The sequence below is a fragment of the Pongo pygmaeus genome, chromosome 8 (assembly GCF_028885625.2).
Source record: "Pongo pygmaeus isolate AG05252 chromosome 8, NHGRI_mPonPyg2-v2.0_pri, whole genome shotgun sequence".
Taxonomy (NCBI): domain Eukaryota; kingdom Metazoa; phylum Chordata; class Mammalia; order Primates; family Hominidae; genus Pongo; species Pongo pygmaeus.
The window spans coordinates 11898376-12041630 of NC_072381.2; the positions used below are offsets into that span (position 1 = coordinate 11898376).

Sequence of the window (143255 nt, forward strand, 5' to 3'; positions counted from 1 at the left end):
AGTAGAGACGGGCTAATTTTTGTATTTTTAGTAGAGACGGGGTTTCACCATGTTGGCCAGGCTGGGCTCGCACTCCTGACCACAGGTGATCCGCCTGCCTCGGCCTCCCAAAGTGCTGGGATTACAGGCGTGAGCCACCGCACCCACCGTGGCCCATAATTCCTAAGCAATCAAAACTCTAAAAAGCACCCCCTAGGATCTGCTTCTGTTGTTTCTCTCATTAAGCTTTGCTCTTGTTTCATGACTTCTGTGCTTATAGAGAAGGAACAGGAATAACTAATCATTATCGAATAACCTCTGAATGTATAGGGTACCACAACGGAAGGAAATTGGTCATATAAGTCAATATACTCCCCACCCTTGTAATCAATCGCATGTTCAAAGGAAAAAGTCAGTGGTCCCAGACATTCTGTTAAGTTAGAATGACCTGGAACAATTATTTCTCAACACTTAATGCAGCAGTTATAAAATTCTCCAGCAGAGGGCAATGGGTATTTATCTCTAGACAAAAAAGTTAGCTGTGTAACCTGTTGCTGGTTCCTTTGACTGGAAAATGATACTGACTTTTCAGCCCTGAAACTAAAAGTAACTCGTTTAGCAACTTACATAGCAAAGTTAGCTAGATGTCAGTTCAGCTGAAGCAGTGGAGAAAAAGAAGTTCATATATAACTGTTTGCATTTTATTTTTTGAAATAGACCCGGCTGACCTCATAGCCTGCTATGAAATCGCTGATGGTTCAGTCCTGGGCTCCAGGGCAGGGTTTCTCAACCTTGGCCCCGTGGACCTTTTAGGTCAGATGGTTTTTTGTTGTGGGGGCTGTCCCAGGCCTGGTAGGATGCTGAGCAGCGCCCCTGGCCTCTCCCCTCACCAGCCGCGACAGCCACAACTGTCTCCAGACATTGACAAAAGTCCCGTAGAGAGAAAGGCTCCCCCGCAGGTGAGACCACTGTCCTAGATGATTATCTGGGCAGGCGAGTTTACTGTTAAACATTGCATAGACCGTGCAGGTGATGCCGGAGTCCCGCTTTATTCCCGCCTTGGGCCGTTTTTGGGAGTTCTCAAGCCCTGAGCTAAGAGCTGCTTACAAAACTCAGACGCAATAAATCACATGGGTTCTAGACCCAAGGCCACCTCAGGGCAGAATCAGCACCTGGAAGCTTCCCTCACAAGACCCCACTCCCAGGAAACTCGAGGGAGCAATGGGTGTATGACTCAGGATGTCCTGGAACAGGAGAGAGGCCTCTTAGTAAGATTCTCCCTCGGACATTTCTGTTCTCAACGCCCCCAGTTCCGCCCAGCCTCGGGCAGGGCGGGGCGGAGGAATTCGAGCACCTTCCTTCAGATCCAGCCCACCCTGCCCCGCCCACAAGGCACCTTCATGTTCCTCCGGCACATCCCATCTTAAGAAGCTTAGCAAAGTCTCCCCCCATTCAAAGAAGTTTCTGGCTAACAAGGAGGCTTTCTCTCGAGTTTGTTTTGCTGCATTTTTGTCATTTTTATAGCTAAGGATACTAAGTGATTGTACCCACATCTCACAGACAACGCATGATGCCGGATCCTGCTATGATTTCAAGCAGGACTTAGGCCCCAGAAGCAGGGAGCTGACTTCTGCCTGGGCCGACCTCCCCGCAGGCCCCGAGGCTCAGTGCCCAGGGCTCCTGATACTTTCATGGGCTCCTGAAGACGCTTTCATGTTACTTTCTTTTCCAGTCAGAAGAAGGCAGTCGTCAAAAGATCATTTTTAATTTTTTTAATGGAGGAAGGAGCCCTTGAAGGCAAAGGTTCTCAGGGCCCACTAAAGTCACCCGTCAGCCCTCATCATTGTGCTGCACGGCCCTTTGGGTGAGGCTTCATACAGGCCCGGTCTTGGTTGATTAAATATAGAGCTAACCTCAACACCAGGGGAAAACGGGCAAAGTACAGGTCTTCTCTATTACGGGGTCCATTGCATCATTTCCATATATTCATTCATCAAACATTCAAATGGCCAGGTATAAATGAAAGAAAAAAAGATAAAAAATTTAAATATATTGCAATACTTTGGGTTTAAATAATACATTAATTCCAAATCATGAAAAACGGAGAATTGTTTTTAATTCTATGTTAAATCCTTAAGCCACCACAGCTACTTTTCCAACACTGGATTTGGAGGGGAGGGAAGAAATCAAGCTCCTTTCTTTCCTCATTTTACTGCAGCCTCTCTGTGACAACTACAGGTGAGGTGACGTCTTAGTCAGCTTGGGCTATCAAAACAAAATACCATAGACTGGGTGACTAGAACAACAGACATTTATTTTCTCACAGTTCTAGAGGCTGGAAGTCCAAGATCAAGGTGCCAGCATGGTTGGCTTCTGGTGAGGACTCTCACGTAGGCTTGCAGATGGCCACCTTCTCCTTGTGTCCTCACGTGGTAGAGAGTTCATTGATGCTCCTCCTCTTCTTACAGGGATACCAGTTTCATGGGATCAACGTTCCACTCTTTTGACCTCATTTAACCGTAACCATCTCCTGAAAGGCCCCCTTTCCAACACAGCCACATGAGGGGTCACGGCTTCAACTTATGAATTTGGGGCAGGACACAATTCAGTCCATAGAAGGTGAGTTGGCCAAACAATGGCGTATTTTTAGCCTTTAATTGCAAGGCTGGTCTAAAAAAACAATCAAGGAGGAAGGGTGGAGTCCTTTGAGTCTTCTTTCCTAAACCTCACCTCCTCACTTATCTTTTGCTCCAGTGACTGCAGAATATAATGACGTGATAGCCTGATGGCCATTGCTCCTCTACTCGCTGGAACTGGTGAGTAACTGTGGTTATTTGTTTGAGGTGAGGTGGATATTTGGAGTTTGGTTCAGTTTCTTGGTTTGGGTTTGATGCATTTGGTTTTTTTCTTCTTCTTTCTTACCCTGAGAATAGGAAGAGGAATTATTCCTGCCTGGAAAAGATGGCAAGGTTTTTTTGTTTTGTTTTTTGAGACAGAGTCTTGCTCTGTTGCCCAGGCTGAAGTGCAGTGGCGTGATCTTGGCTCACTGCATCCTCTCCCTCCAGGGTTCAAGCGATTCTCCTGCCTCAGCATCCTAAGTAGCTGGGATTGCAGGTGAACACCACCAAGCCTCCATAACTTTTTGTATTTTCAGTAGAGACGGTGTTTCACCATGTTGGCCAGGCTGGTCTTGAACTCCTGACCTCAGGTGATCTGCCCACCTTGGCCTCCCAAAGTGCTGAGATTACAGGCGTGAGCACCACGCCCAGCCTCGATGGCAAATTAATTGCCTAGGAAAGAAATGTCATCTGCGCTGACTCTTCCATTCAGCAGCTTAACATCCCTCAGTCACATGTGTCACCGCTAAGCTGTATCTCTCCACAGTTGACTCTGACTTTGAATAGTCCATTGAGTGAAGATATGAATAACAAGGTTTCTTAAAAATGTATTTGGTAGGGCATAAAATTATAGTGCTAATTACATTATGTTTGGTGGGATCTTGAATTTCTATTCCCTGAGCACATCTTCCCTCTTGCCTGAAAACCCTCTGCCTTCTGATGTTCGCGTTCATGATTTCTTGACATTCAGAGCTCAGATATTTAATCTGGGACAGCCCTTGCCTAGTGGCCCAGTGTAAAATCATTTGGTCACCCCATCACATTTTTCTTTTTTTCTTTTTCTTTTCTTTTTTTTTTTTTTTGAGACGGAATCTCACTCTGTTGCCTAGGCTGGAGTGCAATGGCTCAATCTCTGATCGCGGCTCACTGCAACCTCTGTCTCCCGGGTTCAAGTGAAAGTGATTCTCCTGCCTCAGCTTCCTGAGTAGCTGGGACTACAGGCGTGTGCCTCCACGCCCAGCTAATTTTTGTATTTTTAGTAGAGATGGGGTTTCGCCATGCTGGCCAGGCTGGTCTTGAACTCCTGACCTCAGGTGATCTGCCTACCTTGGCCTCCCAAAGTGCTGGGATTACAGGCGTAAGCCACCGCGCCCAGCCCACTCCCATCACATTTTTCACTCGTTAGGTCTGGGACATCCAGAATCACAGAACCATGGGACCAGAGTAGGATGGTGGTAGTTTGAATTTCTCAGGTGGAATAGGTGTAGGAGATGGTGGGATCCTGGGTGTGACTGGGAAGTGGTGTGGACATGAAGGTCATTGGGGATAAGGAGTTCAGGGTTATGAACTGGACTGTCTTTACAGATGGGCTCCTAGGACTATGGCAGGAGCAGAAGTGGAAAGAATGAATGGGGTCCCCATGAAAGAGGACGGCTGATAGGCCAGGTGCCGTGGCTCACATCTGTAATCCCAGCAATTTTGGAGGCCGAGGTGGGTGGATCACGAAGTCAGGAGTTCGAGACCAGCCTGACCAACATGGTGAAACCCCATCTCCACTAAAAACACAAAAATTAGCTGGGTGTGGTGGTACATGCCTGTAATTCCAGTTACTCAGGAGGCTGAGGCAGGAGAATCGCTTGATCCTGGGAGGAGGAGGTTGCAGTGAGCCGAGATCACGCCACTGCACTCCAGCCTGGGCGACAGAGCAAGACTCTGTCTCAAAAAGAAAAAAAAAGAACAACTGAGCAGGTGGAAGAATCTTGGGGGGAAGCAGGAAGCATCCTGTAGGGAGAAGGCGGAGGAGGAAGACAGAGACCTCCTGCATCTCATCATATGCCGAAGCTACATGTTACAAAGAAAGATGTTCAATTTTTTTTTTTTTTTTAATAAAAGGAATGACAAAGCAATACTCCAGGATGGCGTCACTGCTCTCCAGCCTGGGTGAGAGTGAGACTCCATCTCAAAAAAATAAAAAATAAAAATAAATAAAAGGAATGCTTTGGAAGTGATCATGAAGAACATGGGAGAACCCCAGTTTCCTTTTCCTGGATCCCAAGGTGGGGAAGAAAACACCTTCTCCTTGCTGAAGGGCTGCACAGGGAGCCCATCCTCAGGGAAGATGGGAAGAAGGGAGTTTCTTTCCTACCAGGAAGGTGGATCGAGCCCAGAATTAGCATGGGAACTGCCAGAAGGTAAACTGAGGCCCATGAAAATATTAAACAGATTATTTGAGCAAACAGTGATTCATGAATCGGGCAGCCCTAGATGGCAAGTGGTTTGAAGTCTGAGGAAGGAGCATGCGGGGCAGGCTCCCAGAGATAAACGCAGAAGCAGAGTACATTGATAATCACAGCAGAGCAGAGCCTTATACAAGCGTCCCAGCGCCCGGTCCCTATTTACAGGGCAGCAGGCAGCTTCTGATGGGCCTAAAATATAGCCCTGAACGCTGAGTTGGGTTAGGGTTTGCTGACATAGGAACCCAGGGCCCTGCTGCAGCCTCAGTCTCAGCCCCCCGATTAGTTATTCCAACAGAATATAAGAAGGACTGCGGAGAAAGAGGCTGGGTGCATGGACAGCACTGGGAGGCAGCAAGGCTGGGGCAGTGTGGTGTGTGCCCTGCCCAGATGCACCTGGCTCTGAGAGACAGAGACAGAGGGACACAGAGGGACACAGAGACAGGTCCCACCTGCCGCTCCAGCCGAGCTCGCACCCTGTCACAGAGCTGCACCTCCTCAGAGGAGGGAATGCCGTGAGCCCAGGGCCTTTGCCCAGAGGGTCAGCTCTGCAACACCAGCCGCTCCCCTCCATGTAGCCCAGCAACATGATTCCCCCCAGACCCGGGGGCTGACAGTGAGAGGAACCTGAGAAGGCGCAAGCAGAGCTCCCAGGCTGGAGAGGGTGAGCAATGGGGACAGGGGGTGTAAGCCTGGAGAGACCAAGGCTTATTACCAGCACGTAAGCCACTTGCTGCAAACTCAGAATGTGTCCCATGCAGCCTGGTGCACCCGTGGCCAAGTCCTGGCAGCCCTGCGTAGGGTGGGCTGCGGGAGGATGCGAAGGAGTCGTGGGAGGAGAGGCTCTGGAATAGTTGAGGGACAAGCGAAGAAATCCGACTGTTCTCTCAACCTCACCTATGCTGGCATCAAGGAAATATGTGAACCTGTGACTCCTCAAGCAATTTTTATTTTTATTCGTTCGTTTGTTTTGGAGATAGTCTGGCTCTGTTGCCCAGGCTGGAGTACAGTGGCATGATCACAGCTCCCTGCAGTCTCAACCTCCAAGACCCAAATCATCCCCCCACCTCAGTCTCCTGAGTAGCTAGGACTACAGACACATGCCACCACACCTAGCTAATTTTTTTTTTTTTTGACTTTTTGTAGAGACAGGATTTTACTATATTGGCCACGGTGATCTCAAACTTTTGAATGCAAGCAACCGTCCCCCCTCGGCCTCCCAAAGCGTTGGGATTACAGGCATGAGCCATCATGCCCAGCCCTCCTCAAGCAATTTGATATGGGCAGAGAAAACAGAGGGCTTATTAATTTCAGAAATAAATGATTTAATTGGATTATAATATGTTGAGAGCTAACACCACATAACACTACACAACACTAACAATAATTACTTTTGTTGTGATGAGAGAACGATTATGTATTCACCTCATAAAACTTTGTGGAGGGAGGGCATTGCAGAAAATAAAAAGAAGCATTAAGTCCCTGGAATACTCCTGTCTTCATTTTGGCAGCTCAAATACAAGCCTCAGTGCCTGTCAAAATTTCTCTCTGGAACCATTCGTGTTAGAACCACCTGGAAAGTCTGAGGCCTGCTCTGCTGCAGTAGAATCTCTGGGTTTGGAGAAATACAGGAATTTGCATTTTTAACAAGCCCCTCCTTGATGCTTAGTATATCAGCACTAAGGAGAAAAAAAAAAATATATATATATATATACACACACAGACACGCATATATATATATGCTTTCATTTTGCTCTCTGCAATCCTTCATGAAGTGAGCAAGGAAAAAAATAACTTTCCTGTACAGCACAAATTCACATTTAATAATCCTCCAGTTCTGAGTTTGTTTTGTCTAGTGCTAAAGTTGCTTTTAATAAGGGAGTAGCAATCCTAGCCCATTGAGCTTGTTTTTTAAATGATGCTTTGATTTCTCATGCAGCCTGGGTTAATGTTACCCTTGGCATCCTCCCAGATAATTTTAGTGTCAATAAGAAAATCTGGGCGTCTGCCGCTTTCCTTATTTTACCCTTGGATGATGTGAGCAGGATGTCTTAGGACGTCCCCAGCTTCAGACATCTGAACTCAGAGCTGCGTAGAGATCCATGAGTTTGCACCCTGGCTAGACTTCAAGAGCAACAGGAGAAAATCAAAAGGAAAAGTCCATGCGAAGAGGACCTTCACCAAGGACACTTTGAGGTCTCAAGGAGGCTATGAAAGTCAATTTCAATAACATCTGGATCTTGCTAGATGTTAAAACCAGCTTGCGGTATTCATGGCTGTTCACTAGAGACAGGAACACTACCTTCCTGCTTAAGCTCCCAGAGGCGAAGAGACATGAAATGAAGATCCTGGAAGCAACAGAAATGTCTTGAAGATGAGGTCCATTCCTAGGAGTTGTACAGAACACCCCAAATAAAATGCACCAATAAAGCCTCATTCCTAACAACAGCAGATTAAATTCTACTCAGTTCCAGTGAACTCTTTTTGGGTCAGAAGGTGCCAACCAATCACATATGCTGTGCCCGCCTTCCCTCTCAAAAGCGGGCACTTCCCTTTCAAAAAGAAAGTTGGTAGCAATAGCCTGGGAACCCAGCCCCACCTCTGCCAGTGCCGCCCCTGCCTGCTCTGCTGAGCAGCGGATCCCCAGCTTCACCAACGAACCTCCCCTTTCCTGTTTCACACTGGACTTCCACAAGTGCTTTCATCTGATGAAAAGCATCCTGCTGCTTTAAATTTTCTTAAATATTTGAAAGCCAACCAGGTCCAGTGGCTCACTCCGGTAATCCCAGCACTTCAGGAGGCTGAGGTGGGAGGATCACTTGAGCCCAGGACTTCAAGACCAGCCTGGGCAACATAGTGTCTCTACAAAAAAATCAAAAAATGAGGCAAGAGGATGATGGCTTGAGCCCAGGAGGAAGAGGCTGCAGTGAGCTATGATTGTGCTACTGCACTCCAGCCTGGGCAATCGGGATGAGACCCTGTCTCAAAAGAAGGAAAAATTTGAAAGCCTTTGTGTGTGGCACTTTCCAGAGTAAAGAGGAGTATCTTAGGCCAAGAAGAATGATCTGCCCAGGGGTCACATAGCTCATCCATGTCAGTGGTGGGACCCATTAGCTTCCCAGGGTTCTTGTAACAAATTACCACACATGCAGTGGCTTCCGACAACTCAGATGCGGTGTCTTACAGCTTTGGAGGTCAGAAGCCCAAAATGGGGCCAGGCTCAGTGGCTCATGCCTGCAGTCCCAGCACTTTGGGAGGCCAAGCTGGGCAGATCACTTGAGGTCGGGAGTTCGAGACCAGCGTGACCAACATAGACTCCAGCTTTACAAAAAATTAGGCAGGTATGGTGGTGCACGCCTATGGTTCCAGCTACTTGGGAGGCTGAGATGGGAAGATCACTTGAGCCCAGGAGGTCAAGGATGCAGCGAGCTGTGGTTGTACCACTGCACTCTAGCCTGGGCAACAGAACAAGACCTCATCTCAAAAAAAAGAAATCCAAAATGGGTCTCCAAATGGGCTAAAATCAAGGTGTTGGTGGGGCTGCATTCCTTCTGGAAGCTCGAGGGGGAACCTGTTTCCTCACCTCTTCCAGCTTCCTGCCACTGCCCAGGTGGTTTTGACCTGTGGTCCCAGCCAGCGCTCTGATCACTCACAGCCTCTTGTTCTCTGGCTCTTCGCCTCCCTCTTGCAAAGGCGCTGGTGATTCCATTGAACTCACCTGGCGAATCCAGGCAGTCCCCCAGCTAACGAGCCTTCACTTAATCACGTGTGCAGAGATCCTTTGGCCACGTGAGTCAACCTACCCACGGGTTTTGAGAATTAGGACACCAGCATCTTCAGGGGACCATTACTCTGCTTAGCACGTAGAACTAGAATCCAGGTCTGTTCACCCCCAACCCAGGTATCCCTGCGGCTCTCAGATCCTCACAATCCCATTTGTCATCTTGGGCTCCTCGGAGTTCAAGGTCACCTCTGCGGCTCAGAGACAGCAGCAGAGAATTGCCCCTTGAAGTGGTGGTTTGGTATTGTGTGTACCGCATATACCCCTAGAGACTCCATAGCACCCACTACCCTCGCCATATTACCTAACTCCTCAGAAGGAAGGGGGTTTGCCCCTTGGGGTCAGGGTGCATCTTGGTGATCCACTGAGAAGGGTTAGGGGGAAGACTCTTTATCCAGGAATAAAGCAAGTGCTGCTCACCTGCTGGTGACTTCTTGGGAACCTGGGGAAGGGGGAATGAACAACCCCAGTGTCCACGAGTCCCTGAGCGCAGGCTGTAAATGAAAAAGTATCTGAGACAGGTCTCAATCCATTTGCATGTTTGTTTTACTGAGGTTAAAGACGCGGGCTCAGGAAGGAGGTCTGTGCCTTTCTCCAAAGATGATTTTGAGGGTTTCAATATTTAAAGGGGGCTGGGCGAGGTGGCTCCCATGTGTAATCCCAGCACTTTGGGAGATCAAGGCAGGCAGATCACTTGAGGTCAGGAGTTCGAGACCAACCTGGCCAACATGGTGAAACCCCGCCTCTACTAAAAATTCAAAAATTAGCTGTGCGTGGTGGTGGGTGCCTGTAATCCCAGCTACTTGGGAGGCTGAGGCAGGAGAATAGCTTGAACCCAGAAGGCAGTGAGCCGAGATCACGCCACTGCACTCCAGCCTGGGTGACAGACCAAGACTCTCTCAAAATACATATATTTAAAGGAAAAGGGTGTGTATTGGGGAAAGAGTAAGAACTTTTAAAAAGTGTGGGTAGACAAGAGGCAAATGGTTGCATTTTCTTGGGTCTTTGGTCAGCCATTCACTTATGAGGAGTGATAGAGGAACAGTCTCAGGCATTCATCTAGCTCAGTGAATCTGCATTTTTACATAAGATATGATCAAATAAACAGGGCAGAGGAAACAATCAGATATGCATTTGTCTCAGGTGAGCAGGGGGATGACTTTGAGTTCAGTCGTTTGTCCCACACCTGTGTAGATAAGCTATCCATTTACATTAGCAGGGTGAAACGCAACAACTCTTTCAGGGTGAAGACCTAAGGGCCACAGGGAATTTCTAGTGGGCAAATTGTGAGAGAGGTATGTAGCTTTTTCTTTTCTTTTCCTTTGTAGCTACCTTCTTTAGGAATAAAATGAGAGGCAGGTTTGCCTGACTGCAGTTCCCAGCTTGACTTTGCCCTTTGGCTTAGTGATTATGGCTCCAAGATTTATTTTCCTTTCACAACCCCAAGGCTTGGTACAAATTCCCACCATTTGTGTTGATCAGAAACCAGCAAACACGGGAACCAGGATGAGAAGAGGAAGGCAGGCTGGGCCGATGGTGTCCGTGGGTCTGTCTGATACCAGGATCAAGGAGGCTGCAGGGACAGGCCGGGGCTCCCAGGAGCAGTGAAGGGCTGGCACACGGCACCACCCAGCTGAGTCACCTCCATCCGCATTTCAGAGCCCACTAGGCCAACAAGGATGAACTCAAGAGGAAACGCAAGGGGCTTCTAACTAAAGATACACGCACCAGGAATTCCTGCACGCCTTGGTGAGTGTGCCTGAGAATCATTCTTCCTCCCGCTGCCGGAATGATAACATTCCAGAGGTATCACTGACCACTGTCCTACAACCAGCAGGGGCCAAGAAGGCTGTGAGCCTCCGAGAGGAGCCAGGTGGGGGAAACGGTGCCAGAGCGCATGAACTGTGACCCCTGAGCCAAGCCTCCCCTGTCCCTCCCCAGCGCTGGGCAAACTAACAAGGATAATGGCAGCAGCACTTTGGCAGGCTGAGGCTGGTGGAGTTCGAGACTCCTGGCCTGGCCAATATGGTGAAACCCTGTCTTTACTAAAAATACAAAAAAATTAGTTGGGCATAGTGGTGGGTGCCTGTAGTCCCAGCTACTCGGGAGGCTGAGGCGGGAGAATCTGCTTGAACCCTGGAGGCGGAGGTTGTAGTGAGCGGAGATCGCGCCACTGCACTCCAGCCTGGGCGACAAGAGCAAGACTCCAACTCAAAAATTAAAAAAAAGAATAATGGCAGAGCCTGAAGTCAGAGCTTCCTGAGAGCACTGAGGACGTCTCTGGCAAAGCCAGTCGAGAAAAGGCTTCATGATAACTAGAGGTTAATGAAGACTCATTAGTCATCTAGGAGGGGGATAATAATTAACCAAGAGAGGTCCTCTTCAGTCTTAGCCCTGGAGGGGCACTAGCAGGTTCTGAGGGCCGGCTTCAGGGGCTTGTGACCCACGCAGTCACAGGGCCTCAAGCTTGGTTTAATGGTCTGCTGTTGCCATCTTGAAGTAATCAGTTATTTTGTTTGTTTTTAAAGACAGGGTCTTGCTTGATACCCAGGCTGGAGTGCAGTGGCGTGATCACAGCTCACTACAGCCTCGACCTCCCAGGCTCAAACTATTCTCCTGTCCCAGCCTGCTGGGACTACAGGCGTGTACGACCACGCCCGGCTAGTTATTTAGTTTTTGGGGAGATGGGGGGTCTCACCATGTTGCCCAGGGTGGGCTCGAACTCCTGGCCTCAGGTGATCCTTCCGCCTCGGCCTCCCAAAGTGCTGGGACTACGGGCGTGTGCCACACTGCACCTGGCCAGTAATTAATTTTGAACAAGAGGCTCAGCATTTTCATTTTGCACTGGGCCCCACAAATTATGTAGCCAGTTCTACAGGTCTGTCATCGTTGTGTTTGTGTAGGACTGAGGGTTAGCAAGGCAGTAAAATGCTCAGTCTCTCAGCTTCCAAGGCAGATCACTCATCTAGTCACAAAATAAGATTAACCTTGGCAGAGAGCTCCCTCCCACACACGCACCCCACACACGCACCCACACACGCATACCCACACGCGCAGCCACACACACACACACCTGCACCCACACCCACACACACACGCACCCACAGATGCACCCACACGCGCACCCACATGTGCACCCACAGACACCCCCACACACCCACACACGCACCCACACGTGTCCTCACACGCGCACCCACACGTGCACACCCGCACACACACGCACACACACACGCACACTCAGGCATACACATACACGCACACATATGTGCACACATAGGCACCCATGTAGGCACCCACATACGCACACACGTGCACACATACGTGCACAGACACGCACCCACATACGTGCACACACACACACCCACATACGCGCCCACATACGCACACACATACGCACCCACATATGCACACACACACGAACCCACATAAGCACACACACACGCACCCACATAAGCACACACACACGCACACGTATGTACTCAACAGATCACACCAAACTGAAGTTCAGTGATGAATGTAGGTGGGATCAGGCCATGACTGAGAGTTGCTCGAGGGAATTTCATCACATTTCAGGAAAATAATTTGGTACTCAGGTGATGGGCTCCTATCCATTTGTACCATGGCTCAGTGAACTCGAGAAAAGAGCTGAGGCCAGGCAAGGTGGCCCACACCTGTAGTCTCAACCCTTTGGGAGGCTGCGGGGGGAGGATCACTTGAGCCCAGGAGTTTGAGACCAGCCTGGGCAACATAGCAAGAGCCCATCTCTGCAAAAAAGTTAGCCGGGTGTGGTGGCATGCCTCTGGTTCCACCTACTGGGGAGGCTGAGGCAGGAGGATTGCTTGAGCCCAGGAGTTGGAGGTTTCAGTAAGCAATCCAGCCTGGGCAGCAGAATGAGACACTATATCAAAAAAAAAAGAGCTGAACTTCAAAACTAGTTTGAATATTTGGAATTAAGTTCTTTAACAGCCCCAACCACCACCATTACGACTGTACCAGCACACAGGGATGGGGGAGAGCCCACCTCGGTCCCCCGGAGGCTCCTTCATCCCAGGAGTTTGTGTTAAATGTATGGCTGGCCCACCACTGACCCCACCAGGAGCACATCCTCAGACTCCCAGAGCTGTGGTTCCTCCCACTTGTTTCCTACTGAGTCCTCTATTTTACTGTCAACACTGTGCTCCAAATCAATGTGCCCACTTCAGCAGCAAAGTTGGTATTTTTTTCTGGTCGGCCCCTTGCTAATAAAACCACTGCCAGAACTGGGGAAGAGGGAGGGGCTAGGAACAGAGCAGAGCAAAGGCTGCAGACTCCTGCTGCCACTGTCTGAAGCTCAAGCTCGTTTTCATGAGTAAACACTTCTCAATTTGTTTTCTGCTTCTGGCCAATCTCCAAAACTCTGAAATGGTTGTTTTTGATTTTTTTTTTTTTTTTTTTTCCAATTTGATCCTAGTCTTTTTGGGGAAGAGGGAAGGACTTGCTGACATTTTCATGCCTCCATAGCTGGATATTTGGCTGCTAAAGGAGTTTTTTTTTTTTTAATTTTAGGGTGGAGAGGTCTGACACTGTCACCCAGGCTAGAGTGCAGTGGCATGATCATAGCTCACTGCAGCCTCAACCTCCGGGGCTCAAGTGATCCTCCCACCTCAGCCTCCAGAGTAGCTGGGACTACAGACATACACTACCATGCCCAGCTAATTTTTAAAAAAAATTTTGTAGACACGGGGTCTCACTATGTTGCCCAAGCTGGTCTGGAACTCCAGGGCTTAAGCGATCCTTCTGCCTTGGCCTCCCAAAGCACTGGGGTCACAGGTGTGAGCCACTGCACCTGGTGGGCTTTCTACATTTTTTAATGTGATGAGGCATGAACTTCCCAGTTTTCCACTGTTTCCACCACCCTTCTGGCCCTACCGTTGTCTTGTGTCTTTAATGTACATTACCTGCCCGGCCCTGGAAGGCTTTTGAGCTTATGAACCGTGGCCCACAGGAGTGGCACCAGGACATTGTCTTAAAACTGTACTGGAATTTGTAATTAGTGATAATCCTTCTATGAATATCCACCATTCTCCAAGGCCTTTGTGCTAGATCCCCACAGAGAGAAAAGCATAGAAGATCCTTGTCTGAAAAGCATAGAAGATCCTTGTCTTCAAGGCCTCTGAAATCCTGGGGGAAATGAGGGGCGGGAACACATAACCATAACTGAGTGCAATGCCTGCAGCGTGTGATCAGCACAAATGTGTTCTCTGTGGGTGGGGAAGGATGAGATTCCTCCAGTGAATACATACAGACCCTGCGAATGGTTTGGAAGGTTCTTTTCCAACTACTAAACATGAATTAGGTACTTAAACAGTTGGAATGAAATCGCTTCCGTTAGAGAAAATAAATAGGTGCATCCTACAAAAGAGAATTGGAGGTACGGAATGTTCTGGAGGGCTAGACGGCATCTTGTTGGTTGAAGGTAGAGAGTGAAAGGAATACTGGATCGAGAACCCAAAGACGTGGGGTTTGGTCCTAGCACTGCCACTATGATGCTATGTGACTTTGGGCAGATCATCTACCATCCTGAGAATCAGTTTTTGCATCTGTACAATAAGGAAGAGGCGAGGCCAAGTGTAGTGGCTCATGCCTGTAATCCCAGCACTTTGGGAGGTCCAGGTGGGAGGACAAATTTGACCCCTATGATTTCATTTCCACCCCAGCCAATCAGCAGCAAGGCTTAGCCACTCCCACCCCTTCCCCCAAACTGCCTGTGCTCTCAAGAGCAAACACAGAAAAAGAGACCACAGGGAGCTTTGGGTTGTAGGATTCGGCTCTGCTAGCAGGCTTCTCATTCTTTTTACAACAGTTGGAGGGAGAAAAGTGAACGTTTGGATTAAAAACTAGACCTAGGGCTGAGCGTGGTAGCTCATGCCTGTAATCCCAGCACTTTGGGAGGCCGAAACAGCAGGATCACTTGACCCTAGGGGTTCGAGACTGGACTGAGCCACATATCAAGAACCTGCCTCTATAAAAAATACAAAATTTAAAAATTAGTCGGGTGGTGCTGGTGCACGCCTATAGTCCCAGCTACTTGGGAGGGTGATATGGGGGGATCACTTGAGCTCAGGAGTTCAAGGCTGCAGTAAGCCAAGATTGCACCACTGCACTCCAGCCTGGGCAACAAAGCAAGACACTGTCTCAAACAAAACAAAACAAAACAAAAAAACTAGACCTACAAAATGTGTTATAGAAAACAAAAATGAGCTGGGCACAGTGGCTCACACCTGTAATCCCAGCATTTTGGGAGGCCGAGGCGGATGGATCACTTGAGATCAGGAGTTTGAGACCAGCCTAGCCAATATGGTGAAACCCATCGCTACTAAAAATACAAAAAATTAGCTGGGCGTGGTGGTGGGAGCCTGTAATCCCAGCTGCTTGGGAGGCTGAGGCAGGAGAATCGCTTGAATCTGGGAGATGGAGGTTGCAGTGAGCTGAGATCACGCCACTGCACTCCAGCCTGGGTGGCAGAGCGAGACTCTCTCTCAAAAACTAAAAGAAAAAAAAAGAAAACAAAATGGTTCCACACTAAGAAAGGCAGACTAGAAAACAAGAAAATGTCACTCTTGACAGAATCCCAGGCCCGAAGAAGGAATGGCAGATTAAAGGCATTCATATTTATCATAGCCAAAGAAGGAAAAGCTGCAGGAAATGATTAACAAGGCTGCAAGACCAATTATAACCAAAGACAGGAAGCTGAAGCAGGAGGCTTATCTCATTAGCTAATTTGAATGCAAAACTACAGGGGATGTTTCCTGTGCGCCTCCAGGGAGCCCTTAATCCCTGCATAGGAAGGGCCCTTAGAGATCGCGGAGGAGTTATTGAAGCTCTCTTGGGCCCCTTCCTTATGCTCTCTTTCTTGGAAAGTGGAGAAGGAATTCACCCAGGATGAGTGGGTGTTTTTACTTGAACTCCTAAAACATTTGTGTTTGGTATTCATTTTGAAATTAAAGCATTTTACCAAAAAGCAGCCCCAGGGGGCTAAGGTAGCAGGGCCCAGTGGCCAGCTGGGCCTTTCAGCTTCGACCTCCTGGGCTCAAGTGATCCTCCCACCTCAGCCTCCCTGTAGCTGGGACTACAGACATGCGCCACCATGCCCGGCTAATTTTTGTATTTCTTGTAGAGACGAAGTTTCTCTGTGTTGCCCAGGCTGGTCGCCAACTCCTGGGCTCAAGCGATTGTCCCGCCCCCACCTTGGCCTCCCAGAGTGCTGGGATTACAGGCATGAGCCACCTCGCCTGGCTGGCCTCGTGCTTAATGTGCTTATGCCGCCTGGAGCAAGAGGATGGAAAGACCTAGGTTACCAGGGTTACCAAGCACCCAGGCTGGCAGCTCTCACATTCCACAGTCAACAGGCGCAAGACTATCATCATCTCTCCCAATGCTACTGCTGTGTTTATGAGCTCCCAAGTCACTCAGCAGGGACAGTGGCATCAGATGCAGAGGGTGGAATCTATAGCACTAAAAGGACTTTGGAGAAGAAAGACAAAATCCAATGCAACCACCCTGTGTGCCCAGGTCTGTGCTTTTGGCTGTGGACAGGCTGGCCGAAGCCAGCAGCAGCGTGGCAGCTCGGTTTGAGTTGCGCCACACCAGGAGTGTGTCTCAGAGTTTCTATCACATCCATTTTCTTTCCCCCAGTGGCACGGTTTCCTGATCAAACACACAATGAGTCCACTTGAGGCAGCTGCCTTTGAAGTATTAGAGGCACTACGTTTTGGGCATTGTAGGAAAGACCCCTGGTAATAAAAGTTTTCATCCGCTTTCCTTATTATTTTTCTTATTTTCCACCAGTCACTGACAGGATAATCAATGGTAAAGCTGACCAAAGCTACTCTAAACACTGAGGGGTGTTCCCTGAATTCTACATTGTACATCTGACTGCCTACAGGAACTTAGTCTTGCTTTTTTTTTTTTTTTTTTTTTTTTTTTGAGATGGATACTTGCACTGTCGCTCAGGCTGGAGTGCAGCGGCGCGATTTCAGCTCACTGCAGCCTCTACCTCCTGGGTTCAAGCGATTCTCCCGCCTCAGCCTCCCAAGTAGCTGGGATTACAGGTGCCTGCTACCATGCCTGGCTAATTTTTTGTATTTTTAGTAGAGACAGGGTTTCGCTATGTTGGCCAGACTGGTATCAAACTCCTGACTTCGTGATCTGCCTGCCTCAGCCTCCCAAAGTGCTGGGATTACAGATGTGAGCCACTGCGCCCGGCCTTTTCTATTTAGAGACAGGGTCTCACTCGACCCAAGTTAAACTCGAACTCCTGGGCTCAAGTGATCCTCCCACCTCAGCCTCCTGAGTAGCTGGGACTATAGTCATGCACACCATGCCCAGCTCTTAGTCTTGCCTATTTTTGTTTGTTTGTTTTTAAAGACAGAGTCTCGCTCTGTTGCCCAGGCTGGAGTGCAGTGGCGTGATCTGGGCTCACTGCAGGCTCCGCCTCCCGGTTTCACGCCATTCTGCTGCCTCAGCCTCCTGAGTAGCTGGGACTACAGGCGCCCACCACCACGCCCGGCTAATTTTTTTTGTATTTTTAGTAGAGACGGGGTTCACCATGTTAGCCAGGATGGTCTCGATCTCCTGACCTCATGATCCGCCCACCTCGGCCTCCCAAAGTGCTGGGATTACAGGCGTGAGCCACCGCACTCGGCCAGTCTTGCCTATTTTTGAACTTTCTATAACTGGAATTATGTTCATTTTTCTCTAACTTCTATATACAATCAGTTCTTATGTTTTTGAGAATTATGTTATGTTTCACCCATATTGAAGCATGCAGCTGTGGTTCATTTCCACTTCTGTAGTATTCTATTTATGAATATAAGTCAGTTTATTTATCTGTTCCCGTTTCTAGCTTTTCCCCCTTATTATTGCAAATAATAGTGCCGTAAACATTGTTTGAATGTGTCCTAGTCCACAAGGCAAGACTTCTGTGGGAATGGAATTGCTAGGGCTCAGTTTTATAGCTAATGCCCAAACGTCCAAAGTGACAGTACAAATGTATCCTCCTCTTGTGGGTGGAATTAGTCTCCCCAAAAGTCATATGTTGAAGCCCTCACCCCCAGGACCTCGGGATGTGACCATATTTGGAGATGACACGTCTTTTTTTTTTGAGAAGAGTTTCACTCTTTTCGACAGGCTGGCATGCAATGGCACGATCTTGGCTCACTATAACTTCTGCCTCCCAGGTTCAAGCCATTCTCCTGCCTCAGCTTCCCAAGTAGCTGGGTTTACAGGCATGTGCCACCATGCCCGGCTAATTTTGTATTTTTAGTAGAGACGGGGTTTCACCATGTTGGTCAGGCTGGTCTCGAGCTCCATACTTCAGGTGATCCACCCTCCTCGGCCTCACAAAGTACTGGGATTACAGGCATGAACCACGACTCCTGGCTGGAGATAAGTCTTTAAAGAGGTAATTGATGCAGAGATATGGAACCAACAGAAGTGCCCATCAGCCGATGAGTGGATAAATAAAATGTGGTATATAAACACCATGGAATACTACCCAGCCATGAAAAAGAATGAAAGTATGTCTTTTGCAGCAACTTGGATGAAGCTGGAGCCCATATTCCTAAGTGAAGTAACTCAGGAATGAAAAGCGAATACTGCACGTTCTCACTTAGAAGTGGGAGCTAAGCCATGGGTACACAAAGGCCTATGGAGTGGGACAGTGGACACTGTAGACTCAGAGGGAGGGTGCGAGGTGGGTGAACAAACTATATATTGGGTACAATGTATGCCCCTTAGGTGATGGGTGCACTAAGATCTCAGACTTCACCACTTCACAATTCATCTGTGTAACCAGAAACCACTTGTATTCCAAAAGCTATTGAAATAAAAAATATATATATGAAAGAAATAAATAGAATAACATTTACAAATAAATAAACACTAAAATATTGGGTTGGTGCAAAAGTAATTTCCATTTAAAATGTCAAAACTGCAATTACTTTTGCACCAACCTAATAAAGAAGTCATTAAGTTAAAGTGAGGTTTTAGGGTGGCCCTAAGCCACTAGGATGTGTGTCCTCCTAAAAAGACAGACACAGAGGGAAGGCCACGGGAAGTCACAGGGCGAAGGCAGCCAACTACAGAAGGAGAGAGGCCTCAGGAGAAGCCAACGCTGCCAACACCTTCATCTCAGATTTCTTAGCTTCCAGAACTGCGAGATGACGCGTATCTATTGTTTAAGCCATGCGGTCCGAGGTGCTTTGTTGTGGCAGCTAAGCCAAACTGAGCCATCTCCCTCCAGCAATCCACGCTCATTCTAGCGGCTCCGCACCTTCTCCAAGTGATTCTTCCATTTTTTGCCAGCTGGGTAGAGGTGAAAGATATCTCATGGTGGTTTCAAGCTGTGTTTCTCTGATTATTGATGACGCTGATCATAGATGGTATTTTCATTTGTTTATGAGTCATTCGTGTTCCTTCTTAGAAACGCCTGCGCATGTTGTTTGAGACTTTTGCATTACTTTTTAGGAGTTCATATATCCTAGATACTAACCCACTAACGGGTATGTGTATTGAGAATATCTTCTCCAAGTTCATGCCTAGTCTTTTTGCCCTCTTTACGCACTTTTTTTTTATTATACTTTAAGTTTTAGGGTACATGTGCACAACATGCAGGTTTGTCACATATGTATACATGCTTTTTATGCACTTTTTGATGAACAGAAGCTCTGTCGCCTCGGCTGGAGTGCAATGGCACAATCTTGGCTCACTGCAACCTCTGCCTCCCAGGTTCCAGCGATTCTCCTGCCTCACCTTCCTGAGTAACTGGGATTATAGGCACCCGCCACCATGCCTGGCTAATTTTTGTATTTTGAGTAGAGACGGGGTTTCGCCATATTGGCCAGGCTGGTCTCAAACTCCTAACCTCAAGTGATCCACCCGCCTTGGCCTCCCAAAGTGCTGGGATTACAGGTGTGAGCCACCACACCGCCCAGCTAATTCCACAGCCTTAATTGACTACAGTTCTGTCATAAGTCTTGTTCTCCAGAGTGTGGCCCCTGCCTGAGTATTTCCTTTGGGGAAGAAGAGGTCTAGACTAGTGGTCCCCAACCTTTTTGGCACCAGGGACCAGTTTCACGAAAGACAATTTTTCTATGGAGGAGGGTGGGTGATGGTTTTGGGGTGGTTCCAGTGCATTACATTTATTGTGCACTTTATTTCTATTATTATTGCATTGTAATATGTGAGGAAATAATTCTACAACTCGCCATAGTGTAGAGTCAGTGGAAGCCCTGAGCTTGTTTTCCTGCAACTAGATGATCCCATCTGGGGTTGATGGGAAACAGTGACAGATCATCAGGCATTAGATTCTCATAAGGAGCATGCAACCTAGATCCCTGGCACGCACAGTTCACAATAGGGCTCTTGTTCCTATGAGAATCTAATGCCACTGCTCATCTGACAGGAGGCGGAGCTCAGGCGGTAATGAGAGTGATGAAGCACCGCTGTCAGTACAGATGAAGCTTCACTCAGTCACCTGCCACTCACCTCCTGCTGTGAGGCCCCGTTCCTAACAGGCCACGGAGCAGTGCCAGGGGTTGGGGACCCTTTGTCTAGATTATTCTTGGCATTTTTCCCTTCTATTTTAAATTTGAGATTCGTCTTGTCCGATTTCAGAAAAAATTCTTATTTAAACTTCAAAAGAAATTACATTAAATCTGTAAGTCAGTTAAGAACAGACATCTTTATGACATTAAGTTATTTCTTTTTATAAACATGGTGACTATTTGAGCTTTCTTTAATGTCTTACAAAGAATTTTATAATTTTCTCCATAAAGGTCTTTTATAGATGTATCCTTAGTACCCCATTTTTTGTCATTGTTACTGTTTTTTATTTTTTTACATAAAACTGAATTTCTGTTTGTTGCTGGTGTAGAGAAACACAGTTGACATTGTGTATTGATTCTGTCACCAGAAAACTTGCTAACTATCTTATATATTCTAGTAATTCTTGTATGAGGGTTCTCTAGAGGGACAGAACCAATAGGATAGAAATATATTCAACGGGGAATATATTAAGGATGCTGACTGACACGATCACAAGGTGAAGTCCCACAGTAGGCCGTCTGCAAGCTGAGGAGCAAGGAAGCCAGTCCCAGTCCCAAAACCTCAAAAGTAGGGAAGCCGACAGCGCAGCCTTCAGTCTGTGGCTGAAGACCCGAGAGCCCCCGGCAGATCACTGGTGTGAGCTCGAGTCCAAAAGCTGAAGAACTTCGAGTCCGATGTTGGAGGGCGCAACGGGCTCTGCTGCGCAGGGTGGGGCACCTTGCAAGGCCAGCGGGAGTGAGTTCTCCTGGATTTCCTGAGCAACTCCAGGCCCGGGGAGGAGCCGCCAACCTGTGCAGCCAACTCCCAATTAACGCGTCTCAGAATTAAAGGGAAAGAATGACACCCCCACAGCCATCAAAACCGAAGTCCTTGCTTCCTCCTCTGGCTGGATCCCGGGGGTTGGAGAAAGCCCGCCTTGGCAGCCGTGGCGGGATCTGTGATGCAGGCAGAGCCCTCCAGGCCCCGTGCAGGTTTCATCATCTGCGGTGCGCACCTTCCCGAAAGGGTGGCGCGTGGTCCGGGTCTGTGCGGAGCCCTCCTGGCTCTCCCAACACGTTGTAGGTATTCGTGCAGCCGCGTCACGCCGAGGCCCCACTCCGCGCGGCCAACACAGGGTCTTCCAGTCCCTCCTTCCCTGGCGATGTGACTTACAGCCTCATCCTGGGAACCTTCCCCAGCTACGTGACTTATACCCTGATTCTGGGAACCACAGAGTTCAGCCCTCGGTGCTGAAATGCGAGACGTCCCTCCTGCCCCCCGCAACACCCCACCCCGTTCCTCACCCACCACCCTCGACACTGGGCTTTTCTCAGAGTCCAGAAAGCTCAGGGTACCCTCTGCACGCGATCACCTGCCCTCAGTGGCCGCAGCAAGCTGGAGTGTCCCTTCCCCCTTCCCCCTTTTCCTGCCCGACGCCTGCAGAACCAGGACGGAGCGGCCCTCCTGGACGCCGCCTTCACATCAGGGCCCTCCCAAAAAACAGTTTCCAGAGCTTCCCAGAAGCACTCTCCGCTAACCCATGCTCTCTCCCATTCTCCATGCAAGAAAAGAGTGAGACCTCCTTTTCTGGAAATTTCTAAAAATAGGTGAGAAATGCATCTATTACAGCTGGAGAACTGGGGACTGCCCAGAGAAACGTCTCCTCCAGCAAGTGCTGTCCGCTGCCCCAGTTAGTCCCCCGCTGAGTGGTCTGAGTGGCGCTGGTCATCTCAACAGGGTGGACGGGCCACCAGCCATGCCCCTAGGTCACGACGGCCCTGGGCACTTTGACATTTTCCCCACCCAGCTAAAATTAAGATTGAGCTGCCCTGGGAATAGGGCCCATGTGCTGTGCATGTAGGGACCCATGGGTTGTGTTGTCTTCTCTGAGACCATAGATGGAACACTCCAGATGCTCTCTAGGCCATCTGGAATGTTCCTTGAGTTTCCCTGGGCCTGTTGGGGAGCAATATAGTTGGGCGTGGTGGTGCGTGCCTGTCATCCCAACTACTTGGGAGACTGAGGCAGGAAGATAATTTGAGCCCAGGAGTTTGGGGCTGAAATGAGCTATGATCACACCACTGCACTCCAGCCTGGGTGAAAGTGAGACCCTGTCTCATATACATGCATATATACCTACATGCGTACATACATAGATGACCAATACCAGCTGAGTGCAGGGGCCAGCTACTCAAGAGGCTGAAGAGGTTCACTTGAGCCCAAGAGGTCAAGGCTGCAGTGAGCTATGATTGCACCACTGCACTCCAGCCTGGGTGACAGAACGAGTCCCTGTCTTTAAAACATTTTTTTTAAGAAAGAGAGAAAGAAGGAGACATGGGAAATGGTTGGGGATACTTGAAAACCTTCCTGAAAAAAGTGAAGTCGAAGCTGAGCTTCAAGGACCAGCCAGATTTTTACCAGGGCGGGGGACAGCCCAAGCAAAGACGCGGGACCGGGAAGTACAGAAAGTGCTCAGGAAACAGCAGAACTGCAAATATTAAAGCAAGAGAAACAGCAAGGGACTAGAGGGCAGTGGTCATTTGGGGGCCAGGTAGAAGAATACAGCACTGGAGGGGCTGAATTTGGGAAGCCATTGAGCGTTTTTGAGTAGGACTTGGCTGTGAGGGGTTTCTCAGGCAGCCCAACACCTGGAAACGGGCTCAATTCCTACTTTCCCACTTAATAGCAACAAAGGAATGGAGTCATTATTACGGCTGCAAGGTGTCCCTGAAATTCACATGTGCCAAGCCTCCTGGTCCTTTTCCACTAACGTAGGAAAAAAGAGAACTCAACAGCCTCATGAACAGTAATTGACTTCAGAGCCTTAATGTGAGCAGCATCAGAAGTTTCCACGCTGAGCCTCCCGCGAATAAAGCATGACAAACTGCCCTCTTTCCTTCTCAAATGTGCTAACCAACAAATCAAACCTTGGGGTGAAGGACAGGTCACAGCTCTGCCCCTCTCTGAAATTCAGAAGCTGCTCCAGCAGGATTGAAGGAACCTGGGCTTCCCACTTCGACCTCTCAGCTTCTGTTCTCTCCCAGTGTGGCTTTTATTGTGAGAACTGGGTCATCACAAAACCATCTGGAAATGCCTGCCAAGAAGGCTCCTTCCCCAGAGTACCTGCAGCAAGCCCAGGTGAAATGGAAGGCCTTCGAGATAGCACACAATGCTGTCTGCGGATAGTGATCAGACCCCAGAGAGGGTGGTCAGGCTAGTGCTGAAATGTCACACTACGCTGGCGCACACCCATCCTCCTGTTTCAGTTACGAGATACTTTTTCACTTATTTAAAGATATCTGGCCAACGCCACCCTACCACATCTCTTCAATGGGCAAGAAAAGGAAGCCTATATGTTTACAAAATATATTTAAATATTTTTCCCCTGATCCAATGTTGATGGCTTTTTTCAAATAATTAACTGAAAACTATTTTGCTAAAAAAAATCATAGTGTGTTATTCCAGCACTGCCTTGTTTTGTTTTGTTTTTTTGAGAAGGAATCTCACTCTGTCGCCCAGGCTGGAGTGCAATGGCATGATCTCAGCTCACTGCACCTTCCACCTCCTGGGTTCAAGCGATTCTCCTGCCTTAGCCTCCCAAGTAGCTGAGATTACAGGCGCCCACCACCATGCCCAGCTAATTTTTGTATTTTTAGTAGAGATGTAGTTTCACTATGTTGGCCAGGCTGGTCTCGAACTCCTGACCTCAAGTGATCCGCCTGCCTCAGCCTCCCAAAGTGCTGGGATTACAGGCGTGAGCCACCATGCCCAGTCGTAACCTGAATTTTATTAATGTGCCAAAGGAACTCACTATGGAAAGGTACCTTTTAGCAAATGCATTTATGAAATGAAGAGTTATTTTGCCCTCTTAGAAACACTTCAAACATTTGTGTTTTCTTAGAACAACTTTTAATGCAATGTAAGCTAGAATGACTTCTTCACTCTGTAATTCCACTTATTAAATTAGATGACTTCTTGCTCATATATCATATTGCATGCTAGCGTCAGATTTTAATTGCTTAGCCTGTTCAATTGCTGAATCTAACCAGGCCTGTTCCTCTTTGGAGTTCGTAAACACTTCTTCCCAGGAGGGGAAGGACAACAGAAAGTCAATGAAAATTAGAGTTAATTTTGTTATTTTTAGTAGATTTGGGAAATTGACTGATGAAAGATGGAGCTCAAACCTATTATGGAATTATGTCTGTGTATCAATTATCCCTGCTCTCCTGACATAGTTGCTTGAAAATGGGCATATGGAAAAACCCCATTGAGAATAATTATTCCCCCAGCATAACACACTGTTTACAAGGATGGCCCATCTGCTCTGCCTGGGGGTGTCAGAGAGAGGAGCAGCCTGTACCCTGTGGCCAGGTCTGCCTCTCACCTGCACGGCCTTGACTTTCCTCTTTGTCACTTCTGACAGTTCTGGCTAAAGGCTTCCAAAGAAGACTGAAGAATGACGTGACGATGTGCAAAATGACGACGTCTGTGTAGTATGAATCCTGTGGCATGATCTCTTTTTGTCTTCTGAGTTTTGCTTGGATGTAGGGCTTTTGTCTGTCTCCAGCAGAGACGATGCTTTAATCTATGTCCGCTGTGCCCATGGCCTTCTTCTATTTGGGGTTTTGTTGATACATGGAAGCACCGAGTCTTTTCATACACATAAAGCAGCACTTTGTAGTTGGCATTTAATAATTCTTCATGGACACTTGAGAAAGATTTTGATGCTTTCCATCAAAATCTTAATGGATTTTCAACCTTTTGCTAGGAAACACAGCTTCTATTTTGTTATCATTCTCCCCGTAGCCCTTCCTCTTCATATCTATCAGTTCTCTCTACTTAGATGAATATTTAATAAGGTGAGATTTCCACATTTCTAATGAGATTTCCACATTGCTCCTGTTTATTACAATTCCTTAAACTCTCATAAAGGTTGTGCTTTTCCCCAATACTAATTTAATAACCTTGAAAATGGTCAACAATATGAGCCCTTAACGGGCTTTATAGAGAGCAAACTCATGGAAAAGGTACTGCTACACCAGGCAACCAGAAACTCATGAACAGCAGCCCTGGTGAAAAGCAGACAGCAGCAGACCTAGAACGATCACTCTGCCACTTACTACATGAGTGAGATAGAGCAAAACATTGAATCCTTTTAAGCCTCAGTTTCCTCATCTATGCAATGGGAATAACAACACCTTCCAAGGCTGTCGTGAGAATGAAACGTGTGTGAATCAGTTTTGTAGGCTATGAAATGGTATAAAGATACAAGGTGATACTATTTATACACCTGAAATGTAAGAAAGAGGCTGTCTAGGCTTTTTAAAGAGCTTAAGGAAGAGGATGGCGGGGGGGGCCTGAGACAGAAGATGATGAGCCCAAAGGGAAGGTGAGGACCCAGCACTTAGTAATAGTAAACACATTTACCTCATTAGTCCTCTCACATATATGGAGACTAAGCACCTAATGCCACAGGGCAATGGCATGCACATGAATTTTTTTTTTTTTTTTTTTTTTTGAGACTGAGTCTCACTCTATCACCCAGGCTGGAGTACAGTGGCATGATCTTTGCTCACTGCAACCTCCACCTCCCAGGTTCAAATGATTCTCGTGCCTCAGCCTCCTGAGTAGCTGGGATTACAGGCGCCCACCACCACGCCTGACTAATTTTTGTATTTTTAGTAGAGATGGGTTTCACCATGTTAGCCAGGCTGGTCTCGAACTCCTGACCTCAAGTGATCCACCTGCCTTGGCCTCCCTAAGTGCTGGAATTACAGGCGTGAGCCACGGCGCCCGGCCATGTACATGAATATATAATTCAAGTATCTCCATGATCTCCGACTTCTTTTTTTTTTTTGAGACGGAGTCTCGCTCTGTCGCCCAGGCTGGAGTGCAGCGGTGTGATCTTGGCTCACTGCAAGCTCTGCCTCCCTGGTTCACGCCATTCTCTTGCCTCAGCCTCCTGAGCAACTGGGACCACAGGTGCCCGCCACCACGGCCGGCTAATTTTTTGTATTTTTAGTAGAGGTGGGGTTTCACCATGCTAGCCAGGGTGGTCTCAATCTCCTGACCTCGTGATCTGCCCACCTCGGCCTCCCAAAGTGCTGGGATTACAGGCATTAGCCACCACACCCGGCCAATCTCCAACTTCTTGAGGTCACTATTTTATTTAACATCAAAGTAAAATGCCTTAAGTAGTTATAATAGGAGCATCTAGAACACTCGCTACTATTTCTTTAACATCTTCAAGAGCAAGGGAGTTTGCTTTCGTTGTTGTTGTTGTTGAGACAGGGTCTCGGTCTGTCACCCAGGCTGGAGTGCAATGGCACAAACACAGCTCACTGCAGCCTCGACCTCCTAGGCTCAAGCGATCCTTCCACCTCAGCCTCCCAAGTAGCTGGGACTACAGGTGTGTGCCACCACTCCCAGCTAATTTTTGTAATTTTTGTTAGAGACGAGGTTTCACCACATTACCCAGGCTGGTCTCAAACTCCTGAGCTCATGCAATCCACCTACCTTGGCCTCTCAATGTGCTGGGATTACAGGAATGAGCCACCGCACCCGGCTGGCTTTGTTTTCTTACTCATAATCACTGGCTTCTCTGCATTCCTCCAAACCATCACGCCCAGCTCTATTTCAGCCTCTACTTGCTTTCCTGGAAATGATAGGATGTGACCCCAAGAGCTGCTAACACCAGGCTGGTGTCACTGAAGTTCAGGGAGTGCTGAATGACCACACAATTTGCAGACACTTCAAAGTGAACGCCCAACATCATCAGCCTGTTAACGTCCAGGCCATGTCCCACATAGAGAACGCTCTACTTCCACGTCTCTCCATACATAGGTCCTGGTCTCCTATCACATTGCCACGTAGCCCTCCCTCCCCTTCCCCCTACAGACCATCCTCAGGGCCCCAGTCCCCCTCTGAGACTCCCGTGGATCATTCCTGTTTCTGTATCAGGCAGTGATTTAACTCCTTTTTTGTTTATACTCTCCCATCTCGAGCACTCCGAAAAGAGAACCTGGCCTTTCACAATCAAATAGAGGTGATGGATGGATGAATGCATTTAATAAGTGAGATGCCCAGCAGATGGTTTAAAACAAGGTTCCCGAGTGGAACCAGAGTCAGTGCTCAGCTTGTTAGACAAAACAAATAGTGCCCAGTGGTGGTGATTTTTCAGGTCATCATCATCGAAGTAATATTTGAGGCCAGGGTGATGAATGCTTTTGCCCAAGGAGAGCTGTCTGAACCCTGGGCTGAAGATTCAACTTTGGGAAAAATACTTACATTTAATGGATGATCCAAACAGCCAGATGCCTGAGAAGTGGATAAGACATACGAGAATACAGCTTTAGAATCGTGGTGGGAATAGAACTGAGACACCAAGTGTTTAGAAAATAAATGGGGGATGAGATAGTGAAGGCAATAAATAGATTTGGCTTGCTACAATCTCACGTGAACCATTTGGAAAGTTAGTAAGCGTTTTAAGAAAAGCCAAGAAAGAAAAAAACTCTCTTTTTCTTATTGCTTTATATTCCCGTAACTGGTTTATTCAGGACTCTCAACTTAATGGGGTATAAACATGAAATGGTTTTATTGCCATCAGTATCTGTCCCCAGTGCTTCTTCGTTGAATTTCCATTTTCCACAGAGTGGCAGTACATCAGTGATCAGATGGGCCAGATTTAATAATTTTTCTAACATCTAACATTTTTTACTTAATAATCAAATTAAATTGGACTAGCCTAATAACCAGTCTAATTTTTATAGCTAAGACGCAGCCCTATTTTTTTTTTTTTTTTTTTTTTTGAGATGGAGTCTGGCTGTGTCACCCAGGCTGAAATGCGATGGTGCGATCTCTGCTCACTGCAACCTCCACCGCCTGGGTTCAAGCGATTCTCCTGCCTCAGCCTCCCCAGTAGCTAGGATTACAGGCGCCTGCCACCACGCCTAATTTTGTATTTTTAGCAGAAACGGGGTTTCACCATGTTGGTCAGGCTGGTCTCGTATTCCTGACCTCAAGTGATCCACCTACCTCAGCCTCCCAAAGTGCTGGGATTACAGGCATCAGTCACTGTGCCCAGCCCCTACTTTTTTTTAAAAAAAGGAAAATAACAAATGTTGGCAAAGAAGTGGAGAAGCTGGGACCTTCATACATTGCTGGCGGGAATATCAGATAGTGCAACCACTGCGGAAGACAGTATGGTGGTTTCCCAAAAAGTTCAACATAGAATTATTATAGAATTAGCATAGAATTCAGCAATTCTTCTTCTGGGTGAATACCCCAAACCACTGAAAGCAGGGACTCAAACAGTCCCTGCTGTTTGAGCATAGCAGTCCCTGCTGTTTGTGTTCATAGCAGCACTATTCACAATACCAAAAGGCGGACACAACTGCAATGTCCATTGGCAGATGAATGGATAAACAAAATGTGATCTATACAGACAGTGGAATAGTATTCAGCTTTAAAACATGAGATCCTGCTACATGTTACAGTATGAATGAACCTTGAAACCATTAGGCTAAGTGAAAGAAGCCAGTCACAGGCCAGGTGCAGTGGTTCACGCCTGTAATCCCAGCACTTTGGGAAGCCAAGGTGGGTGGATCACCTGAGGTCAGGAGTTCAGGGCCAGCCTGGCCAGCATGGCAAAACCCCATCTCTACTAAAAATACAAAAATTAGCCGGGTGTGGTGGCAGGCACCTGTAATCCCAGCTACTCACGAGGCTGAGGCAGGAGAATCGCTTGAACCCGGGAGGTGGAGGTTGTAGTGAGCCGAGATTGTGCCACTGCACTCTAGCCTGGGTAACAGAGCAAGACTCCATCTCAAAAAAAAAAAAAGAAGAAGAAGAAGAGAAGAAAAAGCAGCCAGTCACGAAAGGATAAATTGCCTAAAATAGGCAAATTCATAGACAAAGTAGAATAGTGGATGTCAGGGGCTGGCAGAGGGGAGGAGAATGGGGAGTTACTGTTGAACCGGTGCAGAGCTTCAGCTGGGGAAGTTGAAAAAGTCCTAGAGATGGGTGGTGACGATGGTCGCACAACATTGTGAATGCACTCAATGCCACTGAATTGTACCCAGAAACACAGTTAAAATAGTACATTCTATGTTATGTATATTTTACCACAATAAAACAAATTTTAAAAATTCAGTCCTAGGCATTTGAGAGCTTCCATTTCAAACTCAACTGCCTGCCCATCAGCCCCTCACCTTCTCGCTCTGCCCCTCGCACCAGAACTTTCTGTGCTCTTCCATGTAGAGCATTGGGAAGTGAAGGGTCTCCTTCCATTGCCTTGGAGGACTTGGAGAACTGGGGTGGGTAGAGTTGTCTCATCCTCTTCCCAGACTCACTGAGCTTCCAGTGCTTCAAACCTCAAAGGAGCAGATCACTCCTATGAACTCCACAGCCTGGAGACGGGCACAAGTGTTACAGGTCTGCCCCTAACCTCAGTGGGACAGAGACAGAACCAGATGTGGCACCATCCTCCTGGATCCCAGAGCACTCGCACTGACGCCTCTTACCAGGCCCAGCTCTGTGTGGCCTGGGAACATCTGTGTCATCTGTATCTTAGCAAGAGTCCAGCTGGAGAGAGATGCTGAGAGCCCCATCTTGCTGAACTCTTTATGAGTGATTGTCTGAGGACACACCTCCTTACTTAGCTTCAGGGATCAAAGGGACCCCTTCTCTTTTGTGATAGGAAGAATTCTAAGACAGTCCGCACGATCCCCACTCCCCACCCGGGTATAATCATATAATCCTTCCCCTTGAGTATGGACGGAGCCTGTGAATATCCATAATGGAGCTCGCTTCCGTGATAATATTACATCACCTCGCCAAGGGATAGCGCGGATGTGAAGTCCTAATCAGCTGTGTGACCATCAGAAGGGAGATTGCCCTGGGTAGATGGACAAGGAGGAATACCTCCTTCCCAGCTCCTGTCACCAGGAACACTGACTGTACCTCCACACGGCTTAGGACCCAAAAACCTCCTTAGTTTGGAAATGAGGGTGGGGTTGGGGTGTCATTGGTGGTAGAGTCAGTTCAGGCCTGCGGACCTCAGGAAGCCCTGGGATGTGGTGGGCTCCTGGTGACATCTTGAATTTGGACTGTAAGAGCTAATGAGAACCTTTGGCCCTGAGGTTTGGTCCTATGTTGCAATTTTAGGACAACAGGAACAATCCCACTTAACATTTTATGACGAGCAGTGGATGGCAGCATTTGGTGTGTTTCTCCTTTCTTTTCCTGTTGTGGTTCTCTGTAGGAAGAGTTTGTTTTTTTTTTAAATCCTACTTGCCAATTTAGAAATTGAAATAAAATATGTTAAGTGTTTCCAGGAATTGTCAGTTAAGGGTCCTCCATCGTCCCGTCCGCCAATATCGCAACACGGAAATACAACAGAGACTGAGTACCTGAGAGCCTGCTCACATCTAGGGCGCCCTGCCCAGAACCCGGCATTGGATCTGTAAGGCTCAGGGACACACCTGGGTCTGCTGCCACACTAAGTGGGCAGCTCTCCTGCTGCTCACCCCTCTATCCCGACCCTGCAAGTGGGATAAAGAGCTCAACTCGGAATTCAGAATTCAGGAAATGAACACCCTTCAGTTCAGGGGCAGATAGGAAAGGAAGTTTTGTCATGAGTCACCACTGAATTCATTGTATGGAAAAATTAGAAATCTGGTATTATGAAATACTCGAACTGAAAAGGCTTGACAACAATAAACTTCGCAGAAGGGTAACACCAGCTCCCAGCATGCTCCAGGTCCTCTCCATACGGTGCCCATCTTCCCTTTCCGATGGGCCGCCTCCTATGTCTGTAACACAAACAGAACTGGGTTTCAGTGGGGACCCCTGCTGGTACCTGGCACTCACCTGAGGCCAATGTCACTCATATTCAAATCTCCTGAAAACAAAGTTCACCCGCAAAGCACTCAGGGAGAATGTAGGTTTTACTGGAGGTTTGGTGGGAAGCTGGAGGTTAAAGGATGCTTTACCTAGGAAACTTCCTGAAGCTCTTCTTTAAAAGAAAGCCTTGGCCAGGCGCGGTGGCTCACACCTGTAATCCCAGCAGTCTGGGAGGCCGAGGTGGGTGGATCACCTGAGGTCAGGAGTTCAAGACCAGCCTGGCCAACACGGTGAAACTTCGTCTCTACTAAAAATACAAAAATTAGCCAGGCATGGTGGTGCGTGCCTGTAATCCCAGCTACTTGGGAGGCTGAGGCAGGAGAATTGCTCCAACCCAGGAGGCAGAGGTTGCAGTGAGCCAAGATCGCGCCACTGCACTTCAGCCTGGGGGAACAGAGTGAGACTCCATCTCAATCAATCAATCAATAAAAGCCTCACTTTCTCTCTGCAGCTGCCTTACCTTGATCTCCGCAGATACTGCAGGGTTCCCAAGCCAGTTTCAACATCCTGCCAGAGTGGCCTACTCCATCTGCAAACCAAAAACTAGCCAGAGGTCAGCAGAAGCAAAACACATTGTCCTCAGCAAAATTTTAACTGCAGTCACTTCTCAGGCTTATCTTTAGGGAAGTCATCCTACCTGTTGCTTCATTTGCAGAATCACTTATATTCTATCTGTGGATTAATTAATTGTTAGCCATGAACAGCTTCCCATCTGATTCTTGCCTGTAGCCCCCAACCCCTCCTGGACTATAAGTTCCATGCAGGCAAGGGAGTTTATCTCTGCTGTTCATGGTAGCATCTCTCGGACCTTATGCACAAACAGCACAGAACAGACTGCAATTTTTTTTTTTTTTTTTTTTTTTTTTAGAAAGAGTCTTACTCTTGTTACCCAGGCTGGGGTGCAGTGGCACGATCTTGGCTCACTGCAACCTCTAGTTCCTGGGTTCAAGTGATTCTCCTGCCTCAGCCTCCCAAGTAGCTGGGATTACAGGCATGCATCACCACACCCAGCTAATTTTTTTTTTTTTTTTAAGTAGAGACAGGGTTTCACCATGTTGGCCAGGCTGGTCTTGAACTCCTGGCCTCAAGTGATCCACCCACCTTGGCTTCCCAAAGTGCTGAGATTACAGTCATGAGCCACCATGATTGTCCTCACAAATCATTTTTGAATGAAGAATAAATGGGTGCCATACACCCTCTGACCCTGTTTGGATCTCAGTCACTTGCAGTTCCTAAAGTTTGCACAAACAACAATCATTTTTTACCAGAGACCATTTGGAGACCTGCTTCTCTTTCAGAACCCTTATCATTAACCTTAGACATCACTACTGTTTTCTTCTACAGTCAAACAAAACAAGAAATGTGTTTCTCTTTCAAAATATCGGCCTGGAATATGGACAAGGCGGCACATCACTCCTGCTGGGTGTGTGAAACTAGTTTTTTATCTTTTTATAGCTTTTCTCTAAACTTGTCACCAAAAAGTCTCCAGGTCATAATTTCCTCATCTGTAGAAATAGAATAACTTTTAACTTTCTTTCTTTTTTTTTTTTTTTTTTTTTTTTGAGACGGAGTCTCGCTCTGTTGCGCAGGCTGGAGTGCAGTAGACAGTGGTACGATCTCGGCTCACTGCCACCTCCACCTCCTAGATTCAAGTGACTCTCCTGCCTCAGCCTCCGGAGTAGCTGGGATTACAGGCACCCACCACTATGCCTGGCTGATTTTTGTATTTTTAATAGGAACGGGGTTTCTCCATGTTGGCCAGGCTGGTCTTGAACTCTTGACCTCAGGTTATCCTCCTGCCTCAGCCTCCTAAAGTGCTAGGATTATAGGCGTGAGCCACCTTAACTGATCTTCTTTTTATTTATTTATTTATTTATTTTTGTGATCAGGAAACTTCACTAACAAGTTATCCCTGAGATGCATCAATCTCCTCTTCCTTCCATACACCTATCAAATATTTATTGAAAGTTTGTGGCCGGGCATGGTGCCACTCGCCTGTAATCCCAGCTATTCAGGAGGCTGAGGTGGGAGGACCACCTAAGCCCAGGAGACAGAGGTTGCAGTGAACCGTGATCCCACCACTGCACTCCAGCTTGGGGCACAGAGTGAGACTTTGCCAAAAAAAAAAAAAGTTTGATATAAGCCAGATTCTATGTTGTGCACACTGGCATTTATTGTCTCATCTAAAAAAATGAAATATATTAGTGTTTGTTCATTATAAAAAGAATATGAGGCCAGAGTGGTGGCTCACGCCTGTAATCCCAGCACTTTGGGAGGCCAAGGTGGGTGGATCACCTGAGGTCGGGAGTTCAAGACCAGCTTGACCAACATGGTGAAACCCCGTCTCTACTAAAAATACAAAATTAGCTGGGTGTGGTGGTGCATGCCTGTAATCCCAGCTACTTGGGAGGCTGAGGCAGGAGAATTGCTGGAACCTGGGGGGCAGAGTTTGCAGTGAGCCAAGATCACACCATTGCATGCCAGCCTGGGCAACAAGAGCAAAACTCTGTGTCAAAAAAAAAAAAAGAAAGAATATGAAGTCACAAAAGGAAGTTTGAAACATATACAATGCTATCAATAAAAATTACACATAATTACATCCAGAAAGAGTAACTGTTATCCTTTTAATATATTTCTGTCTGGGTTTTCTGTATATACATGCATTTTCCATAGCTGAAGTCATAATTTACATACAATTTTGAAATGTTCTTTTTTCTCTCTTAACAATATATTTAGGTATTTTCCTGTAGTTCATAAAAAATTCCTTTTTTTTTTTTGAGACAGAGTTTCACTCTGTCGCCCAGGCTGGAGTGCAGTGGTGCAATCTCAGCTCACTGCAACCTCCTCCTCCCAGGTTCTAGAGATTTTCCTGTCTCAGCCTCGTGAGTAACTGGGACTACAGGTGTCTGCCACCACACCTGGCTAAATTTTGTATTTTTTCTAGAGATGGGGTTTCACCACGTTGGCCAGGCTGGTCTCGAATTCCTGACCTCAAGTGATCTGCCCGCCTCAGCCTCCCAAAGTGCTGGGATTACAAGTGTGAGCCACCGCACCTGGCCAAAAAGTCCTCATTTTTAACAGCTGCATAATATTTATTTAAACTTCTCCCTGATTTAGGGTGTTTTGGTTGTTTCTAATTTCCTGACAGTATGGAAAAGGGAGACAGTGTATATATATATCTTTATGCATAAATCTTTGGGATTATTTTTTATTTTTTTCACAGAAGCCCTAGATATGGAATTATAGGGTCAAAACACATAAACATTTTAAGCTCTTGAACTATTTTACAAAATTGCTTTTCAGTTAAGTTACATCAACTTATGTTCTCACTAATTGTATTTAAAATTGCCCATTGGAGCCAGGCGCAGTGGCTCACGCCTGTAATCCCAGCATTTTGGGAGGCCGAGGCGGGTGGATCACGAGGTCAGGAGATCGAGACCATCCTGGCTAACATGGTGAAACCCCGTCTCTACTAAAAATACAAAAAGTTAGCTGGGCGTGGTGGCACGTGCCTGTAATCACAGCTACTCCAGAGGCTGAGGCAGGAGAATCACTTGAACTTGAGAGGCAGAGGTTGCAGTGAGCCAAGATCGTGCCACTGCACTCCAGCCTGGGCGACAGAGCGAGACTCCATCTAAAAATAAATAAATAAAAATAAATAAAATTGCCCATTGGCTAGGCATGGTGGCTCATACCTATAATCCTAGCACTTTGGGAGGCCGAGGCGGGTGGATCGCTTGAGGTTAGGAGTTCGAGACCAGCCTAGCCAACATGGTGAAACCCGATCTCTACTAAAAATACAAAAAAGTAGCCTGGCGTGGTGGTGCACGCCTGTAGTCCCAGTTACTCGGGAGGCTAAGACAGGAGAATCGCTTGAACCTGGGAGGCTGCGGTTGTAGTGAGCTGAGATGGCACTACTGGGCTCCAGCCCGGGTGACAGAGCAAGACTCCGTCTCTAAATAAATAAATAAATAAAATTGCCCATTTCTTTGCACTCCTGCCAGCATTGAACATTAGAACCTGAAATATATTTTCTAATTTATAAGGTGAAAATATTGTATATTATTTAACATTTTTATTTTTGAAATTACTAGGTAACCTAAGCCCTTTAAAATATAATAACACACACTTACACAGATATACGCATGGCTAATTACTAACCACTTTAATTTTCTCTTTAAGGAAATTTTCCCACAGACTTATTAGGGTTTTCTTATTAATCTGTGTGTACTCCCAAAGGTGCAATTAAATCTTGGATTTGTTATGCAGAGTTTTGTCATTTCAGATTTTTCTTTTTTTTTGTCTTTTAGGATTCTGTTTGCAATATTTTTAGTTACCAGAATTTTTTAAATTTTATGCAATCTAGTCTAATGGTCATTTCCTTCCTGAGTATTCCATTTCTTTTCTTTCCTCACCTTAAGATCACATAAATATTTGCCTATATGTTCCCCTAATTTTAAAATTTTGTTTTATTTTTTTGAGACAGGATCTCTCTCTGCCTCCAAGCTGGAGTGCAGTGGCACGATCACAGCTTACTGCAGCCTCAACCTCCCCAGGCTTAGGTGATCCTTCCATCTCAGCCTTGTGAGCTGCTGGGATTACAGGCATGCACTACCACACCTGGCTAATTTTTGTATTTTTTGTAGAGATGGGGGTCTCACTATGTTGCTCAAGCTGGTCTTGAAATTCTGGGCTCAAGCAATCCTCCTGCCTCAGCCTCCCAAAGTGCTGGGATTACAGGTGTCAGACACCACGCTCGACCTTAAAATTATTTAATGTAGCTAGAACATCTTTCAGCATATAATGACAGGTAAGGGCTTAACTTGATTATCTTTTCAAATTACTACGTTTCTTACCTCCATTTATTGAGACTCCATCTCTTTTTCATTTATTTTTGATGACTTTTATCACATGTGAAAGTGTACACTACCTTTTCCTGGGTTATATTGTTCTATTATGATACATTTCATCAGTGTAGCCTTAGACTATGTTTCAATAATAAATAGGTCAATTTCCCATATTTTTCTTCATTTTCTTAATTTTGTTAACTTTTCTCACCTATTATTTGTTCAATTTGTTCAGATACACTTTAAAATACTTTTATTTTAGCCTTATAGGGTAGGTGTTAATAGCCTCATTATATGCATGAGGAACTGAGGCTCAAAAAGGATAACCAACTTAAGGTAATAACAAATCATGTCTTTTACATCTCCCCTGTCAGATCCAAACTGCTGTCGATTTTTTAGTAAAGTTATGAAATTTTCTTACCTTTCTCCTTCCTTGTCTGCCTCCCTCTAGTGGTCATGATATATATTACAATGTAGTACAGTTTCTGAAGTCTATTTATTTATTTATTTTTTTGAGACGGAGTCCCGCTCTGTCGCCCAGGCTGGAGTGCAGTGGCGCGATCTCGGCTCACTGCAAGCTCCGCCTCCCGGGTTCACACCATTCTCCTGCCTCAGCCTCCTGAGTAGCTGGGACTACAGGCACCCGCCACCACACCGGGCTAATTTTTTGTATTTTTAGTAGAGATGGGGTTTCACCGTGTTAGCCAGGATGATCTCGATCTCCTGACCTCGTGATCTGCCCGCCTCGGCCTCCCAAAGTGCTGGGATTACAGGCATGAGCCACTGCGCCCGGCCCTGAAGTCAAGTTTATACAGTAATTAATGTACTCCTTTATAACATAAAAAGACATAGCTTTTCTTTTTAGCTTACTTTAAAACTCTTAACCTATATAAAGTTCAATATTTCTTTAATATTTGGGGGTCATGTATTATCAGGATTTTCTTAGCAAAGACCAGCCTCAGAAAACATTTATGAAAAAGTCAAGTGACATTACAGTGAAATTTTAAAAATTTCATAGGTTTTAAAACTGTAACAATACAAAGACCCTCCAGATATTTCTTTGTTCATTTCTTTTCCTATGGACATTAAGTACTTTCATAAATAACTATCTTTATTTAGTTATTTTTGAGACAGACCCTGTCACCTAGTTTGGAGTACAGTGGCACAATCTCGGCTCACTGCAACCTCCACCTCCTGGGTTCAAGCAACTCTCCTAGCTCAGCCTCCTGAGTAGCTGGTATTACAGGCATGTGCCACCACGCCCAGCTAATTTTTGTATTTTTGGTAGAGATGGGATTTCGCCATGTTGGCCAGGCTAGTCTCAAACTCCTGACCTCGGGTGATCCGCTTACCTTGGCCTCCCAAAGTGATGGGATTACAGGCATGAGCCACCGTGCCCAGCCAAATAACCATCTTTAAATTTCCCTATAAACCATTTCTTTTCCTCTGACCTGGCTTCACTGTCCTTTCTCACTTTTTAGTCCCTTTGTGTGTTCAGTTGTCATAAAGATGCGTAGGCCAGGGGGACATCGGGGCGGTGGGCCAGCCTGAGCTAACTTTCTGGCCAGGTCTGTGCCAGGCCACAGGAGGGCCACCTGATCATAATTCCCATAAAGATTTAGGACATGCTAGCAGGGGCTGGCCTCACATCCCTAACTGCCTGTTGGTTGAAGCCTTCTCAGTCTCATTTTCTTCCTTGTTCATTTTCTGCTTCTATTTTTCTGCCTTTTTCTTTTCCCCTTCTTCCTTGCTAACCCCATCATCCTTCGATCTCATCCCTCTCGTTTCTTTTTCAACTGTAAGAAAAGGCACCATAAAAGTTTAACCAAGCAAAAAGAATAATAATAAAAAGAAAAATAATTCTAGGAAGCATTTATCAACATTTATCAAAATTATTTATCATTTATCAAAATCAAGGGAAAAATTTTTTTTTCTTTTGATCTGACTTCCTTAAAGAGCCGGGCATGGTGGCTCATGCCTTTAATCCCAGCACTTTGAGAGGCCCAGGGGAGAGGATCACTTGAGCCCAGAAGTTTGAGACTACCGTGGGAGTTAGACCCTGTCTCTACAAAAAGAAAAATAAAAAATTAGCCAGGCGTAATGGTTTGTGCCTGGAGTCCCAGCTTGGGAGGCTGAGGCAGGAGAATCACTTGAGCCCAGGAGTTGGAGGCTGCAGTAAGCTACAATCTCACGACTGCACTCTAGCCTGGGCAACAGAACAAGGCCCTGTCTCAAAAAATAAAATAAACTGAATTCCTTAAAGACAGCAGCTGCTATATTACCTGTCACCTATAGGTAGGTGTTTAATATTACCATTTATTACGTCACTTCATGATAAATGCATTCATATTTAACACAAAATGAGACCAAAATGTAAGAGGGAAAATAAAAGAACATAACCAGAAAGCTTAGGTTTATTATTCACTGAGGATTAAGGATTGTCAGAGTTGATTGTCTCCTGGATTTTGTTCAGAAAAAGAGGATAATAATACTGACCCAATTAAGTAGCATGTTGGGTAGATTAAAGTGCTTTGTAAACATTAATTAAAGATGCAGGGAGTTAGGTGAGGCCAATGTGTTATTAGAGGAAAAGTTTTCTTCCATTTAATCAGGTATCTCTTTCTGGGGAGGGCAAAGAAATGACCTCAGGACTAAGGCATTGGGGCTCAACCCTGAGTGGGGCCAGTGACTCAGTCATTCTGTGCAACCACTTCCTTCTTAGTTTTCTGTAAAATGGGAAGCAACACAAACATTTTGGGAATCTAGGTTGTTACAACGTTTGCCATTTGAGTATATAACAAACCCTACAATTAATACAACCCCGTAACTCTTGCTTTCTCCCTGCCTACTGAGTTAAACCCAGTAACATTAACTTCCACCAACTTACAACAGCCTTCCGCAACCAGCTATTAACCTTGGGAGATATTTCCACGGTGATAGCCTGAAGAAGAAAATGCAATGAGCCATGGGGTCAAAAATTCTCCCATGAGTTTCTTCAGCTGTCTGAACCTCAGCTTTCCTGCTCTGTAAAATGGGGTTAAGAAACCAGAAAACCATTTTAAGGATTAGATGAAATAATGTATGTGGTGTATGCACATTAAATGCTGTGTCTGAGGGTACAGGTATGCAATAAGTTGCATCAGCATTATTAAGTATAAAATAGCCTCTCAAAGCTGACCATAATAAAAAAGAAAAAATTAAAGGCCAGGTGCAGTGGCTCAGGCCTGTAATCCCAGCACTTTGGGAGGCTGAAGTGAGAGGATCGCGTGAGCCCAGGAGTTCGAGACCAGCCTGGGCGATATAATGAGACGCCCCCCCCCCCCACCCATCTCTACAAAAAAATTTAAAATTAGCTGGGTGTGGTGGCGTGCACCTGTGGTACCAGCTACTCGGGAGGCTGAGATGGGAGGATCACTTGAGCTTGGGAGGTGGAGGTTGCAGTGAGCCAAGATGGCACAACGTGCACTCCAGCCTGGGCGACACAGCAAGACCCTGTCTCAATAAAAATTAGATTAAATTAATGTCCCATCTCTTGCAAGCTTCAGACACACATCCCTATTGCTTTTCTCCGCGTAGGTCGCTCGGCGATGGGGTTGGGGATTTTCACGGTGATGTCCCCCAACTCGAACTTCACACCTTGACCGAGGGCCCCCGGGAGGCGGCCGCGAGGTCTCCCAGCGCGGCGGGGCCTGGCCCTTTAAGCGCCGCGGGCGCGCTCAGTGCGTGCCTGAGGATTGCGAGTCCCGGCGGCGCGAGCGCGCGGCGGCGGTGGAGCGCGCGCGGGTGGGCGCGCACGGGGAGAGCGCGCGGCGGGGCGGCCCGGGACGGTCTGCGCCGGACGGGCGGCGGCGTGAGGGCTCCGGGTCGCTGGCGCCGCGGACACTTGAGTCCCGGGATAGGGGTCTCCTGCGAGGTGAGTGCGGCCCTAGGACTCCGGGCAGGGCTGGAGCGACGGGAGGGCGTCCTGGCGGCGGTGGCGGCGCTGGGGTTTGGCTGGGACGCCGGCGGGTCGGGCAGAGAGGGGGCGCCGGACCCTGCCTTGCGCGCTCCTCGCTCTGACTAGGGGAGCCCGGCGCCGCCGCAGAGGCCACCGGGTGCCCGACCCCCGATCCCGGGGCGTCGCTGTCTCCTCGGGGACCTCGGAGTCGGGGCGCGGCGGGGAGCGCGCTGGGTTCCGAGTTTGGGGCTATCCTGGGGGCGCAGGGGTGGAGGCGGGTTTCCCAGCCTTGGGCGGAGAGCGTCCCCGCTGTCCCCACCGTCCGTCCCCCAACCCGGGACCCCTGTCCTTTGCGCCGTGGGACGCCATGCGGCCTCGGGGAGAGGGTGCGGGTCCGACACGGCGGGCGGAGCCACCTGTTCCACCCGGGCCCCCAGGTCCTGGAATCACGCGGGGATGTGCAGGGTCTGCCCAGCCCAGCGCGGCGGGAGGGACTAAAATAAAGGAGAAAATGTGGCCCGTGTGATGAAATTGAACAAAAGGCAGTAAATTAAACTCCAGTATTTCTCCAAGGCTTTGAAAGTTTCCCAGTATTGTTTTACGGAGTCTAAATTTAAGCATCTAGTTGTTTGGTGTATTTTTTTTTCCCTTAACCGCAGGAACTAACCTCAGAAAACTTTTAACTCTTTACCAGAACCTAGTGCGTGCAAAGCAGAAAAGTTAAAGTGAGTGAAGGAAAATGAGTGTGTGTGTGTTTTTCCACCCTAAACAGAGTAAAACGTTCAGATCTGTAGGAAGAAGGTTCTTTCTGGCTACAATTTTAATGGAGAACATTTTTTAAAAATCGGTATTTCTGAAAGGTATCGAAAGACCAAACCAGGCATACGTAGAAACTTGAGGGAAATACTCATAGGAGAAAACTTTATTAAAAATACCTTTTACATTATTTTTTAAAAACACTACATAAAAGTGCCCCAGCATGGACTAAAAAGTTTGCCCTCCAAGTTCCGTGTCTGAATGTTACTGATTGTTTTTCTAGGTGGAGGAGGTATTTTCGTTAATGAAGCCAAAGTGGAAATACAAACAAATGCCCTATTGACTTGGGATTGGGTGGGAAGGATGGAAGTTGTCTAAAATCTTTCTTGCCAAAGTTGACAGCGTATGTATGGAATCTTGTGTGTTTTCTTGTCCAGACTAGTAATAGCCATGTTAAAGCGACTGGATTATATTCCTTGGTAACAGCACTTCAAATGAGCTTTCTTTGAAAATTTTAGATGCTGATGATTTAAAAGTAACACATTTTCTCCATTACTAGAAATCAGAAATCCAAAATTAGAGTGATAGTGGGGCAAAGGCTGGAAAGAGGAGCGATGCTTTTAGGAAGGTCTGAGCGTGTTTGAATCTGTGGTTGCTGGGGGTGGGGGAGTTGCCCATTAATTCATTCAGGAATATTTGTAGACTGACCACCTACAGCGCACAGAGCAGTGACTGGTCATCCAGCATAGTCATTTCTAGATAACAGCCACATGGCCCAAACTGATTAAAACCAGATCAAGCAAGCCTTCGTCGGCAGCTGAAGAGATACCTGGCCTTGGTTCCAAAGTTCTTAGACACCCAAGGCGCCCAGAGTTGGCACTGTGTGTTGATTTGGAAGATCATCTCAGATAACTCCAGGAGTGGAGCCTGGAAACCTGAAGCGGGAGAGAGGAAGGGCCTAGGTAGAGCAGAGCTGAGAACAGGGGAGCCTCTAGAACTAGAAGTTCAAGTGCATCTTATCTGCAGTGTTGTGGGACAGCTGCCAGTGGCACAGAGGCCATTCGGAAGGTGCCAGGCGAATCCTAGGAGCATCCCAGAACCTGAGCTCTTTCCTTTGATGGTGAAGGCCATCGTTGCGTTTCACTTTGCTTTGCACTTGGTAGCTTGCTTCCTAGGTGCCTGTGTGCTCTAAGAAGAGGGCCTTGCAACTCCGCCCCTGATTGACTGCAGCCATCCCCGCTCCACTCTGAGGGGTCTCCTGGCCACCATAGGAAAGCCTGTGTTCATGGAGGCACTGCCCTCTGCACGGGTTATGTCCAGCCAGTGGCATCAACAGCCTGTCTGCGGAACCCACAGTGAAGCTGCTGCTCTCCTTAATGCCCTTGTCCCCTTTCTAGACTGGCAGCATTCATCTCGAAACCTAAGAGTATTTTAGGAAAGTTGGTGCTGGGTTTCTAATCTGTGCATTCAGGATTGGCAGGGAAGGACTGTATGGGGTGAGCATTCTGCCTTGTCGGACAGGGATGGGAGAGCTGTTCGTGAACGTGTCTCTTCGGAGTAGGTATTGCCAGAGACTGTAGCACTGTGAAGACTTGATGCTGTTTATCTTTTTTATTATAGTCAAATACATAGAACATAAAATTTACCACTTTAAAGTGCACAAATCAGTGGCATTAAGTACATTCCATTCCCAATGTTATGCAATCATCACCACTATCAAGTTCCAGAACTTTTTCATCACTCCAAAAGGAAACCCATTAAGTAGACGATTCCCATTCCCCTCTCCCAACCTCTGGCAGCCACTGATCTCCTTCTGTCTCGGTAGACTTGCCCCTTCTGGATGTTTATACAGATGGAATCTTAAAATCTGTGGCCTCTTGTGTCTGGCTTCTTTGACTTATCACAATGTTTTTCAAGGTCCGTCCGTGTCCCGGCGTGTATCATTGCTTCCCTCCTTTTTATGGCCGAATAATGTTCTATTGTGTGGACAGATCGCACTCTATTTACCCATTCATCAGATGAATGACTTTGGGTTGTTTCCACCTTTTGGCTATTGTGAATGGTACTGCTGTGAACCGTTGCGTATAAGTTTTTGTTTGAACACCTGTTGTCAATTCTTTTGGGTCTGTACCTGAAAGTAGAATTCCCAGGTCATATGGTAATTCTGTGATTAACTTGCTGAGGAGCTGCCAGCTGTTTTCTATAGCAGCTGTACCATTTTGTGTTCCCACTAGCAACGTGTGAGGGTTCTAGTTTCTCGACATCCTTGTCAACCACTTGTTATTTTCCCCCGCCTTTTTATTTATTTATTTATTTATTTATTTATTTGAGACGGAGTCTCGCTCTGTCACCCAGGCTGGAGTGCAGTGGTGTGATCTTGGCTCACTGCAAGCTCCGCCTCCCGTGTTCACACCACTCTCCTGCCTCAGCCTCCTGAGTAGCTGGGACCACAGGTGCCCACCACCACGCGCGGCTAATTTTTTGTATTTTTAGTAGAGTCGGGGTTTCACTGTGTTAGCCAGGATGGTCTTGATCTCCTGACCTTGTGATCTGCCCGCCTCGGCCTCCCAAAGTGCTGGGATTATAGGTATGAGCCACTGCCTTGGCCTTTTTTTTTTTTTTTTTTTCTCTCTGACATAGGGTTTCACTCTGTTGCCCAGGCTGGAGTGCAGTGGCACGATCTCAGCTCACTGCAGCCTCAACCTTCCAGGCTCAAGTGATCCTCCCACCTCAGCCTCCAGGGTAGCTAGGACCACAGGCACATGCCACCACGTCCAGCTGTGTTTTTGTGGTTTTTGTAGAGACTGGGTTTTGCCATGTTACCCAGGCTGGTCTCAAACTCCTGGGTTCAAGCCATCTTCCCACATCTGCCTTCCAAAATGCTGGGATTACAGGCATGAGCCACCATGCTTGGCCTTCCTTTACAAAAAAAAAAGAAAGAAATTCTGGTCCTCCTAGTGGGTATGAAGTAGTATCTCACGGTGGTTTTGATGCAGTTCTCGAATGACTTCGATGCTGGACATCTCTTCAGATGCTTGTTGGCCACATCTTCTTTAGAGAAATGTCTGCTGAGAACTTAATTCTCTTTTTGTGTTAGCTTTCATATCGTGAAATTTTGCATGTGGGTAAGTACAGTTATTTGTATAGGGCTTGGTTTGTATATTTTGGTTCCTTCCTAAAGCTTCATTCTGTTGTGGGTTTTTTCCTGCTTTCTCTTTTAGGCTGCTGCTTCTTCTCCTCAGAAGCCAGTTGTCTGACTTGTGCTTTGTCATTTTTAATCTTCTGCCTGTTGTAGTTCTTGGAGGTATTGATCAGTTCATCTGGCAGTACGGTATTTATGGATTGACCACGTACAATGTGCCAAGCTGTTGGGCAGGTCATTGGGCATACAAACATGGAAGTCCTCATTTTTTTTTTTTTTTTTTTGAGACATGGTCTCACTGTGTCACCTAGACTGGAGTGCAGTGGCACAATCATAGCTCACTGCAGCCTCGACCTCCCAGGCTCAGATGATCCTCCCCCCTCAGCCTCCAGAGTAGCTGGGACTACAGGTGCGTGCCACCATGCCTGGCTAATTTTTGTATTTTTGATAGCGATGGGTCTCACTGTGTTGCACAGGATGGTCTTGAACCCCTGGGTTCAAGCAATCCCCCCACCTTAGCCCCTGAAAGTGCTGGGATTACAGGCAAGAGCCACCTTCTCTTTTTGATATATGTCTCTTTGTGATGTACACAGATTACATTCTATTTTTTTTAAATTAGGTTAATGGGCACATCGGGAAAAAGAACGGTACTGCCCTGGAATTTAAGGGATCTGCGTCAGGTTTTAGCTGTGTGGCCTCAGGGTTCACCCTTCACCCTTCTGGAGCTTGGTTTCCTGGTCTATAAAATTTGGGGTAAGACTGAATGACTTCTCAGACCTTGAAACTGGAGTTTCACTATAGCTTTCCCTTACAAACCTGATTCTGGGGATATTTCAAACCATTTAGTTTGTACATATTACTTAAAGGAACTCTCTGTGTGAAAAAAAAATGTCTATACTGTTTTGTACTAGACTATAAACAGGTGAGTTGGGTCCATTGCTGCCTCCAAAAATAGTGCAATTGGTATTTTCTATAAATATTCAGAGCATTTTGGCCGGGCACGGGGGCTCACACCTATAATCCCAGCGCTATGGGAGGCCAAGGCAGGCAGATCACCTGAGGTCAGGAGTTTGAGACCACCGTGGCCAACATGGTGAAACCCCATCTCTACTAAAAATACAAAAAATTAGCTTGGCATGGTGGTGCATGCCTGTAATCCCAGCTACTCGGGAGGCTGAGGCAGGAGAATCGCTTGAACTCGGGAGGCGAAGGTTGTAGTGAGCTGAGATCACGCCACTACACTCCAACCTAGAGGACAGAGCGAGACTCTGTCTCCGAAAGAAAGGAAGGAAGGAAGGAAGGAAAGAAGGAAAGGAAGGAAGGAAAAGAAAGAAAGGAAGGAAGGACGAAAGAAAGAAAGATGCCGAGAGTTTAAAGAGTTGTAGTGAAGATTTGAGTTCCTAACATGCTGGGAATATGGAGGTGACTAAGGCAGTGTGGGCCCTGCTCCCATGAAGCTTTGCTTGGGTAAAGGAGACATTCAGTGTCCAATGTGAATTGATAACAGAGACCCACAGGTGTTTTGGGAGCAGAGGACAGACAGTCTTTCTGTCAGGGGTGTCAGAACACCAGCTGGAGAATCATTTGAGCTGGGCCAACAAGGGCAGCGTCAGGGAAAGTTTAGGCCAACATGGCAGAATTGAGGAGTCAGTTATTACGCTGCAATGGGTTAGCCTTCCAGTCGGGGGCATGGACCAGTGAAGGTTTCTGAGTAGGTTGCAGTGGCAGATCTTGTTTCCCAGCTCTCCTGTGAAGTAGACATTTACATGTGGAGGGATTAACTTGAAGTTGAACAGGATGTTAGGGACTGAGGAAGGCAGCATAGAAAAAGGAAGATATAACATGGTATGAACAAGGGGAAGACACCTGGGGATGTCAGTTGTCGAATTGAATTTTAGGTACAAAAAAAAGTTTTTTTAAAAGTATTACATACCCGGGCATGCTAGATCAGGCCTGTAATCCCAACACTTTGGGAGGCCCAGGTGGGAGGATTGCTTGAACCCAGGAGTTTGAGACCAGTCTGGAAAACATAGGGAGACCCCATCTACAAAAAATTAAAAAATTAGCCAGGTGTGGTAGTGTGTACCTGTAGACTCAGCTACTCAGGATGCTGAGGCAGGAGATGCTTGAGCCCAGGAGGTTGAGGCTACAGTGAACTGTGATTGTGCCACTGCATTCTAGCCTGTAAGACAGAGTGAGACTGTCTCAAAAAAAAAAAAAAAAAAAAAAAAAGTATTGTGCTAGAGTAGAAAGCTGGAACCAGTTCTATCAGACTTGCCGAACTGACTTAGAGGCACTGTACCGTAGTTTCTACATATGCCACAAATTTTCCTCCATCTACACCGGGTAACCAATGAATTTGTTGCATGAGCTCCTGCTAATGCCAGCAGTATCACTTTAAGAATGAGATGGCACTAAAATGTACATGAGGTGAGTCTGCTCTGTTAATTTTCTTTTTTTCTTTACTTCTGATTTTTTTGTTTTTTTTTTAGACCGAGTCTCGCTCTGTCACCCAGGCTGGAGTGCAGTGGCGTGATCTTGGCTCACTGCAGCCTCCACCTCCTGGGCTCAAGCAATTCTTCCATCTCAGCCTCCGGAGTATCTGGGACTACAGGCATGTGCCCCCATGCCTGGCTAATTTTTGCATTTTAGTAGAGACGGGGTTTTGCCATGTTGGCCATGCTGGTCTCGAACTCCTGAGCTCAAGTGATTCACCTACCTCAGCCTCCCAAAGTGCTGGGATTACAGGTGTAAGCCACTGTGCCAGCCACAATAGGCAGTTTTTCAGCCCTCCTCTCCCCTCTCCATGGACCTTCCCGCCTTTTGGAGTCTCTCCCATGTCTCTTATTGCACTCTGTGCATTTATGTGGACCCATTGTTTAGTTCCCACTTGTGAGAACATGCAGTGTTTGACTTTCAGAGTTAGAGTTTGACTTTCACTTAGGATAATGCCTTCAGTTCCATCCTTGTTGCTGCAAAAGACATGCTTGCATTCATTTTTATGGCTGAGTAGTCGTCCGTGGTGTTTATATACCACATTTTCTTTATCCTGTTGTCTCTCGATGGACGCCTAGACTGATTCCGTGATGGTTACTGTGAACAACGCCGCGGTAAAGGTGCAAGCGCAGGTGTCTTTTTATGTAATGATTTCTCTCCCTGTAGGTAGATAACCAGTAGTGAGATTGCTGGGTCCTGTGGTAGTTCTAGGTTTAGTCCCTGAGAAATCTCCATTCTGTTTTCCGTAGCCGACTCCACCCTTGAGCTACTTAAAGGTGTCCTGATTTCTCTGAGAGAGGTTGATAGGCATTCCTTGGACTTCTGAAAATAGTAACATGGAAACTGTTAGTTGGAGTCTTCCAGTTTTTTCAACAAACATTTGGTGGTCCCCGTTGCTTAAAAATGTGCTAAAAACCCCTGCTTTCTTTCTGCCCTATTAAAACTGGGTAATGCCTTTGTGCCCACAGGCTTGGATTGACTTGAGGAATTTGCTAGCAAGTTCCCCAGAGGTATAGGAAGAGCAGGAGGAGAAGCAGCCTCTAGCTCCTCCCCAGGGAGGAGGTGGTTACTGGCCTTACCTTACTGACATCATCCATCATCCGGCTCGCAAAGAGACTGGTGGAAGATGAGGTTAAAAGTTTCATGCTTTGGATTCCCAGCAGGAGGTCTTGTGTGAGCTTGTTCCACCCTGGTGTGGATTTAAATCTGTTCAACTTGAGATAAGATATGTAAATCAGACCACGGCTGCCAGTCTAATCAGGTGTTATAAATACAGTGCTAAATGAATATGATCTAAGCCAGCTTTCTTTTCACTGGGAGCATGGATTAAAAATTCAGCCAAGAATTTTGAACTTCTTGGGGTGGGGGTGTTGGGGGAACACTGTAGAACCCTATAAAACAATAAGGTGTAATAATTCCTTCCTAGCAAGAAGTACTACATTTATCTCATTAGGGAAGCACATATTGGGTGCTCACTAATATTTGCTAAGCAAATAAAGACAAAGCATACAAACTTGTTTCACAAAAGCAGAATGACTGGAATTTTCTTCTATCCATAAATAATTTGCTCAGGAATCCAGAAATGTAATAGACATACCAACTGTCCGTTTTTCAAAAAAGAGCTGAGTAAAAAATGCACAGTGTCTCTCTTCACAAACATTTCTTTTTTCAATTTTCATTATTTTCCAAAACCTCGGAGATTGATACCGGTTTGCAAACATTGCATCAGTTAGAACTGCTCCCCCAGCTAGGCTAGACTCTGCTCTGACTTCCCTCGCCTTCCTTCTGGGTCATTCGTTTTTGTTACTAGGACCCAATCAGATGTCTGGTCAAGATTGTTTTCGGGTGAGATTTTACTTTAGGAAAATCTGGTTTGGTATCTTTTTCAGTGATGGCGAACCGACAGTAGGAAACTTCTTCCCTCAGGGCCTGTTAACCCAGCCTTTCTAGGTAAGGCGACCTGGTGAACTTGTTTGCTTTAAGTGTGGGCGAATCAATTACTTCCATGTGATGTGTGGCTGGGAGTAAATCACTGCTCCTTTTAACACAGCTGAAACTATTCACAACAGAGACAGTTTGAAATCAACCTTGTTTTCGTACATTGTTCAGAAAGTGCTTTTTATTTAAAAAAAATTAAATTTAAAATTAAAAAAATAAGTGAAAGCGTGATCATTCTTCCAGGAAGTAGAATTACTAGCTTTTTAAAATCTGTGTTTAAGGTTCTGAGTTCTTACGTAAGGCATTTCAGAAGTAAGGGAAATCCCAATTTGGAGGAAAAGCAGAATCATAGGAAAAGGGTGCTAAACCGTGACCGCATCGACGTTTCAAAACTCCAGAACAAAACTGCCCACACTCCCAGCAGCCAACTTCCACCTGGATCTTTCTTTGATCTTCAGTGCTGGGATATAGTCCTAGTTTGCTTAGGGAGAATTTTTGGAAGCATTCTTTTCTTTCCAAGGTTTTTTTCTTGAAATTGAGAAATAGTGCAGACTAAAGAGTAGTTGCTTCATATGCTTCATATTTATTTTACTGCAGCCTCTGTATTTCTGTGGAGGCCCATTTTTAAGATTAATTTTGGTCATGGATTACACTTGTAGATGCATACACATTCATACTGATATGGATTACCTGTTAATATTGGGAGGCGTTACTGGGTTAGCGTGTGTAATGTTTATTGGTGTCAACTTTTTAATACATCGTTATTTATGAAGCTGAGTTAAGCATCCTTTCTACTGCTGTGTTTAAAGTCACTCCCCTCAACCACCCCATTTCCCGATTTAAATGTATAAATTGGATGAGATTAATTTCTCCTAAACTGGAAGGACTTGATCTATAAATATGGTGGAGAGGGAGGGATAATAACCACACTGATGTTAACATGTTTGAAACTACTCAAGTATTTAAGCTTTTCTTTTAGATCCAAGGTCTGTTTTTAGGGTGCTCTATCTTTTTTTTAATTAAGATGGTTTTAGAGTTTTGTTTTTGAGACAGGGTGTCACTCTGTCACCCAGGCTAGAGTGCAGTGGCTCAGTCTTTGCTTAGGGCATCCTCCACCTCCCAAGTTCAAGCAATTCTCCCACCGCAGCCTCCCGAGTAGCTGGGATTACAGGCACACGCCACCATGCCCGGCTAATTTTTGTATTTTTTGGTAGAGACAGCATTTCACCTTGTTGGCCAGGCTGGTCTCAAACTCCTGACCTCAAGTGATCCACCCACCTCAGCCTCCCAAAATGCTGGGATTACAGGCATGAGCCACTGCACCCGGCTGGTTTTAGAGTTTTTAAATATGAATTTTGGTTAAGTAACAAATAGTGATTAAGTCTGTATTTTGTGACAAGTATTATACAAAATGTTGTGGCTTTTTTTTTTTTTTTTTTGTCTTTGCTGGGTGCAGTGGCTCACACTTGTAGTCCCAATTTAGGAGGCTGAGGCAGGAGGATTGTTTGAGCCCAGGTGGTCCAGGCCAGCCTGGGTGATGTAGTGAGACCCCATCTCCAAACAATTTTTTTTAATTAAAAAGCTTTGCCAGCTGGGTGTGGTGGCTCACTCCTGTAATCCCAGCACTTTGGAAGGCCAAGACGGGTAGATCACCTGAGGTCAAGAGTTTGAGACCAGCCTGGCCAACGTGGTGAAACCGTATCTCTACTCAAAATACAGAAATTAGCTGGGTGTGGTGGCTGGTGCCTATAATCCCAGTTACCCTGGAGGCTGAGGCAGGAGAATCGTTTGAACCCAGGAGGCGGAGGTTGCAGTGAGCCGAGATTGCACCATTGCACTCCAGCCTGGGTGACAAGAGTGAGGCTCCATCTCAAAAAACAAGAAAAGAGCTTTACTTACGAGGAGTTTATCATCTAATGGAGGAAAATAAGAATTACATGCAGAAACCTTATGGGATCAATTGTATCCAAGTGGGAAAAATGGCACATAGAGTGAGCAAGCAGTGGGTATCAACAGCAGGCACGGGAGTCTGGCGGGGAGGCCAGTGATGAGGGAGTCACGAAGGCTTGACCGTGTTCGGTAGAGTTTTTGAGCTAAGCTTTGAAGCCTGGGAGGAGGGTAGCAGGGAGGCAGTGGGAAGGGGTTCCCAAGTGAGTAGCTCTTTCTTTCTTTCTTTCTTTTTTTTGAGACAGAGTCTCACTCTGTCGCCCAGATTGGAGTGCAGTGGTGCAACTCAGCTCACTGCAACCTCTGCTTCTCGGGTTCAAGCGATTCTCCTGCTTCACGTTCCCATATAGCTAGGATTACAGGCACTCGCCACCACACCCAGCTAATTTTTGTATTTTTAGTAAAGACGGGGTTTCACCATGTTAGCCAGAATGATCTTGATCTCTTGACCTCGTGACTCACCTACCTCGGCCTCCCAAAGTGCTGGGATTACAGGCGTGAGCCACCGCGCCTGGTCGTGAGTAGAACTTTCATAGGAGACCTGGTTCAAATTGTGGAAAGGGAGGTGGAAGAGACAAGGCTAGGCCAGATTCTAGAGAGACACTTTTTAAAGCCTCGTGTTCTTACAGATCGGCTCCTTGGCAGTACAGATGAGGAAAATGAAAACTCAGCCACCTGGCAGGGCGTGGTGGCTCACGCCTGTAATCCCAGCACTTTGGGAGGCCGAGGCTGGTGGATCACCTGAGGTCAGGAGTTCGAGACAAGCCTGGCCAACCTGGTGAAACCCTGTCTCTACTAAAAATACAAAAATTAGCTAGGCGTGGTGGCAGGTGCCTGTAATCCTAGCTACTTGGGAGGCTAGGAGAATCAATTTGAACCCAGGAGGCAGAAGTTGCAGTGAGCTGAGATGGTGCCACTGCACTCCAGCCTGGGCGACAGAGTGAGAATCTGTCTAAAAAAAAGAAAAAGAAAAAGAAAAATGTTAGTTATTGAAATATCTGGTAGTTTACACATGGGTGTGATATGAGTGTTGGTTTCTTTTGATCTTGGAGGAAGAAAACGCTTTAGGAGCCCCAGCTCCTCTTACCGCTGCCTGAGGTTAGCTCTGTGCATTTGTGTCTGAATGTGCAACTTTGGTGCGGCAGGGACAGGGATGACGTGGACATTGGGCTTGGTGTGTGAATGTAGAGAAGGAACCGGGCGTGTGCTCAGAGCTCTCGGCTGTGTCACGATAACTAGGGTAAAATCCTATTTTTACGAAAGTAGTCTATAAATTATTTTTAGAGTAAAAAGGAAATGGCTAATTTAGTCTAAGAGTTTTTGTTTTTTAAAGCCCTACTTAAGTTGAATAATAGAAAACAAGGAATGTATGGACTCAGTTTTCTTTAATTTATGAATTGAGTTTAAAAAACTATACAAGAGTCTTGACATCATTCATTGCTTCCTTTTCCAGTACATTTCTTATTATAAAACTCATTTTTGTAAATACACAATTACATAAAAATAGGAAGTAACACAGAACCAGATAGAAACTATGAAAAAGCAAGACTCTCTTCTTCGTTTGAGTAAAATCAAAGCAAAGTGCCTGTCATATAGAAGACACTGATGCCTGTTCACATGGATGAATGTTGTCAAGATCCACTAGCATTAGGGCCAACAATGGCTGTTTTGTGTTTACTGATCTTTATTTTCACCCACCGCTTGCCCATATGAAGAAGCCCACTCATGGTAATGAGCGGGGTGATTCAGAAAGAGTTCCCACTATGAAACGCTCTCATTCATGGTGCTCTTGAAGGTCAAAAAACACAGCTTTTTGAAAAGGGCTTGGCTGTTAAGTCACCATATAGGGATTTTTGGGGGATGTGGCTTTATTTATTTATCTAGAGACAGAGTCTCGCTCTGTCGCCCAGGCTGCAGTGCAGTGGCACAATCTTGGCTCACTACAACCTCTGCCTTCTGGGTTCAAGCGATCCTCCTGCCTCAGTCTCCCAAGTAGCTGGGATTACAGGCGTCCACCACTATGCCCGGCTAATTTTTTTTGTTTATTTTTTTGAGACAGAGTCTCACTCTGTTGGCCAGGCTGGTGTGCAGTGGTGTGATCTCCGCTCACTGCAGCCTCCACCTTCCAGGTTCAAGCGATTCTCCCATCTCAGCTTCCCAAGTAGTTGGGATTACAGGCGCATACCACCACACCCGGCTAATTTTTGCATTTTTGGTAGAGACGGGGTTTCACCATGTTAGCCAGGCTGGTCTTGATCTCCTGACCTCAGGTGATCCTCCCACCTCGGCCTCCCAAAGTGCTGGGATTACAGGCGTGAGCCACCGCGCCTGGCCAGGATGTAGCTTTAAAGACAGTTTCTTTCCTAAGATATGTTTATTCTATATTTTGGAACAAATCTTCACAAAATTCATGGTGTGCACGCCGGCCCTTCCTAGGGTGTAGGTGTGAACTTCGACCCTGCTGTAGTACGTAAGTATGCTCATTGACCTCTGCCCTACTGTGTATCCTGACACAGGAAGGGGGATGTCTTTTAGAAGCTCATTTCTACCTCTTTCCCAGCTCAGCTGTGCTTGTCTTGACTGTATCTTCAAAGTGCTGGTTAATAGTGGGTGTCTGGACAAGGTAGGAAGAGTCTATAAACCTATACCGAAGTCCTCTCTTACACACGGTTTTGCTTTCCATAGTTTCGGTTACTTGCAGTCAACCGTGGTCCAAAAATATGCAGTGGAAAATTCCAGAAATAAATCCTTCATAAGTTTTAAATTGTGCACCATTCTGAGTAGTGGGATGAAATGCGTCGTTCCGATCCATTGCCTCCTGCGTGCGAATCCTCCTTTGCCCGGAGTCCCCACCTGCCCATCACTTAGTAGCCAACTCAGTTCTCAGATCAGCTGTCTATGTGACAGTGCTTATGTTCAAGTCACTTTTATTTAATAATGGCCCTGAAGCAGAAGAGGCATGATGCTGGCTGGTAATTTGTATATGCTGAAGAGAAGCTACCAAGTTCTTCCTTTAAGTGAAAAGGTGTGAAAGTTCTTAACTTAGAGAAGAAAAAAAATCAAATGCTGAGGTCGCTAAAACCTACTGTAAGAAAAAATTATCTTCTGTCTGTGAAGGTGTGAAGAAGGAAAAAGAAATTTATATTAGTTTTGCTGTCACACTTCCTACTGTACAAGTTATGGCCACTGTGTGACAAGTGCTTAGTGACATTTGTAGGTAGAAGATATGAACACAAACAAGCTCCGATTGCTGGCAGACAGGTTGGGATCCATGCTGTCTGCAGTTTCAAGCATCCACTGAGGGTCTGGGAACATACCCCCTCAGATAAGGGAGAACTGCAGCAATATAGGTACATGGCGTTGAGTCTTCAGACCCAGCCTGGACCTGTTTTTGTGAAGTGTTTGCAATGGCAATGAGTTGGGACAGCTCTCTTTTTAAAATGTAACATAGACATGCTAAGCAAGATTGGTTCTACATCACTTGGTTAAGGGGAATAATTTTTCCATTCACATTCAGAACTACCAAAGACAGTAATTACCTTGTGATTTGGTTGAAGCTGTCTGTAGGGAATCCAAGTCTTATAAGACACGATTTCCTTCCCCCACATTTACTCGGTGCAAAACCTAATAGTAGAATGTGAGAAACTTCATATTATTTGTTCCAGCTTAGATTCTTCAGTAAAGTGCATTGGGTTAACCGTTCCCTGGTTAGTTTTGAGCTGAACTGTGATGCTAGAAAAGGTTACCTTCGGGGTTTTTCCTCTTCCTGTTACTACACCCTTGCGGTCTTTGGACTTCCCTCCTGAATTGCCCCGGGGTTTCTAGGTGGTGCCTGTCTTTTCTTCCCTCATTAAATCATAACTTATCTGCCTGTGTCATCTCCTGACATACTGGGTCTTTCAAAGGCTCCAAGGTGCTGAAATGACCTGATAAATCATTTCTTTAACCTCCAGGAAACCTTCCTTTTCTGCGTTGGTAGCAGCCAGACTCAGGTGCCCTCCGGTGAGTGAGGCAGGCGGGTGTCTATTTTAGAACAATCAGGTCATGCCCCCGACACACACTCACCCCCCAGACTCACCAGTGGCATTCGAGCCTGGCTATGCATGTAAAATACAGTGCTGGGTTTTGAATGTACATGAATAGAATTGCGCTAAGAATCTAACTCTGACTTTTCATTGAATGCTTTGAAGGTCTGTGCATGGCCTCATCCAGCTGATCTAACTGATGTGCAGTATTCCGTAGTAAGCATTTACCACGTTTCTACTTATAGAAAGTTCATGGTAGGCGAAAAACCTGGACTGCCACCAACTGTTCTCAACAGCAAGCAACACCGTATACCCATCCCGGCACGTGTTTCCGTATGTTCCTAGTAGACAGCTCCCCTGGAGTGAAGGCTGAGCAGCGGGATGTGTGGCTCGTAGGACACACTTAGTTTCTCTAAGTACTGCCCAGTTGCCCTACAGAAAGGTCGTGTGAATTCACTCCCAGCAGGTTCACAAAGGTTGACCCACATTCTTGCTGACACTTGTTATTTTTTGTCTAATTTTTGCCACTCCAGTACGTATGAAATAATGTAGTAGTTTTAGCTTACACTTTTTTTGTTCACTAGTGAGGTTGAACATCTGTCTCGTACTTCGTAATCATCTGGTTTCCTCGTTTGTACACTGTCTAATCATATTCCTTGTTCATTATTTTTTTCTGAGTTTCTTATTAGTTTAGAAGGTTTTCTTATATTCTAGCTATCAATTCCTTATACGTGTTAGACATAGTACATATCTTCTATGAGCTGGCAGCTTTTCTCTTAATATGTCTATGGCGTCCCTAATTTTTATGTAGACAGATGCATTGAAATTTTCACCTTATAACTTGTATTTTTTGAGTCCTAATGAATAGAAAGATTAATAGAGCAAAATAGGAAATTCAGAAATAGATCCAAAAATATATAAACATTTAGTACAAATAACATTAGTATTTCAAAACAGTGGTAAAAGATGGGTCCTTCAGTTCTTGGCACTTGAGCTGTCAGGTAACCTTCTTGGCTTGAGGGCAGGGAACAGGTCTCTACTCCACACATTACACTAACGTAAATCCAAGGCAGATCAGATATTTAAATATGAAAAGTGGAACCATAAAAATGCTAGTAGAAATTCGAGAGGTATATTCTATATTCTTAGAGTAGGAAAGGCCTAAATTTGCAAAAACACAAGCTATAAACAAAAAGATTGATAAATTCAACTACATAAAAATAAATTCTTTAGGTCATATTACAAATTAAAAAAAAATACTTGCAATTTATATCAAATGATTTCTGTTGGATAGAAATAAAACTTTCCAGTCTGTTTCACTGCTGTCTATCCTAGTACCAGTGCCTTGTGTTTTACTTACTGCTACTTTATAGTAACTCCTTGGCCGGGCGCAGTGGCTCACGCCTGTACTCCCAGCATTTTGAGAGGCCAAGGTGGGTGGATCATAAGGTCAGGAGTTCAAGACCAGCCTGGGCAACATGGAGAAACCCCGTCTCTACTAAAAACACAAAAATTAGCTAGGTGTGGTAGGGGGCACCTGTAGTCCCAACTACTCAGGAGGCTGAGGCAGGAGAATCGCTTGAACCTGGGAGGCAGAGGTTGCAGTGAGCTGAGATCATACCACTGCACTCCAGCCTGGGCAACACAGTGAGACTCTGTCTCAAAAAAAAAAAAGACTTAAAATACAATATGGAATAGCAGTGGTGAAAATAGGAATGGTTTTTAATATTTTCCAGTAAGTATGGTGTTTGCTGTCATTTATTTTTATTTTCATTTTATTTATTTATTTATTTATTTATTTATTTATTTATTTATTTTTGAGACAAGGTCTAGCTCTGTCACCCGGGCTGGAGTGCAGTGGCCACGATCTTAGCTCACTGCAACCTCAGCCTCCCAGTCTCAAGCGATTCTCCTGCCTCAGCCTCCCAAGTAGCTGGGACTACAGGTGCCCCCTACCACACCTAGCTAATTTTTGTGTTTTTAGTAGAGACGGGGTTTCGCCATGTTTGCCGGGCTGGTTTCAAAAGCCTGACCTCAGGTGATCCTCCTGCCTTGGCCTCCCAAAGTGCTGGGATTATAGGTGTGAGCCACCACGCCCGTCCTCATTTGTTGTCATTAAAAAAAAAACTCTTATTTAGTTAACAAAAAAAATCCTCCTTATTTGTGAAGTTTTAAAAACATTTCTGCATAATTTTAAGTTTCTCAAATGCTTCTTTCATCATCTATTGAGATGATTGAATGGCTTTTCTCATTTAACCTATTAATGTGCTACATCACATTGGAAAATTAATGTTATGCCAACCTTACAATCTTGGGATTAACTCTTCTTTATCAGTATTTGGTTTATAGACCCAGGTTACTAATAATTTTATTTGGGACTTTTTGCATCTGCATTCTTAAATGACTGGCTTGTCATTTTTCCTTTCTCATATATTCTTTGGGTTTTGGTGTCAAGGTTTTAGTAGCCTCAAAATTAGATAGTGGGGGCCGGGTGCGGTGGCTCATGCCTGTAATCCCAGCATTTTTGGGAGGCCAAGGTGGGTGGATCACCCTGAGGTCAGGGGTTCAAGACCAGACTGGCCAACATGGCGAAACCCTGTCTCTACTAAAAATACCAAAATTAGCTGGGCGTGGTGGCTCACGCCTGTCCTCCCAGCTACTTGGGAGGGTGAGGCAGGAGAATTGCTTAAACCAGGGAGGTGGAGGTTACAGTGAGCCAAGATTGCACCGTTGCACTCCAGCCTGGGCGTCAGAGTGAGACTGTCTCAAAAAAAAAAAAAAAAATATATATATATATATATATATATATATATGAATGATGGTGGGGGTTGCTGCTTCTTTTTCTCTTCTCTGGAAAAGTTTGTGTAAGGTTGGAGTTATTTGTTCCTTGAATGTTTGGTAGAACTCTACAGCAAAACTTTCTCACCTGCTTTTCACTATTGAAAGATTTTTATCTGCCAATTCATTTTCATTAGTGGTTATAAGACTTCAGATTTTTTATTTTATTCTTGAATAAGCTTTAACGAGATATTCTTCCAGGAACTTGTCCATTTCATCCATGCTTTCAAATTTACTAGCATAAAATTGTTCATAAAAACCTTTTCAACATCCATGGCACCTACAGTTATGTCCCCACTTTTTATTCTGATATTGTTCATCTATTTTTTTCCCTCAGTTCTGTTGAAAGTTTGTCAATTTTATTAATATTTTCAAAAACCAATTTTTTGTTTTATTTTTCTCTACTGTATGTTTTTCTATTTAATTTCATGTTCTTTTTCTTGTTGATTTTGTGTTTATTCTTTTGGGTTTTTCCTAACTTAAGTTAGATGCTTGGTTCATTAAATTTCAGCCTTCTTGCCTAATGTCACAGGCATTTCAGTGATGTTTCAGCTGCATCCCACAGGTCTCGATAGGTAGCGTTTCTGTTGTTTACTTATGAGTATTTCTCAATTCCCAATATTGTTTCTGAGAGTTATTTAGAAGTATAAATTCCTAGTGCCTACACACATGGGTTCTTCCAGTTACCCTTAGTCTATTGATTTCTAATTTAATTGCTTTGTAATAAACAAATGTATATTTGATACCAGTCTCTTAAAATTTGCTGAGACTTGCTTTCTGGCCCCATGTCATCAGTTCTCCTATGTATTCTGTATGAGTCTGAAAGAATGTGTATTGTGAAGCTGTTGCATATAATATGTTGTAAGTGTTGATGAGATCAAACTTCCCATTATATTGTTTAAGTCTTCTATATTCTCATGCTTGATACATCAGTTGCCAAGAAAGGTGTGCGAAAGGCCAGCTTCCTGGCACTTTGGGAGGCCGAGGCAGACGGACTGCCTGAGCTCAGGAGTTTGAGACCAGCCTGGGCAACATGTGGAACCCCATCTCTACTAAAACACAAAAACTTTGCCGGGTGTGGTGACATGAGCCTGTAGTCCCAGCTACTTAGGAGGCTAAGGCAAGAGAATCGCTTGAACCCGGGAGGTGGAGGTTGCAGTGAGCTGAGATCGCGCCACTGCAATCCAGCCTGGTTACAGAGTAAGACTCAGTCTCAAAAAAAAAAAAAAAAAAAAAATTCCTGTGTGACAATGTTTTTCTTTTAACTGGATCATTTTCCATTAAATGTAATTATGCAAATATTTAGATTTTTATCATAATTTGTGCTTTTTATTTGTCCTCTTCTGTTTTGTCTTTTGTCCTTGCCTTCTTTTGGAATGATTTTTTTTTAAATCTTTCATTTATCCCCTCCTCTAATTTAGATGGTAAATATTCTGGGGTTTTTTTTAGTGGTTTCTCTAGAAATTTTAACATGAACGCTTATACAGTTTTAAAGTTGGTCAACATTTTAACTTCCTCCAAAACTCAAATCCCCTCCCTCCCATGTGTGTGCTGTCACTGTGGCGTGTTTCAGCTCTGCCTTGTAGTAGAAAACAAGACTGTTTGATATACTCAGTGTTTGTTTACATTTACTCGCATTTTTAGTCCAAATCTTTCCTCCCTGAAATAGAGCCTTTTTAAAACTGTGCTCTATTGGTAGCAGACTCGCTCTGTTTTTATTTATATAGAAATTTATAACATTTTCCCTTGGTCTTTTTTTCCAGAGACTTTTTTTAATCTGCGGTACAGGTTTTCAGCAGTTATAATCTTTAGCAGTTTTTCCCAAATATATGTATATATACATGTACATATATGTGTGTGAATGTGTGTATTTTTCAGCCTGTCTTGGTTTCAGATGAAACAGAACTCCTAGAAATTTGCATTTTCTATACTATTTTGCCATTGTTCTTTTTTTTGTTGTTTGAGATGGAGTCTTGCTCTGTCGCCCAGGCTGGAGTGCTGTGGCACGATCTCGGCTCACTGCAAGTTCCTCCTCCTGGGTTTATGCCATTCTCCTGCCTCAGCCTCCCGAGTAGCTGGGATTACAGGTGCCCGCCACCACACCTGGCTAATTTTTTGTATTTTTAGTATAGATGGGGTTTCACCGTGTTAGCCAGGATGGTCTCGATCTCATGACCTCGTGATCCACCCACCTCGGCCTCCCAAAGTGCTGGGATTACAGGCGCAAGCCACCACGCCCAGCCTTGCCATTGTTCTTGAAAGAATATTTTTATAGGCCAGGTGCAGTGGCACACGCCTGTAATCCCAGCACTTTGGGAGGCGGAGGCAGGCGGATCACCTGAGGTCAGGAGTTCAAGACCAGCCTGGCCAACATGGTGAAACCCCATCTCTACTAAAAATACAAAAAAAGGTCAGGCGCGGTGGCTCACGCCTGTAATCCCAGCACTTTGAGAGGCCAAGGCGGGCAGGTCATGAGGTCAGGAGATCGAGACTATCCTGGCCAACATGGTGAAACCCCGTCCCTACTGAAGATACAAAAATTAGCTGGGCGTGGTGGCACGCGCCAATAGTCCCAGCTACTCGAGAGGCTGAGGCAGGAGAACTGCTTGAACCTGGGAGGCAGAGGTTTCAGTGAGCCGAGATCGCACCACTGTGTTCCAGTCTAGGCAACAGAGCGAGACTCTTGTCTCAAAAAAAAAAAAAAAAATTAGCCCGCCGCGGTGGTGGGCTCCTGCAATCCCAGCTACTTGGGAGGCCGAGGCAGGGGAATCACTTGAACCTGGGAGGCAGAGGTTGCAGTGAGCCAAGATCGTTCCACTGCACTCCAGCCCGGGCGACAGAGCGAAACTCCATCTCAAAAAAAGAATATTTTTATAGTACATATAGATTTAGGTTGAGGGGTTTTTTTCTTCTCAATGTGATTGTTTCCATTGTTGCTGTTTCAAGAAGTCAGTCTAATTATCACTTCTTTGAAAATAATCTGTCTTTTCTTTGAGTGCATTCGATTGATTGAGACAGGGTCTTTGCCCTGCCCCCCAGGCTGGAGTCCAGTGGCATGATCACAGCTCACTGCCACCTCCAACTCCTGGGCTCAAGTGATCCTCCCACTGCAGCCTCCCCAGCAGCTAGGACTATAGGCGTGCACTGCTGTGCCTGGCTATTTTTTAAATTGCTTATAGAGATAAGGTCTCACTATGTTGCCCAGGCTGGTCTTGAACTCCCAATCTCAAGAAATGCTCCCACCTCAGCCTCCCAAAGCACTAGGATTACAGGTATGAGCCACTGCACCCAGCCACTTTGAATATTTTTACAGTATCTTTAAGCTTTTCAAAAGGTAATACATTCATATGGTTAAAAAAGAAAAGGTAATTATATTTCTAAAAACTACATTTAACTCTTGTCCTCAACTCACTTCTACCCCTCACACCCAACAATTGTTCTTGACTTGTATATCCTTCCAAAGTTTCTTATGCATGTAATAACAAATACAAATAGACATTCTTAATCTGTAATCTCTCGGTTTTACACAATGCATCGTATTTTATATATAGTCCTAGACTTTGCATTTTTTTGCTCAGTAATATACCCAGAGATCTTTAGTCATCAGTCCATGGAGAGCTTCCTCATTCTTTTTTATTTTTGAGATGGAGTCTCACTCTGTCACCCAGGCTGCAGTGCAGTGGCACGATCTCAGCTCACTGCAACCTCTGCCTCCTGGGTTCAAGCGATCGTCCCACCCTAGCCTCTTGAATAGCTGTGATTATAGGCATGAGCCACCACGCCCGGCTAATACTTGCGTTTTTACCAGAGACAGAGTTTCACCATGTTGGCCAGACTGGTCTCAAACTCCTGACCTCAAGTGATCCATCCACCTTGGCCTCCCAAAGTGCTGGGATTACAGGCATAAGCCACCACTCCCAGCCTTCCTCATTCTTTATACAGCTGATTAGTATTCAGTTACATGGATGTACTCTATTTAACCAGCCCCTTGTGTTAGACACTTAGGTTATTTTGGGGATTTTTGTTATTTCAGACAATCCTACAGTGAATAACATTATAAGGTTGGTGCAAAAGTAATCACGACTTTTGCCATTGAAAATAATGGAAAAAAACCTGATTACTTTTGCACCAACCTAATACATATGTCCCTGTGCGTGTGTGCAATTTCTCGGTAGGATAAATTTCCCCAAATGGAATTGCTGGGTGCGTGGGAATATATTTTACATTTTGATAGATACTATGCGGTTGCCCCCAGAGGGGTTATGCCAGTTTACACTCCCACCAGCGGAGCCTCGGAGCACCTTGTTTGCCCACAGCCTTTTAACTAAGGTTTTGAGGCTGCTTTCAAGATTTGTAGCTGCTTATAACTTTTTCTTGTTTTCAGTGTTCTGTGGTTTCATTTTGATTGTCTACTAGTACATTTAAAATTTTTATTCTGTTTGGGATTCATCAGAATTGCTCTGTCTGTGACTTGATGTCTTTATCTGTAAGCAGGATATAGAGGATACACACAAAAATGAATAATCGAGGAAAGTTTAATAAATAGATTATTTACAAAAAATATAGGCAGGGTTAGGGAAAGCAACAGAGGATGGTTCGGTACCTAGAGGACAGCAACACTCGGTAGCTGTTAGCACCCCTAGGCCCTGGGGGAAAGGGAGGGAGCCGTGGAACCTGGGGAGGGAGCTGAGAGGAAGGGCAGAGGTTGGGGTCCTCGGCAAGACCCACCAGCCTGCAGGGAGCTGGCAGCCTGCCTTTTGTGCCGGGGTCTCATTGGCTGGACTCAACCAGCAGCCCCACAGCAAGGGTGCCCATCTGATATATTCCTGCTCCTGAGGCAGAGTGTGAGGCTAGAGAAAGATGGAGAATGGTTCTGGTGGGGGGACCCTCAGACTGAAGCTATACCACCTAGTATCTTTCATCCATTGTAAAACACGCTCAGCCATTGTCTCCTTAAACATTACTTCATTCATTAATTAATTCATTCATTTTGGAGATGGAGTCTCACTCGTTTGCCCAGGCTGGAGTGCAGTGGCACGATCTCGGCTCACTGCATCCTCCACCTCCCGGGTTCAAGCGACCCTCCTGCCTCAATCTCCCAAGTAGCTGAGATTACAGGCGTGCCCCACCATGCCCGGCTCATTTTTGTATTTTTAGTAGAGACGGGGTTTTACCATGTTGGCCAGGCTGGTCTCGAACTCCTGACCTCAAGTGATTCACCTGCCTCGGCCTCCCAAAGTGCTGGGATTACAGGTGTGAGCCACCACGCCCGGCCTTGAACATTACTTCTGCCACATCAGCTCTCCTCCCCTCTGAGAAACTCCAGTTAAACACAAACCTTAGACATAGACGTAAACCTTCTCAACCTGTGCTGGGTCTCTTAACCTCTGATTGGTTTTCACATCTCTCTGTGCTACAATCTGGACAAATGATAGGTTTCTTCAGATCATTTTTCTTTCTGTCATTCTCTCTCTAGCTATATTTGATCTTCTGTTTACCCCATCTGTCGAGTTTTTTCATTGTTATCAATTTTTTCTTCGTAAAAAGTTGTATTTGGTTGTTTTTCACATTACTCTGGTTATTGTTTAGGATGATAGCATTTCCTCCTGCCTGTCGCTGGAAGCGGGGAGTCACAGGTGTTTTATATTTCATCCAGCACTGAAACAGCTTTGAACACGCCGGCCAGGCCATGGAGTCTGTCTAACTGCCAGAGAGGAAAGTTTCTGGGATTTGGTTTGGTTTTTGTTTGTTTGTTTTAGAGATGGCCAGCTCTGTCACGCAGGCCGGAGTGCAGTTGTATAATCATAGCTCACTGCAGCCTCAGATTCCTGGGCTTGAGCCATCCACCCACCTCACGAGACTACAGGCACGCACCACCACGCCTGGCTGATTTTCCTATTTTTGGTAGAGTTGGGGTGGGGTCGGGGGGCATCTCTATGTTGCCCGGGCTGGTCTCGAACTCCTGGCTTGAAGCAATCCTCCCACCTCGGCCTCCCAAAGTGTTGGGGTTACAGGCGTGAGCCACCACTCCCAGCCTGTCCAGGGTTTTACCTTCTCTTTTCCCCAACTTTTTCCCGTAGCTCATGACTAGGCTCAAGTGTCTCCTATTCTTAAAGGAAAAAAAAAAAACATAAATATGTGTATATATATATGAATCCAAAATGCTTTTCTTCAACCCCATTTTCCTCTACAGCTATTGCCTCATCTCTCTTTTCCCTTTTCACCCCAAATTCAAAAACCACTAACCATCTGCTTCCAGGATTGCTGTTCCCGGCACAGCCCACTGCAGTGATTTCTAACCCGCCTTCACAAGGTCACCTTAGTTGATGGAGTCAGTGGCTGGTTTTTAGTCCTTATTCTGTTTTGTTTTGTTTTGTTGTTGTTGTTTTGAGACGGAGTCTCGCTCTGTCACCCAGGCTGGAGTGCAGTGGCGCAATCTCTGCTCACTGCAACCTCCACCTCCCATGTTCAGGCGATTCTCCTGCCTCAGTCTCCCGAGTAGCTGGGATTACAGGTGCCTGCCACCATGCCTGGCTAATTTTTTGTGTTTTTAGTAGAGATAGGGTTTCACTATGTTGGCCAGGCTGGTCTCAAACTCCTGACCTCAAGTGATCCGCCCACCTCGGCCTCCCAAAGTGCTGGGATTACAGGCGTGAGCCACCGCGCCCAGCCCTTATTCTGTTGTGAATTTCTGTGGCTTCTGTTACTTCTCTCACTGTTGAGATGTTCTCTTCCCTTACGTCAGCCACTAAAACTGCGTGGATTCTTTCTCTTTGATCTCACAGCTTTTCTCTTCTTACCTGACAGCCACTGCAGCTTTCACATCTTCGTCGTCTCTTTTGTGAACTGATAAAATAACTTGATAACGGTTTTTATTACCTCTTAAATAATCTGTTGAATAGTTAAGATGTGCAGCATTCCAAAGATAAGGAGATCATTTGGTAAGAGTGCGTGTCCCTCCATTCTCGTCTTCACCCATTTCTCTTCCCAGAGTCAGCCATGGTCATTTTCCTTGTGTATCTTTTCAGAGGTTGTTTGCGCATAAAACCATTCACACGTATATTTTGTTTCCCTGTCAAAGTGGGAGTGTGCCCCACTCTGGTTTGTTTTTTTGTTTTTGTTTGTTTGTTTTGTATTTTGAGACAGAGTCTCACTCTGCCGACCAGGCTGGAGTGCAGTGGCACGATCTCGGCTCACTGCAACCTTTGCCTCCTGGGTTCAAGCAATTCTCCTGCCTCAGCCTCCCAAGTAGCTGGAATTACAGGCACCTGCCACCACGCCTGGCTAAATTTTGTATTTTTAGTAGAGACGGGGTTTCGCCATGTTGGCCAGGCCAGTCTCGAACTCCTGACCTCAGGTGATCCACCCACCTTGGCCTCCCAAAGTGCAGGGGTTACAGGCATGAGCCACCGTGTCTGGCCCCCCACTCTGTTCTTTCCCTTGCTTTTTTCCACTCACAGAATGTCATGGAGATGGAGGGGCCGCCTCATTCTTTTTTAAGCCAAATGTGTGGTGTTCAGTTAGCCTCACTGCTTTCAGGGCCTTCTCCTGGTTCTGCCCACCCTTCAGACCATGGCCAGAGTCATCTTTCTAAACTGTAAGTGGGTCCTGTCCCTCTGCGGGGCGTAAACCTCCCTTGGTACCCCCCTACCTGTCGGCAAAGTTCAGAAATCAAAGCTGCTTTTACTGAGGTCCAGCTGACCTCATCCCCCCAGTTTGCACCTCTCTACCTGTTTTGCAACCGTATTGTATCTTGTGCTTGAGCTGAGTTCACTGCTTTATCCTGAGCACTCGCCATTTTTCAAACAGGCTTACATTTCCACATCTTTGTTGATTCTTTTTTCTGTTAGGAATGCCCATAGGAGTGGGTGACGTTGAAGTGGTGTTTCAAGAGTTTGTTTAACGAGCCAGGTGTGGTGGCTCACGCCTTTAATCCCAGCACTTTGGGAGGCCGAGGTGGGCGGATCACAAGGTCAAGAGATCAAGACCATCCTGGCCAACATGGTGAAACCCCGTCTGTACTAAAAAGACAAAAATTAGCTGGGCGTGGTGGCGCACACCTGTAATCCCAGCCACTCAGGAAGCTGAGGCAGGAGGATCGCTTGAACCTGGGAGGTGGAGGTTGCAGTGAGCCGAGATCGTGCCACTGCACTCCAGCCTGGGCAACAGAGTGAGACTTCATCTCAAAAAAAAAAAAAAAAAAAAAAATCCAAAAATTAGCCAGGCATGGTGGCGGGCACCTGTAATCCCAGCTACGTGGGAGGCTGAGGCAGGAGAATCACTTGAACCCAGGAGGCAGAGGTTGCAGTAAGCCGAGATTGCAACATTGCACTCCAGCCTGAGCGGCACAGCAAAACTCCGTCTCAAAAAAAAAAAACAAAAAAAGAGTTTAACTAGCTGTCTCCTTAAATCTTAGAGCCATGGGCACTCCTGGACTCCCTGTAATGGCGCTGAACATTATTACATATCTGTCTTCCCTTAGAGTTGGTGCTATGTGGCAGAATCACTCGTGGAACTCCTTAAAAACACACACACTCCCAGCCTTTACCCCCATAAATATATCCTGTAGATCTGGGTCTGAGTTCCACAGAGCTTCTGATCCATTGCCTGGGTTAAGCATCAGTGCATAGATGGGCTCCTCTCTGGAAGGGAAGCCTCTGACTCATCTGCCTTTCTCTAGTACCTGGAATCTCCGCAAGGTGAGGTAGGAAAACAGTAAGCATCAAAGAATATGCTTAGGCTAGAAAGGAAGATGGGGTTCATATGGAAGCAGGTCATGACTGATTGGCTGCAACTTTTATCCTCAAGCCTGTTGGGAATGGGTTAAAGTTGACTGCTTTTGGGAGAGTGGTGACAATTAAGTGGTGTTTCGAGATTAATCCAACTGGAGAATCTGGCAGAAGTGTAGAGAAGAGGGAGAAGGCAAGGAGGACAGCAGGTGGCGGCTGTAGTTGGAACATGTATCCCAAAGCTCATGTGTTGGACACTTAATCCCCAGCATGGCCATGTTGAGGGGCAGGGACGGGAAGAGGTGGTTAACATTTTAACGTTGTTATTGCAGGAGTAGGTTCACTATAAAAGCGAGTTTGGCCCTTTCTTGTGCTCTCTCTCTCTCTGTCGCCAGTGATGCCTCCCGTTATGTTACGGTACAGCAGGAAGGCCTTCAGCAGATGTGGCCCTGGATCTTGGATTTCCCAACCTCCCGAACCACAAGCCAAATAAGTTTGTTTCTTGTACAGCAGCACAAAACAGATGAAGACAATGGCTGTGGCAATAACATAGGCACGTGCTAAAATGGTCCTGAACTTGGGTGTGGGACCAGAAGGGAAGTGGATACAACTGATGTCGTAAAGGAAGAGTCTGCAGGGCTCGGCAGCTGGCCGTTTGTGAGTGGCAGGGAGGGGAGGAGTCGGAGACGTCTCCATGGCTCATTTGTGTGATGAGGCTGCAAGCCCCTGTGTCTAGGGATGGGCGCTGATTAACATAATGTGGCTCTGGCGTTTGGCAAAACCAGCCCTTTCAGGGGAATGGCGGGAAGACCTGGTTGCTTGAGCTGCTCCGTATACCCGAGTGTGGCCATTTGCTCCTGAGATGATGGCGGGATGGGAAAAGGAGGGCTTTGTGTGTAACACCATCTAGGTCATTCTAGGACCTCCTGGAATGTACAGGGAAGATGAAGGGAGCTGCCTTTCTCTCCTGGCTCCACAGCCCACCAGCTCTCCTAGGACCATTGACTTTGTCTTTTTTTTTTTTTTTTACTATTAGGAATAGTGGCAACTTTATGTACATGCATATCATCTGGTTTCCTAGCCTTGCTCTTAAATCGCCATTTGATGTGTACTGATTGAGCAGAAATGTGTTTCTTTTAAAATCTGTTTTACAGAGTTGTCTGTAAGGTTTCTCAGAGGAGGTTTTCATGGTAATGCTTGAAGTCTTAAATGACAGGTTCCCCTAAAGGTGTTCAATGCAGATTGCACTTTCTCCACAAATGGTCATGTTTCCATTAATCAGCAAGAGGCTTATTCCTATGAGTCTTCTTTGGTCTTCTAGGAGGCTTTGTTGAACTGTCTAACATGCCGTTCAGGGGCTGGGCTGGATTTCCTGCTAAAAGGGTCAGAGGACCAGGCATGGTGGCTCACGCCTATAATCACAGCACTTTGGGAGGCCAAGGCAGGCGGATCACTTGAGCTCAGGAGTGACTCCTGAGACCAGCCTGGGCAACATGACGAAACTCTGTCTCTACAAAAAATAAGCTGGGTGTGGCAGTGCACGCCTGTAGTCCCAGCTACCCAGGAGGCTGAGGTGGGAGGACTGCTTGAGCCCATAAGGTCAAGGCTGCAGGGTGTTGTGATTTTGCCACTGCACTCCAGCCTGGGTGACAGAGTGAGACCTTATTTCAAAAAAAAGTAGCCAGGGTTCGGGGGGCGGTCAGAGGACTGTATGAAATTAAGGGGCTTACAGGGGACAGTTTCAGTGTCTTTGCTCCTGGAAGTAAAGATGGGAACTTCCTCAGTTTTAACCTGGGGTACTTTACTTTTGATGTACACATTGCAATAGCATGAGGCTTCCATAGAGTCTTCAGTTTCAGAGATGTCAGCCAGGCTCCCTGTGGTAACATGTTAGCTCTTGTCACCTCCCCTCAAGTCCAAACTGTAACAGAGCTGGAGAAGCAACCACAGTTTATGGTGTCTGAGGCAGAAAAGCCAGGAAGAGCCTGAATGTGAAAGAGCTTGGAAGTGCAGAGGAAGATGCCACATTATTCTGTCATATTTCCAGCAGCAAAGTCATCTTGAATATACCCATCTTTCCTTCAGATTATTCCGGCTGGGCATGGTGACTTGTGCCTGTAATCCCAGCTACTCAGGAGGCCGAGGCAGGAGGATCATTGGAGCCCAAGAGTTCAGTGCCAGCCTGGACAACATAGCAAGACTCTATCTCTGAAAAAAAAAAAAAACAAAAACAACTTTTTAAAATTATTATTATGTGTTCAGAACGGTTAACAATATAAAGGAGAAGTGGCAGTCAGCATCCTCAAACCAGCTGACTTAGTGTTTCCCAATCCCCTTTACCCTAATGGTCGAGTCTGAGAGTGGAGATGAATCTAAGCCATGTCTTTGAGGGATTGAGGCGTTTTACAGTCCAGGCTTACTGACCATTGTCATTCGTGTTTGGTGTCTCCAGGAGTGAGCTGTTGCCGCAGAATGGGCTGCTGGCTCCTGCCCTGCTTCCTGTGATCGAGCTGGCCCTGAGGACTCTGTGGAGATGCCTGTAACACACCGGAAATCAGACGCATCTGACATGAACTCGGACACGTCCCCCAGCTGCAGGCTCCGAGCCTTCAGCAGAGGCGGCAGCCTGGAGAGTCGAAGCAGCAGCTCTCGCTCCAGAAGCTTCACTTTGGTGAGTGACAGTTTTTCTTTCATGCTTTCCTGTGCCTGGGTCAGTGGATTTTGCCTCAGTCCCTCTCCCTTGAAGGAATATCTTACCAGGTCTTTTTGGGTCAACTAGCTTGATGTTTTGGAATACTTCTTTGTGAAGTGGTTCTTTATTTTTAATCATCTTAAATTTTGCACAAATACAGAGCATTATCCATAGCCATGGAGCAAATCCCTCGCTGTGGCCAGTAACTCATGGCTGCTTAGACCTAGACAGGACCAGGCCCGGGGCAGAAACCAACCCAGGCAGGAGCACTACTGAAGAGCTCACACGATAAACACAGTTCACTCTTTTTTTTTTTTTTGAGACAGAGTCTCACTCCGTCCTCCAGTGGCGCGATCTTGGCTCACTGCAACCTCCGCCTCCCAACTTCAAGCAACTCTCCTGCCTCAGCCTCCCAAGTACTGGGATTACAGGCACATGCCACCACACCCGGCTAATTTTTTTTTTTTTTTTTTTGTATTTTTAGTAGAGACAGGGTTTCACCATGTTGGCCAGGCTGATCTCAAACTCCGCCCACCTCAGCTTCCCAAAGTGCTGGGATTACAGGCGGGAGCCACCGCACCCGGCCTCCCAAAGTGCTGGGATTATAGGTGTGAGCCACCGCGCCCGGCCACTCAAGCTGATGTTTCACTCCTGTGCAAGTAAAGATGCTTTTGTATCCTTCTCAGAATCCAGACCCTTGCATAGCTTTGGGAACTTTACAAAAAGAGTTTGTGAAGTTAAGATCTCGTACCTTCCCCAGTGAAGATATTCATCTTTCAGGAGAGAGGAGACCATGACACTCACTCCTAGAGGGAGGAGCACAGGAGAGAAATGGCCCCCTGGGCCTCACTAGGAACCACTGGGGGCACCTCTCAGGTCCTCTTCTTCCAGTGGGAACACCAGTTTCCCTCAGAGACACTGAGCCATAAAATTAGCCTCAGTTATGCTGAAGCTAGATAGACTTGGTATGGGGTAGTTATTAGTAATGACAGAATTTTCTACACTCCTACTTGCATATTTTCTTTTTTAAAACCATTATGGTAATATGCAATAAATATTATTTGATTGGCCGGGCACAGTGGCTCATGCCTGTAATCCCAGCACTTTGGGAGGCCAAGGCAGGTGGATAACCTGAGGTCAGGAGTTTGAGACCAGCCTGGCCAACATGGCGAAACCCCGTCTCTACTAAAAATACAAAAATTAGCCGGGCGTGGTGGCAGGCACCTGTAATCCCAGCTACTCAGGAGGCTAAGGCAGGAGAATCACTTGAACCAGGAGGTGGAGATTGTAGTGAGCTGAGATCGCACCACTGCACTCCAGCCTGGGCGACAGAACGAGACTCCCTCTCAAAAGAAATGCCCAGCACCCAAGCAGCACTGCTGCCGGCTTCTCCTTCCCTGGTGTCCTGTTAGTGTCCAGGTGGGGCGCCATTCCCCTTCATCCTGCCGCTGCCATCTTGTTTGGATCCATGCTCCTCCTTCCATCTCTTTCTCTTCTCCATAGACGTTTAAATTATTTTTTCTTTGATCACTAAAGGTGAGGTGGTAAAAGGGAACATTCCTTCCTCCTCCCTGTTGCACACATTTCTTAATTCTACCAGTTTTATGGGCATGAGTTTGATTTTAAATTAAAGGATTCCTGTTCTACCCAGTTCTTTCCTATCCAGTAAATCATCCAGTAGCACTCCTGTGGTACATGTGATGTCTGTTCCCCGCCGTGCCTGTCCCTGTATATCACAGGGTAGAATAATGGAAACAGCATTGTAAAGCCCACTCATAGGACGCCCATAATTAAGTTGCGTCTACATGGTGTGTGTTTGGGATCACAGAATTGTGCTGCATATCCAGCCTTAGACCTGTTCTCCTCCCGATGTTGGAGGAATGTTCTGGTCGCGTGTCCTTGCCTTCCCCTCAGGCCTGTTAACTGTTTTCAGGCATTTTCCTCCAGGGAAGGTTATTGAGCTAAGTTTACTTGTCATCTTATTATTTCACAGTTGTGTACTTTCCTTTAGAACTAGCAAAATGAGAAAATATGGCAGTGGCACAATCATAGCTTACTGCAGCCGTGGCTTCCTAGGCTCAAGTGAGCCTCCTGACTCAACCTCCCAAGTAGCTGGGATAACGGTTGCAGCAGCGCCACACCTGGCTAATTTTTTAAATTTTTTTGTAGAGATGAGGTCTTGCTATGTTGAACAGGCTGGTTTAGAATTCCTGGCCTCAAGCAATCCTCCTGCCTCAGTCTTCCCAAGTGCTGGGATTATAGGCATGAACCACCACACCCAGCCTGCTAAAAGATTTTTTTTTTTTTTTTTTTGGCAACCTCTGCCTCCTGGGTTCAAGCGATTCCCCTGCCTCAGCCTCCCGAGTAGCTGGGATTACAGGCATGTGCCACCATCCCCGACTAATTTTTGTATTTTTCCTACTAATGTTTTTTAAACAGTCACATGACACTTGATTTTCACAGAGCCGCACTTAGCAGCCAGTCCCTGTCACAGCATTACAGCGTCTTTAAACGTCATACTCCACTTTTTTGGAAGTGTAAATTCTCAGAGTAGCTATAAGTTTTATTCTAACTCATCAGGTTTTTTTTTTTTTAACGTGACTTTTCTCTTTAAAACAAAAATCAACCGTAGCGGTGTCTTCAATTAAGCGGTGTCCTTTAATTCCCAAGGTCATGAAAGATTAGTCAATCAACAGCGTTTTTAGGCCTCTAGGTTGTACGATATGTAAATGCACCTCTTAGAAGGCTCTTTAAGTAAAACATAACCTAGTTAGGCTGTGGGTTTCTTAAGAAAGAAAGAAAACCTCATTCTCATTTATAGACGTTTGTTTTTTTTTTTTTTAAGCAAATGTTATTCTTAGAAGAAGATAAGGCCGGGTGCAGTGGCTCACGCCTGTAATCCCAGCACTTTGGGAGGCCGAGGCAGGTGGATCACAAGGTCAGGAGATGGAGACCATCCTGGCTAAGACGGTGAAACCCCATCTCTACTAAAAATACAAAAAATTAGCTGGGCGTGGTGGTGGGTGCCTGTAGTCCCAGCTACTGGGGAGGCTGAGTCAGGAGAATGGTGTGAGCCCGGGAGGCAGAGCTTGCAGTGAGCTGAGATCGTGCCACTGCACTCCAGCCTGGGCGACACAGTGAGACTCCATCTCAAAAAAAAAAAAAGAAGAAGATGATAAAAGATGAATGCCTGATTTTAATTGAGAGTACCCTAAAGTTTTAAGTGCTAGTTGGAGTGTCACCTGGTATATAACAGATCTTTGCTCATTAGAAACTTTTCTCCTGAGCCAGTGCAAGTTAAAAATTTAAAAAGCGTCCAGGTTTGGTGATGCACAACTGTAGTCCAAGCTACTTGGGAGGCCTGAGGCAGGAGGATCACTTCAGCCTAGGAGTTAAAGGCCTGCCTGGGCAACATAGCAAGACCCCTGTTTCCACACAAAACAAATATGTAAATTCTAGAAGATGATCTCGAATATTTTTTAAAGTTAAAATAGCCACTTAAATAGGATTGTTGAGGCTATCCATATGGCCACAGTTATGACTGAGGCTGTTCTAAGAGGGCAGTGAACATGAAGTTTTTATTTCTCAAGAGGCTAGTTGTGTGTGTGCATGTTTTTGGTAAATAATCCTGCCTGTGAACATTTTTTAATGAAAGGTATAGGTAGAACTAGAATGAGTTGTCCAAATCCTAGAATATGTGGCCACAAAGGCCTCCCTTGAATTATGTCTTTTCATTTGAAACATGAGGGCAGCTTTGATGTGTGTGCAAGGCGGTGCTTCCTGACAACGCTGGGAGTGTGCTTGTGGAGCTTACTACCTCGAGAGGTGATGCAGGCACAAAATAAAAGGCCCGAGAAGGGCTGGAGACATCCATATGTGACAGCTCTCCTCTCCATGGCTGCTGCAGGCAGCTCTGGGTGTTTGGTTACCAACGTCACCCTCTAAGGCCTGTGTCTCCAGGGCTCACCTCGTCTCACAAAACCCCCTGGGTGCACGGCGAGGGCACGGTGCTGCCTCACACCAGTGTTCCCAGGCTCTCCCTCTGAATGGAGTCCTGAAGTCGGGTCTGCCTTCACACATCCCGAAGCTTCCTCTAGAAGAACATAGGATTTGGCTGCTCGGAAAGGGCAGAGAGCTCTCCATTTGCATGATTCTCAAGGAGCGGAGCTGGAACACCATGGCTGCTTTCGTGAGGGTGGCTGGGGACATCCCAAGTCTACCTCTTATTTGTTTTTACCTCTGGCTTGGGCAAAAACAGTGATCCAAATTTATGAACAAGTTTTTAGGATTTAATATTTGATGAACTGTCTTGAATCCCCCTCTCCCTACGCCCACAAGTGCTGTGGCCCTGAAGTCACACAGCGGTCTGTGACCAGGCAGCAGCCAGCAGCTCCTGAGCCACCCTGTTCCTCCAGAGCACTTGACACCTTTGGCCCCACACATGGCTCATGGACTAAGAAGGCGCGGCAAGCACTGGGGGACTTCCCACGTGGCCGGGCTGGAGCAAAGTCTGAGGAGTGTGCTAGAAATCCGATGTGCTGTTTACTCTGTGACTTCAGGAGGGGACACTGAACCGGAGGAGCCGCCCCGTCAGCCATAACCCCGCCCTTTCATCCTACCTTCTCACCCAGCTGAAATCCAAATGATCCTGGTCAAACAGCTGCTTTAAAACATAACTCAGTAGCTTTTCTAAAAGGCCAATTCAGTCAACATTTCATAAATGCCTACTGCATATAAGAACTGAGAGGTGATGGGATAAGACTCAGTTTGCCCCCTTTTAGGAACTCACAATATAGTGGTGAGGCAGCCATGGAGGACCCAAGCTCATGAGGGTCTCAGAGCTCCTCAAATGCTGCACACTTGGAGTGTGTCTGTCTCAGTCAAGATCTCTGTGAGAGAGAGAGAAGAAGGCAAGATCCTTATTACCTGTTTAAAGACACTGAAGGCAGCCCAGGAGCCCAGCCGTCATCTTGTGAAGCCATTATCCTTTGGTTTTATAATCAAAACTGTACACGTATCTCATTCTTCATGGGCTTGTGTCTCTTTCCTGCCGGAAGTACAGGTTTAAGTGAGCCATCTTGAAACATGCCAGTAGTGTCTAGCTAGAAATGACCATAATTGGCCGGGTGCGGCGGCTCACGCCTGTCATCCCAGCACTTCGGGAGGCCCAGGTGGGTGGATCATCTGAGGTCAGGATTTGGAGACCAGCCTGGCCAACATGGGGAAACTCTGTCTCTGAGAAAAATACAAAAATTAGCCAGGCGTGGTGACGCATGCCTGTAATCCCAGCTGCTCCGGAGGCTGAGGCAGGAAAATCACTTGAACCCGGGAGGCGGAGGTTGCAGTGAGCCGAGATCGCACCACTGCACTCCAGCCTGGGCAACAGATGGAGACTCCATCTAAAAAAAAAAAAGAAAACATAATTAAACGTTTGTCCCAAAACTGTGGGACGCTCCACCTGCACTTACAGTCTCTTCCGAGGTTGCCGAAGTGGGCGCGGCACTCAAAGCTGCGCAGGAAGGGGCTGCCTGCATTTTCTTCTCTCTGCCCCTATTCTGTTTCAGCTCTGAGGGGGTGTCTCATCAGGTTGGATTATTAAATCAATAAAGCATTGCTCGAGTGTCAGAGAGCTAACTGTGGTGCATGTAAGAAGACATCACATCACACTCTGCCCAATACCTCAGTACCAGCTAGCCCAGGCTGCCGACCGAGGACACGGGGGTTCAGAGACACCTGGCTCATCTCCAGACATTTTCTTAGCCATCGGCAGCTTTTTTATGATTTTTTTTTTTTTGGTCTAGACTAGAGATGAGTTCTGCTGCTTCACATTTTTTTAATCCCTCACAGGGAGTTGCCACAATTGTCTTAGTCTGCAGTTAAACTAAATTTTTTTTCCCCCAAGATGGAATCTTGCTGTGTCGCCCAGAGCTGGACTGCAATGGCACAATCTCAGCTCAGTGCAACCTCTGCCTCCTGGGTTCCAGCAATTCTCCTGCTTCAGCCTCCCAAGAGGCTGGGATTACAGGTGGGTGCCACCACGCCTGGCTAATTTTTTTTTTTTGTATTTTTAGTAGAAACGGGGTTTCGCCATGTTGGCCAGGCTGGCCTCGAACTCCCGGCCTCAAGTGATTTGGCCTCTCAAAGTGCTAGGATTACAGGCGTGAGCCAGCCTCTCAAAGTGCTGGGATTACAGGCGTAAGCCACCACGCCCAGCCAATTCAGCTGTTTTTTAGGTAGGGGTCACTTCAGTACACGTATTTTAAGCCTTCTCAGCATTTTTGTTCAACCAACCAAAGATTTTATTCTACCGTTTCTCTAAAAACAAAACTCCTGTCCCAAATCTGTGCTGGCATAGGAATAGCTAGGACTGTTGACTTCTCGACCTGTTGCAGTTTTTTTAAAAAGTTGTCATCTAGCTTTTTATTGGGCTGCTGCCCTCAGAGCTTGAATGGGGCTTGGATAGACCTTTTTTCTGCCATCTCTGTGCAGGAGTCAACAGAGATCAGCTAGACTGGGACTTTGTTCTCTACGTGGGGGCTTGTTCTGGTGCATTATAATTACCTTAGTATGTTCAGCATTTTGAATTTTCTGGTTTGAATGCACTAGAAATTCTCTCTTCAAAATCATATCATCTATATTAGGGTAAAAATACATTGCTCACATTCTTGAAGCAAAGCAGTATTTCCTTCAGAGACTTGTCATTTCTTCAAGTCAGCATGGTAGGATAGGATATGTGAGGGATGGGCCCGGCGCAGTAGCTCACGCCTATAATCCCAGCACTTTGGGAGGCCGAGGCGGGCAAATCACAAGGTCAGGAGTTCGAGACCAGCCTGGCCAATATGTTGAAACCCCATCTCTACTAAAAATAAACAAGTCAGCCGGGAGTGTTGGCAGGTGCCTATAGTCCCAGCTACTCAGGAAGCTGAGGCAGGAGAATCGCTTGAACCCAGGAGGTGGAGGTTGCAGTGAGCCGAGATTGCATGACTGCACTCCAGCCTGGGCAACAAAGCGAGACTCCGTCTCAAAAAAAAAAAAAAAAGTGAGGGATGGTTTTCTAGCCTGTTCTTTTAACATCTGAAGATGTGTAGCCTTAAGGAACTGCCATTTACTCCAGAATCCAAACTGGTACATTAAAAAACATCATTTGGGCCAAGCACGGTGGCTCATGCCTGTAATCCCAGCACTTTGGGAGGCTGAGGCGGGCAGATCATTTGAGGTCAGGAGCTTGAGACCAGCTTGGCCAAAACGGTGAAACCCCATCTCTGCTAAACATACCAAAAAATAAAAAAGGCCGAGTGTGGTGGTGCAGCCTGTAATCCCAGCGACTTGGGAGGCTGAGGTGGGGGAATTGCATGAACCAGGAGGCGGAGGTTGCAGTGAGGCAAGATCACACCACTGCACTCCAAGCTGGGAGACAGAGTGAGACTCTGTCTCAAAAAAAAAAAAAAAAAAAATTGTGAGAAGGGAATTTTCTTTTCTGCTGTCCGCCTTCTTCTGCCTTTCCAACTAATAGGGATAAACTTAGGCTTTCTCCAACTCACCCTTGCCCAAGAAAGCGACTATTTTTGCTTCTCATTTCCTATCGACATAGTTCTTAGGGACCTGAGTCATTAGCAAACGCCTCTTCCAATAGCACCTAGCCCTGCAGGAGCCTCCACTGTGGGCTCCAGCTCTCTCCCGCCTCCACGGACCACCAGGCGATGGCTTGTGCTTTTGGATTTTTTACTATAACAGCTTTATCGGGATACAAGTCACATAGCATACAGTTCACCCGTTTAAAGTATACATTCAATGGCATTTAGTGTATTTACATCCCCACAGTCCATTTTAGAATGTTTTCATCTCCTGAAAAGAAATCATAGCCCATTTGCAGTCACTGCCCATCCCTGCCCCTGCCCCTGCCCCTGCCCCTGCGCCTGCCCCTGTCCTCGCCGCCATGACCTGCTCCCCCAGGCCATCTCTTTCTTTTGGGCATCTCCCGAGGGAGAGGTAGACAGATTCTCCCTGCCGAGGGCCACAAGCCTCTTTTCTGACCCTGAGGCCCTGATCCCTTCCCCAGCGGCTCTCTCTGCTTCTGCCTCTCCTCTCCTCCCCTCCCAGGGAAGGCAGATCCGGGTTCACTGTGGAGGGTGGCTTCGTCCCCCAGGATTAGGCAGCAGACAGCCCACAGCATGGCTGGCCCTGCCTTGGGACTCAGGGCACAAGGCCAGGCTGACCACAGAGAAGGTGCTTGGGATACACACCAGGTGCCCAGCACTCACTCCAGCCCCACACCCTAGAGGGGCTCGGGTAGGTTGAGGATGTGAGAATCTCAGGCTCCCAGGACCTGGGAAGCTGCTCACCAACTGGCTCGGTGAAAATGGATTTTTGGGCTGGGCACGGTGGCTCACACCTGTAATCCCAGCACTTTGGGAGGCCAAGGTGGGTGGATCACGAGGTCAGGAGTTAAAGACCAGCCTAGCCAGCATGGTGAAACCCCGTCTCTACTAAAAATACAAAAATTAGCCAGGCGTGGTGGCGGGTGCCTGTAATCCCAGCTACTCGGGATCCTGAGGCAGAGAATTGCTTGAACCCAGGAGGCGGAGATTGCAGTGAGCCAAGATCGTGCCACTGCACTCCAGCCCAGGTGACAGAACGAGACCCATCTCAAAAAAAAAAAAAAGAAAATGGATTTTTGTCTCGTTTTATACAAATAATAAGTAAGCAGAGGAAGAAAGAACCCTGAGGTGAGACTGTGAGCAGAGGAACTCTGGGATGAAATGTATGAGGCCTGCGTGGGGATCCGAGCAAGGGTCCGTTGATGCTTGTTAGTGTGTGATGGGAAACAACAGAACAAAACCAAAAGCAAGTATGCAGCTGGGTCAAGGCCGGTCACAGTGGCTCATGCTTGTAATCCCAGCACTTTGGGAGGCCAAGGTGGGTGAATCACTTGAGGTCAGGAGTTCGAGACCAGGCTGGCCAACATGGCGAAATCCCATATCTACTAAAAGTACAAAAATTAGCTGGGCGTGGTGGCGTGCACCTGTAGTCCCAGCTACCCTGGAGGCTGAGGCAGGAGAATTGCTTGAACCTGGGAGGCAGAGGCTGCAGTGAGCTGAGATCGTGCCACTGCACTCCAGCCTGGGCGACAGAGCAAGACTCCTAAAAAATAATAAATTGTTTCCCATATTCGGTATTTTCTGCACTATAACCAACATGATCTTTCCAAAATGCTGTGTGGATGACTGTGCCTTGTTCCTTGTTGCTTAACTCTCATCCAGTCCTTTCAGGTTATTGACTGACATATCATTTCCTCTCTGAAGTTTTTCCTGTACAGACCCTTTTCCCCGGAAGTGTGGCTTGGTAACCATGCACGCTGTGTTTCCATCACACCCCAGGCTCACCTTGTCATAGGAGTTCCACACTCTAGGGCAGTGCTGATGTTCTTATCTAAACCCTCGTTGGGTGGTAAGCTCTAGAGAGCAGGAGCATGATTTATACTGTGGTAATGGATTGTGTGCTTAGCAGGTGCATGTGTGGCTGTGATTCAGGGGATGCTGTGGGGGTGGGCTGAGGTTTGAAATCTGGCTGTGAAAGTAGGTGAGATGCAGCCGTGCACAGATGGGCGTCGCTGCCTTAGAAGCCTACATAGGAAGAGCCAGTGATGGACTTGAGTAGGGAGCAAGAAGTGACAAACCATAGCCTGTGGCCCATAGCTGCCCCCACTCCTTGCTTTTGTAAATACAGTTCAATGTAACAAAAGTGAGGCTCATTCCTTACTTTGGTAGAGTTGAGTAGCTGCTACCCTAAAGCCTGCACAGCCCAGAATATTTACTACCTGGCCCTTTACCAAAGAGTTGGCCATGCCTCCCGAGGAATATAAAGGAGAGAATGGTGGAAAGTTAACTGTGAAGGGTAGGCAGAGCCATAGCAAATACCTAGGAAGACATAGGGCAGAAAATGTGCAAGATGTCTACGCTGGAAACTATGAGAAATCATTGAGAGAAATTAAAGAGTCAGGTCTGTGCATCTGAAATGTCAGCGCATCAGACTCCCTGGAGGCTGCGTCCAACACAGACTGACAGGCCCAGCGCCTGAGAGTTTCTAATGCAGCAGGTCTGGGATTGGACCCAAGAATGTTTCTAACAAGTTCACAGATGCTGCTTCTGGTCCAAAGACCACACTTTGAGAGCCACACATCTAAATAAATGAAGCCATGAGCCATATTCATGGGTCAAGAAAAGATTGCAAAGACATCAGTTCTCTCCAATTTGAGAAAGTTTTATGCAAATCCCACCTAAAGTCAGAACAGAGGTATGTGTGTGTTTATGTGAATATGGAAATTGACAAACTGATACTAAAATTTATATGGAAATAAAAAAGGACTAAGAAAGCTAAACAGACTTAAGGAAGACTTTAAGAACTCCAACAAAACTGGAGGACTTTGCTAGATATCAAGACTTACTATAGAATGGGCACAGTGGCTCATGCCTACAATAACACCACTTTGGGAAGCTGAGGCCAGAGGACTGCCTGAGCCCAGGAGTTCAAGATCAGCCTGGGCAATATAGTGAGACTTTGTCTCTACAAAAAATATATAAAAATTAGCTGGGTATGGGAGTGTTTGCCTGTAGTTCCAGCCACTGGGGAGGCTGAGGTGGGAGGATCACTTGAGCTGGGGAGACCTAGGCTGCAGTGAGCTGTGATTGCACCACTGCACTGTAGACTGGGCAACAGAGTGAGACACGGTCTCTAAAAAATCAACAGAAGGCATATATGAAACATCAATATTTCATTATGTATATGCAAATATTTCAAAATATGAAAAAATCCAGAACACTTCTTATCCCAAGCATTTCCGATGAGTACTCACCTGTATTATGGAGGAAAAAAAGCTCAACGTCATTAGTCTTCGTGGAAATGACATTGAAAATCACAGTGAAATATGACTGCATTCCTCTCCTTCGGGGTGCTAGAGCAACCAGCCCTGCTGAAAGCAAGTGTCAGTCAGTACAGCCACTTCAGAAAGCTGTGTCCACCCACCCAAGCGGACACACATCTTCAGACCGGGCCATTGTGCATAGGTTTATATCCAACAGGTACGCATTGCTTATCCTTCCTAGCAATGTTCTGCCTGCCTGCCTAACCCATGCCTAGGTATCTCTCCTTTTCCTGAGCCATCCTTCTTTCAGGATTAAGCTAATAAGACCAGGCTAGCTTGAGAAATTTGCATATGTTCTTGTGTTTTCATCCCCAAAACAACAGTGTACTATGCTTTCAACTATAGTCTCTGAAATTGTTTAGACCACAGGCTCTGTATGGGCCTGGGAGTTAGATGCTTTGGGTAGGTGGGCATTTGAATACCTCTCAGATCACAGTGTGGAAAGCATCGGACTGCACCACATGGATCAGCTCTTAATCACTTCTGATAAGACAAAAAAAATACATTAGCAGAGCACAGACGTGCACCTGTAGTCCCAGCAACTCCGGAGGCTGAGGCAGGAGAATCGCTTGAGCCCTGGGGGCAGAGGTTACAGTGAGTCAAGATCGCGCCACTGCACTCAACAGCCTGGCAACGGGAGTGAAACCATCCCCCCACCACAAAAAAAAACAAAGTACAGCAGAAGCAGAGTCCAAGCTCATAGTATTATACAGTCAAATAGTCTATAAGGTTTATAAAAACATCAGTCCGCATGTACCACCTCCATTTCCTACTCAATGGGAGGCAACAGCTCTTAACTCTACCTATTTGTTATTTACCTCCACTATTGACATATTGCTATATATCCTTTCAGTTTTTTTCATGTGTCTGTATTAAGTATGCACAATTTTAATCTGAGACAACTCTGTTATGGTGTCGGTGTATATATTGCTGTACACAGATAATGATAAATGCTTTCTCTCATTAGTTTTTCTGTGGTTGATCATGGTTTCGCTTTTGCTTGCATGGTTTCCTTCCTCCCCTTGGGCTTGCTGTGAACTAGACTTGCTGAGCGCACAGGTGGCTTCCTGGGGAGCCCTCGTTATTCTGGGATTCGCTGCAGCTTTCTCATGTGGGTGCTCCCGTTGCCTGGCTCCGTGTCTTCTGTCTGGGTTTACTCCGTGTTTAGAGGAGCAGCTACCCTTCCTGACTACCCTGCAGTGGCTTCCTCAGACAGGCTGAAGTGGGAGATCAGATTGAAGACCTTGCGTGACTTAAAAACACCTTTATTCTTCCGTAGTTCTAATTAATAATCGGATTATGTATACGATTCTAGTTCACAATTTATCCGGGTTTTGAGCCCCCATTTGTCTCCCAGCTTCTGGTGTTGCTGCTGAGAAGTCTGTTGCTGTTTTCTGATTCCTGATCTTTTGTTTGTTTAAATTATTTGGAAGTTATTTCAAACTTAATGAAGTTGTAAGAATAGTACAGAGAACTCCCACCTACCCTTTAATTAGATTCACCAATTTTTAAATTTTTTCCACATTTTAACATGCGCGCTCTCTATATACACAACACACGCACACTTTATTTTTTCTGAACCATTTGAATGTAGTTGCTACATAATGCTCCCCTCAATACTGAAGTACATTTTAAAAACAAGGATATTATTCTCTTACATAACTTACACAGGCAGTTATCAAATTCGGATTTCTGATTTTTTTTTTTTTTTTTTTGAGACAGAGTATTGCTCTGTCACCCAGGCTAGAGTGCAGTGGTGCAATCTTGACTCACTGCAACCTCTGCCTCCCAGGTTCAAGTGGTTCTCCTGCCTCAGCCTCCCGAGTAGCTGGGATCACAGGTGCCTGCCACCATGCCCGGCTAATTTTTGTATCTTTAGTAGAGACAGGATTTTACCATGCTGGCCAGCCTGGGCTCGAACTCCGGAGCTCGGATCCACCCACACTACTGGGATTACAGGCGTGAGCCACCGCACCTGGCCTCTGATTTCTGATCTTTTGTATGTGACCTGCTTTTTCACTCTGAGAAGCTTTCCGGATTTTTTCTTGGCTTGGAATATTCTGAAATGTCACAGTGATGCCTACCTTGGCATGGGTGTGTTTGATTTTTATTCATTAGGTTGTACACGAAGGACCCCTTTCAGTTTGGAAACTCACGTGTTCCTGTTTAGGGGCATTTCCCTGAATTATTTTATTTTATAATTTCTTCCTCTCATTTTCTCTGATTTCTCTTTCTAGAACTCTCATTATTCACATAGTGGCCCTCCCAGATCTATCCTTTGATTTTCTTCTCCTTTCTTTTCATAAGGAAGAAAGGAAGATCTGTCCTTTGATTTTCTTCTCCTTTCTTTTCATAAGGAAGAAAGGAAGATCTATCCTTTGATTTTCTTCTCCTTTCTTTTCATAAGGAAGAAAGGAAGATCTGTCCTTTGATTTTCTTATCCTTTCTTTTCATAAGGAAGAAAGGAAGATCTGTCCTTTGATTTTCTTCTCCTTTCTTTTCATAAGGAAGAAAGGAAGATCTATCCTTTGATTTTCTTCTCCTTTCTTTTCATAGGGAAGAAAGGAAGATCTGTCCTTTGATTTTCTTATCCTTTCTTTTCATAAGGAAGAAAGGAAGATCTGTCCTTTGATTTTCTTCTCCTTTCTTTTCATAAGGAAGAAAGGAAGATCTATCCTTTGATTTTCTTCTCCTTTCTTTTCATAGGGAAGAAAGGAAGATCTGTCCTTTGATTTTCTTATCCTTTCTTTTCATAAGGAAGAAAGGAAGATCTATCCTTTGATTTTCTTATCCTTTCTTTTCATAGGGAAGAAAGGAAGATCTATCCTTTGATTTTCTTCTCCTTTCTTTTCATAAGGAAGAAAGGAAGATCTATCCTTTGATTTTCTTCTCCTTTCTTTTCATAAGGAAGAAAGGAAGATCTATCCTTTGATTTTCTTCTCCTTTCTTTTCATAAGGAAGAAAGGAAGATCTATCCTTTGATTTTCTTCTCCTTTCTTTTCATAAGGAAGAAAGGAAGATCTGTCCTTTGATTTTCTTCTCCTTTCTTTTCATAAGGAAGAAAGGAAGATCTATCCTTTGATTTTCTTCTCCTTTCTTTTCATAAGGAAGAAAGGAAGATCTATCCTTTGATTTTCTTCTCCTTTCTTTTCATAAGGAAGAAAGGAAGATCTATCCTTTGATTTTCTTCTCCTTTCTTTTCATAAGGAAGAAAGGAAGATCTATCCTTTGATTTTCTTCTCCTTTCTTTTCATAAGGAAGAAAGGAAGATCTATCCTTTGATTTTCTTCTCCTTTCTTTTCATAAGGAAGAAAGGAAGATCTATCCTTTGATTTTCTTCTCCTTTCTTTTCATAGGGAAGAAAGGAAGATCTGTCCTTTGATTTTCTTCTCCTTTCTTTTCATAAGGAAGAAAGGAAGATCTATCCTTTGATTTTCTTCTCCTTTCTTTTCATAAGGAAGAAAGGAAGATCTATCCTTTGATTTTCTTCTCCTTTCTTTTCATAAGGAAGAAAGGAAGATCTGTCCTTTGATTTTCTTCTCCTTTCTTTTCATAAGGAAGAAAGGAAGATCTGTCCTTTGATTTTCTTCTCCTTTCTTTTCATAAGGAAGAAAGGAAGATCTGTCCTTTGATTTTCTTCTCCTTTCTTTTCATAAGGAAGAAAGGAAGATCTATCCTTTGATTTTCTTCTCCTTTCTTTTCATAAGGAAGAAAGGAAGATCTATCCTTTGATTTTCTTCTCCTTTCTTTTCATAAGGAAGAAAGGAAGATCTGTCCTTTGATTTTCTTCTCCTTTCTTTTCATAAGGAAGAAAGGAAGATCTGTCCTTTGATTTTCTTCTCCTTTCTTTTCATAAGGAAGAAAGGAAGATCTATCCTTTGATTTTCTTCTCCTTTCTCTTCATAGGGAAGAAAGGAAGATCTATCCTTTGATTTTCTTCTCCTTTCTTTTCATAAGGAAGAAAGGAAGATCTATCCTTTGATTTTCTTCTCCTTTCTTTTCATAAGGAAGAAAGGAAGATCTATCCTTTGATTTTCTTATCCTTTCTTTTCATAAGGAAGAAAGGAAGATCTATCCTTTGATTTTCTTATCCTTTCTTTTCATAAGGAAGAAAGGAAGATCTATCCTTTGATTTTCTTATCCTTTCTTTTCATAAGGAAGAAAGGAAGATCTGTTTTTTGATTTTCTTATCCTTTCTTTTCATAGGGAAGAAAGGAAGATCTGTCCTTTGATTTTCTTCTCCTTTCTTTTCATAAGGAAGAAAGGAAGATCTGTCCTTTAATTTTCTTCTCCTTTCTTTTCATAAGGAAGAAAGGAAGATCTGTCCTTTGATTTTCTTATCCTTTCTTTTCATAGGGAAGAAAGGAAGATCTGTCCTTTGATTTTCTTATCCTTTCTTTTCATAGGGAAGAAAGGAAGATCTATCCTTTGATTTTCTTATCCTTTCTTTTCATAGGGAAGAAAGGAAGATCTATCCTTTGATTTTCTTATCCTTTCTTTTCATAAGGAAGAAAGGAAGATCTGTCCTTTGATTTTCTTATCCTTTCTTTTCATAAGGAAGAAAGGAAGATCTATCCTTTGATTTTCTTCTCCTTTCTTTTCATAAGGAAGAAAGGAAGATCTGTCCTTTGATTTTCTTCTCCTTTCTTTTCATAAGGAAGAAAGGAAGATCTGTCCTTTGATTTTCTTATCCTTTCTTTTCATAAGGAAGAAAGGAAGATCTATCCTTTGATTTTCTTCTCCTTTCTTTTCATAAGGAAGAAAGGAAGATCTATCCTTTGATTTTCTTCTCCTTTCTTTTCATAAGGAAGAAAGGAAGATCTATCCTTTGATTTTCTTCTCCTTTCTTTTCATAAGGAAGAAAGGAAGATCTATCCTTTGATTTTCTTCTCCTTTCTTTTCATAAGGAAGAAAGGAAGATCTATCCTTTGATTTTCTTCTCCTTTCTTTTCATAAGGAAGAAAGGAAGATCTATCCTTTGATTTTCTTCTCCTTTCTTTTCATAAGGAAGAAAGGAAGATCTATCCTTTGATTTTCTTCTCCTTTCTTTTCATAAGGAAGAAAGGAAGATCTATCCTTTGATTTTCTTCTCCTTTCTTTTCATAAGGAAGAAAGGAAGATCTATCCTTTGATTTTCTTATCCTTTCTTTTCATAGGGAAGAAAGGAAGATCTGTCCTTTGATTTTCTTCTCCTTTCTTTTCATAAGGAAGAAAGGAAGATCTATCCTTTGATTTTCTTCTCCTTTCTTTTCATAAGGAAGAAAGGAAGATCTATCCTTTGATTTTCTTCTCCTTTCTTTTCATAAGGAAGAAAGGAAGATCTGTCCTTTGATTTTCTTATCCTTTCTTTTCATAAGGAAGAAAGGAAGATCTATCCTTTGATTTTCTTCTCCTTTCTTTTCATAAGGAAGAAAGGAAGATCTATCCTTTGATTTTCTTCTCCTTTCTTTTCATAAGGAAGAAAGGAAGATCTATCCTTTGATTTTCTTCTCCTTTCTTTTCATAAGGAAGAAAGGAAGATCTGTCCTTTGATTTTCTTCTCCTTTCTTTTCATAAGGAAGAAAGGAAGATCTGTCCTTTGATTTTCTTATCCTTTCTTTTCATAGGGAAGAAAGGAAGATCTGTCCTTTGATTTTCTTCTCCTTTCTTTTCATAGGGAAGAAAGGAAGATCTATCCTTTGATTTTCTTATCCTTTCTTTTCATAGGGAAGAAAGGAAGATCTGTCCTTTGATTTTCTTATCCTTTCTTTTCATAAGGAAGAAAGGAAGATCTATCCTTTGATTTTCTTCTCCTTTCTTTTCATAAGGAAGAAAGGAAGATCTGTCCTTTGATTTTCTTCTCCTTTCTTTTCATAGGGAAGAAAGGAAGATCTGTCCTTTGATTTTCTTCTCCTTTCTTTTCATAGGGAAGAAAGGAAGATCTATCCTTTGATTTTCTTCTCCTTTCTTTTCATAAGGAAGAAAGGAAGATCTATCCTTTGATTTCCTTCTCCTTTCTTTTCATAAGGAAGAAAGGAAGATCTATCCTTTGATTTTCTTATCCTTTCTTTTCATAAGGAAGAAAGGAAGATCTATCCTTTGATTTTCTTATCCTTTCTTTTCATAAGGAAGAAAGGAAGATCTATCCTTTGATTTTCTTCTCCTTTCTCTTCATAGGGAAGAAAGGAAGATCTATCCTTTGATTTTCTTCTCCTTTCTTTTCATAAGGAAGAAAGGAAGATCTATCCTTTGATTTTCTTCTCCTTTCTTTTCATAAGGAAGAAAGGAAGATCTATCCTTTGATTTTCTTATCCTTTCTTTTCATAAGGAAGAAAGGAAGATCTATCCTTTGATTTTCTTATCCTTTCTTTTCATAAGGAAGAAAGGAAGATCTATCCTTTGATTTTCTTATCCTTTCTTTTCATAAGGAAGAAAGGAAGATCTGTTTTTTGATTTTCTTATCCTTTCTTTTCATAGGGAAGAAAGGAAGATCTGTCCTTTGATTTTCTTCTCCTTTCTTTTCATAAGGAAGAAAGGAAGATCTGTCCTTTAATTTTCTTCTCCTTTCTTTTCATAAGGAAGAAAGGAAGATCTGTCCTTTGATTTTCTTATCCTTTCTTTTCATAGGGAAGAAAGGAAGATCTGTCCTTTGATTTTCTTATCCTTTCTTTTCATAGGGAAGAAAGGAAGATCTATCCTTTGATTTTCTTATCCTTTCTTTTCATAGGGAAGAAAGGAAGATCTATCCTTTGATTTTCTTATCCTTTCTTTTCATAAGGAAGAAAGGAAGATCTGTCCTTTGATTTTCTTATCCTTTCTTTTCATAAGGAAGAAAGGAAGATCTATCCTTTGATTTTCTTCTCCTTTCTTTTCATAAGGAAGAAAGGAAGATCTGTCCTTTGATTTTCTTATCCTTTCTTTTCATAAGGAAGAAAGGAAGATCTGTCCTTTGATTTTCTTATCCTTTCTTTTCATAAGGAAGAAAGGAAGATCTATCCTTTGATTTTCTTCTCCTTTCTTTTCATAAGGAAGAAAGGAAGATCTGTCCTTTGATTTTCTTATCCTTTCTTTTCATAAGGAAGAAAGGAAGATCTATCCTTTGATTTTCTTCTCCTTTCTTTTCATAAGGAAGAAAGGAAGATCTATCCTTTGATTTTCTTATCCTTTCTTTTCATAAGGAAGAAAGGAAGATCTATCCTTTGATTTTCTTCTCCTTTCTTTTCATAGGGAAGAAAGGAAGATCTATCCTTTGATTTTCTTCTCCTTTCTCTTCATAGGGAAGAAAGGAAGATCTATCCTTTGATTTTCTTCTCCTTTCTTTTCATAAGGAAGAAAGGAAGATCTATCCTTTGATTTTCTTCTCCTTTCTTTTCATAAGGAAGAAAGGAAGATCTATCCTTTGATTTTCTTATCCTTTCTTTTCATAAGGAAGAAAGGAAGATCTATCCTTTGATTTTCTTATCCTTTCTTTTCATAAGGAAGAAAGGAAGATCTATCCTTTGATTTTCTTATCCTTTCTTTTCATAAGGAAGAAAGGAAGATCTGTTTTTTGATTTTCTTCTCCTTTCTTTTCATAGGGAAGAAAGGAAGATCTGTCCTTTGATTTTCTTCTCCTTTCTTTTCATAAGGAAGAAAGGAAGATCTGTCCTTTAATTTTCTTCTCCTTTCTTTTCATAAGGAAGAAAGGAAGATCTGTCCTTTGATTTTCTTATCCTTTCTTTTCATAGGGAAGAAAGGAAGATCTGTCCTTTGATTTTCTTATCCTTTCTTTTCATAGGGAAGAAAGGAAGATCTATCCTTTGATTTTCTTATCCTTTCTTTTCATAGGGAAGAAAGGAAGATCTATCCTTTGATTTTCTTATCCTTTCTTTTCATAAGGAAGAAAGGAAGATCTGTCCTTTGATTTTCTTATCCTTTCTTTTCATAAGGAAGAAAGGAAGATCTATCCTTTGATTTTCTTCTCCTTTCTTTTCATAAGGAAGAAAGGAAGATCTGTCCTTTGATTTTCTTATCCTTTCTTTTCATAAGGAAGAAAGGAAGATCTGTCCTTTGATTTTCTTATCCTTTCTTTTCATAAGGAAGAAAGGAAGATCTATCCTTTGATTTTCTTCTCCTTTCTTTTCATAAGGAAGAAAGGAAGATCTGTCCTTTGATTTTCTTATCCTTTCTTTTCATAAGGAAGAAAGGAAGATCTATCCTTTGATTTTCTTCTCCTTTCTTTTCATAAGGAAGAAAGGAAGATCTATCCTTTGATTTTCTTATCCTTTCTTTTCATAAGGAAGAAAGGAAGATCTATCCTTTGATTTTCTTATCCTTTCTTTTCATAAGGAAGAAAGGAAGATCTATCCTTTGATTTTCTTCTCCTTTCTTTTCATAAGGAAGAAAGGAAGATCTGTCCTTTGATTTTCTTATCCTTTCTTTTCATAAGGAAGAAAGGAAGATCTATCCTTTGATTTTCTTCTCCTTTCTTTTCATAAGGAAGAAAGGAAGATCTATCCTTTGATTTTCTTCTCCTTTCTTTTCATAAGGAAGAAAGGAAGATCTATCCTTTGATTTTCTTATCCTTTCTTTTCATAAGGAAGAAAGGAAGATCTATCCTTTGATTTTCTTCTCCTTTCTTTTCATAGGGAAGAAAGGAAGATCTATCCTTTGATTTTCTTCTCCTTTCTTTTCATAAGGAAGAAAGGAAGATCTATCCTTTGATTTTCTTCTCCTTTCTTTTCATAAGGAAGAAAGGAAGATCTATCCTTTGATTTTCTTCTCCTTTTCATAAGGAAGAAAGGAAGATCTGTCCTTTGATTTTCTTCTCCTTTCTTTTCATAAGGAAGAAAGGAAGATCTGTCCTTTGATTTTCTTCTCCTTTCTTTTCATAAGGAAGAAAGGAAGATCTATCCTTTGATTTTCTTCTCCTTTCTTTTCATAAGGAAGAAAGGAAGATCTATCCTTTGATTTTCTTCTCCTTTCTTTTCCTAAGGAAGAAAGGAAGATCTATCCTTTGATTTTCTTCTCCTTTCTTTTCCTAAGGAAGAAAGGAAGATCTGTCCTTTGATTTTCTTCTCCTTTCTTTTCCTAAGGAAGAAAGGAAGATCTGTCCTTTGATTTTCTTCTCCTTTCTTTTCCTAAGGAAGAAAGGAAGATCTATCCTTTGATTTTCTTCTCCTTTCTTTTCATAAGGAAGAAAGGAAGATCTATCCTTTGATTTTCTTCTCCTTTCTTTTCATAAGGAAGAAAGGAAGATCTATCCTTTGATTTTCTTCTCCTTTCTTTTCATAAGGAAGAAAGGAAGATCTATCCTTTGATTTTCTTCTCCTTTCTTTTCATAAGGAAGAAAGGAAGATCTATCCTTTGATTTTCTTATCCTTTCTTTTCATAAGGAAGAAAGGAAGATCTATCCTTTGATTTTCTTATCCTTTCTTTTCATAAGGAAGAAAGGAAGATCTGTCCTTTGATTTTCTTATCCTTTCTTTTCATAAGGAAGAAAGGAAGATCTGTCCTTTGATTTTCTTATCCTTTCTTTTCATAAGGAAGAAAGGAAGATCTGTCCTTTGATTTTCTTCTCCTTTCTTTTCATAAGGAAGAAAGGAAGATCTGTCCTTTGATTTTCTTCTCCTTTCTTTTCATAAGGAAGAAAGGAAGATCTGTCCTTTGATTTTCTTCTCCTTTCTTTTCATAAGGAAGAAAGGAAGATCTATCCTTTGATTTTCTTCTCCTTTCTTTTCATAAGGAAGAAAGGAAGATCTATCCTTTGATTTTCTTCTCCTTTCTTTTCATAAGGAAGAAAGGAAGATCTATCCTTTGATTTTCTTATCCTTTCTTTTCATAAGGAAGAAAGGAAGATCTATCCTTTGATTTTCTTATCCTTTCTTTTCATAAGGAAGAAAGGAAGATCTATCCTTTGATTTTCTTCTCCTTTCTTTTCATAAGGAAGAAAGGAAGATCTATCCTTTGATTTTCTTATCCTTTCTTTTCATAAGGAAGAAAGGAAGATCTATCCTTTGATTTTCTTATCCTTTCTTTTCATAAGGAAGAAAGGAAGATCTATCCTTTGATTTTCTTATCCTTTCTTTTCATAAGGAAGAAAGGAAGATCTATCCTTTGATTTTCTTCTCCTTTCTTTTCATAAGGAAGAAAGGAAGATCTATCCTTTGATTTTCTTCTCCTTTCTTTTCATAAGGAAGAAAGGAAGATCTATCCTTTGATTTTCTTCTCCTTTCTTTTCATAAGGAAGAAAGGAAGATCTATCCTTTGATTTTCTTCTCCTTTCTTTTCATAAGGAAGAAAGGAAGATCTGTCCTTTGATTTTCTTATCCTTTCTTTTCATAAGGAAGAAAGGAAGATCTGTCCTTTGATTTTCTTATCCTTTCTTTTCATAAGGAAGAAAGGAAGATCTATCCTTTGATTTTCTTATCCTTTCTTTTCATAAGGAAGAAAGGAAGATCTATCCTTTGATTTTCTTATCCTTTCTTTTCATAGTTTTCTGATTTTACAACTTTATCTTTTAGGCTTTTATTTAGTTTTTCATTTTTTTCTGCTGTTAGTATTTTGTTTTATTTCTAAGTCTTCTTTTGTCCTGTAAAGAAAAAAAATCATGCTGTTTATGGATTCAGTATCCCCTCTTATCTGACAACTGATGATAACCTTTTTGAAGTTTTCCATCACTCCACATAGTTCGTTTCCTGTAAGTTGCTTTTTTTGTCCTTTGATTTTGATAGCTGTTTCACATTAACAGTTTTCCTCAGATGCTCGGTGGTTATTAGATATCTGCGCGTACTCCAGAATAGGACGGTAAGAAACTGCTGCGCAGTTCTACACTGGGATTCGTTGACTGTAATCTTTACCTGTGGATTGATCTTGCTGGGGAACCCTTGGGATCAGCCTTTTTTGGCTCTTGGATTCCTCGGGTTCCCCAGAGATGACGTGCACGGTCCTCCGTCTGGAGGGCGGTCACTTGGCTGCACTGACGGTCCACACTGTTAACACAGCTCTGCTCCGTGACCCCACTTCAGGGTTCCTCTGTCACCTTTTTCGAGAGTAACTGGCGAGTTTTGTGCCGGGATGAGCTCATTGCTTCTGAAAGAGACTTTCTTCACCGTCACCTTGCCCACACTTCCAGAGCCGCCCAGCACCTCCAGGGCCTGAGCTTCTGGGCAGTTCTGTGGGATGCAGCGGGTGGGTCACTGGCTTTCCTGGGCCTTCTCAGTCAGTTTCCACCTGTCCTGCTCTGCAGCTGCCCTGCTTTGGGCTCTTGGAGTCTTCAAGTTCCCCAGAGATGACGTGTGCTCCACCATCTCTCTTCCTGTTATTTTGTCGTCGTGATTTGTGCCTTAAAAAAAAAATCCCTTTGTTTTAGTAAGGTTTCTGGTGAGAAAGGAGATAAATATGTGAGTTCAATCCATCATCTTTAAGCAGAGGTTTCCCGTGATTATGGAAAAACAAGTGTGTCGGATAGCAGTAGGCTGACTGCAGCTCTCCAGTGTGCTCCCAAAAGGGTGCTTTTTGTCATTGACTTGCTAGGAACCCCAAGGCGAGGGCCCGTTATAACAGATTTGAGGCGCTGTTATTTGCTCTGCCTTTCGGAGTACGTTCTCTTCCGTCTGGGTGATGGAGAGGCACACACAGGCACTGTGTGGCAGGGTACTCTCGGGACACAGTGAGTTCCGCCCTGGGCTATGGACCAACCCCAACTTTGCTTCAGCTTTTGTCTCTTTAGTGAAGCCACTGTTTGTTTTCTTTCTTCCATTCCCAATCCCCAAACCTGTACTCTAGGATGATGAGAGCCTGAAGTACCTCACCCATGAGGAAAAGGACGTCCTCCTGTTTTTTGAGGAGACGATTGACTCCCTAGACGAGGACTTTGAGGAGCCAGTGCTGTGCGATGGGGGAGTGTGCTGCCTCTGCTCCCCGTCTCTGGAGGAGAGCACCTCCAGTCCCTCTGAGCCTGAAGATGTCATCGACTTAGTGCAGCCAGCACCTGGCGCTGGGGAAGCCGAGGGCATTCCAGAGGGGACCCAGGCAGCAGGTGAGGGAGAAGACAGGCCATCCCTGGGATGCGGTTTGCTGGTGTCTGTGAGACCCAGAGATACTTCTTTTGTGCTCCCCTGTGTTTGCCAGTAGAAGTTGTTGAGTCTTACCAGATTTTTATAGGGGAAAATAATCCTTGGCAGTTTCATCTTCCAGCAAAGGGAAATGCCAGAGGGACTAGAATAAAGAATGGAATGGGCTGGGCATGGTGGCTCAAGCCTGTAATCCCAGCACTTTGGGAGGCCAAGGCAGGTGGATCACGAGGTCAGGAGATCGAGACCATCCTGGCTAACACAGTGAAATCCCGTCTCTACTAAAAAATACAAAAAATTAGCCGGGCGTGGTGGCGGGCGCCTGTAGTCCCAGCTACTCGGGAGGCTGAGGCAGGAGAATGGCGTGAACCCGGGAGGCAGAGCTTGCAGTGAGCCGAGATTGTGCCACTGTGCTCCAGCCTGGGGGACAGAGCGAGACTCCGTCTCAAAAAAAAAAAAAAAAAAAAAAGAATGGAATGAACTGGGCACATAAGTGGAGTTTACATTTTTTTAAATACACAATGCATACATGCACAGAAAGAAAATTGGAAATGGCTTCCAGGTAATTATTCTGTTTTACAGGCTGGGCGCCATGGATCACTTGAGGCCAGGAATTCAAGACCAGCCTGGCCAACACGGTGAAACCTCATCTCTACTAAAAATACAAAAATTAGCTGGTGCACACCTGTAGTCCCAGCTGGTCCGGAGGCTGAGGCATGAGAATCGCTTGAACCTAGGAGGCGGAGGTTGCAGTGAGCTGAGATCGTGCTACTGCACTCCAGCCTGGGTGGCAGAGCGAGACCCTGTCTCAAAAAAAGAAAGAGAACACCACTGCTGACGTGGCAGGAGGTGGAGCTCGGTAATGCGAGCCATGGGTAGAGGCTGTAGATACAAATGAAGCTTCGCTCGCTCACCACTCACATCCTGCTGTGCGCCCCAGTTCCTAACAGGCCAGACCAGTACCAGGGTTGTTGGGGATCCCTGAGCTGGAGGGAAATGGGCAGAGAGAAATATCTTCCAGTTTTTTTCCCCGATTGGAAAGGATACTGGAAACAAATGTGGCCAAGGGGTTAACATTGGAAGGGATGAGGAAAAATTATTTTTGCTCTGGTAAGGATAAAATACTGTCATTTGTCTTGAGCCACTAGAAATAAAGTGTGTGCACGTGTGTACACGTATATGTCTTTTAAGCAAGGCTATGTATTACTCAGAACTTCACATACTATGGTTATGGATTCCATGTAAATATGGAGCTTGGTTTGCAGCCATCTCTTCAAAGAGGAGAAGTAATGTACTGTACATTTTTACTGTACTTCTGCTTTGAAATAGAGTTCCAAAAGTAATTTGAACCAGGCGATCCTTTTAAAATGTGAGATCACGTAGTCATGCCAAGGAAAACACTCTTTGAAAAATCAGCTACACCTGTCCATCAGTTCGCTAACAAACATTATATTTTCATAACAATTTTTCTTTCATTTTTCTGAGACAGGAACTTGCTCTCTCACCCAGGCTGGAGTGCAATGGCACAGTCCTGGCTCACTGCACCCTCCAACTCCTGGGTTCAGAGGAGCCTCCCACCTCAGCCTCCCAAGTAGCTGGCACTACAAGCATGTGCCACCATGTCTGGCTAATTTTTTATAGTGATGGGGTCTCACTATGCAGCCCAGGCTGGTCTCAAACTCTTGGGCTCAAGTGATCCTCCCACCTCAGCCTCCCAGATTGCTGGGATTACAGGTGTGAGCCACCACACCTGGCATATTCGTAACAACTTTAAGTGCCCACAGAGTACAGCAGAACATAAAAAGATATGAATTTCAGGTTTTTTGTTTTTTTTTGTTTTTTGTCTTTTCCTGAGACAGAGTCTCACTGTGTCGCTCAGGCTGGAGTGCAGTGGTGCCATCTCAGCTCACTGCAACCTCCACCTCCCAGGTTCAAGTGATTCTCCTGCCTCAGCCTCCGGAGTAGCTGGGACTATAGGCACACGCCACCACGCCCAGCTAATTGTTGTATTTTTAGTAGAGACAAGGTTTCACCACGTTGGCCAGGCTGGTCTTGAACTTCTGGCCTCACGTGATCCACCTGCCTCGGCCTCCCAAAGTGCTGGGATTACAGGTGCAAGCCACCGAGCCCGGCCCAGTGTTGTATTGAGAGACAGATGCATAAGTACAGCAGTGCCAGGTGATCTGTGACTGATACATGCTATGGAAGGACTCAGAGGCAACCCTGTTAAATTCTCTGTCATAGAGGAAAGTGACACAGCTACATGTCCTTCATCCAGAAAGACCTGCTGATGTCGATGTGTGCCACACACTTTCTAGCCTCAATTTCCCCTTTGTAAACTCCCCTGATGAGTTGGTCACTACTTGCGGCCTGTCCCAGCCTCAGGGGCTGGAGCCTTAGCAGCCCACATGGATGGAATGTCTCCTAGGTGTGGACTGTCTGACTTGCAGGGCTATCGTGATTTGTCCCTTATCAGCGTGAGGTCATGAGCATGACATACCACCTTCTCCTTCCCTAGTCCCGGGAACAGGGAGAGAGGAGTTGACTCACAGGCAGCACCGGGGAAGTTGGTGTCAGGTCCGGGTTGAGGCTGTTTTCAGTTCAGCGAGAGGGAACTTCATGCATTTACTTTCACGTGGGTCGGTGGCTCACAGGCTCCTCCCTCGTCTTCCAGGGCCTGCACCTGCTGGGAAGGAGCACAGGAAACAAGATGCTGAGACTCCACCTCCAGACCCCCCGGCTCCCGAGACCCTTCCTGCGCCACCACCCCTGCCCAGCACCCCCGATACCCCCAGGAGGGAGCTGCGCGCCCCCTCCCCGCCGGTGGAGCACCCCAGACTCCTGCGCTCTGTTCCCACGCCCCTTGTTATGGCGCAGAAGATTTCCGAGAGGTTGGCGGGGAACGAAGCCCTCTCGCCCACCTCCCCGTCCAGGGAGGGCCGGCCCGGGGAGTGGAGGACACCGGCCGCCCGGGGGCCCCGCAGTGGAGACCCCGGCCCGGGGCCCAGCCACCCGGCGCAGCCCAAGGCACCCCGCTTCCCCAGCAACATCATCGTCACCAACGGCGCGGCCCGGGAGCCCCGCAGGACCCTGTCCAGGGCGGCCGTCAGCGTGCAGGAGCGCAGGGCGCAGGTGTTGGCCACCATCCACGGCCACGCCGGCGCCTTCCCCGCCGCGGGGGACGCGGATGAGGGGGCCCCGGGAGGCGGCTCCTCCCCGGAGCGGGTGGCGCGTGGCCAAGGCCTGCCGGGCCCCGCTGAGAGTCTCCGGGCAGGGGGTCAGGCTCCGCGGGGCCCGGCGCTGGCCAACGGCTTCCCAAGTGCGCACGAGGCCCTGAAGAGCGCACCCAGCGCCTTCGCGCCCGCCGGGAAGTCCCTCTGCTTCCGCCCCGGCCCGGCCCTGCCCAGCACACGGGCTCGCCAGAGCTTCCCCGGGCCCCGGCAGTCCAACGGCGCCCAGGACTGGCGCCGCGCAGACTCCCTGCCCCGGCCCCAGGGCATCACCGTGCAGTTCGCGGGCCGCGGCTCCTCGGAGGAGGCGCGCAGGGAGGCCCTGCGGAAGCTGGGGCTGCTCAGGGAGAGTTCGTGAGGGCCGCGCGGGCTCCGGTCCACCCTGTTTCTCCCCACCCTGAAGAGAGGGTGAAAGAGTCGCTGTACCCAGGAGCTGTTTGGCCTAAAATGGAAGTGACAGCGGGAGCCCCTGCCCTCTGTGGCTCATCAGTCTAGAGGTGCCAGACTGGGGCCTCCTGGCTGAGCCCGCACCGCAGGCTCCAGCCACCGGAACAGAGAACTCTTCCCTAAAGGAATCTGGCCGGGGGCTTGTCTCCCTTTTTCCAAGAACTGAGAGAGAGAATAACTTGTTATACCCACAGGTTTCCGTGATGTGTAAATGCCATCTTTTGGGGGTTGGGAGGAGCAGGACTGGTCTGATTATCATTCTTGAGTCTCATCTACCCTTTTCTCGAAGTACATGACATGAAAGTTCAGATCCTCCTACTCAGGATTCTCGCCGCCTTTTCTAAGAAAATAATAAAAATGCTTGTTTCATTTTGTAATGTCTTAATATACTTGCTTTTGTTTTTGAAGGGTGAGGCATCATGGTACTTTGCTTTTGTTTCTTGACGTACTTTAGTTTGCCCAGTTTTGTTTTTTACTGAAAACTGAAATGAAACCTTTAGATTTTGAGTTTTGGGAGTGAAATGGAAAGGTGGTAATTTTGAGAAAGCAAGTCTTCTCAGACTCTGAGGTCAACACATACATGCATAGGTATCCTGTGTGTCCACATGCATCATTATTACATAAATAGAAATTTCAGAACACCCTCCTAAGTCACTACAGGATGCCAGCGCTTCCTATTCTTGGGTAGACAGAGCCACCTCAGCGTCCTGATGGATGGTACAAGAAATTGTTACTTCCTAGTATGGAAGTGTCTTAAGGACACGTCTCCATGATATTTTGGTGAACCCAAAGTGCTTTTTCCTCAACAAAACGTTCCTCTGTTCCCAATTAAAGTAATATTCCCTGCTTCCAAGTAAGCAAGACTGTTCACTAAAGGAGGAACTTTTTAGAAAACTAATCTTTATCATCTAATTTTAGTTCTGCATGTTCCAAGGTAGCCAGTCAACAGAAGGAAGCAAAAGATTCTTAAAGATCCACCAACTGTCATGTTCCACAAGCAAGATCTCAGAGTAGGGAAAAACCAGTGAACAAGGTTACACAGCAGGAAAAGAACCGGTTTCCTCCCAGACTATGTCTTACACGCTGAGTTATGCCACAAGCGTTATTATCAAAACTATTTAAGGCTGGAGTCTTAGACCTCTAAAAATAGACAGGAAGGGCTGCCCTGAGCAGTCACACCCTTGTGTTTTTATGTCTCCACCAGCGCCGTAACAGAGCCTGTTTCTTTCCCATTGAGTATTACTTAAATTCAGACTTAAATGTGCTGTGAAGGGCATTTTTCATAGTATTCCATTTGCCTTGTAAGTTATATAAAGTGCATGACTATATTTTTTTCCTTAGAAATGCAATATTTAGTTTCATCCAGCTCTTATTCTCATGAATAATAACCTCATAGATTCTTGATCTTAATTTAAATAGGTGCTTTAATTTTACAGCTTTCAAAAGTAGTTACTGTAAATTTTACTCCTGTTAATGCTGGATTGGTTTAAAGGATTTGTAAGGGCTGTGTTTTCTCTTTACAAAGCAAGATGCCATACAGTGTTCAATAATAGAAGGTCTTGATACAACCAGCATTTTAAATATTTATACACGAGAACTGCGTGTTTTTCACTGACCCTATGATTTCACTGTGAGTAGGGTGAACTGGACTGCATATTAGTTTATTTTTTGCCATAATCACATTTTTGAAAAATAAATTTAAGAGTTTTTTCTTAAGTAAGCTTGTTTTTGCATTGCATGCTATATTCTCAGTTACTTTCTTTTAAATGGTTATACCCTTTCCTTCTATTTATTCATAATTTCTTCTCTTTATTCATAGTTACACTGACTGTCACTCTGGTCATTTCTTGTGTCTAAAACCCTACTAATTATAGCCATATGTTTTGTACAAAGTTCAAATTATAGCTGCTGCTAAACTAACGTTTAGGTGCACTTACGTCAGCAAACCCAGTTTGTGGAGAGGCTTTAGTTTCCTTGCCGTAATTACATGATGTGATTTCTTCAAGGTCATCTGGTCCACGGTAATTTGAAGGACCATGCATATCTCAAAGCAAAACCATAATGGAAAGGAAAGATGAATTGTTAAATGCCCCACTTTTTTCCCCAAGTGATGCTTGAAATCATTCTCCACTTTTACAAAACTCTTTATCTTAATGCTTAAATCAGAAAAAAAAAAAATTACCCTTTTTTTTTGAGATGGTCTTGTCTCCCTCTTCCCAAGAACTGAGAGAGAGAATAACCTTCGCCCAGGCTGGAATGCAGTGGCGTGATCTCGGCTCACTGCAACCTCTGGCCTCCCGAGTAGCTGGGATAATAGGAACGTGCCACCATGCCAGGCTAATTTTTGTATTTTTAGTAGAGTTGGGGTTTCACTATGTTGGCCAGGCTGGTCTCAGACTCCTGACCTCACGTGATCCCCCCGCCTCGGCCTCCCAAAGTACTGGGATTACAGGCGTGGGCCACTGCCCCAGCCATATCCTTTCCATTTCAAAAGCTGTGTGCAAATGGCCAAACCAGAGTCCCATCGGCAGATGGCAACACCAAACACAAGATCACAGCATCAGCCGCAGTCCTCTCCTCCTCCTCCCCTGTCTGATACTTGGTTCCTAGCATGCACACCCAACTTCGTGAGATTGGCAGAAATGTTGATCTTTGCTTCTCCCCTGCCCACATTCTCCTGTAAGGCTGGCTGAGGAGAGAAGGGACAGGAAAGACAGAGACACAGATCCTGGGATGCTTTCATCAAGAATTCGGGGGACAACTTCTCCATGGTGTTTAATGATAGAGCCCTCGGCTTCATGCATTATTGACCAAACTCACAGGCATCTGAGGGCGGCCCCAGGCACCGGGCTCACAGCCTATACTGCCTGCCTGCTCTTCAGCCCCTCCTGGGCTATACAAGCTGTCTTCTGACTCTAGGATTCCTCACTCAAAATTCCTGGTGCAGAGTTCCACTGTAGGATGCCCATTTGAAACCAGCTGTAAAGAGCTGAGCAGAGGTGATGAGTAAGGCCTTTATGGAAACCTTAGGATTGACTGTTTCATTAAAAAACAAAAAAATTGGAAATACATTTTCTTGGCCGGTGGCTCATGCCAGAAATTTGGGAGGCCGAGGTGGGGGGAATCGATTGAGCCCAGGAGTTCGAGACCAGCCTGGGCAATATAGTGAGTTCTTATCTCTACCAAAAAAAAAAAAAAAAATAGCCCAGCCTGGTGGCATGCAGCTATAGTCCCAGTTACTAGGAGACAGAGGTGGCAGTACTGCTTGAGTCTGGGAGGTCAAGGTTGCAGTTAGCCGAGATCTTGCCACTGCACTCCAACCTGGGCAACAGAGCGAGACCTTGTCTTGAAAAAAGAAAAAAATGGATTCTCTTTAAATTTCCACACCTCTGGCTGTGAGGATTCTGACTTGTCAGAGGATTTGGTGGGGTTTTTTTAATATAGAATAGGTAATCTAAGGAGATCAGTTATTTAATGGTTAATAAAGAGGAATGAAAGAGAAAGATAAAATATGACAACAATTTACTTTTATCGAGAAACTCCTGCCGGGCGCCGCAGCTCACGCCTGTAATCCCAGCACTTTAGGAGGCCGAGGTGGGCGGATCACGAGGTCAAGAGATCGAGACCATCCTGGCCAACATGGTGAAACCCCGTCTCTACTAAGAATACAAAAAGTAGCCGGGCGTGGTGGCGGGCGCCTGTAGTCCCAGCTACTCGGGAGGCTGAGGCAGGAAAATGGCGTGAACCCGGGAGGCGGAGGTTGCAGTGAGCCAAGATCGCGCCACTGTACTCCAGCCTGGGCGACAGAGTGAGACTCTGTCTCAAAAAAAAAAAAAAAAAAGAAAAGAAAAGAAACTCCTAACTGCTGTGCTGTTTTCCCAATGTTGACTCCCCTAAGGAAGGCACTGTTTCTCTGCGTGTATTTATCGCTGTGACGTGGTGAGATTAATAAACTTGTTTTCCCCTAAACTGCTTCCCTGGGTTCTTAAACTTCTGTCATCAAAGAATGGTGAACTCTGAGGGAGCAGTCGCCTTGTTTTCCTGTTTCTTCTCATCCTGCCTGTTGTCCCCGCCAGGGCTGCTGGGGGGAGGAGGAAGGGGAGGAGTTGGGAGTGCTCACCTGGAGAGGTTTGTGTTTTCATTGAAACGACAAGTCACCAAACAGGTTTTGTGTCTTCTCTTCACAAGGCTTTTCTCTCCCCTGCTTTTAAGTAGGGGGAACAAGTTCCATCTCCTTTTCTAATCTGCTAGTTGGACAAGCCCTGCTTTCAAATAGCTGAGGAACGAAGACAGAGCTGCAAGCTGCCGTTTCCTGGGAAATCACGTGCTCTGTCATTGAATTTGAAGCGGAGGCGTGGCTGGGAACCCAACTCCACGTGGCCCACCTCCCCCAGGCCTCTGGGGCTTCTCCCTCACCGCCAGAATCACCACTTTCTCTCGGCTTGAAAGCTTTGTTGGGGGATCCAGCCTTCCAGAGAAGAAAAGGCCCAGGGGCCCTCCCACCCCACGCTTTTCACCATGGCAACAGTCCTCCCTGGCGTTTGACAGATAAAGGCTTTCTGAAAGGCCTCTTCCAAACAAGATAGCAGAACTCAGCCCTCTGCATTCCAAATTCACAAGACTTATGAAATGCCCATCACTCAGCAAAGCAGGCTTCATGCTTCCTCCTGGGTATTGTCCTGGGGGGAGACGGGGAGCCAACCCCAGCCAGCCCAAAAGGGTGTCCTCCAGGCTTGCTTTTTATGTAGACTGTAGGAGCTTCCTATGCAACAAACAGCTAAGAAGGGGCTGCATGGTGACTCCCAGTAATGACCTAAACAGCCTCAAAACGGCAAACTCCAGACTAGGGGAGAAGTACCCCAATCACCCTGCAGAATGCAGTGGGGTCACAGCACCCCAGCGTTGCCTGGATCCCACTGCAATCCCCAGATCTGAGTGCAGGGTCCACAGACAGACCTCTCTGCCCTGGGCACAGGAGGATCTGGAGCCAGGCAGGGTCGGGCTGGGTCCCCTCTTGCTTCACTGCTTGGGTTTCATGCAGGTTTTCCTGGCTCCTAAGGCTGCTTTAAAGCCCTGGTCGCCCTGTTCCCCACTGACCCTTGCTTTTGAGGTTCGGGAGCATCTGGAAGTACAACCCGCTCTAGGCATTCTCAAAGCCCCAGGTCTCTCTGCTGCAGCCTGGGCAGATGGCAGGAACCCCAGGCCAGCATGCGACCCCCACCCCCATGTCCCCTGCTGCAGTGAGAGCAGTCGCTGTGACCAGCCCACCCTAGCCCAAGATAAGAATTCACATTTGCAAGCAGAGGCTGCTGGAACTCAGCGGTTGATAAACAGGTCACCCTTCATAAACTTTAACCTCAGAGTGTTTGTGTATGAAGCAACGCTGCCAACAGTAGTGACCTAAATTCTAGAAATGCCTTTCAGGGGTGGGGCTGAATGAACAAGGGAGCTGCGTGCCAGTCCTCCACAGCCTGTGCGCATGACTAAGGGACAGCTCCCATTCAGGCCCAGGCCCCTTTGGCTGTGGGGCCGGCGCGTTGCCTTTCACCCCATGAACTTCCTGTGAGTGTGAGGATGGCAGCAAGGGACTGCCCTTGTTCCTGAAGACACCCTGGCCCTCTGTGGCCCTTATGCAATGGCCCAAGTCCTCATACAACCCATGTCCCTGACAGGTTACGGTGCCGGCAATGCCACCTGGCCACCTTTGGTTTCCAACCAGTTCTCGGACTGTACAAGTTTCCTGGTCCTTGAAATCAGACAGACTGTATCCCTTTTACCTGGCTATTCACTTGGTGTCTGGCATATTGAATTTGGGGAAAATAATCTCTGCTTGGGAAGATGGTTTTCAAAGAGTAAGAAGGCTTAAGAAGGCCTGGCCGTGCCCAGATATCGGAGCAGCTGAGGTGCCCCATCTCCTGCGCCCGCCTTCCCAACTCAGGGCTGAGGGGCTCACGTGGCCGTGACTTCCCTAATTCATCACCCACGTGACTGTGAAGCTTTCTGTGAGGCTCTTCATTCTTCAGCCCAGTCTTTGTTTTTTTTTTGGTTGTTTTTTGTTTTTTTTTGAGATGGAGTTTCTCTCTGTCATGCAGGCTGGAGCGCAGTGGCGCCATCTCACCTCACTGCAATCTCTGCCTCCCGGGTTCAAGCAATTCTGCCTCAGACTCCCTAGTAGCTGGAACTACAGGCGCCCACCACCATGCCCAGCTAATTTTTGTATTTTTAGTACAGACAGGATTTCGCCATGTTGGCCAGGCTTGCCTTGAACTCCTGACCTCAGGTGATCCACCTGCCTAGGCCTCCCGAAGTGCTGGGATTGCAGGCGTGAGCCACTGCGCCTGGCCCTTCCGTCCAATCCTAAAAGCCGCAGGAACTGAATTTAAACATCTATCATGTAAAACAGTTGGTGGCAGTGGGGAGATGCCAGATATGACAGTCTTATTCGTTCGTTCATGCATTCAGCCAATCTTTGTGTGCCTTCCATATGCTGACACCAAGGGTGCTAGATGGTGACTCCTTTCTCCCTACGGCCACCTGGCAGGTGGGGCCGTCCCAGCAGCTTACACATGGAACAGGGAGGCTTCACTTCTCTCCTTGGGTCCTCTGGGGGCTTGCTGAGGGTGCCCTGCCCTGGCGGCCAGGCTGCACCCTCCAGTGTGTCCTGCCCTCTTGCTTCCCTTCTTTCCTTGCCACCCACGGAGTCACTTCCTGAACGAACCTGGCCCCCTTCTCCCCATAGTTCCTCCTGATCTTTAGGTAGGCTTCAGGGGCATAGTAATAGGGACGGGGCCACTTAGAGGGGTGACAAGAAAAGGCAGCTGAAGGCTGGGCCATTTGAGGGCAGGCTTGGCAGGAAGAGGGAGCGGGGGCAAAGGGCAGCTTCCAAGAGGAAAGGGAGGTGGGGGGTGAGTCTGGGCCTGAGAAGGGCCCCCAAGGCAGTGGGTGGGGGAGGTCCTTGATATCTGGTGCCTGTGACCTCGGCCTTGGGGACCCAGCTCCAGGCAGATCCTTTGGTGGCCTCTGTCTCCCTTCCCCCACTTAGGAGCTGGTTCTAGAACCTGGAATTGCCTGTAGGAGTTTCCAGCGCCCTGACATGCAGGACTGCCATGCACAACACGGCTATACAAGCTCCCGGGGTTGCCTGATCCGCTCCTTGGCAGGCCTTTGAAGCCGTGGTTGCTGCTAGAAAGGCAAGGAGGCTTCCGTGGAGAGTCCAGGGGCCTGGCTCCGACCCAGCAACTGGGAAGCACTGCGCTGCCCTGGCCTGCCTCTGCCTCCACCCCAGCCCCAGCTCAGGGGGCAGCAGGGACCAGGTGGTATTTTGCCTTACACGTTTCCAGCTACAGCTCCATCATGACACAGGTACCCTACAAACTGTTGGCCCCCTCCTGCCCTGTCACAAGTTATCACAATTCCGCCAATATTCCTCAGTGGCACTGCTGACATTTTTGTCTCCGTTTTATTGGGTGTGCCGGCTCTTAAGGAACTGAGGTCTCCTTGCCTTGGGAGGCCCCACACTTTAGTAACCTTGGTCTCATTTCGATTATCTTTTGTACATTTCTCTAGGAATAACTACTTTCAGTGCCAGTTTAGGCCAGGTTTGTTTTTTTTTTTTTTTGAGATGGAGTCTCGCTCTGTCGCCCAGGCTGGAGTGCAGTGGCGCTATCTCTGCTCATTGCAAGCTCTGCCTCCTGGGTTCACACCATTCTCCTGCCTCAGCCTCCCGAGTAGCTGGGACTACAGGCGCCCGCCACCACCCCCGGCTAATTTTTGTATTTTTAGTAGAGACGGGGTTTCACCGTGTTAGCCAGGATGGTCTCAATCTCCTGACCTCGTGATCCTTGGCCTCCCAAAGTGCTGGGATTACAGGGGTGAGCCACCACGCCCGGCTAGGCCAGGTTTTTAAAATCACTCAAGTTTTCCTTTTAAACCAGATTTTTGTTTTTTTTCTCAGCTCAATCATCCACCTCATACAGTTTTGATTTCAAGGGACTGCTTGCTGTTTGTAAAAACCAGATCCTTCTGGTTTCAAAGATACATTTTGCTGTAAGTGTACCCTGCTGGATTTTCAATTCCACATTGAAGCCTGCAGCTTCCAGAGGAGCCCAGAGCCAGTGGAAAGCACAGAGCACACTGACCCAGGAAGTACAGACAGCTGGGAGGTTCCAAAGGCTGAGGGGCCGTTACACTAGATCATTCTGTGTGGCCACAGAGACGACAGGTGGAGAGATTTCGACTCAGTCCGGGGAACTGCAGAGCACTCAGACTGCCTGGGATGGAAAGAGCCGTTCATAAGAACATGGTCTCCCCTCCCTATGGCGCACAGAGCCAGGGCCAGGGCTGGGGAGAGAGACTGTCCTCAAGGACCGGCCTCAGCAACACCAGTGTCAGGTGCTTGGCATGTGCCTGGCTCACACCTTCCTCATCCCCATCATCACTGCAGGGAATTCCTACATGGCCCTGGGAACTCGGGAGCAAGACCAGACACAGGAGTGAAAGCCCATGGGCCTGGCAGCCCCAACCAGGGACAACCAGCCAGTCCCAACCAGGGACAACCAACCAGCCCCAACCAAGCACAACCAACCACCCCTGACCAGGCACAACCAACCAGCTCCAGCCAGGGACAACCAACCAGCCCTGATCAGGGACAACCAACTAGCTCCAGCCAGGGACAACCAACCAGCCCCTGCCAGGGACAACCAACCAGCCCCAGCCAGGCACAACCAACCAGCCCCGACCAGGCACAACCAACCAGCCCCCAGCCAGGCACAACCAACCAGCCCCAACCAGGGACAACCAACCAGCTCCAGCCAGGCACAACCAACCAGCCCCAGCCAGGGACAAACAACCAGCCCCGACTAGGTACAACCAACCAGCCCCCAGCCAGGCACAACCAACCAGCCCTGACCAGGTACAACCAACCAGCTCCAGCCAGGCACAACCAACCAGCCCCAGCCAGGGACAAACAACCAGCTCCAGCCAGGCACAGCCAACCAGCCCCAGCCAGGGACAACCAACCAGCTCCAGCCAGGGACAACCAACCAGCTCCAGCCAGCGACAACGAACCAGCCCCAGCCAGGGACAAACAACCAGCCCCAACCAGGCACAACCCATCAGCTCCAACCAGGCACAACCAGCCAGCCCCGACCAGGGACAAGCAACCAGCCCTGACCAAGGACAATCAGCCAGTTCCGACCAAGGACAACCAACCAGCTCCAATCAGAGACAACCAACCAGCTCCTACCAGGGACAACCAGCCCCCACCAGGAACAGGCAGCCCCAGCCAGGCATAACCAACCCCAGCCAGGCACAAGCATCTCCGGCCACCCTGCATTGTGGGCCCCTCCCTGATAGTGAGGACTTCAGCAGAGCAGCCAGTTTTACATTTAAATTTCACCACCCCCTGAGAAACAGAGCTTTCCCAGTTTCCACAAATATGTGTCCAGAGTTTATTTTCCTTCTCCGGGGCTGGGCAGGCCTGGCTTCCTGCTCAGAGACAACACGGGAGGAAGCCGCCCACCCCAGCACAGGTTTTTCCACGTTCCCTTCCTTGCCCGTGGAAATACGGAGCTCTTCTTGGAGCCGGCCCCTCCCTGTGCTTCCCTCCCAGCCTCCTTCTGATGAGACGGCACTGAACCTGGACCAGCCTGGCCCAGTCCAGGGACACTGGAGACTATGAGGCCCAGAGTCTCACGGCCACCTGGGCTGGCACAGAGGAGGTGATTGTGTGAACTGCAGGGCCACAGGCCCCAGCCTGGCCATCACGCACAGCACCCTCAAGCCAAGGCTGCCCTGACCTCCCACTGGGGCCTCCCCAGCCGCTGAGGGAGAGGAGGACCGCCCAGGAGGGAGCGCCACCTGCTCCTCCTCTGCCTTCTAGGTAGGGGTCTGGGGCCCCGCCCATGAACTGCTCTGCCTCGGCCCGTCCTGCCAAGCTAGTGCTCCTTCCAGAACGGAAGGCAACCCGCCACACTGCCTCCCAGACATGGCCTCCTCTGGCCTTTCTCCGGGAAGCCTCCACCAATTCCCCACAGCTTCCCCTGGCCGGGCCCCACAGCTCTCCTAGAACTCTGATGGCACCGGAAACTGTTCCTGTACCACCCGGTGCCACTAGGAGAGGGCAGCGTCCAACAGGAAGACCTGGGCCCAAGACACAATGCCGACTCTCCCCTGCTGTGTGCACTGAAGTTACCAAGGAGAGGGAGGCTAAAAGACTAAATGATTAGGTCATGGATGTGCAGCACTCGTGAAAACTTCCAGCCTAGGACAGTCTAGGGCAGGGCTTCCGAGTGCAGGCCCCTGACGGCAGAGTATGCACCGGGGAATCTGTGAGACACACACACGATCAGACTCGCCTCATGCCTGATGGATCAGAAACTCTGGGGTGGGCCCCAGGAAGGTGGGATCTCAATGCACTGGGCTGGCAAACAGAACCCAGCGCGCTCCCCCGAGGTGCACAGGAGGAGATGCACGCTCAGGCGCAGCACAGGCATGGGGCTGTGACCTCCTGGAGGCGGGGCCCCACTGTGCTAATCTCTGCACCCCCAGTACCTAGCATGGCATCTGGCACATAGTAGGTGTTTAATAAGTAGCTCTTAAAGTGAATCACTGTGTGAACACTGATAAACAAGACGGGCTCAGAAGCGTCACTGTGAGCATGTGTCACAATTTAGGAAGCAGAGAGTCCAGCTCGGATGAGAGAATAGTAGACCCAGGCCACTTTCTAGTCCTGAGCATGACCACTGATGTCCGGGGCAGCTTCAACCTGACACGGAGCCAGGCCACACTTCCTGCACCCCCGTACGTGACCTCCGGGTGTCCCTCGAGTAGCTCACAAGGCCACATCTGGCTGTGGCCAGCTATTCCTTGGTTCGTCCTTCTAGCATGTGGCGCCTGTTATGCGTGTCCAAGGCCATCCTGAGGATACGGTGGGGAGCAGGACAGACACGGCCCCACACTCCCCAGGCTGGAAGTCCAGGGGAGGGGAGAGGACAAGTGATCAAGCTACTTGCAAGAAGGTGTGGCAGCACTGTGACAGGGGAGACATGGGGCTGGGAGACCGAGTATGGGGCAGTGGTTAGGGAAGGCTGGAAGGACGCCAAGAGGAATATTCTAGGCAGAGGGCACAGCCTGTGCAGAGACCTAGAGCCAGTCAGGAGTCAGAGGCGTGAGGAAGGGGGGGCTACCCACATGGCGCTGTCAGTCTGTACAGTCCCTGGATAGAGCACTGTGCCATGAGTGGGGGCACCCTGCCCACACAGGCCTTGCAGTCTAGCAGTCATTCAACAAACACTCAGGCACCATCCTAGACGCTGGGGATACAATATAACAAAAGCAAAACACGAAGCAAGACTCTTCTCTCGAGGAGCTTGCGTACTCTCGTGGTAAAGACAGAAAGCAAAGCCAAGAATGGTGCTTCAGGGTCAAGCAGAAGTCACGGATGGAATCCCTGCCCAGAAGAGACTGCGTGGGGCCGAGGAAGCTGAAGGCCAGTGTCATCACCAGTTAATCAGGAGTTAGGAATGTGCCAGCTCACCCAAGTCACAGCCCTGATCTGGCCTGTGTGACTTCAACCCGATGGTTTCAGCCTCCCCGTTTGCAATCAAAGGGAAGGTAGCCAGGCTTTCAGGAGAGGAAGGAACAAGGCAGAGAAGACTATGCGAATTAAGCTTATTATACTGTACCACCATATTGTACCATGAATATTACGCATATTGTACTGATCTATGACATTATACTGGACATATATTAGACTTACACTGTACTACAATTATGCTACACATATTGCCCTATACTAGGCTACACTATATGTACTGTACTACAGTAAACAGCCTAATGCCTGACTCGTAATCCCCATTTAAACTTTGTGCAACTAAGCTGAGGTTTTTTTCAGCTGAGAATAAGGAGCCATTTGTCCTGCTTGGCATTTGGGGCCTGAGAGAGTGTCATGTCCAAAGCTGGTTTTCCATCCGCCCAAGTACCAGATCTGGTCTAGATAAACCAAAGGAAGTGGTAAATGACAAGGCCAGGGAGGCTGTTTGTGGGTGAAACCTCACCGAGGCTAAGGCTAGTAACACTTAATGGGAGCCTGAATCCCAGACATCAGCCGCCCCGGCTGATCCTCTAATGACAGGCTGTGTGGTGAGTGTGCCTCCTGGGTTGGCTGCCATTGGAGGCATCACCATGCGTGGGTCCTAACCAGGTATTGTCTGAAATAGGGCTTAGAACAAAACCCACCTCAGATTCACACTTTATTCTGTATTTCCAAAAAAGTGTTTAGGAGGGAAGAAATGGCCAGAGGTAGGAGGTAGAATGACAATGAAGATGGGCTCTGGGCTGGGCCTGCCACTTAACAGAAGGTGCAGCCTGGCCCAAGTCACCTCCATTGCTGGGCTTCAGCGTCATTGGATTAGTCAGGATGGATGAGGCTATGCAGTGGTAACAAACAGACCCTGTGGTCTCAGTGGCTTAACAAAATAAGCTTATTTTACTCACACTTTGTGGGCCAGGCATCCTTTTTCTACCCTGTAGCTACACTAGCAGGAACACGTGGCCTCTGATGCTCCCAGAGGCTGCAGGGAAGGAGAGGGATTTGGAGGGTCTCATGGATTCACTGGAGGGCAGGCCTGAAGCTGGCTGGCATCACCCTTCCACGTATCACTCACCACACGGCCACACCCACTGCAGAGGGACCAGGAAATGCAGTCACCTCTCCAGGAAGCAGCAATGCTATAAGGAAGAGCATGATCCAGTCCTCACCCACTCAACTGTTCAACCCCTTCATTCACTCAGTTTGGGGAGGGCACCTAATATGTGCCAGGCATCATGTTAAGTGCTGGAGCCACAAGGTCACTCTGTCCTCAAGAAGTTCAGTAAGTGAGACACACGAAGTGGTGCCACATTAGAGTTCTCGACAGGTTTCTGTGGGAGCAGCAAAGAGAGGCACCAACCCAGCCCAGGCAAAGGAGGTGGGCAGCAGTGTGCTGGTAACTGTTCAGCAGCTGGCTCTCTGAAGAAACATGTTTACTTATAAATTTATAAATTCTAATGATACAAAGGATACAGAGCACACAATTTACAAATAATGTTAAAAATCCAATTTCACATAACAGATTGATGCTCACAGAATTTTTATTTTTTGCCAAATATATTCAGCCATGATTTGATAGAGTCGCATCTTACTCTGCTCTTTCCCCAAGAAGTGTCCTTAAATCCAGTAAGTGAACCATTCTCGCCTTCGTGTTAATTATTTTTATTAAACTGAAGGCTCTTTTTGGCTTTGACAGCATGTATTTCTGAACTTGTCAATGACATAAGCAACTTCTTTGCTGAATCACAGAATAATTTCCAAATGCAAGAAAAATATTTCCTCCACTTTTTGTGTTATTCACAATGGAATGGCTACAGGTACAATGCACTGTTAAGTTTAATCTGTATTACTAACATCACTGTGAAGAATAATCAACAGAACCATAAATCAAGCCTTGATTTATAGCATTTGCCAATTGCAATGGTGTAAATATTCTCACCGTGGCCCATTTCCAGCTATCAACCTGATGGTGTCGAGCTCAGAGTCAGGAAGAGACACGCACGAGCAAACCATCACGTGGTGGTCTCCCTCCATATAGACACAGTGGACATACGTAACATCCAAAGTATAGAAAATAGTGATATTGGCCAGGCACGGTGGCTCATGCCTATAATCCCAACACTTTGGGAGGCCAGGGCGGGCAGATCACTTGAGGTCAGGAGTTTAGACCAGCCTGACCAACATGGTGAAACCCCGTCTCTGCTAAAAATAGAGAAAAATTAGCCGGGCATGGTGGTGCACGCCTGTAATCCCAGCTATTCAGGAAGCTGAGGTAGGAGAATCGTTTGAAGCCAGGAGGTGGAGGTTGCAGTGAGCCGAGATCATGCCATTGCACTCCAGCCTGGGCAACAGAGAGACTCCATCTCAAAAAAAAAAAAAAAAAGGTATGATTAGGAAGTCATTAATTTAGAGTACTTATTACCTTTGTCTTATTGTTTGATTGTACATTTGCCTAATTTTAAAATGATGGCTGTGTTTAACACCTGGCTTGTAAAATTCCTGAAATTGTACCCATCAGTTTGGCCAGCCTGGACAAGCTAGCTCCAGCAGTCAGAGAAGACAGGGCCCGGCCTACGCTGAATGACTGGATGCCTTGGAGTTAGTGATTCCGGAAGGAAAAGGCAGGCCAGTGCAGAGCCAGCAGCCAGGGCTAAGCCGAAGGGCAAAATGTTCCAGGCTTGAACAGGGTGACCACACAGCCTACTCACAGACTGGCCAGGGCAGTCCTGGTTATGCTTGGTGTCCCCCAGCCCCTTTTAGTTTCAAAAGCATCTGTTTAGGATGGACATTACATACTTTCCCTGTGAGACTTGCAGAGCTATGGCCCTCTGGGTCCCTAGAACTGGCTGAAGAGGGGATGGGCCGGGCTGGTGAGCAGGGGCCAGACTGGGAGGGCAGGGGTGAGTGCAGATGTAGGAGGCTGAGCTGGGAGGGGATGGGTGGGTGGGGATGGAAGAGGCCGAGCTGGGAGGGGATGGGTGGGTGGAGATGGAAGAGGCTGAGCTGGGAGGGGATGGGTGGGTGGAGATGAAAGAGGCTGAGCTGAGAGGGGATGGGTGGGTGGAGATGAAAGAGGCCGAGCTGAGAGGGGATGGGTGGGTGGAGTTGGAAGAGGCCGAGCTGAGGGCAGGAGTGGGTGGAGATGGAGGAAGCCAAGGGAAGGAAAAGGTGGTGACAAGAGTGGCAGGCACTTTCTGGGAAGCTGGAATAAGGGAAGGCTCTGGGAGCCATCCGCTGGTGCCAGGGAGAGTTCTGTTACAAGGAGCAGCTGAACTCAGCTGTCTCCAGAGCCAGGGGCTGGGTGGGCGGCTTCTCCAGGGGAACAAGGGTGCCCCCCTGTCCCTGATCAACTAGGGTGTCTGTCATTCATTGCTGGCCTCACAGAGCTGGTGAGGGAACAAGAAAAAAAATGCACACGAAGTTCAAGTGCTTCGCACCTAGCTTTCCAACACATGGGAGGAGACAGCAGGAGGGGTCAGAATCCCCCACCTGTGGGAGGCCTGGGACTCCTAGGTCTCAGCCGGAGCCCCCCAGATAAGAGCCCCCTCGGAGACTGGCGGGGGGGTGGGGTTGTTCTAGCAGCCAGTTCCTGTCACTCTCCCCCAAAGCCAGCAGCCTCCTGAACGCCCAAATCCCGAATCTCTCCTGGCATCCTTTTCCCCCCAGTGGGGACAGGGCATAGCTGGCCCGTCTCCTGGAGGACAGAGCCAGGACCAGGCCAGCAGGCCCTTCACTTCCTCTGCTGCCAACGTGCGAACACACCCGTGTGTGGTGTCCAAAGCCAAGCCACTCTCTGGCAAACCAGCGAAAGACAGAAGATCCCCAAACCCAAATGTTCTGAAATCTTTTCCAGGCTTTCAAACCTTGGCTAAACAAGGCAAAGGAGCTAGGGAACAGTCTTTGGCCTTGAAAGATGAGAAGGTCGAGGGCTCTCCAGGATGCAGGGTAGATGCCTTTGATGGCAGCATTTTATAGTGAGAGAAATAGAATACAGCTAAGTGGTGCTCTGAAGACCCTCTCTTTGAATATCAGTATTAGGTTATTTCCTCTTCACATGGAGCCTGTGGAGTAGGTTCTACTGCAGGAAACTGAGGCACGGAGCAGGTAGGTAACTTCCAGATCCCATAGCTGATGAATGTCAGAGCTGCGACATGGACCCAGGCTGCCTCGCTCTCAGCTGCGACGCTGAGCCGACCCCTGCACAAGGGCCTTGTTCTCAGTCCTTTCCTGCTGGGAACTGGGAGCCTGGGAGTTACATTGTATGTGACATCAGAGCCAGAGCTGGCCCAGGTCACAGGGCCTACAGCTTAGATGCTTCGAGGGACACTTCTTAAGGTCAAGACTATAAAACTGTGACTGTGAAGAGCTCAGGCTTCAAAGCAGCCCAGGCCAGCCAGGGAGGCTGAGCTGGAGGCTTCTCTAGCCTCGTGGTAGATGGGCCCTGCCTCAAGGGACCTCCCCGCTGATCTACGCCAGGGCTTCCCAGAGCCCCTTCTCCTCCAGGCAAGAGAAGCCATTTCCCGAAAGCCCCGCAGGAGGGGTCTGAGGGGAAATCCAGAAGCAGCCCGGCCTCTTGTCACGCACCACTGAGGCCGACACCCGGGTGCGGCCCGGATGCCGAGTGATTCAGGGGAGGCCCTGGCAGCCCGCCTGCCCCCAGACACTCGAGTAACCAGGGCAAGATGTGGAAAACCCCCTGACCAGAGCCGAAACCATTGGGAACGTTCAAGTTTAACCCACCCAGGGTCGGGAACATGGCCTGAAGCCAAAGTAGAAGCCCTGGAGGAGAAAAGGGCCCATTTCTTTCTTGGGCACCGCCAATGGCTTTTCCTTTTTAAGAGGCATAGACAGGGTCACAGATGGCCCCAGGCAGATGCCTTGGTGTGGAGGGACCAGTCCACTGCAGGCCCTATCTTGGGTTTTGAAGATTCAACCACCACCAGCACCACCGACTAGAATGTTCTGTGCCATCGAAGGCCCTTATTGGCCACGTCCCTCTTGCTTCCTGAACAACGGCTGGGCAAGGCTGGGGTCTGCGGGGCAGGATGGCCTCTGCAGAGGAAGGCATCAGGGCCCAAGTGAGGGAAGCCTGGGTCCTGGGTCCAGAGGCCCAGTGTGGCATGGCAGAGTCCAGGTGGGATGAGGAGAGCTACTGGGCAGCATGGGGCCTGGTGCTGGGTCTCAGAGCCGGGGGCAGTGTGGGGAAGGCAGCGCCCCCAGGGAGGAGGCAGCATGGGATGAGGCCAGTCACAGACGAAGGGAGAGACCCAGCACGTCCAGAAGAACAAATGAACTCACCAGGGCGCAGCTGCTCACGCCTGTCATCCCAGCACTTTGGAAGGCTGAGATGGGAGGATCGCTTGAACTCAGAAGTTCCAGACCAGCCTGGCCAATATGGAGAAACCCTGTCTTCACAAAACAAACAAACAAACAACAAAAAAACGAAAAATTAGCTGGGCATGGTGGCACACACCTGCAGTCCCAGCTACAGGTGGGACACTGATAGATACAGAAGCAAGCATGGATGTAAAACACGTACATGCGTGTGTATCCCCAGCTCAGTCCACTCAGGGCTGAGGGCTGGGATACCCAATATCCACGAGCACAAACGGCACCCAGACACTGACTTCTGAATTTCCATCCTCCACTAAAAAAGAATCAGGGAGGCCGGGCGTGGTGGCTCACGCCCATCCTCCCAGCACTTTGGTAGGCCGAGACAGGAGGATCACTTGAACCTAGGAGTTTGAGATCAGCAGGGCAATACAGTGAGACTCCATCTCTATAAAAGATGAAGAAATTAGTTGGGCAGGGTGGTGTACACCTACGGTCCCAGCTACTTGGGAGGCTGAGGTAGGAGGATTGCTTGAGCCCGGGACTGCACCACTGCACTCTGGCCTGGGCAACAGAACAAGACCATGTCTCTGAATAAATATATAATTAAATTAAAAATTAAAATAAAAGAATCACAGCTCTTGAGAGAGATGGTTGACTCCAGAGCTTGGGCAGGGAAATGACAAGATGAGCCTGGAACATATTTTTGGGCCAGAAGGTAAGGAAGTGCTCAAAGAATGATGGAGACAGGTCAAAATAACACAGAAGTCAGCTTGAAGGGACTCCCGCTGACCAAATCTGGCCTAATTTGAGCATAAAATAAATAATATAACAACAAATAGATTGTAACCCATTACAACCCCATTGAATAAAATGGGACACCACATAAGGCCACACCTGTATTAATTATATCCATTAGTTATATTATTAACTATAATTATTTCATGAGCAATGAGATATTTATATAGTTCCAGAGTACCTCTTCTTGAAACATTTAATTACAAAGGAAAAATAACATTAACTGGAGAAGTCTGGCCAGTTCTACCTTCATCGAGTGATGGAAGTGACACCAGGGAAGGGGCAGATGAAAATGGTGTGCCTGGCTGGGCGCGGTGGCTCACGCCTGTAATCCCAGCACTTTGGGAGCCCAAGGCGGGTGGATCAGAAGGTCAGGAGATCGAGACCATCCTGGCTAACACAGTGAAAACCCATCTCTGCTAAAAATATAAAAAATTAGCTGGGCGTGGTGGCAGGTGCCTGTAGTCCCAGCTACTCAGGAGGCTGAGGCAGGAGAATGGCGTGATCCCGGGAGGCAGAGCTTGCAGTGAGCGGAGATCGCACCACTGCACTCCAGCCTGGGTGACAAAGCGAGACTCTGTCTCAAAAAAAAAAAAAAAAAAAAAAAAGGAAAAATGGTATGCCCGTGGAGAGGACCCCATGACAACACAACACTACTTACTACTGTTCCTACCAGAGACGAAACCTGCCTCCAAGCACGAGAAGACCTCAGAAAACCCCACTTGAGGGGCATCCCATAAACACCTGAATTTCAAAGCTTCAGACTAAGATCATGCAAGTCAGCTGGGCGTGGTGGCTCACACCTGTAATCTCAGCACTTTGGGTGGCCAAGGTGGGCATATCACCTGGGGTCAGGAGTTCAAGACCAGCCTGACCAACATGGTAAAACCCCGTCTCTAAAAAGAAAAAAAAAAAAAAAAGAGTATTAGCTGGGCATGGTGGTGTGCACCTATAATCCCAGCTTCTTGGGAGGCTGAGGCAGGCGAATTGCTTGAACCCAGGAGGCGGCGGTTGCAGTGAGCTGAGATTGCGCCACTGTACTCCAGCCTGGGCAACAGAGTGAGACTATCTCAAAAAATAAAATAAAATAAAATAAATAAAGATTGCACAAGTTAATAACAGACTGGGGCCCTCTCCCAGGCTGAAGGAGTCTAAGGAGATACATCTGCATGAAACTACAGGCGACGCGTTTCTACACTGGATTCTGTTGTGAAAAAGGACATCATGGAGAAGACTGGAGAACCTTGAATAGGCTGTGAGGAGTGGCTGGTGGTGATCGAGCAACACTAATTTCCTACCAAAGATAAAACCTGCCTCCAAGCATTAGAGCACAGGTTTTGTCTCTGGTAGGAACAGCAGGAAGTGCTGTCACGTCCTCATGGTGTCCTCTCCAGGCGCCCACCATTTCTGTCGGTTTTTTATACTGGTATTGTAGTTCTACAGAATGTCCTTCTTTGTAGGAAACACACACCAAAATAGTTGGAGGTGCTGGGGCACCATTTCAGCAATTATTTCCCAAATGATTCTGGTGGGGGGATAGGGTGCGGAATGTTTACTGTACTTGTATCTTCTCTGTAAAAGTTCGAGGTTGTTTCTAAATCCATCTATCAGTCTTCCATCAAATTCTAGGTCTCAGAGATGGCAGGGAACTCAGGAGAACCTTCGGGCATGGAAGGGTTTTATTATTCCCATTTTACAAGAGAGATTGTTCAGACAGAGTGGGTAATGCAGCAGGCCTTTGGCCACTTATTTAATAAGTGGGCTGAAGGTGGAGATGGCAGGAGCCTGGCATAGAGCGGCCCAGGTTCCCAGACAGCCCTCTGCAGGTGTACCTCCCACCAGGACCTGGTGCTTCTGCAGTGGAGGCCATTTCCAATTAGGTCATTTCCACCTTAAAAGATCAATGCTGGCCGGGCATGGTGGCTCACGCCTGTAATCCCAGCATTCTGGGAAGCCAAGGCGGGTAGATCACCTGAGGTCAGGAGATCGAGACCAGCCTGGCCAACGTGGTGAAACCCCGTCTCTACTAAAAATACAAAAATTAGCCAGGTATGGTGGTGCATGCCTGTAATCCCAGCTACTCAGGAGGCTGAGGCAGGAGAATCGCTGGAATCCAGGAGGTGGAGGTTGCAGTGAGCCGAGACTGCGCCACTGCACTCCATCCTGGGCGACAGTGAGACTCCATCTTAAAAAAAAAAAAAAAAAACAATGCCATCCCAAGCAGAAAAGAAAAAGCCATAGAGTATTAGGCATGGACTTGATGATCAGAGCTAAACTGGGATAGCTGGGCCCGTCTATCTATTTATAAAGTCCTCTTTATAAACAAAATCCTCCCTCGCAGCCCCTTCAGTTCCCCTGAGGGGAGAGGGCAGGGCAGGTGGAGAAGGAATTCATCAAGTAAAGCTTTCCCCAGGAGAGAGGTAGGGGCCACTCGTGAAAGCACAATGAGACAAAGACATTTATTTTAAGGGAGCGAGTCCCTTGCTCAAAGATATGAAGATGAAGAAATAGAAGGTAAGAGCAGGAGTTCTGTGGGAAGCAGAAGCGGCGCTTGTTCTTGCCCTTGAAGGTCATGAGAGATGCTCTCGTCTGTGCCTGGACAAGTAGGCCCCAGGGGACCACCTACCCTCCCCACAGCACAGCACAGACCCAGCTGGACACCAGAAGGCCAAGCTCATCACTGAGGTGAGAAATCAGGAAGGCTGCCAAGCTCCCCTCGTGGGTGTGTGGCAGCACCAGGGCCTAAGCGTAGGCAGGCTGTCCCTTGGGACACAGAACTGACGCCATCTGGGTGGTTTTCCACTTAAGTCAAACTACGAGACATCAAATCAAAGATGGTCGCCGTCTCTGAGAAATGCAATCCACCACAGACTTGAATTTAAAAGTTTCCCCAGGTTCCTGAGCATTATGGAGGGACAATGATGTTTGTTTTTACAAACAGAGAAACTGGTCTAGACCCACTCCGTGACTGGTGAACAGAATCTTTTCCCCCTGCCCTCAGTTTGAATGAAAGAACCAGGGTCAGCTCCCCTTTCTAGAAGCACTGGCCAGTCTGCCCACCTTCAAGTGGCCACAGGCCCGCAAGGAAGGAGGCTGCCTGGAATAGCTTTCTTTTGTTTTCCTACAAACTGACCCCAAGATGTAGTCCCTGTGACCCCAGGCAGATGAGACCCAGCATATGCTGAGCCCTGTAGCGTGGTGTTCCATATGCATGAGGAATTACAAAACCACTGCACCCAGAGCGAGAGCATCCGGAGCCCCGCTGAGCTCTGAGCATCGCAGCTTACCTCTGTAATAAACAGACCCGAACAACACTGGCTTAGACAGAATCGGTACCACTGCCATGCTGAAGTTCCAGTGGTGGACAGAGCCAGTATGGCAGCTCCACAACCATCAGGGATTCAGAACCCCTCAACTTACAGTCTTGAGCTGCATAACGATGGCACACTGGCGACAGACTGCATATACAACGGAAGTCCCGTAACATTAGAATACCGTATTTTTACTGTACCTTTTCTATGTCTAGATACACAAACACCACTGTGTTACAACTACCTCCAGTATTCAGTGCGGTCACACACCGCCCAGGTTTGCAGCCCAGGAGCAATACTCCGCCATATAGCCTGGGTGTGTAGCAGGCTCCCCGGTCTAGGTGTGTAAATACATTCTATGTTGTCCTCACAGCAAGAAGATCGCCTGGTGACTCATTTCTCAGAACTCATCTTCGTCATTAAGTGAGGCGTGACCTTATTTTCTCCGCCATCCTCAACACGCACTTCCATGTTGGGACCCAAAATAGCTGTTCCAGTTCCTGCCATCATATTCAGAGTCAAGCAAAAGGAAGGCAGCCTAGAAAAAGGTGAGGGCACACCACTTCCTTTCAAACACACCACCCAGAATTCATACACATCTTGTTCATTCCCACTCCATGAGCCAGGATTTCTGTCACACGGTCACAGCCAGCGGAAGGTGAGGCTGAGAACCTAGCAACTCTAGCACTATGTGAAAGGGTGAGAATGCACAGTAGGGCATCAGTTAGCAGATTCCAGCACAAGAGTTGTGCATTTTATTATTTTTTTTTTTTATTTATTTTGAGACGGAGTCTCGCTCTGTCGCCCAGGCTGGAGTGCAGTGGTGCGATCTGGGCTCACTGCAAGCTCCGCCTCCTGGGTTCACGCCATTCTCCTGCCTCCGCCTCCTGAGTAACTGGGACTACAGGCGCCCGCCACCAGGCCTGGCTAATTTTTTGTATTTTTAGTAGAGATGGGGTTTCACCGTGTTAGCCAGGATGATTTTGGTCTCCTGACCTCATGATCCACCCGCCTTGGCCTCCCAAAGTGCTGGGATTACAGGCGTGAGCCCCCGCACCCGGCTGAGTTGGGCATTTTAGCTGCTAGCATCAAGAACTTCCTTTTCTGCCACCCTAGCACAGCCAGGTCTAAACTGGAGCCAATTTTCTTGGCTAAGAAGTGCACACTGGACCTGATCCAGACTAGACCACAGTGTCCTCTCAGCCTCTCAGGAATCTTTTTTTTTTTTTTTTTTTTTTTTTAAAAAAAAAAAGACAGTCTCACTCTGTTTCCTGGGCTGGAGTGCAGTGATATGATCTCAGCTCACTGCAACCTTCACCTCCCAGGTTCAAGCAATTATCCTGACTCAACCTCCTGAGTAGCTGGGATTACAGGCGCCCATCACCACACCTGGCTAGCTTTTGTAGTTTTAGTAGACAAGGGTTTTCATCATGTTGCACAGGCTGGTCTGGAACTCCTGACCTCAGATGATTCGCCCGCCTCGGCCTCCCAAAGTGCTGGAATTACAGGCCTGAGCCGCTGCCGCCCCAGCCCAGAATCTACTATTCCACACTCTCTTGCCTGTTGGCTGGGTCCGTCCCTTCTGCTCAGGAGGATCAGGCCTCCCAGCCTCCTGCTCTGTCACTGGGGAGTCAAGCTCCTGGGCATCCACCTCTACACGGTGAGCCTCAGTCTGGCCAGCAAGGATGAGAAAGGGGGTAGGAACAGGCAGTGGGCCCCCAGGACAACCAAGGCCCTCTTGGCCAAGGTCAATTTTCAAGCTCATCAACCAGTACCAGCACTGCCTACAGATGTGGAGGTGAGGGCAGCCCGGGCTGCGGGCCCAGCCTGAGCCAATGCTGCTGGCAGACAAAAGGCAGAAATGCCTTATGCCCACCAGCAGACCCAATGGGGGAGTCCCGAGAGACTGGGTTATGGTCCTCCAGTAGCCAGACTGCACGTGTCGCTGGCAGTGGCATCCCTGGGGCTCCTTTCAACCCAGCTGGCTTAAAGCAGCTCTAGGGCCCACAGGAGGGGCCATCTGGCCTGGGCATTCGGGCAGCTTCAGCAGGCGGCAGGGACGGGGAACTCAGCCCACGCGTCTAACAACTCTGCAGCCTGGAAGGGCCACGGAGCCTGGTGATAACATAAGGCTTCAGTGTCGGAGTTACTAGACTGGGTAGCTTGTGGCGGGCGAGTTACCTGATGCCTACACGTCCTGGTTTCCCATCTATGACACGGAGACGGTTGTTCCTGTGTGGTGGATGGCAACACGTGGCGCGGAGGGAGCCCTTGCTATACCCGCCGCTGGCATAGCGCATCTCTGTGCCTCAGTTTCGTCACGCAGACAGGCGAGCCGACTGTCCACCCGGCACGGCAGACGAGGAGGGCACCGGGCCCAGCATGCCTCCTCCTTGCTTCTCCTCTGCGGTCCCAGGTCTCGGCTTAGCTGTCTCCTGCGGGGAGGCCCGTGCTGGCCCGCCTGCTCCCGGGAGGTCGCACTGGCCTTCGGTGCCGAGGTGGGCGCGCCATCTTCTTTGCGTGTCTTGTCCCTTCTGCTGCGTCCTGGCCGATGTCGTGACCCGCCGTGATGGCAGGGGAGGCAGAGCCGAAAGGCCCAGGCAGGGTGCTGCGCTCCGTGCTAACAGCAAAGGCTTCTGGCAGTGGAGGGCCGGGTAAGCAGGGGGCCACCAGCCCAGCAGCCGCACGTGGTGCTGTCCTGCATGCGACTGAGGCCCACCGGAAGCAGGGAGCACTTCAGCTTAAGGGGAGGGAGGAGGCCCGCCGGAAGAAGGGGGAGGGGGCCCACCGGAAGTGGGGGGAGCTTGTCCTCCGGAAGGCGGGGGAGGAGGCCCGCTGGAAATGGGGGGAGCACGCCTGCTGGAAAGAGGGGGAGGAGGCCTGCCAGAAGTGAGGGGAGCATGCCCACCAGAACGGAAGGAGGCGGCCCAGCAGAAATGGGGGAGCACGCCCACTGGAAGGGAGGGAGGAAGCCCAGCAGAAAGCGGGGCAGGGAGGGGGCATACCTGCCGGAAAGCGGAGCACACCAGCCGGAAGGGGGAGGAGGCCCGCCAGAGAGCCAAGAGGACGCCGCCAAAACAGGGCAGTGTGGAGGAGCATCCCCACCAGAAGTGGGGAGCATGTCCAGAAAGAAGGAGCACTTCAGGAAGCCAGGGGATTGACAGGGGAAGAAGAATTCACAAGGATAACACGACAGTCACCCTATGTAGCAATGGTCCAGTCACTGGTCACCTTCCAGAAACAGGGCCCCCATGACCAGCGAGAGGCGGAATCCCCAGCAAAGCCACAACACGTCTCGCCCGCTCATTCCCCATCACCGCTCAGCTCACGGTCCAGGGGACAGTTAGGAACCGCGGGTTCTGAGGTCTCAGAGCAACAGACAACCGCCTAAGAGCAAACAGAAGTCTCAGAAAACAGAAGCAGATTCTGTCAAAAGTCTGTTGACGTGTCTTTGACACCACCAGACATTAAGGACCTTGTGTTTTTATTTTTATGTATTTTCTTTTCAGATGTTATTTTAGGTTCAGGGGTTAAATGTGTGGGCTTGTTACATGGGAATTAGGTATACAGATAATTTTGTCACCCAGGTAAGAGCACGGTACCCGTAGTTTCTCGATCCTCTCCCTCCTCCAACCCTCCACCCTCAAGTAATCCCCAGTGTCTGTTGTTCCCTTCTTTCCATCCATGTGTACTCATCGTTTAGCTCCTACTTATAAGTGAGAACGTGCAGTATTTGGTTTTCCTTCCTGTGTTATTCATTTAGGATAATGGCCTCCACCTCCATCCACGTTGTTGCAAAAGACAGGATTTCATTCTTTTTATGTCTGCATAGTATTCCATGGTGTATACGCACTGTATGTTCTTTATCCAGTCCACCATCCATGGGCATTTAAGTGGATTCCAAGTCCCTGCTATTGTGAATGGTGCTGAAATTAAGGCAAGTGTGCATCTGTCTGGTTTTTTATTTATTTTTATTTTTTTGAGACAGTCTCACTGTCGCCCAGGCTGGAGTGCAGTGGCACGATCTCGGCTCACTGCAAGCTCCACCTCCCGGGTTCACGCCATTCTCCTGCCTCAGCCTCCGAAGTAGCTGGGACTACAGGTGCCTGCCACCACGCCCAACTAACTTTTTTGTATTTTTAGTGGAGACAGGGTTTCACCATGTTACCCAGGGTGGTCTCAATCTCCTGACCTCGTGATCTGCCTGCCTCGGCCTCCCAAAGTGCTGGGATTACAGGCCTGAGCCACAGCGCCTGGCTTTTTTTTTTTTTTTTTTTTGAGACGGAGTTCCACTCGTTGCTCAGGCTGGAGTGCAACGGCGCAAGCTTGGCTCACTGAAACCTCCACTTCCCGGGTTGAAGCCATTCTCCTGCCTCACCCTCCTGAGTAGCTGGGACTACATGTACCCACCACCACGCCCAGCTAATTTTCTGTACTTTTAATAGAGACGGGGTTTCACTATGTTGGCCAGGCTGGTCTCAAACTCCCAGCCTCAGGTGAGCCACCCACCTCGGCCTCCCAAAGTGCTGGGATTATGGGTGTCAGCCACTGCCCGCGGCTGCATGTGTCTTTTTTGGTAGATGGACTTATATTCCTTTGGATATATACCCAGTAATGGGATTGCTGGGTCGAATGGTAGCTCTGTTTTAAATTCTTTGAGAAATTTCTAATCTGCTTTCCATAGTAACTGAACCAGTTTGCATTCCCACCAGCAGTGTATACGTGTACCCTTTTCTCCATAACCTCCCCAGCATGTCATTTTTTGGCTTTTTAATAATAGGTCTTCCGACTGGTATAAGATGGTATCTCATTGTGGTTATGATTTGCATTTCTCTGTTGAGCATTTTTTCTTATGTGTGTTGGCCGCATGTGTGTCTTCTTTTGAGAAGTGTCTGTTTGTGACCTCTGCCTGTTTATTTCTCCTTCTAAATATGAGAAGTAGCTTGGAGCAGATAAGGGTGCAGAATGAGGCCTCAAGCAAGGGTCAGCACAGGGTCCCTGGTGGTGAAGTGGGTCCCGCAGTGTCTGTGACAGCTGCTGTACCCTCCCATCAGCTCCTGGGCATGACCTATCTGATGAGCATTTCTCCTGGCTTCCAGGCACTTTTTTTTTTTTTAATAAAATATTCTTAGTCCCCCTTCATGGTCCTTGTAGAATTTTGTCCTTGTGGCATGGGCTCTCCCCCGCTATATTTTGCTGACTTTTTCTTGTGATTTCTCAGAGTTTTATGCTTGGTTCAGTCCTGTCTTTACTTCTTAAAACTTTAAATCTTTTAGGTAAACAGATGCAGAACATTCTGCGGAATGCCCTTTGCTCCGGGTTAGGTTCATAATGAGTAACATGGGGTAACACTGATAGAAATTTTAACATTTGATCTTTGTTTACTGTGAGGTAAGCAAAAAAATGTTTAATTAAAACAATTTTAAAAAGAAATTCTAACCTTAATTTCAAAAATATGATGTTAGTGTTTAGAAAAGCTTATGTCTGGTATACCAGCAGTCACTACTAAACCGGCACCTGTAATTCAAGATTACAAGTGACCAGCCGGGCGTGGTGGCTCACGCCTGTAATCCCAGCACTTTGGGAGGCTGAGGCAGGCAGATCACCTGAGGTCAGGAGTTCGAGACCAGCCTGGCCAAGATGGCAAAACCCCGTCTCTACTAAAAATACAAAAATTAGCTGGGCATGGTGATGCATGCCTGTAGTCCCAGCCACTCAGGAGGCTGAGGCAGGAGAATCACCTGAACCTGGGAGGCAGAGGTTACAGTGAGGAGAGGTCATGCCATTGCACTCCAGCCTGGGCGACAAGAGCAAAACTCCGTCTAAAAAAAAAAAAAATTATAAGTGACCTAGAGGGCTGTCATAGGATCACAGGATACTTCTACCCATCAGGGGCTGACGTGATCTGGAGTGATCGTCGGGGAGCTGTGTTCTTCCCAGCCTGGAGGAAGCAGATTTAACCGGCACATAGAGAGAAAACTTTCTGTTTTGTCTTTACGATGATAGCAACTTCTCTCTCCTCTATAACCTGCTTGTGTTTGTTTTGATAATTGTTGTCTTAGCTAATAAAATTGATGTTCAGAAAGGTGCACCGTGCTATCCTATGGCTTTGTCTAGCCCCCAGCACATCACCAGGTAACCCTAGAGATTTGTGATCCTAGTTTCAGAAGCCCAAGACGAAGGCCATGTCAAGCTTGTTAAAATAACAGAAGAAAAGGATGGCAGAGCAGCGAAGTGCTGTCAGTCATTTACACTACAGTCTAAATGCACCCCCTTTCCTAAGGAAAGGTTTGAGATGAGGGGAGAGGAGAAAGACCAGGATGAGTGAGGGCAGCAGCAGATGAAAGGGAGGGAAAAAGCTGGGGTTAGCCAACTCAGCCTTCACCTCTGTGTGTCTGGCCCAGGGCCAGCCCTGATTCCTCTGACATCACTGAGCAAGCATTTGTAGCACTCATTACACACCTGCTGGTCCCAGAACATTCCATTCTGAGTCCCGTTGCCGGGAAAGGACTGCATTCTCTGACCGGGAATGAAGCCCCAGGGAGACAGAGACCCCACTGGGACCTGGCTGGAGTTCGTGCCACTGTAATCACAGGGCTGGGTGGCTTCCGCTGAGGGCCGCCTTTATCTCTCATCTTTCATCTCCAGGCTCTTCACGCTCTTCAGTTAGTCCGCCCTCACAGCTGCCTGGACTCCACCCTGGGGGAGGAAGAGGCCCTGGGATGGGGTGGCCAGGAGGTGACTTACAGGCCAGGCTGGAAATGGCATCATGGCCCCCAGCCTTGTGAATTCGTGGTCTCCTGCTCCCACCCTCACCTTATCCTCAAGGCCCAGACACCAAGGCCCACTAAGGCCTGGAGGGGGGGAAGCCCGAGTGGCTCTCCCCTATCTCTGCATCACCTCTGCCCGCCCCTGGCGCCGCTCTGGGGGCTGTCTGCCTTCTGTTTGGAGGTGTCTTAGGGAAGTGGGTCAAGCAGGCTCTGCCCAGGGCTTGTCTGAGTTGAGAGCAGCCGAGACCCCAGGGAGCATTTGGCTGAGGGTGTCTTTGAGCCTGTGGGGAACTGGTGGGCTTTCCCTAACGCCACATGGCCTGTGTCTGCTAAAGGTGTGGCCATGGAGTCCACAAATCCAAGCCATGTTTTCCCCTTAGGGAAAATGAAACTCTCTGTAAGGTAAGATGGTGACTGACAAAGCCAAGTCCCCGTGACTCAACTTGACAAGGCGTTGTGGCCCCCTCATGTCCAACAGCCCCAATCAATGCACACGCACTGTTTTCATCACCAAGGAGAACAGCGGGCCTCTGGGACTCCGGCCGACTCCACCTTGGGATGAGCGAAGGGGGAGGCTCAAGACTGACAGTCAATAGAGGCAAAGCGTGGACCTCTGCGCAACAGTTACCTGGCCAAGGGCCGTGTGCTAATTACCAATTCATTCAAATGACAACTTCATGAAGTAGCTCCCATTGTTATCTCCACTGCAGGATGAAGAGGCTGAAGGTCAGACGCCACAGAGAGAAGGTATAAACCAGTGGCCCCACTCTACCAGCCCCAACCCCATCTAGACCATCTAGATCCAGCCAGGTACAGCGAGCACACCCCAGGACCACGCAGTAGGCTAAAGCCCACTGTGTTGTTGAGTCGCACGGCCACTGCCCAGGCCAGACAGCGGGGTCCCGTCCCTGGCATCGTCCACATGCCCTGTGTTCATCTGGGTAGGCACTGAAGAGGTGATGAGAAGCCATCCTGCTCTCCACCCTCACAGCCCACGACCCTCAGCCAGTGCCCCAACAGGGAGGTGAAGACTCAGGGGCTCACGGAAGCCTGCAAGTCCTAAAGCATCCGCATTGAGCCCACGGCCACAGCAAGTCCATCCTAAGAACAGGAGCAGATCCTGCCCCGCCAGGAGGGAGATCGTCTGCCTTCTACAAGGCCATTCAGTTCTTTTTTTTTTTTTTTTCTTTTTTTTTGAGACAGAGTCTTGCTCTGTCGCCAGGCTAGAGTACAGTGGCACGATCTTCGCTCACTGCAACTTCCGCCTCCCAGGTTCAAGCGATTCTCCTGCCTCAGCCTCCTGAGTAGCTGGGACCACAGGTGCACACCGCCACCATGCCCAGCTAATTTTTGTAGTAGAGACGGTTTCACCATGTTGGTCAGGATGGTCTCGATCTCCTGACCTCATGATCCACCCGCCTCAGCCTCCCAAAGTGCTGGGATTACAGGCGTGAGCCACTGCGCCCAGCCTGCCATTCAGTTCCTAAAGACTCATTTCCTGAGTGAGCCCAGTGCCTGCAGAACGAGGCCTACTAACCACATCTCCCAACTCAGCCATCTCCAACCAGGAGCTGCCTCCAGGGACAGCAGAAGTAAGCGTCTCAAGTTAGGACCAAACAAAGCCTGCGTCCTGTGGTCCCTGGACATGACACGCTCCTTCCCTATTTCCACTCACTTCACCCACCCACAAGAAGTGGGCATGGCCAAAATGCACAGAAGCCACACTCCTGCCAGCCCCAGCTCTTCCTGGTGCGGCACCACCACTGGCTGGCACAGGAGCCACACTCCTGCCAGCCTCAGCTCTTCCCGGCGTGGCACCACCACTGGCTGGCAGGGGCGCAGGAGTGGCACCTCTTTGCAGGTGTGATTTGAGGTGGAGTCGCAGAGATTCTCACAACCCAAAAAGTCGGAGCCAGCTGGGTGCAGTGGCTCACGCCTGTAATCCCAGCACTCTGGGACTCCGAGGCGGGCAGATCACCAGGTCAGGAGATCGAGACCATCCTGGCCAACATGGTGAAACCCGTCTCTACTAAAAATACAAAAATTAGCCAGGCATGGTGGCAGGCACCTGTAGTCCCAGCTACTCAGGAGGTTGAGGCAGGAGAATCACTTGAATGCGGAAGGGGAAGGCTGCAGTGAGCCGAGATCGTGCCAATACACTCCAGCCTGGGTGACAGAGCGAGACTGTCTCAAAAGAAAAAGAAAAAAAGAAAGAAAAAGCCGAAGCCCAGGAACTGATTTGTATTTTGTAAAATGCCTTTTGGAATCTCTAATGAGACGATGCTGTTCACTGTGGCTGTGGAGGCGCAGGCGTGGGCGCTGGGGGTGTGACCACGGTAGCAGGCAGCCGCCCAGTGACAGCCTTCTTGACTTTCCCTTTCTTTCCTAGCGTTCTGAAGTGGGGCAATGGCCTTATTACACTGAGCCAGAAAATACCCAGCAAAGGTCACAATAAGGCTATGTCGAGAACAAACCAGCTTTATTGTTACGTGTTGATGTGGCTTCTCCAAAGACCATGTTCTGTTGCCAGTGGGGCGCGGCCGCGCCCAGAAAGACAATAGCTACTATTACACTGCCAAGACAGGTCTCAGAAGTTCCATTTTCCTAAAAATGGCATTTCTGGCTCTGAAAGGGATTGCCCAAAATTTGTTTTTTGATAAAAACATGTTTTAATAAGAACGTTTTTCTTGGGGTTCAAAAACATGTCTTTTTGGCCTGAGGCAGCCCAGAAACAGCAGGGGGGTGTGCAGTGGGGAGGGAAAGAGAAGTTCCAGTAGGCGGAAGGCAGAGGGAAGAGGCCCCTGCAGTGGAGATGGGCTCTTGCCCGCCCTCCCCACCCCTTCGAGAACCGTCTCCCAAGGGCGGATCTTGACCAAGGTTGTGGTTCCTGCTGTCTGCTCTTACCTTGCCCACCAAAATTTTGGCCCCGTCTGCAAATAGAAACAGAACGGATGCCTTATCTGTGTTGCCTAATGAAGGCAGGCTGCCCTTCACATGCCCAGGTTCCTGCCCTCACCCCCAAGGCCGAGCTGCTGGCCCACACATGTGCCCAGGGAGATTGTTTTTCTGGCGGCTGGTTCCTCCTGTCAAGACTTATCCCGGATTCAGGAAGTTCCGTTCAAGAGTTTCCTCACTGCCATCATAGAAACCTAAGTCTGGAAGGATCTCTAAGCAGTTACGAAGTCTATTCCCAAACATCGCCAAACTCCCTGCCGTTTTCAGAGGCAGAACCCCCCATCCCCCGATAGCTGCCAGCCACGCTGTGACTCACTTCTTCCACCACTTCGTGAGGTCTTAGCTAAGCTCTTCAGGTTTCTGGGGGGCCCTGCTCCCGTCGGCTCTTGTCTCTCAAGTGAACAGAACTGTTTCTGAAGGGCACACGTAGGGCAGGTGTCCCCACCCACACTGTCCTTCCAGTTCTGGCTGGGCCAGATTCTCAAAGCCCACCCCAGACCCACTGAGTCAGAATCCGCATTTTAACAAGATCTCAGGTGAGTCGCGTCCTCATGAGAGCCTGGGGATCACTGCTGTAAGGGGGCCCAAAAGCGCCTGTCAGGCATCTGCTGTCAAAATCCTATACGTCTTTTAGGGCTCAGCTTGACTGTGCCCTGCTCCATGTCACCTCCCACTTGCCCTAACCGCACCCTATGTGCACGCGCACGCGCGCACACACACACACACACGCACACACACACACAGATGTACTGCTGCCTTTCCTGCAGTGACCAGATCGCTGGGTCTCTTTTAGCCCAGAGCTCACCCTCTTTCCTGAAGTGCATTTGAGACTCTCCCTCTGCTGTCAATTATAGCTGTGTGCTGAGTGAGGGCCTTGTTAATCTATCGAATCCCACGCCATGCCTCGAGAGATGCCGTGGACAGAGCCTGAACAGCACAGATGCATGAAGCAAATGAATGGAATAATGGAGGGAAGAACAAACAGAGGTCAGGCTCTTAACACAGGAAGGTCTGCAGGATTCCACTGGCAGCACTGTACCGGACACCCTGGGGTGAGAGTTTCACAAGCTTGGACCCAGCTTTCTTCCCTTCAGCAGTGGGGAGCACCTTAGTTTACCTGTCCCCATCTTGGAGTGACAGGAAACGAGACACACCCTGGGGTGTGCCCAGGAGCCTCAGAGGCCATTGAGGCTGTCCCTGTAGGTCCAAAGAGGACAGGGGCATCTGCCTTGCCAGAGGACGCACAGCAAAGCCTGCGTTTGCTGCAGGAGCCCGAGCCTACCCTCTTCAGTGGCCAGCTCCAGCACTGGGATGTGAAGGCAAACTCACAAACTCCCTGCCCTCGGCAAGCTGTCTTCCTATCTGCTCATCTTCTAGGAAAGCCTTCCTGGACCGCCTTACCCAATCTCCCTTTTTTCAGGATCCTGGCACTTAGTGGGTATATGATTTTCTCTGTTGATACTGCAGGGTAAAAATAGAACACTTTCCTTCTAAGACTGGAAATGAGGCAGCCGTATCACCCCCACCACTTTCATTGATTATTGTGCTGGAGAGTCTAGCCAGTGCAGTCAGGTAAGAAAAAGACATAAAAGACATCCACATTGGAAAGCTGGTACAGCTGCCGTGATCCCGGATGAAGAAAATCCTAAGGAATGTACAAAACCACCACTAGAACTAATGAAAGAGTCCAGCAACATCACAGGATACAAGATCAGGGTAGAAATATCAACTGCATTTCTACATATTAGCAATGAACAATCTGAAAATGAAATTAGTGGCTGGGTGTGGTGGCTCACGCCTGCAATCCCAGCACTTTGGTAGGCCAAGGCGGGGGTGGATTATTTGAGGTCAGGAGTTCGAGACCAGCCTGGCCAACATGGTGAAACCCCGTCTCTACTAAAAATACAAAAACTAGCCAGGTGTGGTGGTGGGTGCCTGTAATCCCAGCTACTCGGGAGGCTGAGGCAGGAGAATCACTTGAACCCAGGAGGTGGAGGTTGTAGTGAGCTGAGATTGCACCACTGTACTCCAGCCTGGTGACAGGGTAAGACACTGTCTCAAAAAAAAAAAAAAAAAACGAAGAAAATGAAGTCAGTAATTCCATTCATAATAGCATCAAAGATAATGCTATTCCTATCAAAATCCCAGCAAGATATTTTGCAGAAACAGAGAAGCTTATTCTAAAATCTATATGGAAAGGCAAAGGAACTAGATTAGGTAAAAACAACCCTGATGAAGAAAAAAGAGGGAGAAATCACTGTCCTCAGTCTCAAGGCTTACTCTACAGCCACAGCAACCAAGTCAGTGTGGTATTAGTGGAGGACTAGACAGACCAAAGGCACAGAACCCAGACCTAGGCCCACACGAGCATGTTCAGATGATTTTTTGAGATGGAGTCTTGCTCTGTCACCTAGGCTGGAGCGCAGTGGCATGATCTCAGCTCACTGCAACCTCTGCCTCCTGGGTTCAAGCGATTATCCTGCCTCAGCCTCCAGAGCAGCTGGGATTACAGCAAGCGCCACCACACCCGGCTAATTTTTGTATTCTTAGTAGACACGGGATTTTGTCATGTTGGCCAGGCTGGTCTCAAACTCCTGACCTCAGGTGATCCGCCTGCCTCAGCCTCCCAAAGTACAGGGATTACAGGCATGAGCCACCGTGCCCAGCCTGGTTTTTTTGTTTGTTTTTAATCCAGCAAAACTCTATTTCAAAACTGAAAACAAAATGATACTTCCAAATGAAAAAAAGCTGAGAGAATTTGCTGCTGGCAGACCTGCCTTATAAAACATACTCGTGTCACCTGATTTTTGCCAATGGTGCAAAAAGCAATTCAACAGAACAAGGAGAGCTCTTCAACAAACGGGATGAGACTGGACGTCCACAGGTGAAAGTGATCCTCGACCCAAACCTCATACCTGATACAAAAAGTCGGCTCAAAATGAATCATGGACCTAAATGTAAAACATAAAACTATAAAACTTTTAGGAAAGAAAACAGAAAATCTTTGAGACTTAGAGCTAGGTGAAGACTAGAGTTTTTTGTTTTTTGTTTTTGAGACAGTCTCGCTGTGTCGCCCAGGCTGGAGTGCAGTGGTGCAATCTTGGCTCACTGTAGCCCCTGCCTCCCAGATTCAAACAATTCTCCTGCCTCAGCCTCCCAAGTAGCTGCGATTGTAGGCATGCACCACCACACCTGGCTAATTTTTGTATTTTTAGTGGAGACAGAGTTTCACCATGTTGGCCAGTTTGGCCTTGAACTCCCGACCTCAGGTGATCCACCCGCCTCAGCCTCCCAAAGTGCTGGGATTACAGGTGTGAGCCACTGTGCCCGGCCAAGAGTAGAGTTCTTAGGCATGATATCAAAAGCACAATCCATGAAAAAAAAAATAGATTGGACTTCATCAAAATTTAAAACTTGCTGAGTGAAAGAACTGTTAAGAGGATGAAAAGACAAGCTACCTACTGGTGAGAAATGTTGAAAAACCACATAACTCACAAAGGACTTGTATCTAGAGTACATAAAGACTTCTCAAAACCCAATGGTAAAAACACAGATGAAGGTCCTGCTTCTAATTAAATTAGAAAGCCAGGCCGGGCGTGGTGGCTCAAGCCTGTAATCCCAGCACTTTGGGAGGCCGAGGCAGGCGGATCACGAGGTCAGGAGATCGAGACCATCCTGGCTACCACGGTGAAACCCCGTCTCTACTAAAAATATTTTTAAAAATTAGCCGGGCGTGGTGGTGGGCGCCTGTAGTCCCAGCTACTCAGGAGGCTGAGGCAGAAGAATGGCATGAACCCAGGAGGCGGAGGTTGCAGTGAGCCAAGATCACACCACTGCACTCCAGCCTAGGCGACAGAGCGAGACTGTGCATAAAGCACATTCAACATCCTAGCCAGCAGGAAAATGCCAATGAGAACTACAAGGAGATGCCCCCAGGCACCAGTTAGAGCAGCTACAATAAAAATACTCCTAACAGCAGGTGCCAGCAACGTCAGGGAGAAACTGGCTCTCTCAAACACGGCTAGTGGGAATGTAAGACAGTACATTTACTCTGGAAAACAGCTCAGCAGCTTTTTCTTAGAAGACAAAACAGGCACTTTCCATGTGACCCAGCAATCATCCTCTTGGGTGTTTGTCCCAGAGAAATGAACACTTTTACATTTACACAAAAACCTGCACCTACCCAGAATTGAACACTTAAAAATGGTTACAGGCCAGGCACAGTGGCTCACGCCTGTAATCCCAGCACTTTGGGAGGCTGAGGCAGGAGGATGACTTGAGCTGAGGAGTTGGGACCAGTCTGGGCAACATAGTGGAACCTCAGCTCTACAAAATAATAAATTAGCCAGATGTGGTAGAACACGCCTGTGCTCACTTGAGCCCAGGAGATCGAGGCTGCAGTGGGCTGTGGTTGTGCCACTGCACCCCAGCCTGGGTAAGAGAATGAGACCCCATCGCAAAAATCAAACAAAAAAGGCCAGTCATGGTGGCTCACACCTGTAATCCCAGCACTTTGGGAGGCCGAGGCGGGCAGAGTGCTTGAGATCAGGAGTTTGAGACCAGCCTGGCCAACCTGGTGAAACCCCATCTGTACTAAAAATACAAAAATTAGCCAGGCGTGGTGGCAGGCGCCTGTAATCCCAGCTACTCAGGAGGCTGAGGCAGGAGAATCGCTTGAACCTGGAAGGTGGAGCTTGCAGTGAGCTGAGAACACACCACTGCACTCCAGCCCGGGCAACAGAGCAAGACACCATCAAAAAGAAAAAAAAAAACTTATCTTTTCACAAAAACCTATATATGTACTAAATTGTATACTTAAAGGTTACTGGTGCCCGGGCACAGTGGCTCACGCCTGTAATCCCAGCACTTAGGGATGCCGAGGCAGGTGGATTACCCAAGGTCAGGAGTCTGAGACTAGCCTGGCCAACACGGTGAAACCCCATCTCTACCAAAAAATACAAAAATTAGCTGGGTGTGGTGGTACCTGCCTGTAATCCCAGCTACCTGGGTGACTGAGGAAAAACAAAAACAAAACAAAACAATAAAAGGGTTACTGGTAAATTTTATATTACATATATTTTACCACACAAAATCTGTACATAAATATTCATAGCAGCTTTATTCAGAAGAGCTAAAAACCGGAAGCAACCCAAACGTGCTTCCGTGGGTGGATGGTTAAACCAGCGCTGGTCCATCTAGCCACAGAATTCTACTCAGCCATAAAAAGAAACACACAACACGCACAGCAGCTGGCGGGGCTGCCAAGGCCATCGCAGAGCCACACTGTACGACCCCATTGACATGAACATTCTCAAAATGACAGAAGAGTAAGGATGGAGACCGGATTGGGAGTTGCCGGGGGACAAGGACAGTGGTACTGTGAATACAGAGGGTTCCTCTATGGTGGTAGAAGTTCTGTATCTCAACTGCACGGAGTTACAGGAACCCATACATGGGATCATGTCTCATAGAACCACACACATGCACGCACGCACGCATATGTGAAAGTGGGTGGAACTGCGTAAGGTTCGATGTCTGATCAACAGTACTTGAACCAATGTCACTTTCCTGGTTGTGACGTTGGGCAGTCGTCCTGTAAGATGCCACCATTGGGAAAAGCTGGTTGAAGGGTTTGTGGGACTCTGTTTTATGTTTGCAACTTCAGGTGCATCTGTAAGTCTTCCTAAATCAACAGTTTTTATTTTTTATTTTATTTATTTATTTATTTTGAGAGGGAGTCTTGCTCTGTCGCCCAGGCTGGAGTGCAGGGGCGTGATCTCGGCTCACTGCAAGCTCTGCCTCCTGGGTTCACGCCATTCTCCTGCCTCAACCTCCCGAGTAGCTGGGACTACAGGTGCCCGCCACCACGCCTGGCTAATTTTGGTTTTTTTTGTATTTTTAGTAGAGACGGGGTTTTACCATGTTAGCCAGGATGGTCTCCATCTCCTGACCCCGTGATCCGCCCACCTCAGCCTCCCAAAGTGCTGGGATTACAGGCGTGAGCCACTGCACCTGGCCATAAATCAACAGTTCTAAGTTGTAAATGTGATCAGGAATGTTCATCCTTATTTTGCGTCTCCTCGCCCAGTAACACAGGGTGTTGCTGCCTTCTGTGCATTTGACCCCCATGCTTGGATCCGATCGGGGACGGCAGGGCTGGGTGCTCTTGGAGCCCAGGTGGGGCGCACTGGCTGATCGTGGAAGGAGGAAGGACACCAAAGCCCCACAGGGCTGGCACCAGTGATGTAAACACTCCCCCACCTTCAGCCTCTGTCCCGCCGGGCCCCAAAGAGGGACCCAGATGGCTTTCTCCTGAGGGGCTGAGTTAGGGTCACTGCCACGGAGCCTCAGCAGGCGTTTCTCTGCCCCTCCTGCTGTGGGCGGTGAGGCAGGCGGCAGGGCAGGGGTCAGGGCCCCGGCCCAAGTGGGCGCTTCTCGCCTGCTGCTGCGGGAAGGAAGCTTGCTTCCCAAGCCTCGGGTCTGAAAGAAGACACAGCGCAGCAGGCTGTGGCCGGGCGCCCTCTGGCCTCCCCAGGTGTGCGACGTTCTCCACTGTCCAATGCCAGCAGCCCAGACCATCACGGTCACAGCTCCTGGGGCTCGCTTAGGAACAATGCAAAGCACATGCCCAGCAAACAAACAAAGTCAAAGCAGAAGGAAAGGAAAATCCGGCCAGGCAGAACAGAGGGAGGCACCAGCTCACAGCCAGTCCCTCTCCCCAGCTCCTGTCCCTGCTGGGGCGCTCCCTGCGCTCCTCAGACCCCAGCCCCAGGCCTGAGGATCCCAAGTGGCTCTGGAAGCATCTTCGGTTACCGCGGTTCTGGAGGGGAGCCTCCGTCCCACACACCCCAGCGCCTCCTTTGCCCTTCCCAGAGCAACGTGTGACCTCCTCAGCTCCCTGGCCAGACCTCTGCCTGCCAGCTGCAGACCGGGGGCCTCCAGAAGCCAGGTCCACCTGGCAGGGGCCATTCTCCCTGGCAGCAGTAAAGCCATGAGGCCATGCTAGGCACGCAGACCAGGAGCGGTACACGGCACTTAGGCAGCTCATCCTCGCCCTCCTCACAAGTGGCACCACTGGGGGTTTCCCACACTCTACCACCCACCCAGTCGCCAGGCCAGGAGCCCTGAGTCCCCTCACCCCACCTGCTCCTCCATGGAGCCCATTGCCCAGGCCTGGCTGCTCTGCTGGGAACACACGCTCGAGCCTGTCTGCTCTTTTCCTCCCGTCCACCATCCCCGCAGCGTCCCATGTCCAGGGCCTCGCCCTCCTGACTCCACCTCAGCCCCTACCATCTGCTCCCCACCCCACAGCCAGAGCGAACCTTCAAGTCAGATCCAACCAACCCCGTAACACTTAAAAGGAAACGTAGAAGTCCCACTGGCGACCAAGCCCACTCCAGCACGGGCCCTGCCCTCACACCACTTCCACTGCGGCTGTCTCCACCTCCCGCCGCATCCTCCTCGTTCCTCAAAGGGCCACGCTCAGTCCTTTCCCTCCGTCCTCTTCTCCTGCACTGTGTCCCCAGTCTGGGGCTGACCCCCTGTCAGCTCTTAATTCTCTCTTGGCCTGGAGGACTCCTCCTCCACATACCCAACCTGGAGTAGCCAACAAGCCACTGAGCTGTGGTGGGTACGATGGCTCAAACCTGTGATCCCAGCACTGTGGGAGGCCAAAGCGGGAGGGTTGCTTGAGGCTAGGAGTTCAAGATCAGCCTGGCCCACAAAGTGAGACCCTGTTCCGCAAAAAATTTTTAAATAGTTAGCTGGGCTGGGTTGCATGTGCCTGTAGTCCCAGCTACTTCGGAGGCTGAGGTGGGAGGATCACTTGAGCCCGGTAGGTCCAAGGCTGCAGTGAGCCGTGATCATGCCACTGCACTCCAGCCTGGGCAACAGAGCAAGTCACTTACTCCAAGAAAAAAAAAAGTCACTAAGCCGTGACATGGGCCCAGCAGCAGCTCCCAGGAACCCTCCAGTGAGGACAGCCCTTTCAAGTCACCTTGACTTGGGCAGAGGCATTGGCCCTCATGCTCCCACACTGACCAGCGTTCACATGGGGTGTCCCCAGGCCACCCCCAGCCACGTCTGCAGCTGAGACCATCCCAGGAGCTGACAGCTGGAGGCTGCCTGCCAAGAGCACTCCTGGCAGCTCCCAGCATGAGTCCTCCAGGGAAGGCAGTCTGGGCAGCAGGCACAGTCTCCATCAGCAGTGACCTCTGTGAGACACTGTCCTTAATCACTCTTTATGTGTCTCACCCTCGGAAAACGTAAGCGCCACAGAAGCAGGACTTTCTCTGCCCTGCGTATCACTGTAACCTCGTTTATTACCCATAACTAGCACGCAGGAGGGCTGAAGGAATTTTAGCTGCCCAGGACTGGAACCTTTTTCCATTCTATTTTCACCATCACCCTAGAACTTTCAGAAATTTATTCTCATTATACAAATACGTTAAAGAGGCTTCAGTTATGAAACTTACCTGGTAAGTGGCAGGAGCAGAACTCACATCCAGCCTTGCTTGACCCACAGCCAATGTTACCGAGGGACACGCTTGCTGCCCCACACGCAGAAAAGCCAGTACTGTGGCACCGGTGTTTGCGAGTCCCCGGCACGGAGACAGAAAGCCACACTCCCACCCATCTCCCCAGTGTGAGGTGGGTCAAGCCCACCTGGCTGTTCTAACTAGTCTCAGCTGATGGCAATGCAGCCGGTCCGCCAGGCTTGTGGTGTTAACAATGAGGATGTCAAACTCTTCCTGCTGTGCGTGCCTGGCAATTTTGGCTCTGTCACCTGTAACAACTTAAGAAAAAGTGAATCGGTGTGAGCTGGTCCTGCGGGTACACCGGCATCCCTGCCACTGTACCGGAAGGATGGCAAAGGAGCAGTCGGTGGTCAGTCCTGTGTTGAAGGATGAGGGTACATATTCCAGATGGGTAAGGATTTGAGCAAATCCCTACAATTCCTCATCCTCTCAGTGTTGAATGCAATGCTCCCGGTATCATAGAAGTCATAGTAAATGTGGGCTCATTGATTTGAGAACCGACCCCCGCATCCGCTTGTTCTAGGCACACAAGCCAGGGGTCAAAACTGATTATTCAAATCTTCTTCCTGCTTTGCTTCCTTCACTTATTCTTTGCCAATCCTGTCTCATCGAAGCCCTGCAAAAATCCCACCTTCAGTCTCAAAATGATTCTGGAGTATTGTTCTGGCCCCACTCTACTGAAAGAAAAAGTCACCAGCCTGTGGGGTTTAAGAATTCCCATCTTGCCGGGCGCGGTGGCTCACGCCTGTAATCCCAGCACTTTGGGAAGCCGAGGTGGGCGGATCACCTGAGATCAGGAGTTCGAGACCAGCCTGTCCAACATAGTGAAATCCCGTCTCCACTAAAAAATACAAAAATTAGCTGGGCGTGGTGGCAGGCACCTTAATCCCAGCTACTTGGGAGGCAGAGGCAGGAGAATCGTTTAAACCCGGGAGGCGGAGGTTGCAGTGAGCCAAGATGGAGCCATTGTACTTAAGCCTGGGGGACAAGAGCGAGACTTCTCTCAAAAAAAAAAAAAAAAAAAAAAAAGAATTCCCAAATTCCCATCTTTTCAGCCAGGCGTGGTGGCTCACGCCTGTAATCCTAGCACTTTAGGAGGCCGAGGTGGGTGAATCGTGCGGTCAGGAGACTGAGGCCATCCTGGCCAAGATGGTGAAACCCCATCTCTACTAAAAATACAAAAATTAGCCAGGCATGGTGGCACATGCCTCTAATCCCAGCTACTCAGGAGGCTGAGGCAGGAGAATTGCTTGAACCTGGGAGGCAGAGGTTGCAGTGAGCCGAGATCGCGCCACTGCACTCCAGCCTGGCGACAGAACTAGACTCCATCTCAAAAAAAAAAAAAGAATTCCCATCTTTTCCAAAGGGCACCTTGGATTTTGTTGGTCCTGACCACCATCCACGATATATCTCAGAAACTAACACCTGGGGTGGTTTGACTGATGCCAGTTCCTGTCCAGGCCCTTTGCAGGGCAGGGCTCAGAAGCTGCCATGATACTTTTTGGATGAAGGAATCATATAAACTGAGAATATCACGTATTTCTCCTTGATATTCAATAGCCTCCCAACATTATTGGGAGGGAAGAGCATACAGAAGAAACATTAATGAGAGAATAAAAGATCTGTGCCTGAATTTAAGTGTTCAGTGGTCTCTGGGGAGGTGGGGACATTGTCTCTCTACTTGGCAAGGCCATATTCCCTGAAGAGTGGCATTCTCGTGGTTCCCACCACTGTTCAGGTACATTTCTACGTGCAATAAAGCATAGTTGTTGAAAGTCGTGTGTGTGATTTTAGCTGCCCAGTTCTGAACCTGATATTGACTGTGTACACCTCAGGGGTTTCTGAGGTCTTCAAGGACAGAGCCTGCTTGGTCCACTGTGCGTTCAACACTGTATCTGACACACAGACACTATGATCATGATAATACTAATAGTTAACCTTCCTTGAGCACTTACACTATAACAGCCACTGTCCCTGGCCGGGCGCGGTGGCTCACGCCTGTAATCCCAGCACTTTGGAAGGCCGAGGCGGGCAGATCACGAGGTCAGGAGATCGAGACCATCCTGGCTAACACAGTGAAACCCCATCTCTACTAAAAATACAAAAAAAATTAGCCAGGCATGGTGGCGGGCGCCTATAGTCCCCGCTACTCCGGAGGCTGAGGCAGGAGAATGGCGTGAACCCGGGAGATGGAGCTTGCAGTGAGCGGAGATGGTGCCGTTGCACTCCAGCCTGGACGACAAAGCGAGACTGCGTCTCAAAAAAAAAAAAAAAAGCCACCCTCTCATGTCCTTTATCCCATTAACTCCTCATACAACCCTACTAAGTTATCCCCATCTTACAGATAAGAAAACTGAGAGTCAGAGGTCAATAACTACCCAAGGTCATAATGGTAGGAAGTGCTGAAGCTGGGGCTCAATGTGCATCTAATGAGGGGCCACCACGGCCAGCCTGGAACCTTCGCTCTCCTCTGACTGTAGCAGGTATTTCTTGCCTCTGGGCTTCTGCTGCAACAATGTTCCACAGCTGAATGCTCCCTAGTGGCAAGTGTACATGAAGCTTGTCTGTTCACCTCATAGATTACAAACAAAGCTAACAGTTTGTGGCAGTAGGACAGCCTTCTCTGCCCATCAGTCCAGGCAAGCTATTTCCTGCCAGCACTGACACCAGCAGGCTCTAAGTGACCGTGCCGCCATCCAGAGTCCGTGTGAACTGGGGACGTGGTGACTAGCAAGACCTGCCTTTATTTCCCAAATTCCTGAGCTCCTCTGGTGGAGCCAGACTAGACAAGTGACAACTCACCAGCAAGCCTGAGGTCAGGCAGCGTTTGGGTCAAGCACGGAAGCCCTGTTCCAAACCAGGGCAGGGCCGATTCCCTCCAAATCTCCATAGTCCTGGGAGGTGGGAGGGAGCATTTGTTGAGCATTTCCCAGGGCACCCCCATTCCTAACCTTAGACTCCTGTACATAGGTCAAGCTTGTTTCTTTTGCAAGACAGCAGCCAACTAACCACCCTCCCTTTAAACTCATCCCTCCGCCAGGGCTGCGGGCAGGCAGAGAGACACCTCCTACAAAGCTCAAGGGAAGGAGCCCCTAAATCACGCAGGGGGCCCAGAGGACGGCCACGCATTTCCAAGAGGTGGTGCTTGAACTGAATCCTGAAAGGCAAGGGGCATGAGCCTAGGAAACAGCACACGCAAAGGTGTAATTACAGCAGCGGCCACTAAAGGAATCCTTCCTACGTGCCAAGCCTTGCTCTAAGCACTTCACAGATACCATGGCTTAAATTCACTGAATTGTTCACATTTCTCGTCTGTTTCCCCTGCTGGAAGGATGTTAGTTCCTCCAGGGCAGTGACTGTCCCTCCACCTCTATCCTCAGGGCTTATAACAGTGCCTTAGCATATAGAGTGAGATCAATAGGTATCTGTCCAATGAATCTCTGTTTTCCCTGGGTCTCCAAGTATTCATATAAAAGTTTAAATCTGGCCAGGCACAGTGGCTTATGCCTGTAATCCCAGCACTTTGGGAGGCCGAGGCGGATGGAGCACTTGAGATCAGGAGTTCGAGACCAGCCTGGCCAACATCTCTACTAAAAATACACAAATTAGCCAGGCATGGTGATGCACGCCTATAATCCCAGCTACTTGGGAGGCTGAGGCGGGAGAATCGCTTGAGCCTCGGAGGCAGAAGTTGCAGTGAGCAGAGAACATGCCACTGCACTGCAGCCTGGGCATCAGAGTGAGACTCTGTCTCAAAAAAAAACAAAAACAAAAAAATCTACAAGACACATTGGGCTCCCAATAGCTGAAAGTTTACCTCTGAATATATAAAAACTTGAAAACAATTTTTTTTTTTTTTGGAGACGTAGTCTTGCTCTGTCGCCCAGGTTGGAGTGCAGTGGCGCGATCTCAGCTCACTGTAAGCTCCGCCTCCCGGGTTCACGCCATTCTCCTGCCTTGGCCTCCAGCTGGGACTACAGGCGCCCACCACCACGCCCGGCTAATTTTTTTTTGGATTTTTAGTAGAGACGGGGTTTCACCATGTTAGCCAGGATGGTCTTGATCTCCTGACCTTGTGATCTGCCCGCCTCAGCCTCCCAAAGTGCTGGGATTACAGGCGTGAGCCACCGCGCCTGGCTAGATGAAAACGATTTTAGAAGGGAACCTAAGACATGTTGCATCTCTGCCTTTTCCAAAGAATATCTTGAGTTTTTCACTCTGAGTATCATGAAGATATTACATGATATGGTTGGAGTTAGGAAATCTGCGGTCTCACCTCTCTATCGTAGGCCTCATCACTCTGGGACTACAGTTGACTCTTGAATAACACAGGTTTGAACTGCATGGGTCCACTTATACATGAATTTTCTTTCACCTCCACCACCCCTGAGACAGCAAGACCAACTCCTCCTCCTCACCTACTCAACGTGAAGACGACGAGGATGAAGACTTTTATGACGATCCACTTCCACTTAATAGTAAATATACTTTCTCTTCCTTATGGTTTTATTTAATTATTTATTTATTTAGAGACAGGGTCGCACTCAGTTGCCCAGGCTGGAGTGCAGTGGCACAATCTCTGTTCATTGCAGCCACAAGCTCCATGGCTCAAGTGATCTTCCCACCGCAGCCTCCAAAATGCTGGGATCATAAGCATAAGCCACCATACCTGGCCCATGATTTTCTTAATAACATTATCCCTAGCTTACTTTATTGTAAGAATAAAATACGTAACATATAACATACAAAACACGTTAACTGACTACTTATGATATTGCTAAGGCTTCCAGTCAACACCAGGCTATATTTGTAAAGTCTGTGGGGAGTCAAAAGTTATATGCAGGCCGGGTGCGGTGGCTCATGCCTGTGAGCCCAGCACTTTGAGAGGCTGAGGCAGGTAGATCACCTAAGGTCAGGAGTTGAGACCATCCTGGCCAACATGGTGAAACCTCATCTCTACTAAAAATACAAAAATTAGCCGGGCATGGTGGCACATGCCTCTAATCCCAGCTACTTGGGAGGCTGAGGCTGGAGAATCGCTTGAACCTGGGAGGCAGAGGTTGCAGTGAGTCGAGAGTGTGCCACTGCACTCCAGCCTGGCAGCAGAACTATACTCCATCTCAAAAAAATAAAAATAAAAAATAAAAAAAATTTCCCATCTTTTCCAAAGAGCACCTTGGATTTTGTTTGTCCTGATCGCCATCCACAATGTGTCTCAGAAACTAACACCTGGGGTGGTTTGACCCAGGCCAGTTCCTGTCCAGGCACATTGCAGGGCTCAGAAGCTGCCATGATACTTTTTGGATGAAAGAATCATATAAACTGGGCATACTACATATTTCTCCTTGATATTCAAATGGCCTCCCAACTTTGGGAGGGAAGAGGCATGCAGAAGAAACATTAATGAGAGAATAAAAGGTTTGTGCCTGAATTTAAGTGTTCAGTGGTCTCTGGGGAGGTGGGGACATTGTCTCTCTACTTGGCAAGGCCATATTCCCTGAAGAGTAGCATTCTCGTGGTTCCTACCACTGTTCAGGTAGTTTCTACGCGCAATAAAGCATAGTTGTTGAAAGTCGTGTGTGTCGGCCGGGCGCAGTGGTTCACGCCTATAATCTTAGCACTTTGGGAGGCTGAGGCGGACGGACGACCTGAGGTCAGGAATTCGAGACCAGTCTGACCAACATGGAGAAACCCTGCCTCTACTAAAAATACAAAATTAGTTGGAAGTGGTGGTGCATGCCTGTAATCCCAGCTACTCAGGAGGCTGAGGCAGGAGAATCACTTGAACCCGGGAGGCAGAGGTTGCAGTGAGCCGAGATCACACTATTGCACTCCAGCCTGGACGACAGGGCAAGACTCCGTCTCAAAAAAAAAAAAAAAAAAAAAAAGGCTAGGGGCATGAGCCTAGGAAACAGCACACGCAAAGGTGTAATTACAGCAGCGCCACTAAAGGAATTCTTCCTACTACGTGCCAAGCCTTGCTCTAAGCACTTCACAGATACCATGGCTTAAATTCACTGAACTGTTCACATTTCTCGTCTGTTTCCCCTGCTGGAAGGATGTTAGTTCCTCCAGGGCAGTGACTGTCCCTCCACCTCTATCCCCAGGGCTTACAACAGTGCCTTAGCATATAGAGTGAGATCAATAGGTATCTGTCCAATGAATCTCTGTTTTCCCTGGGTCTCCCAAGTATTCATATAAAAGTTTAAATCTGGCTGGGTGCGGTGGCTCACGGCCTGTAATCCCAGCACTTTGGGAGGCCAAGGCAGGTGGATCACCTGAGGTCAGGAGTTCAAGACCAGCCTGACCAACATAGAGAAACCCCACCTCTACTAAAAATATAAAATTAGCCGGCGTGGTGGCGCATGCCTGTAATCCCAACTACTTGGGAGGCTGAGGCAGGAGAATCATTTCACTTGAACCTGGGAGTGAAGAGGTTGCGGTGAGCCAAAATCGCGCCATTGCACTCTAGCCTGGGCAACAAGAGTGAAACTCTGCCACAAAAAAAAAAAAAAAGAGTTTAAATCCATAAATCCAACATAAAACGGACTATACACCCTGAAAACAAAAAATTTTCCACTATCCTACCGGAGGCCAAACAGTAAAAACATTAGCATTTTCACACATACAAACGTACACTCAACAGAATCTGATGTGCTTTTCCCAGTAACTATACAATTAGAACAGCTTCTAAAGAAACTAACATTTAAGTGATAATCCAACAATTTTCAAGGTTACTCCTCCAGAAAGAAACATGTCTATTGAGACAACAGAAGATGACTGAATGCCCTTTGTACTTCCAAAGGTTTAAAAAAACTCATTTAAATTAAGAATGCATGTATGTGGGTTACCAGAAGGAAAAAAAAAAACCCAGAATGCCAAAAATGTGCTTTTACTCATAGCATACTAAGTCTTAAAATTTTAAATTGATTTCACCTCTTTTTTTTATTTTTATTTTTATTTTTTTTTGAGACGGAGTCTCGCTCTGTCGCCCGGGCTGGAGTGCAGCGGCGCGATCTCGGCTCACTGCAAGCTCCGCCTCCTGGGTTCACGCCATTCTCCTGCCTCAGCCTCCCGAGTAGCTGGGACTACAGGCGCCCGCCACCACGCCCGGCTAATTTTTTGTATTTTTAGTAGAGATGGGGTTTCACCGTGTTAGCCAGGATGGTCTTGCTCTCCTGACCTCGTGATCCGCCCGCCTCGGCCTCCCAAAGTGCTGGGATTACAGGCGTGAGCCACCGTGCCCGGCCTAACTTATTTTTATTCAAAACAAGCTTGCTGGCTGGGTGTGGTGGCTCACGCCTATAAACCCAGCACTTTGAGACACCAAGACGGGTGGATCACTTGAGGTCAGCCCAAGACCAGCCTGGCCAACATGGTGAAACCCCAGCTCTACTAAAAATACAAAAACTAGCCAGGTGTGGTAGTGGGCACCTGTAATCCCAGCTACTCGGGAGAGTGAGGCAGGAGAATCGCTTGAACCCAGGAGGTGGAGGCTGCAGTGAGCCCAGATCAGCCACTGCACTCCAGCCTGGGCGACAGAGTGAGACTCGGTCTCAAAACAAACAAACAAAAAAGAAGTTGCTAATTGGATACCTTCCACTTAAACTAAGAAACACATTGGGTGGTAGGCGCCGTGGCTCATGCCTGTAATCCCAGCACTTTGGGAGGCCAAGGCAGGCAGAGCACTTGAGGTTAGGAGATCAGCCTGGCCAACGTGGAGAAACCCCATCTCTACTAAAAACACAAAAATCAGCCGGGCGTGGGGGTGCACGCCTATAATCCTAGCTACTTGGGAGGCTGAGGCGGGAGAATCACTTGAGCCTGGGACAGGGAGGTTGCAGTGAGCGGCATCATGCCACTGCACTGCAGCCTGGGCTACAGGGTGAGACTCTTGTCTCAAAAAAAAACAAAAAGAAAAAAATCTACAAGACACATTGGGCTCCCAATAGCTGAAAGTTTACCTCTGAATATATAAAAACTTGAAAACAATTTTAGAAAGGAACCTGAGACATGTTGCATCTCTGCCTTTTCCAAAGAATATCTTGAGTTTTTCACTCTGGGTATCGTGAAGATATTACATGATATGGTTGGAGTTAGGAAATCTGCGGTCTCACCTCTCTATCGTAGGCCTCACTACTCCAGGACTACAGTTGACTCTTGAATAACACAGGTTTGAACTGCATGGGTCCACTTATACATGGATTTTCTTCCACCTCCACCACCCCTGAGACAGCAAGACCAACTCCTCCTCCTCACCTACTCAATGTGAAGATGAGGATGAAGACTTTTATGACGATCCACTTCCACTTAATAGTAAATATATTTTCCCTTCCTTATGGTTTTCTTATTTATTTATTTATTTATTTATTTATTCAGAGACAGGGTCTCACTCAGTTGCCCAAGCTGGAGTGCAGTGGCACAATCTCTGTTCATTGCAGCCACAAGCTCCATGGCTCAAGTGATCTTCCCACCGCAGCCTCCAAAATGCTGGGATCATAAGCATAAGCCACCATACCTGGCCCATGATTTTCTTAATAACATCATCCTTAGCTTGCTTTATTGTAAGAATAAAATACATAATACATATAACATACAAAACATGTTAACTGACTACTTATGATATTGCTAAGGCTTCCAGTCAACACCAGGCTGTATTTGTAAAGTCTGTGGGGAGTCAAGTTACAT

At 47.4% G+C, this 143255-nt stretch overlaps 1 protein-coding gene and 1 long non-coding RNA gene across 2 annotated transcripts; one reads left to right on the forward strand and one right to left on the reverse strand.

Annotated features, from left to right (window-relative positions):
* Positions 1-39921: 39921 nt before the first annotated feature.
* Positions 39922-95652, forward strand: PROSER2 (proline and serine rich 2). The gene is made up of 4 exons (XM_054503614.2): positions 39922-40058; positions 68406-68624; positions 91312-91564; positions 94273-95652. Exons 2-4 carry the CDS (start codon positions 68487-68489, stop codon positions 95184-95186), a joined length of 1305 nt encoding a protein of 434 aa, XP_054359589.1. The 5' UTR covers positions 39922-40058; positions 68406-68486; the 3' UTR covers positions 95187-95652.
* On the reverse strand, positions 65822-119025 carry LOC129045203 (uncharacterized). Its single transcript, XR_008504916.1, has 6 exons — positions 118487-119025; positions 112164-112270; positions 94149-94284; positions 79498-79611; positions 73572-73692; positions 65822-68161 (listed from the first exon to the last, which is right to left on the reverse strand). It is a non-coding gene; the product is annotated as an uncharacterized LOC129045203 (long non-coding RNA).
* Positions 119026-143255: the final 24230 nt, after the last annotated feature.

What these genes read in the sequence shown, in the direction of transcription:
- PROSER2 (XM_054503614.2), top strand. Translation starts at nt 68,487, where the DNA reads ATGCCTGTAACACACCGGAAATCAGACGCATCTGACATGAACTCGGAC. An exon ending in GCTCCAGAAGCTTCACTTTG is followed by an intron (nt 68,625 to 91,311) that starts GTGAGTGACAGT and finishes CCTGTACTCTAG; the next exon opens with GATGATGAGAGCCTGAAGTA. An exon ending in AGAGGGGACCCAGGCAGCAG is followed by an intron (nt 91,565 to 94,272) that starts GTGAGGGAGAAG and finishes CTCGTCTTCCAG; the next exon opens with GGCCTGCACCTGCTGGGAAG.